This window comes from Rattus rattus, chromosome 4 (genome assembly GCF_011064425.1).
Source record: "Rattus rattus isolate New Zealand chromosome 4, Rrattus_CSIRO_v1, whole genome shotgun sequence".
Lineage (NCBI taxonomy): Eukaryota > Metazoa > Chordata > Mammalia > Rodentia > Muridae > Rattus > Rattus rattus.
The window spans coordinates 118,779,578-118,923,756 of record NC_046157.1 but is presented as its reverse complement, the minus strand read 5'-3'; the positions used below and the strand labels follow the sequence as shown (position 1 = coordinate 118,923,756).

At 44.9% G+C, this 144,179-nt stretch overlaps 1 protein-coding gene, 2 long non-coding RNA genes and 1 pseudogene across 11 annotated transcripts; 1 reads left to right on the top strand and 3 right to left on the bottom strand.

The window, feature by feature from the left end:
* Positions 1 to 57,056: 57,056 nt before the first annotated feature.
* Positions 57,057 to 62,031, bottom strand: LOC116899337. Its single transcript, XR_004387718.1, has 3 exons — positions 61,593 to 62,031; positions 59,696 to 59,772; positions 57,057 to 57,533 (listed from the first exon to the last, which is right to left on the bottom strand). It is a non-coding gene; the product is annotated as an uncharacterized LOC116899337 (long non-coding RNA).
* A 9,114-nt stretch (positions 62,032 to 71,145) lies between these two features.
* On the bottom strand, positions 71,146 to 72,630 carry Pou3f3 (POU class 3 homeobox 3). Its single transcript, XM_032901024.1, has one exon. It carries the CDS (start codon positions 72,600 to 72,602, stop codon positions 71,259 to 71,261), a length of 1,344 nt encoding a protein of 447 aa, XP_032756915.1. The 5' UTR covers positions 72,603 to 72,630; the 3' UTR covers positions 71,146 to 71,258.
* A 2,398-nt stretch (positions 72,631 to 75,028) lies between these two features.
* LOC116899335 lies at positions 75,029 to 119,810 on the top strand. Of its 9 annotated transcripts, XR_004387713.1 has the most exons (6): positions 76,676 to 76,903; positions 90,115 to 90,149; positions 101,439 to 101,600; positions 102,447 to 102,609; positions 104,915 to 105,019; positions 119,546 to 119,810. It is a non-coding gene; the product is annotated as an uncharacterized LOC116899335 (long non-coding RNA). The 9 variants fall into 9 exon arrangements; XR_004387709.1 differs by lacking the exons at positions 76,676 to 76,903; positions 90,115 to 90,149 and adding an exon at positions 75,029 to 75,134; XR_004387715.1 differs by lacking the exon at positions 90,115 to 90,149 and having other exon boundaries at positions 76,681 to 76,903; positions 101,443 to 101,600.
* Positions 119,811 to 143,961: 24,151 nt separating this feature from the next.
* LOC116898156 overlaps positions 143,962 to 144,179 on the bottom strand; it is a 371-nt pseudogene continuing 153 nt past the window's right edge.

Genomic DNA, 144,179 nt, shown 5'->3' with positions numbered 1-144,179 from the left:
CCCAGCACCATATAACTATATAACCAGCATAGTAACACTTGGCACTCAAAAAGATAAATATGGGAGAGTCACAAGTTCAAGGTCATTGCTAGCTACTTAGGGAGCTCAAGACCAGTCTGGGGTACTTGAGGCACTGCCTAAAAACTAAACTATCTTACAAAATAAAAATTATTTAATCAAACTTGGGACTACGTTATTTAAGCACAGGCTGCTAGTCTGAATTTTGCAGTCCTCTCAATTTACCCCAGGGTAAATCTGATCCTTCCACTTTTAGACAGTCTCTTGAGTTTTTAATGGCCGTTTCCCCCTGTGCTTAATATATTTACATTCTTATGGGGAGCGAGCGCTTTGAGCATGCGCGTGAGTGCTCATGCACACATGCACGCGTGTTGCTCTGTGGATGGTGAGATTTCAGAAGGACAGGAGAATATCTGTCTCTCTTCCTGCCTGCTTCTTCCTCCTGTTTCATCAGGAGTCTTATTATCACTGAATAGCTATTATCATAGGGGAGCCTTAATAAATGTCAATTTCCTGGCAGACTTTTAGGCAAAATTATTTCGAGATCAGTAAAACTTTTAGCTGGAAAGGAAAGATGGGTGGAAGTGCCAAATACAGTCTAGTGCCAGGCTAGTTCAACTTTGGATGTGCACATTTAATTAAAAAAAAACTAGCACAATGAAAAAGATTAGTAATTTGTTGTTGTTGTTGTTGTTGTTGTTCCTTATGTTTCATACTTGCATGCACATTGATCCCATTCACCCCAATGAGTGCTTTTAAATACAATTTTTTTCAGTGCCCCCATTTTAAGTACGGTTGGAGATGGAGAGCCCCATAGCTTGTCATTAGGAAATGTGATCTCCAGTTTAGTTGAAAAAATGTGTGTGTGTGTGTGTGTGTGTGTGTGTGTGTTGTGTTTGTGGTTATTCAATCACATATCAGTTGGCCATTTTATTTGTTCGTAGATAGATAGAAATTTAATTCAATTTTTTAATGTAAAATTCCCTTGTCAGGCAATAGAACCATCATACAAGTTAGAAAAGACACAGGATATATTCTGTGGGGAGTTGATCTGAGGGAGAGGGGAGGTGGGGGGGGAAGAGAGAATGGGGAGGGGAGGGGAGGGGAAACTGTGATTGGGATATAATATAAGAGAGAAGAATTTTTAAAAAAGAATTTAAAGCAAAAAAAGGGGGAGAAAAGCAGGAAACATTGCCATTTGTTTTACCATCAAGGAAACTTCTTATATTCAGGGAATAAAGAATCTTTGTGCATGCATAAGAGGTTAGAGACAAAATGGCCATGTCATCCAGAGTGATGGAGGGGAGCTAATACATTGCCACCCAGCATCCTTAGAGAGGTTTTGGATTTGATTTTTGAAACTCATGCAACTCTGTCAAAGTCTAAAACAGAGTAAAGAGTGGGTCTGGACCCACTCATCCACGCAACAGCTGGAGTTCACAACTGGGGAGGAAAGTATTATTCTGAGAGAGGTAAAAGATGGGGCACTATTAATCCGCTAAGCAAAATTCTGCAAATGTCAGCTCCTTGGAAGGAGATAGCCGATGCAGTTCATAGACACAAAGTAAAATTTCTCACTTGGAACAAATCCCAGCTTGTATACATCTGATGCTATTATATTTATCTAGTAGTCAGGAAAAGAAGAAACACCCCAACAAACTAAATAAAAGCATACATCGTTACTATTTTTGTAAGTCGAACCAAATGGATGGGTCTAACTTGTGCCTTTAAGAGGCACATTGTGCTAGCGAGTAGCAGGAGGAATTGCCTAGTTTGTTGTCTGAATTAAATACAAATTTACACACCCAAATGACCAAAATAATGAAAGTGATAGATTGGTGTATTGATGCATAATCGCTGTGGAGAACGCAGAACTTACCAGAAGCTGATTTTGAGACAATTGCTTGTAATTAAAGCTGTGCTGGTTACCAAAAAAATAAAAGAGAGGGAGCGGTCCTTTGTGTATAACACCAATTAATTACTTTTTTCTCCCCATGGTGAATAGTTCTTAAATGCCTGTGTAGCTATTTATAGCTGACCATGTTCCGGAGTGATAGGAGGTAGATTTCTTAGCAGCTTTCCTGGGATTTCTACTTGCGACTACACTTTGCTGTTGGTTCTCCTTAAATCCATCTAAAAAGTAACAGTGATATTCAGAAGATTCTGACGTAAGAAGGGTGCTGAGATTCCTGCTTCCTTTACAATTAATAAAGATAAGTCATAGGGCCCAGCCATACAGTTGTAAATCAATTTCTCTTGCTATTATCCCGAGCTGAACAGTGAGTGAATTGTAAATACAGTAAGTAATGCTCAGGCATAGCCAATATCCTTTTCCCGGAAAGACCAAAAATTATCTGCATTTGCTTAGCCTTAAAATAGTCGAGTGAACCCAAAACACCTAAAAGAGTCAGTTATGATGGCTGTTGTTTGTGTCAACAGATGCTATTCCTTTTGGAATGAGACATGGTCAGCAATTATTCCATCCACCTGCCCTTCCCAATCTTTCTCTTTTGCTGTTTTGAGGGCTGGCGGTGTAGAAAGGCCACATTTAATCGCAACATTTGTTTCTTTCTCCTCCCGACTACTAAGCGAGTTCTGAATGTTTCTGACCCAGGCAGGTTCATTATTTACTGTGCAAGCATGGAATGCCTTTCTCGGTGTGGCCTCTATGTGAATGCATTCAAAGATTGGGCAAGTGAAGCAGCTGTGGTGATCACGTGGGGATGGGGAGACAAGGAGAGAAGCCACTGGAAAACAAAGCAGATTAAATGTGAATGTGAAATTTGGAAGGCTGAGCCTGTGTGTGTGTGTGTGTGTGTGTGTGTGTGTGTGTGTGTGTGTGTGTGTGTGTGTTGCATCCCTGCAGTGGTGGCTGGCTGTTATTGTGACCAGCAATGCAAGACAAAAAGTCACAGGCCCCGCCTCTGTTCCTGGCTTCATTCTTCGTGCTAGGATGGGTAAGAGATTCAGCTACTTCAGGGTCCCATTTCTAAATCTCCACCAAGGCAATTGTGGAGGTTAAGGTAACCTGGGTGTAAGCTGGAAAGATGGCTCAGTGGTTAAAATAACTTGGGTAAAGGTATTTTAGGGTCAGCGAGATGGCTGTTGCCACCAACCCTTACAGAAGTGATCCTTGCAAGTTCTTTTCTGGCGTCCACAGGTATGCAATAACCTGCACATGCTCACACATACATGCTTGCCCGCATGCACAGTAAACAAATGTGAAAAATAGTTTTAAAAAGAAAACTTTAGAATGTCAATGCAAAATGATTGCTATTAATTGCGATTTTAAATAATAAAAACATGCAAATAAGTTTTTCATCATGATATTGAGTCTCACATACTTGCTTGTACCAACCACCTCTTCAGGTTGAGACACTATGATAGAAGGTCCTTATTAAATATGGCCTGCATAGGACATTCTCTTAGAAAGGAACATACGTGGAGCTCTTAGTCCGTTTTTTTTGTTTGTTTGTTTGTTTTTGTTTTTTGGTCTGTAGAAAAGGGCGTGTTAGAAGAAAGAAGGTGAAGTTTACCTTTGTGTTTTCCTGTAATATTTAAACTCTTGCTTTACACCCACTACAATACCAGGCATTAACACATAAGATAGACTGAAGTCTTTAAGTGACTCAGAGGATCACTAAGGCCAAGAGATGAGGAGGGAGACATGAACAACTCCACCAAAGAGAGGTGGCCTCCCCGTGACTGTGGAAGTGGCCCTGGATCCCATGCCAGCTCTCAGCACAGAGCCCCCCTAAAGAAGAGACTCAGGTGCCTAGATCTTGGCTCAGTGACAGCTGGTTCTGGGCCCAGATTTGGAAGCTAGTGATCTTTGAACCATGGGCAGGTTACCCAGTCTTTCTGTGCAGCGTTTTCACCTCTGGGTATTTTCTTTAAAATACCTTAATTACAGAGAGCTGTGGCTGGGGTTGGGGAATGGAAATCAGTAAATCCTAGCCCTTTTTTCCCCTGACTCCCTCATCCAATCATCCTGTAAAAATCTAAAAAATAAAAATGTCTGCCTCCCTAGGAAGGAGAAGTACAAGAGAGAGTTATTGATGGACATGGTGGGGGATAAGGGAGTCGCTAAAGGAGGGATAGTAAATTCAAGGGCCATCTGAGAGGCTGTATGGACACCTAAATAGTAGAAACTTTAAAAAATATATACATATTTGAAATAAATATAAATAATAAGAGATAAAAGCCCCAAATAGACATCTCTCATTATCAAATGAAATCCCTTAGTTCCAGGAATGGGTTACATTTAATCAAGTTGTTGGCCACAGGAGCCCCGTGGATACCCCAACAACCCAGGCTACTCACATACAAATGCTTTGATCTACGAGAATGACCAGCTGGCAAAATATGCTGGTGCAACCCTGGCAAAAATCTTGTGGGAATAACCAACCAGTATCTGATTAGATTTAAGGCCCACTCCATGAGAGGGCATGCCCCTGGCATCCCGCAAGAGGGCACCAGTAACGAGGAACCAAGCCCTGTCCTCCAACACTCAAGAAGACTAGATAGTCCAGGGATCTAGGGGAAATCCAAATATTACTGCTCTGCTGAAGAATGTAGTTGGAAAATGACTCCTAATGATATCCTGATATACTCATAGATCAGCTCAGCCTTCATTAAGAATCTTCTTCCTGCAGTAGCCGAGAGAACAAATACAGAGACTCACAACAGAGCAGTGGGCAGACAAATGAGAGCTGTCAGATCGGAGCTCTAAATGGGATGTCTCCATCAAACCCCTCCCTTCAGGGCTCAGGGAACTTGTGGAAGAGGAGGTAGAAGATACCAAGGGAACAAAGGCTTTAAACGCAGCAGGACCAGCACACTTGTAAACTTGCAGAGACTGCCAGCCTGCACAGAGCCTTCACAGGTCTAAGCCAGATAAGGTCCTAGAGTTGAGAGAGGAAGGAAACACAGGCCCCCATCCCTAACCAGAGGCTGTCTCCCATGGATAACCACCCATAAAAAAATAAAAAAAAATTTAAAAAAGCCATTAGTTTTCTCCAAAGGAGCCTCACTGGGTATATTAACCACACTTAAGGCCAGGCTCCATGTCCAGCAGTAGAGCCAAAACAAAACTAATTCAATGGTTCTTTTAGAGGTTCCGTGTCTGATAATGTTTTGCCAGGACAGTATTCTCTCTCCCCTCCCCTTTCTTTGCTTCTCATTCCCCTCCCTTCCCCTGCCTTCCCTTTCCTCCCTTCCCCCTCCCCTCCCCCTCCCCTCTCCTCCTTCTCCTTTCTCCTACCTTCCTTCCCTTTTCCCTTCCCTTCTCTCCCCTCCCCTCCCCTGTCTTCTCTTCTCACTCCCCTCTCCTTCCCCTCCTCTCTCCTCTCCCCTCTTCCCTTCTCCTATCTTCCCTTTTCTCCCCTTCCCCTCCCCCTTTCCCTTTTCCCCCACCCCTCCCCTCTCCTCCCGTCCCTTCTCCTCCCTTCCCTACCCTTTCCCCATCCCCTCTCCTCTCCTCCTTTCCCTTCCCTTCCTTTCCCCCCCCTACTTCTCTTCTCACTCCCCTCCTCCCTCCCCTCCCCTCCCTTTGCTTCCCTTCCCTTTCTTCTCCTTCCCTTCTCTCCTCCCCTTCCTTCTCTTCTTCCTTCCTCCTTCCTTCCATCCCCCCTCTTTCTTTCCTTTTTCCCTTACCAGTCTTTTGTATTCTATATATGGTTTCCAGTACTGTGCTTTATGAGGTGTCTGCATGGGCAACTGTGTCTTTTTTCCTTTGGCTCCTTTTCTCCTGGTGGTTTGGTTGCTTTGTCCTCTTCTGTTTTATTTGTTCTTATTTTATATTATTTTATTTTTTGTAAGATACCTATTTGTATTCTAATGAGAGAAAGAGAAGATGTCGATTTGGGTGAGAGGAGTCGAGGACCTGGAAGAAGCTGGGGGAGAGGAACCATAATCAGACGATATCACAAGGAAAACAAAAGCTATTTTCAATTAAAAAAAAAAAAGTCTTACCAATTAAAAAGAAAAGCACTCCTGGGTGTAGTGGTGCTAGCCGTTAATCCTAGGATTTAAGAGGCAGAGTGGCAGGAAGATCTCTGTGAGTTCTAGGCCAGCCTGGTCTACAATAGTGAGTGCTAGGAAAACTGGGTTTACACAGAGAGACCTGTTAAAAACGCTGCTATTTGGTAGAGAGTCAAATCCCTGGTTCTTTGGTTTTTTTGTTTGTTTTCTTGGTTTTTCTTCTCCCTTCTTTTCTCTGTCTCATTTTTATGTTAGTGACCACAGGAAGCCTACTTTAGCTCTTAAAGGCCAAGCTAGCATTTGTTCCCGTGTTGAAAGCTCACCCTAAGGTGACAGTATTACGAAGTACGGTTTGGGGAGGTGATTAGGCCATGAGGGTACAACCTCAAGAATAGGATTCTTATCTGTATTTAAAGGCTGGGAAGAGCCTTCTTTTCCTGCTCGGCACCATCCACGTGGCAGAAAGGCTCCTCATAGGATGCTAGGTTTCCTGACGATTCCATCTTGATCTTTAAGCATCCCTCCCAAACTGTGAGTGATGACTTCCGGTCTGCAACATTTTGTCACAACCACCTAAACTGACTAAAACTCGGGACAAAACATTATTTTAAACCAAAGCATATCAGGAAATTCTTAAGCGTCTGACCCATTCATCAGCTCGTTTCGTCTGCGTTTTTCAGAACGAGGTTCAAATTGATGCAGGGAAGGGTTCTGTTATTTAACTGTAAAGAGAACCGTGTCCTTTTCTCCTTGTCCTGATGTCGATGCTAAGTTTTTACTAGTCGGTTCAGTTTACTTTGTTTTTGGACCACTAGATTTCTGTCCTGCTCCAGGGGCTGGATGGGGCTCATTGGCCCACTGGATTCTGCATCTTTCCGGGAGGGCGTGGCTTGGTACAGTGGCCTCTGCATCTCCCTTTGTTTTGTTTTAAGGATTAGTATGAGGGTACAAATGCGGAAGACCCAGAGCGCTAGGAAATGTGTGACTTCTTCCCCGCCAATATGCAGTCAGCTGGCTCATCTTCCGAGACCAGCTTCCATTCGGAAGCCATTCCCATTCTTTGGCCATCCGCCTTCAGTCTGTTTTCCTCCTGTATTCCCCAGACCACATTGCTAATTGTCCTATCTTCAAACTCGATGATTGTTTTCTGTTGCTTCTGAATTCCTGCAGCTGAATTTTTATTATGCCTTTCACAATCACTAGAATTTGTTTTTTTCCCCCTTAAGTTCTCTATCTCTTTCTCTATGTTTTCATTTTGCCCACAAATCATTTTCTATATTCTCTTCCGTGTCTTCCTTTCATTCTTAGACTGGTTTCAAATCAGTTGCTATTATTTTTTAAATGATTTATTTATTTTATTCATATGAGTACACTGTAGCTATCTTCAGACACACCAGAAGAGGGCATCAGATCTCATTACAGATGGTTGTGAGTCACCATGTGGTTGCTGGGGATTGAACTCAGGACCTCTGGAAGAGCAGTCAGTGCTCTTAACCACTGAACCATCTCAACACACTGCACTCCTATTCCATCCATTTTCCTGAAGAGTATAGAATTTTGTTATTTTTACCGGATGAGACACACACACACACACACACACACACACACACACACACACAAACATATATATATATATGTATATGTATATATGTATATAGATTTAGATATAGATATAGATAGATATAGTTATAATATTGTTATTATTTTCCCTTCAAATGGATCATACCTTCTTGTTTCTTTGTGCACCATAATTTTTACTGTTGTAGTCAAAACTGGATAGTTGAATCTAAAAATCTGTAAATCAGGTTGTCCTTGCTCCAGAGAATTTACTGAGTTTATTTTTGTGGTTATAATATATGGAGAGAGAAAGAGAGAGGGAGAGAGAGAAACAGAGAGAGAGAGAGAGAGAGAGAGAGAGAGAGAGAGAGAGAGAGAGAGAGAGGAGTTTGCAGAGGCCAGAAGCATCAGATCCTCTAGAATTGGAGTTACAGCCAGGCTGAGCTTCCCAACATGGGTGCTGGGAACAGAACTCAGGTCCTCGGCCACAGCCATGGCTATACATTTTCTCCACCTCGAAGCTATCACTCGAGCCCCTTTGTTTTGGCTTCAGTAGGTTATGTCTGCTATAGGGATGACAGGGATTAGCCCAAAGCATAACTTCAGGGGTTCAGGAGCCTGTGAAAGCCTGGATATCTACCTGGTGTGTGATGTGGCTTTCTGAGTTTTCTAATTGTGTGATGGCTTTTAAATGAATGATCTAGGCTTTAACTGTTTTTCACGGCCCCAAAGAAGAAAACAGAGAAGAATGAAGACAGTGGTACAAATGTTTACCCCTGCACCCCTCTCCCTGAAGTTGTTTACCTGGAGAAGGGGCAGTGGCAATGTCTGCCTGCCTCTGCGTCCATACCTCCAAGGTATGAGCTATGGCAATAACAGCACAGATCTCTGATTGTTTCAGAGGACTGTGTGCTCGTCACTCACAGTCATACAGCTATTTCTTCGTAATGAAATAGTCCCTCCTTAAGGGAAGGAGGGGAAGTCATAAGTCTCAGAAACAATGAAATTCACAGGGCTCAGGATGTAAATGAAACTTAAATATGTGTGGTGGTTTGAATAGGAATGGCTCCCATAGGCGCATACATTGGAATGCTTGGTCCTTAGGGAGTGGCACTACTTAAGAAGGATTCGGTGTGTGGCCTTGGGGAGTAAGCATGGCCTCGTTGGAGGAAATATGTCACTGAGGGTGAGCTTTGTGGTTTAAATGCTCAAACCAGACTCTCTCTCTCTCTCTCTCTCTCTCTCTCTCTCTCTCTCTCTCTCTCTCTCTCTCTCTCTCTTCTGCCTGTGAGTCCAGATATAGAACTCACAACTCCTACTGCACCATGCCTGTCTGGATGCTGCCATGTTCCCACCTTGATGATATTGGATTAAACCTCTGAAACCAAGGGCCAGCCCCAATTAAATGTTTACTTTATAAGAGTTACCACAGTCATGATGTTTCTTCATAGCAATAGAACATTGACTAAGACAATATATAATCTTGTGGGAGAGGAGAGTTTTATGAGTCTTAAGTTTCACTTGCTTCCTGAGCCTTGCCAAGCTGCCTGTGAATCATTTCTCATACTGATCTGAGCTTTTTGATAAGGCAGATACCTCTGGATTGATCACTTATGATCCTGTATTGTGTAAAGGACCCCAATAAACTCTCTAGTTCACTGAGCTAGACCTCGGTAGAGTCATTTTTTGGGGGTTGTTGTCTGTGCCTTATCTGGATTTGAACAGTTGTTTCTTCTCACCTTCCCAGTAAAATTCACACAATATATATCATGGTTCCTAAGAGCTGCCTGTAAGCCATTCTGGGTACATGCGTGTGGTTGGTTTGGGGACATGGGAGGCAGACAACAGTTGTGAATAGAAATCAATAAAAATTAAAACTGTAAGCTTCCTTGTACAATTCTTAACCTGCAAGTTATCACCCTTCCAAAAGGACTCAAGAGTTTCAAAATAGTCACATCAGATAGACGATCCTGCTGTTGTCACTAGGGGACACAGAATGTCTCCATCCCTTTTCCTGGAATCATTTCTTTCACTCACAGTGTGGCTCTTTATAGTGCCCTGCATTTGCACAGGCATCCAGTACAGAGGATTCACTCATCCTTCTCACCTCTCTCCCTGCTGACCAGCTGGGCAACTGGGTGTGTGAACTGTGTTCTCCTCTTCTTTCTCTCAGTAATGTGTCTCTGGCTTGAGAGCTGATCCCATTACCCCCCCCCCCAGTAGTGTAACCATTGAAACTGAGTTAGGTAAATTGATGTGTCTGAAACTGTGAATATGAGTTCTGGATATACTCACTAAAGGAAAAAGCAGATTCTTCTTCCTACTTCTTGACCCTCCTGAGGCATCCTGGATGTAGACAGACTGATCTGAGAGGAGAATCGTGACTGACGGTGATTCAGAGACACTCACAGGCTTGGATCACATCCTTCCTGGCAGTTACACAAATGAGACTAACTGTCCTTGTGACTTGAGTCACTCTTTTACTTTGAATCCCTTTCAGGTAATAGCTTTATGTAAAGTGTGGCTATTTGAATATGCTTGACCCATAGAAAGTGGCACTATTAGGAGGTGTGGCCTTGTTATAGTAGGTGTGGCCTAGATGGAGGAAGTGTGTCACTGTAGGGGTGGGCTTTGAGAGCTTCCTCCTAGTTTCCCAAGGATGCTAGTCTTCTCCTGTTTGCCTTTGGAACAAGATGTTGAACTCTCAGCTCCTCCTGTACCATGCCTGCCTAGATGCTGCCATCATCTCACCTTTATGGTAATGGACTGAACCTCTGAACCGTAAACCAGCCTCAATTAAATGTTGTCCTTGTAAGAGTTGTCTTGGTCATGGTGTCTGTTCACAGCAGTATAACATAGAACATTCCTATATTGAATAGAATCTGGATATAGAAGTGCCTAAAAAAAATCCAGTGGGGGCATCATAGTAAAAGCCAAGTTTACCACTCAGTAATGAAGGCCATAAGGACAGTGTCCTTCCAATAGCTTGGCAAATTGCTTTGTGAGACCATCATTTTCAGTAATCTGGGAGCCAGACCATAACCTGACCAAGTTTTAGCTCAAGGGGAAATGGAATCTTGATGGATACCCACTATCTTTGGTGCTTTTTTTTGGCCAATACCTAAAAAGGAAAAAAAAAAAAAGATGGATTCAAGCAAGAGACAGCTAATTGACAAGAGGTGATAGAAGGGGGTTTCTTAAGGAAAAACAATATAGATGTGAGGATCAGAACCCACCAACTAGGTGGGCTGAAACTGCTCCTCCTGGCTGGAATGAAGCCTTTGTAAGTAATGCTGGGCTTAGAGGTGGTCACACCTAGGGTCATTTTCAAGCTTCTGCTTTTTCAGTTTGGGGCATGTTTTTGTTGTTTTCTTGTTCTTCTTTTCTTCCCCTAACTGTGAAGAAAAAATATTGTAAAGAGAAAAAAAAGGAGAGGGGGGAGAGGAAGAAGGGAGATGGAGGGAAGGAGAGAGAGCTAGTACAGTGTTGGATACTAGGTAAATACATGCCCTTCCTTGTTGAGTTTCTTGCTACAGTGGGTTTCAAGTCATAGTCATGAGTTTAAGAGGAGAAATGGACAGAACACGTGGCTAGAAACTTAAAATCTCAAAGGCTTTGAGTTTGGAACTCTTGGTGATTGGCTGAAGCTTCTTACACCAAGAGCTGAGCTCAAAGGAATGAGTGAGCTTTTAAGGGAAGTGTATGGTAAGAGAAATCAGATTGTGCCCTGGAAGTGCCTATGGCCATGTAAGTCCTTAAGGCCTTAGGTCCTAGACCTCTGAAATGGCATGAGGAAGTGGTTCATGAGAACAGGAAGCTTTATGATATTGGCGAATGTGTGACCGCTAGGACCCTCTCATTGTCCTCCTTCTAAATGATCTGAGAGGTGCATTAAATTCTTTGGTGTATTATCTCTCTCCCTTTGAAATTCCTTCACATGGTGGAATGAACTTGAGATTTAACCATCACACTGAATTCTATTAATACGTGCAAGTGATATGTGTTAAGAAAATACACAAGTTTCTGGGTGTGGTGGTGCCTGCCTTTAGTCTCAGCAGTCTGGGGACAGAGGCAGGTGGATTCCTGAGTTCAAGGCCAGCCTTATGTACAGAGAGAATTCCTGGACAGCCAGGACTACATAGATAAACCGTGTCTCAAAAAACCAAACCAAACAAAGAAAAAAAAGCATAAGTAAATAAAAAAAACATTTGAAAACTCAATACAGAACAAATGCAACATTTACAAACTACTTTTTAAATATGGAGGGTCATTTAAATTCAATTGTGTGGGGCTGGGCATAGGTATATATGCAAAGGACACTGAAGGAGTAGCTATGTGGGGTTTGAAAGACCCTAACAAAAGCCACACCTTAGGGATGACTATCTACAAAGGAAAGGGGGACCCCTACAACACTCCAGGAGCAAAAGCACCAAACATGGTTCTCTAAAGCTCATGATGAGGTCATAATTAGCATAATGATGTTAGAAATAATTTTTATGAGTGAAATGGATGAGACTTATGATTTGTGGTTAGCCTGAGGGATCCAGGGTTTGTCCTATGTTCTGGGGATCTGGTATGCTTGACCCCCGTGTCCACAGAAGAGTAGTCTCTGCTACTTTGGTATGCTGGCTGCCGTGAACACTCATGTGTCACTCCTACGGTGAACCTTTCCTTTAGACTTGAGAACAGAGAGTGGATGCTTCCCTAACCTTGTCTGAACTGATCGATAGAATCTTTTCATCATTCATTAGGCTGAAAATGTTTCTGCTGCTCATTTTGGCCAGGGACTTGTTTCCCATGCAAGAAAGGGCAAGGGGGAAGGAGACAGACAAATAGCCCCCATCTATATTCTACCACTGGATGCAGCTCAGATTCAGCCAAAGACCTTGACATTTTGTAACCACAAAACTCTCACAGAAAGAATCAAAAGGTTGGTTTTAATATCAGAAAAGACCCTGGCCACACAGTGTATTAGATATAGGGAATTCTGTGGACATTTAACAAGAGTAATATGCCTTGGGAAACCAAGTTCTCTTTGATTAGCCTAGCTTGCTCTATGTCTCTCCAAAAGTGAATTTCAATAAGAATTCCTTTCCTGTGATAGCTAAGATTCCCAAGTTCTTCCTTCTCGGTTTGCTTGGATCCCAGCCTCCTACAACTTGTACCAAAGGCTCCCTGACCTCTGAGTGACCCTGCTGATACCCACAACCACCACACATACCATAGGCTGTGGATACTGCCACCTGAGGCATAGGCCATGTGGGTACTTCCATTTACCCAAGGGACTCTGCGGGGAGGCTGGCACCTTCTGTCGCTAAAGCCCTGAAGTGGTTCACCCTTACCACCATCTTAGGACTTCTCACCTTCTCTGCAGCTTGTTCTGGTGGCAAACCTCCTTCAGAGATCAGAACTTATCTTCAGTAGGGAGAGGGGCTGGAGGTCAAAGTCTCTTTTCCTTTTCCTTCTCCTCCGTAGAAGCTATCCTACGAAAAGGCTCCTCTTAATCTTTTCACTAAGGCTCAAGTCTACTTCCTTTTGATTCTGAGTCAGCCTGTCTGCCAATTCTCAGACAGACACACCCACCTACCCATGCTCTCAGCATGGACAACACCCAGGGCCTTGGCTGAAAGCTCTGCTTCTTTGTATCATTTGATGGCAAAGCAGACAGTCCTAGACTCAGAATTGCCCAGTTTATAGTCATTTCTCAACTTAACTGTGGAATGAAATGTATACATGTCCAATGCATCTGAGTCTGTTTGTAACTGTAGTTCAGGATTCAAGAAACCATGTGAACTTGGTGGTCATCCCCGCTTCCTCCACCCCCAACTGGATCAAGGGCTGTCCCTGATTCTGTCAATTGCCTGTGGATTCTGTTTCCCTAACTGGGCCACCTTGTCTGGCATCAGTGGGAGAGGATGTGCCCTGTCCTGCAGTGACTTGATATGCCAGGGTGGCTTGGTACCCAGGAAGGAGAAGGGGAAGGAGAGGGGCTGTATGAGGAAGTGGGGCTGGGACAAGAGGGGCAGTTTTCATAGGGATGTAAAATGAATAAATAAATAAAAGATTAATGGAGAAAAAAGAAAGGAACCATGGGAGTGTGAATCATTCAAATGCTTTATACAAAGGCTTTGTGTTAAACGGGCTGTTTAAGGTAGGGTAGACTGAGCTATGATGGCCTGTAGGTAAGGTATATTAAATGCATGTCTAACTTATTATATTTCCAACTTCATCCAACATTTAAAAGTACCAGAAAAAAGCATCAGGTCCAGGCATACCCTGGGTAGTCAGTGATGAGGCACTTTACCCTACTTTTTTTTTTTTTTTAAAGAAAAAAAGGAAATCTTTCTACTCAGTTTTTTTCTTCTACACACGCTTTAAGGGTTGGCATGAAATGGTTAGTTCATGTGATAAATCAATCCAGCAGCAGAACTGGGAGTAGAGGGAGGTACACGGAACCGTAACACACACAGAAAGGCTTCACGTCAATAATTAGCCAGCCCTCTGTTAACAAGTGGATTCACACCATTTACAAGGATGAACCCAAGAATGTGTTGGAAAAGAGCCTCTCCAAGACACATTGGGACAGAGCCGTTTGTAACAGATTAACAAATTCTGGCCAACAGACCAGATATTCTGTTGTTTGACAAACTTAATAAAACAGAGACACTCGCTGATATTGCTTTCCCACCAAACAGAAATATCCCAGGAACATATGCAGAAGGATAAATAAGAATGTGGCTTTGACAGAGGACTTGGAAAGAAAGCAGAATATGAGGGACAATAACGGAGCTGTCTGTCTTTCCCCTCACCATGAAACACCTTCCTGGCCTATAAAAGCTGAGTGGTCTGTGTGAACAGGCCTCTCTGCTCAGAGGCCGTGTGCACATCCAGGCAAGTCTTCTTCCCGGTTCAAAGATGGGTTATAAAAGCATGTGTACTGGGCTCATGTATAGTTATTGCACAGAAACCCTGTGTGTGCCCAATGCCTTCCTGAGATTGGAGCATCACAGTTCTGATTTGCGACTTGGGAAACCAACATGATTCATGCACATTCTTACAAAGTGCTCCATCCAAATTCCAAACCTTACTGTATCTGTGTCAGACCCAGTGGCTCAGGTCTTCTGACATCCTGTGCTCCGAGCACAGAAACCCAAAGAAAGTAGCACCTTATTTTTAGCAGCTAACCACGATTCTCAAAGCTCACTCAGCTCTGGTCTGTGTGTCAGAGAGCATGACTGCCTAGGGCCTGTGGCAGTAGCCCTGTGCCTGGGCTATTTGAAGCTTTTAAAGTCTGCTCAGGAAGCCCTGTGACATTTTTTCCTCTTCCATCCAGGTAAATGAAGTAATAATTCAAGTGTGAAAATTTATGGGATGAAAACTACGGTCTGCAGATGAGTAATGCTTGAATGTGTTCCAGAACCTTCTGTCCAACACCAACCCAGACTACTTTGCAAGGTGACACGGCCATTGGAGCTGTAAATGTCACACACTTCAGAATCATAAGCTGACATCATTGTGTCTTTGTCCTGGGGAAGGGGGGCGGGGATGGTAGGATGATGGCTCTCTGCAGCTTGTCCCCGCCCTGGCTGCTAAGCATTATCTCCAGAATACCAGGTACCTTCTGCTGGTGCTCAGTCCTGTTGTGGTGATCCCAGCTACATCACAGCGCTCAGGGCTGTTGGTTTGTTACATCAAAATGAGAGAAGACAAAACAGTGACATTAAGTAAATTTGCATTTTGAACCTTCATTTCTACTCTTAAAGAATGGGGAGAGAAACAATCCTTTGGAATTGTGAAAGGAAAAATGGGGCCAAGCCATCATGGACTGAGACTGAAGAGTCCCCCTATACCTACCTGCTAGAGACCCTACAGGGTCTCTACAGTACCCGCCCAGTCAGCTCTTCTGCTCTTACTTACTGTTAGAGAACGTCATACATGTATGTCTTGATCAAACTCACCTTTCACTCCCCAGTTCCTCCTCTATCCTTCACACCAAGTTTCCTTCCCAACGTGTGCTCTTTTTTAAACCTATTGAGTCCATTTAGTGATGCTTCTATGTGCCTAGATGTAGGGTCATCTACTGGGGCATGGGTAGCCTCTAGGGGCCCATATCCCTGAAGAAAACTTTCTTTCTCTCTTCCAGCATCCATCCTACACTTATGTTTAAGCATTCTTCTAAGTGGCATCCAACGTTTTTGGGTGGGGGTGAAAGGACTTCCCAGAAGAACACAGGGCCACCTGCTCCTGAGAATGGAGCAGCCATTGACCACTGTCTCACAAAGCCTGCTCCGGCGAAGCTGCACCTTCCAAACCTCCCCAAACAGCATTGCCATTGGGGACCTAGTGTTCAAATGACCAAATACAGGGGTGGGGATATTTCTTATTCGAACCACCATGTCTTAGTTAGGGTTATACTGCTGTGAACAGACGCCATGACCAAGGCAACTCTTATAAAGGACAATATTTAATTGGGGCTGGCTTACAGGTTAAGAGGTTCAGCCCATTATCATCAAGATGGGAACATGGCAGCATCCAGGCAGAAATGGTGCTGGAGGAGCTGAGAGTTCTACACCTTGTTACAAAGGCAAAAAGGAGAAGACTGGCTTCCAGACAGCCAGGATGAGGGTCTTAAGGCCATGCCCACAATGACACACTTTCGCTGACAAGGACACACCTACTCTAACAAGGCCATTCATCTTAATAGTGCTACTCCCTAGGCTAAGCATATTTAAACCATCACACATCACAATGCCTATCTTGGGGAAAAAAGAGGAAAAAAAGTCACATTCTTTTTTTTTTTTTTTTAAAGATTTATTTATTTTATGTATATGTGTACACAGTTGCTGTTTTCAGACACACCAAAAGAGGGCATCAGATCCTATTACAGATGGTTGTGAGCCACCATGTGGTTGTTGGAAATAGAACTCGGGGCCTCTGGAAGAGCAGTCAGTGCTCTTAACCGCTGAGGTGTCTCTCCAGCCACCCACATTCTTTCTTAAGTCGGGTAGATCCCATTTTCCAACAAAACAATAGGACCAAATGAAACCCCAAATTACTTACTCACTAACTCTGAACAAATTCAAGGGCATTCGCCTACTTAGACAGCAGCTTTCAGCTTCAGTTGGCAAATATCGGCTAACAATATTTACCTTGTCTTTGGTAGTCTGCTAAGCATTTAAAAATCACAGGAAGTTGATAGCAACCTCTCATTTAACCCCTCCTCACAGTCCTACCAGCTGTGCATTGAGACATTAAAGGAAGTCCACGATCGTGTGGCTACCCATAGGGAGAACAGGTAGAAGGAGAGAGAACTTGAGGGAGTTCTTTTCTTTCTTTACTGTTTGATCATAGGGTAAACGGTTAATACAGCTGCGTGCTTTGCTCTTCTAAGTCTCGGGTGCTGATGAGGGCTAGATCAACCACCCGTGCCCAGCCCTGACCTTCTGACTCCCACGGCTCAAAGAAGAGCTGGGTTGAATAACCACATCCTATAGACCTTACTTCCTAAACCTCTAGGATCCATCATTTTTAATACTTAGCTTCACGACAAAGACTGTTGTGATTTCCCAGGATACTTTATTATTTACCAAACCCAAGTTATTTCTTGCATGTAAGCATTATTTTTAGACCACACACAATAACAAAAGAAATGACTGACTTCTGGAAATTCAGTGCTGTACTCCAGTTAGACCTTTTAAAATTCCTTATGTAATGTCCAATAAAGTCAAATCTAATTTTTATAGAATAAATTGGACCCAAGTTCTATAAAAATAGATTTTCAGAGAAAATGGGAAATTGACAATTTCCCTAAGAAGTTCCTATGAAGAAGTAGTCTCTTCCATTTGAGTAATGACGACGAAATCAGGCATTCCTGTATTCTTTCCCTTTCCCCTTTATTAATGAATTAGAATACACAATTGATTTAAAATTAAATAAAAGTCTCATAAGCATCATTCACATCTTCATTACCAGTCACTTGAGCTTTGTAAAACTGGATTTCCATTTAAATGGCTTCATGTCAAAACGGGAGTTCACTGTGACTGGTAGAAGCCCAGCTGAGAAATAGCCTGACCCCGCTCAACCTGCAGGCAGGGGAGTGAGTGCAGGCTGCGGTGGTGGGCTCAGCCAGTGGGGACAGCAGTTCAGTGGCAGGAAGAGGCACCTGTAGCCACAACCACCTGGACCAAGGAGGGCAGGAAACGGTCGCTCACTGCAGCATGGGAGGCTTCTGGGACATTACCCCTTGTGTGGCTACACGCCCTTGTGTACAAGGAACTTTCTTTGTTTCCCAGGTTGTCATAAGTAGGACTCTAACAAATCTGCTTCTGCCCAGACTTCCAAAGGGACCCCTGGGACAGGTGGGACTACGGACATAGCTTTTCCTTTACCAGGCAGTTTGGAAATTCTCAGGCAGAAGGATGGGATGAGACCAAGACTCTGGGGCCCCAGTTCTGAGGAAATTTTTGCTCCGTGATTCACCAGCCGCATTGGAAATGTGAGAACACAACATTACGCTGTTAATTCTTTTCTAATTCTGACTCTGCTTTCAAGAAGTGACAGCTTTCAGAATAACTAAATAATTCCTAGTGTTACTTTTTTCCCCCCTCCCAATATTAGTGTTACATGTGAAACCTGGTATTTTGAGGCTTTTCATCACCCATCTGGCTCTCTAGGAATCTTTAAAAAAGTAGAACTTTAAAAAAAGAAAAAAAGATTAAAAGAATGTTTTACAAACGAGTATAGACTGATATCCACTTAGTCTACTTTATAGGATCCGCAGGCCATAACTATCTTTTAAATCAATATACAATATTTATTACAATTAGTCTGAAGTAGAATGTGGTGGCCCAGGCCTATAACCCTGGTACACAAAAGGCAGAGGCAGGTGGATTGTCACAAGTTCCAAGTTATACCTAAGTATTATTATCTAGGCTGAATTATTTATGGAATAAAATTTAATATTTTAGCATAGTTGGTGTCTGTGTGCAATGCTCAGGCTCGGGATGAATTCTTGCATTCTCCACTGTAAACCACCAGGAAGACTTTACTGAAGCCATGTTTACGCAAACCTGTACGGACACACAGCTGGAGAATGGGGGACCCATCTTGCCCTTGATGAGACTTGATCTCAAGATCAACCTCCCTTGCTTGCTTAGGTCCCATCGTTAGAATCACACAGTCACAGAGAACTCCATCCTTCCTGGCTACAGGTGGGCCAGTGCGAGAGCCCTAAGCTACCCATTTGTCCTTGGGACGAGCGGTCACAAGCATTTGAGAGCACCCTCAAGCCAGACAGACCTAATAGCTCGGACCGATAATCTCAGCTGGGTATCAAGGGAGATGTATCAAAAATTCATTGTCTTCGTGGTCATGGGCTACAGAGTGAATTTAAGACCATCCAGTACTAAACAACTTATTGCCATTTGCATCCAAACCACCACAGTTACTATGCTGTAAACCTGTGTTGAGATAAATCCTGAATCCTGTTTTCTTTGCCCCTCTCTGCCTCAGTTTCCCTTCTAGCAGTGCTTCTGTTAAAATCAGAATAACAGCCCAGAGAGTGAGAAGTACATGAATGGCCATACATGTGGTTACTACCCATCCATGCACATGCAGAAAAATACAATACAAAGGAAAGACTAACAGACTGAAAACAAAACAAAACAAAAACCAAACCAAACCAAAACAAAACAACAACAACAAAACCAAATCCGAAAGCGTAGATTCAACAGTTTAGAGCACTGGCTGCTTCTCCAGGGGTCCTAAGTTCAATTCCCAGCAACCACGTGATGGTTCAGAACCATCTATAATGTGATCTAATGCTCTCTTCTGGCATGCAGGTGTCTATGCAGACACAGCGCTCATACATAAAATAAATAAATTTTTAAAAATGAAAAACAAAACAAAACCAGTGCATTTTGAAAAGACCAGATGGGCTTCACTCCAGAGTGCAGTAATTAAGGACTCTAAGCCAGGTGTGGCTGTACACACTGCAACAATAGCACTTGGGCTGAGACAGGAAGCTCACCAGCTCCAGGTCTGCTGCGTTACAAAGTGAGACTGTTTTGAAAAAAAGAAAAAAAATCTATTCATATACTTTACCACTTTAAGAAATTAACCACCAATCATTTATCTATATGCCTCAATGCCAAAATGTGTGTTTAAAAAGATAATGGTAGGGTTTCCATTGCTATAATAAAGCATCATGACTAAAGGTGGCTTATGAGAAGAGGGTTTACTTCACCTATACTCCGAGGAACACTCTATCATTGAGGGAAGTCAGGGCAGGAACTCAGGCAGGGCAGGAACCTGGAGGCAGGAGCTGATGCAGAGGCCATGGAGGAGTGCTGTTTACTGACATGCTCATAGGTCAGTCTGGTAGAGGATTTTCTCAACTGAGGTTCCCTCTTCCAAAATGACTCTAGCCAATCACATTCAATTCCAACTTTAAAAAAAAAATTATTTTTATGAATTGTGGGGGGGGGCAGGACTGTTTGTGTGTACAATATTTATGTGCATCATGTGTATGCTGGGCGTGTACGTAGGCTGGAAATGCATATTGGATTCCCTGAAACCCAAGTTATAGATGATTGTGAGCCACCATGTGGGTGCTGGGAACTAAATCCAAGTCTTTGAGAGCTGCAAGTGCTCTTAACTCCTGAGTCATCTCTCCAAACCCTTTAATCTTGATTAAAAAACAAAACAAAACCAAAAACAAAAACAGAAAACATACCTATAGCTGGGCATGGTGGAGCATACCTTTAATCCCAGCACTTGGGAGGCAGAGGTAGGTGGATCTTTGAGTTTGAGTCTACAGAGAGAGTACAAGACAACCAGGGCTGTACAGGTCTAGAGCTTACTTAACATGATAAAACTCTCTCCTCTCTCTCCCCTCTCTCCCCTCTCTTCCCTCTCTCTCTCCTCTCCTCTCTCTCTCTCTCTCTCTCTCTCTCTCTCTCTCCCTCCTCTCCTCTCCCTCTCCCCCTCCCCTCCCCCTCTCCCCTCTCCCCCCCCCCTCCCCTCCTCCCCTCTCCCTCCCTCTCTCCTCTCCCCCTCTCCTCCCTCCTCTCTCTCCTCTCCTCTTATCTCTCTCTCCCCCGTCTCTCTGCTCTCTCCAGCTCTCCTCTCCTCCTCTCCCCTCCCCTCTCCTCTCCTCTCTCTCTTCTCCTCCCCTTCTCTCCTCTCTCCCTCCTCCACCTCTCTCCTCTCTCTCTCTCTCTCACACACACACACACACACACACACACACACACACACCAGTGTATGCAAACTCTCACACTTACTGAAGTATCTGTATCATATATCATACTTTGCAGTAAGGCCTTCAAGAAAAGTATTTCTACTAAAATAAATAATAAGTCAAGGCTTCCTCTTATCTATACTGATATTATTCAGTCTTGCTTCAGAACTACTAATTGAAAAGAATTCACATTGAGAATTCAATTTCACACTGAAGAAACAAATTGAGAAGACTCTGAAGGATACTCTGTTATGATGTCACAGGCTGTAAGAAAGTTACCTCTTTGGCAGATATGTGGACAAGAGACATTGGGAAGTGGGTGGAAACCAGTCTGTGGCCTGAAGTAAAGGAGATGGCCTAGGGTGACATAAGGGAAACGGGCATATGTTCTCTCTATGTTTAGATGCAGGAAGAACCAGCAGTTCTTGCTAACAGATTGGTATGAAGGATGAGTAGGAGGAAGAATGAGGGTGTAACTCTAAGATTCCATTCACAGTAGAAAAACAAACAAAACCACAGAACGTCTAAACCTATGTGACAGAAACTCCAAATATTTTCTCAGGAGTTTAAACAAAAGGTAAGAAGGAAGAAAACAAAACAAAACAAAAAGATGCATGTGATAGAGTAGGCTTTGTACTTATAGTAAGAACGGACAGTTTAAGGAAATCCAACTTTGTGGTTTAATTACAACCGAACTTAAAAATGACAAAAATGTTACCAAGGTTCATCTCTTTGGGGTTAAGTTAGGTAAATTCTTGCTAAAGTTAAAGGAACCACAGCAGAAAATAGTCCCCACCAACTACTAAAATGTAAAACCAAAATTACAGTAAAGAAAGTAAAGTAAATTCACGATATAGGAAGAGACACATGGAGTCAACAGATCAAACAGCCAGTCCAGGGACAGACCCAAATGCAGACCCAAGGCAGGAAACTTGTGTTACTATATATATGTTGTGAGGCTTGGCTGGTTCTTCGACATGTAACGTGGGCTGGAGAAATGGCTCAGCAGTTGAAAGTTTGGCTGCTCTCCCAGAGAAGCTGAATTCAGTTCCCAGCACTCTCAGGGTGCCCACAACCTCCAGGAGTTCAGGGTATCACACAGGTTATCACACACTCACACACACACACACACACACACACACACACACACTTAATATAATAATAAAACATAAAACACAGCATCCGTGTTTTAACTTAGAGTAAACAGTCAAATGTATCAGAGACAAAGACAAAAGCAAATGGATACCTTTACAATCTTAGAGTAAGGAAACACTTTCTATGCATGATACAAAAATTTAAAACCATGTGAGGAGCTCACATGCAAGATCAAACTATGTAAATATAGAAACCTGTGTGTATGCCAAGAACCCAGCAAGCAAACAAAAACCTCAAAGTTAAATTTTAACTGAATTCATCAAATTCTGGGGTTTTTAAATCCCATCTATTTGTTCAAAGTTTCCCAAGGATAACTGCAGCCAAATATCTGAGTGGTTGGATGGTGTCCATTCAGAAACCTTGTTTATATCCTATCCCTAGTCCCCGCTCGTGTGACCATATATGGAAGAGGGTCTTCAAAGATGTAATCAAGTTGAGATTCAACCATACTGGATTGGGATGGGCACCAATTCACTGAGAGTGTCCTTATAAGAGAACCATTTGGGCATATGGGGACACACACACACATACACACACACACACACACACACACACACACACACACACACACGGAAGGGAGACGACTGTGTAAAGAGGATTGTAGAAAACAGAGCAGTGAAGACGTAAGATAGGAAACATCACCAGTGACTGGAAACCACAGAAATAGTATGAGGATTGAGGAACGGATTCTTCCGTAGGACCTCAAAGGAGTGTCTCTGCCGGTACCTTGATTTCAGACTTCTGTCCTCCATAACACAAAAGGATGTATTTCTGTTGTTTTGAGCTATCTAATTGGTAGTGATTTCTTATACCTTGGGAGCATGCGCAGTAATGTCTAATAGACATGTTAAATTTTATTATAACAAACATCCTCTGCTGTTCCTTATTTATACACATATAAGTAAAATAAAACACAACGCACACGAAACTTTAACTCTTTGAATAGTAACTGTCCTCTTAGGCATGCACGGTTGTTTCCCATCTGGTGAAACTATTTTGGGAGGGTGAAGAAACCTGGCCAACCTTAGTCTTTGCTTCACAGTCCACCGTGATATAAGTAGCCTCTGATACACTATCTTAGTACAGTACACAAGAGCCCTCATTTGAGCCTTGCCTAATCTAACAGCCTCAAAACCCCCAAAACCATGAGCCAAAATAAATCTTTCCTTCCTTAAGATGTCATGTGAATTTCGTTTAGAGTGTTATAAAATAAAATAAACAACAGTAACAAAAACAGTTACAGTGTGAATTCTGGAGAATGAGAATAAATGGACTGGTACTCTATTCATTTCACATGGGCATTATTATAATAGAAGGCATTTCCTTTCTTTCTTTCTTCTTTCCTTCCTTCCTTCCTTCCTTCCTTCCTTCTTCTTTCCTTCCCTTCTTTTCCTTCCTTTTTTTTCCTCTTCCTTTTCCTCTTTTTCTTAATTTTTTTTTGAGACAGGGTTTCTCTGGGTAGCCCTGGCTATCCTGGAACTTGCTCTGTAGACCAGGTTAGCCTTGTACTCACAGAGATCCACCTGCCTCTGCCTCCTGAGTTCTGGAATTAAAGGCCTATGCGACCACCACCCAGCTAATAGAATCCGATTTCAAAGAGTCTAATTGCATAGGAAAGTCTGGTGTCATGCCATGAGCAGAATCCAACACGGCCCTTTGTGTAACATGCAGACTTGTTACTGTGAGATGAACCAAAAATACCTGGCCATCTCCAGGCTCCAAAAGGTCTAGGTAACCATTTCTGCATCCATCCTTGTCAGAGCTGGGCCTTGTCTCCCTGATTGTGCTAGGTAAATACCCATGGAACTGATTCTAGTTTTTATTGCTATGTGAGTGAAGGTTCTCGAGAGGAACAGAACTGATGGGGAAACCATGCGTATTAAAAGAGGTGACTTTCAGGCTGTGGTTGGGCTCATCCAACAGTGGCCCCCTCCCTTTAGAAAAGTCAAGAACTTGGTTGTCGTTCAGTTCACAAGGCTCAATGCCTCAGCTCTTCTTCACTCTACATTGGAATCAAGAATCAGGTTCTAACACCAGCAAAAGAAAGACCTCAGCAGCAGGGTAGATGAACTTGCCTTGGAGAGTGAGGGCAAGTAGGCAAAAAGCAAAAGCTTCCTTCTTCCATGTCCTTGTACGTGGGCTGCCCCAGAAGATGTGGTCCAGATTTAGGGAAGGTCTTCTAATAACAATCTATACTTAGGGTGGATCTTCTCCCCTCAAATGATCCAGTCGAGAGAATCCTTCACAGACAGGTATGTCAGGATTTTTGCATTTAGTGGAGCATTTTAGTTGATTTCAGGTGTCGTAAAGTTGACAACCGAGGTTAACTATCAAGAATCACACTGATTCCTGACATCAGAGCACAGTTAAAAACTTCCGCGTTGTTTATTTCTGGAATTCACCACTTAATACTTTTGGATAATAATCAAAACTAGGAAAGGGAAACTCAAAAAGTGACCCAAAAATATCAAATAGTAAAACTCAACACAGTATCCATAAAGCAGCATTATTAAGTCTGACACATCTGTATAGGATCCCAGAGGAACCACTCTGCTCTTGGCATTTTTCTGCTCTTTAACACCTGGGTCGTGGGCGTGACTGGGAAGATGGCCTGAGGCATTCACGAAAATCAGGAACCCGGACTCTTCCCTCCTAAACTACATTTCCCAGCACTATCTGCCATCCTGAGTGCTGATCCCTTCTGCACCTCTAGCTTCTCCCTTATGAGAACTTAGGGTGCATGAAGAACAGGCACCAATAGGTCTCCTCCACATTCATTCTAGTCTGCCTTTCTTCTAGGCTTGCTAAGGACATGTGTGCCATATTATATATCATACCATGGCCTGGCTAGGCAAGATCTCTAAGCCGGATTTAAGTGGAATTATTATTTTTTTTATTGTTGCTTCTGTCTGAGATGAATAGAAACAGTCTCCTCATGAAAAGTATCAAAATATAGAGGGAAGGGAGGGAGAGAGAGATTCTCACACATTTTAAAATGCTGGAAGTGTAAGCCGAACAAACTTTTTCCTCCCCAACTTGCTTTTTGGTCGTGGCGTTTCCTCACAGTAATAGAAACACTGAGTGAGACACTGTGGTCAGGGCTGGAGAGATGGCTCAGTGGTTAAGAGCACTGACTGCCCTTCCAGAGGTCCTGAGTTCAATTCTCAGCAACCACAGGGTGGCTCACAACCATCTGTAAAGGGATCAGATGCCCTCCTCTGCTGTGTCTGAAAACAGCTACAGTGTACTTGCATAAAATAAATAAATCTTAAAAAAAAAGACACTGTGGCCTGTTTTTATATATAGTGGTTGCTCTGCATCCTCAGGACACAATTCTCAAGATCTTAATAGATGCCTGAAACCTAAGATAACACCGAATATGTTCTATTTTTCTATGCAAATATAACTCTGATGAAACTAACTACAAACTAGGCTCAGGAAGAGATTAATAATAAAGATCAACACATGCAGTTCAGGAACTCACACAAGGCAGGAACCCGGAGGCAGGAGCTGATGTGGAAGCCTTGGAGGGTGCTGCTTACTGGCTTGCTTCCCCTGGTTGCTCAGCTTGCTCTCTTATAGAACCCAGGACTACCAGCCCAGGGATGGCCCCACCTACCATGGGCTGGGCCCTGCCCCATGGATTTTTGATTGAGAAAATGTCCTACATCTGGATCTCTTGGAGGCATTTCCTCAGCTGAATTTCTCTTCTCTCTGGTGACTCTAACTTGTGATAAGTTGACACACAGAAAGCAGCCTGTATACATGACTTCTGGAGAGTTTTCATTTTACCTTTTTAAATCTTACTCTACCCTTGGGTTGCCAGTGGTTCTGACAGGACGACAAGACGTCTGATTGCTACACTCTGTAGGTCTGGATGAACTAATGATGTCTAACTAGCTCACTTAACAGGACTTTCCCCATTCATTCTTAAATGACTAGCCCGGAGTGACTGACACTCTAGCAGTCCCTCAACAACAGTTGAGGAAAGGTTATCCCTTTTATGCCACTTGGGGTCACCAAAAACCTGGACGGTTCCAATTGTTAACAACTTAAGTCCCCTGAAAATGTCAGCTTGGTAAAGCATTATAAATGTTGCTCTCCCCACGTGATCCCACCAAGTCCTAGTCCATATATGAAAAAGCCTTCTGGAATGTTCTTGATGAAGCTCTCTGGTTATTTCCCTCATTGCAGAAACCCGAGGCTGTACAGAACTTCAAAGCTGGACTCCTTCCTTTGACTTTCAGTCAATCAAACTCATAACAGTCTTTCCTTGGGCGAGATGGACCCGGAAACACTGTGAGCATAGGAGCAAAGTCAGAGCGTCTTAGCCTCGCTGATTCAGGCACCAGCCCGAGTGGGAAGCTGCCCACCCCGCCCCCAGCCCCCAGTTTTCTAGCAGAAAGGTTAAAGGAAGGAGAGTCTGAATGTATTAACTGTCTCCTCGGCCTGCTGCCGCCTGACTTCCTTTGGGCTCGGCAGACGATATTAGGCGCCAGACACATATGCAGGGTGCCATTTGCGTGTCTGTGTTAAAGTTGACTTAATTAGGAGGGTTTACCTCAAATACACGCTTAAACGGATTCTCCTTGCGGTGTAACATTCTTGTCTACTGCCTATTGCTCTGCTGAAAAAGAGAAGATGAACACAGGAAGTGGGCAGCAGCTCTGAAGCCGTGTTTACACTCATTGATGTGCAGCGGAGAAAGAAAATGGGACTGGGGTCGGGCGAACTCCTGTAGGATAAATAGAGATAAATAATTCAGATTCTCATTACCATAGAGGCATATAGCTTCGGTGCATGGGAGCATCCTGCCTTTGTTGAAAATTGGTATGCAGAAGGTATTCAAAAGCTATACCGTGTAATCTAGCATTAATATTAACATAAATCCAAGGCAGGAATTAGCAATATTTCCAAAGTCTTATAGGATAACCGAATTCACACTATATTGTCTGGTCCTCCTGGGCATTTTAGTAATCGGATAATAGAAATGTTGAAGTAGTTGAGATGTTCTTTATATTGCTCTGTGAAAAGATCTTAACACAATGTCTTTCGTAGACGGTTTTGATAGAACGTGTTGAACAAAAAGAAATATGACTATTTTGGTTACATGGGTATGTTTCATTAGCTCAGCCTGCAGCGATATGACATTACATTCTAAAAGGAACACAATTAATAACAATGAGAGATTTTTCTTTCTCTCTCTCTCCCTCTCAAAGAATGTAACTGGAGTGGTTGAGCACTATGTCAGGGCAATTAAGTCGAGGCACTGCATTACCTTTGTCTGAACACCAGCAACATCACCCCGTCTCAATGCCTTGAATAGTTACTTCTTTAGCAGAGAATTTGTAATTTATTTTGATGTTTCCTATAATTCAGACCACTATAATAAAAAAATGATTCTTTTTTCAGGTAAGAAAAAAAAGTCTTTTAAAATAACTAGGCAGTAGAAATTAACGTTTCTTTCAACTGGCATAGCTTCCACTTTTTTTTTTCTCCCTAGAAGGGAATAAATGACTGCAGGGAAAACTCAACATAGTAACTTCTGGGGGATTAAACGGAATCGAATGATCCGATTGGTAAAGCAGGGACACACAGAGCAATCAGATGTGTACGACCCAAGCCCTATGGAAGAGTAACCCAGGGGGAAAGTTGTACTTTGAGACTATTAAAATAATCACCCAAGGTATTATTTTATTCAGTATTAACCTTTATGCTTTATGTTAAACGACAGCGAAGGTTCTGGAACATGGCGATTCCCCAGAGCCTCAGTTGCTGAGATTCCTTTTTATCTCAAAAGAGGTTTTACTCCACTCTGCAGTGCCGAAACTGCTCTTGCTGCCCTTCGTTGGTCAGTTTTAATAGGCATAACGAAAGATAAAATGTGTTGAAACGTGAAAATTCTGCTTTTTAAAAACAGATGACGAAGAGGATTGTTTAAAAATCCCATTTCTGCATGCCCAGTCTGCTTCAAGCTTCCAGAGCCATGATGGTTTGGGCAAGGGGGAGACTGCAGGTGGTGGGGAGTCAGGGGAGAGGGAGAGGAACAAACCCATCAATCATCTCTGCTCACCTAAGTTTACCCTGATGGACTTTTCCTTGGTGGACAAGCAGAGCTGTAAGCTGGCATCTAGAAACGCCACTATGAGTCTAGGCCTTGGGGTATTAATACCCAACTCCATTTCCACTCATGAGTGATGTATTAAAATGTTGTAGGTAATAAATTGTTAATCCGAGAGGCTCTAGGTGGTTTCTTACTTACACAGGGACTTAGTTAATGTAACACCTTGATCATCGCTCTGACCGCCTGTTACTTTCTGGGTTATTTTCCCTAGCCATCCTAAGGCAATCAGCTCAACTGCCAACTCCTTCTGCCTGTAACCGCTGCTTAGATCCTGCATATATGCAGACGCACACACCCCTGCAGACAATTAAATCACAGCAACCTGCTCGGGGACAGGAGGCCTCTGTGTGTTATGTGAGCTGCCCCCCTCCCCTGTTAAGTATTATTGACAAATCCATCAAAGGCAGTGATGCATTGGCTCGCACCTTACCTAGAAGGACACTAGGGCAACGGTGACATGCTGTCACCGTGGTAACTGCAGGCTGAAGTGAACAGCCTGTTAGGATAGGTGACCTCTGTTGGCAGTGCGCCTAGAGATGTAGCACTCGCCCGGCTGCCATGTCACGGGGACCCCAAGGAACAGCCCGGTGCCCTCAAATTGATTCATTAGGCCTTAAATGTATCGATCGCTCCAATTTGCAGGAATTTATTATATTGATATTGGACTGATTAACATTTTGTGCCAGACCGGTTCGATATGTGCTTGTAACAGCTTTTAATGATTAATTGACTTTTATGATTCCATCTCAGGGCTGTCAGTGAGCTGTGAACTGTGGGCAGGCCTGTTCCTTGACTGTCTCTCCAGTGGCACAGGGCAGTGATTGAATACCTAGGAAATTAGTGTCCTTGCTGTCTCATTTTATGAAAGATAAATGCTATGACATTTAATGCAGACCTTAATTTAGAACAGAACTAAGCAGATCATTTTGCAATTTAATCATAAACAGGTAAATATCAAAACTTGTTTAGCATTTTACGAGTTAAGCACACAGAAAATGGAGGCGAAGCAGAGAAGGCGACAAGGGAGCCGGCAAGAGGCAAAATAAAATAATGTGGGTTGGAACTGCGCGGCAATTTAATAATCACGTAATTTATTAGGGGCAACATCCGAGCCCATTTTTCAGCCCAGAATATACTGCTCTCATTCACTTGGTGGCGAGCCCAGGGCGTGCCGCTTGGCACGGGCTGAAAAGTTAGCATTTACCTTCGGGGCTGCAGGCAACCCTGCAATATTGCCTGGTGAGTGGAGGAAAATACATTGACTGATTTGCCACAAAAGTAAATAGCAGGGAAAGGGACAGGCTCCAGTTTAATATGTGCCCCTGACATGTAATAACGGGAATATCACATTCAGCGTGGTTTATGTGTTACCTAAAACAACCATAAACATTATGAAAAGACGGTAGGAGCAGCGAGATCTCATTGTGCTCCTTAACAACAGAGAGAGAGGAGGAGGAAGGCTGGGGGGTGCCAACTCACACCTCTCGCATTCATATTTAAAGCATATTTTCTGCCTTTCATTTTAATTAAAAGACTTAAGTTAGGGGGAAACTGTCTAAACATCATGTCAAATTATTCATGTTTGTACATATAAGGAATGAGAAGAAATGGTTCTGCGCAGGCTTCTTCCTTTACCGTTGAATATTTTTTTCTTCCTTGCTGTGAGGAGCAAGGACCCCTTTATCGGCCGTGAGGTTGTCGGGTGATGTGTGATAGAACCATTTGCAGTGTATATATTCTATGACCCTCGTCTGAGGTCTGCTCAAGCCCCAGAAGATTTCCTGTCTCCGGTTCTAAGACGTTGAAAAGGATTGGAAAGTCTTTCAGCCCTGGACCACAGAAACACCCCAAACACATACCATGGTTTTGATCACTTCTAAGCTGAGTCTGAACTGTCTCCTTGCCTCACTCATGACCTGGACTTTTGACCTAACATTACTTCTACTCAAGTTTGGAATGATGGCTTTTTCCCACTATGAGTCTTTGGTCCAATAGTAAGAAAGAATTAACTGGACTCCTAGCTGTCTGTGTTCCTAAACACGCTCCTGCACACGCAGACATATATACACACAGTCTTTGAATATGTGCACCTTGTGGTGCGGCTTCACTGTCTAGCCATAGCCCTTGGCTATTGAATGGTGCTATGATCCCACTGCTCTGTGCCTGACACTCAAGTAGGATGCCCCCTTCTGTGTTGCAACTCAGAAAGTACAAACTCCCCACTTTAGCTGAATTACAGTCCCAAACAAGAGAAGGCATTTTCAACATGCCCTTCCTTTGACTAGCTTCACGTCCTCTCCCATTGGGGCCATGTTTTGCTGAGAAGTCTTTGACAGGCTGGGATTACGTCTTTGTGCCAAATGCAGTCTTGTTATGGAGCACTTCGTTTGGTCAAGATCCCCACAAACCGCCAATAGACTGGGGCAGGACCTATGAGGATACTCTTTAGAGAGCTGTGCTTCATGAGGCAGAATCTGCTTCTCTCCATTGTACCAGCATACTACATGCCCCATGAGCAGAGGGAAGACATGGGCTGTGTTCCTTTTACTGATGGAAAGGTCATCCCTTTCTTGCACCTACCCCTCCAGCCTCTGCTACATCTGTCCCTCCCCTTTCTTGTTGCACTGCAAGAGGTCCTTGTTTCCCACAGGCTGAACAAACTGGAAGCTTTTCCTGAGACTCTGGCTGGATTTTAAGTCATCAGTGCTTGAGGAGAGACTACCCAGAGGAAGCTACAACCCACACCTCGGGTGAAGGGGATGCATGAGAATCCTGAATGGCAGAGAAGGAAGAAGGCTCTGGGTACAAGTTTGCACTGCTCCCAGTGATCCTATAAGTACGTGGAGTGTGTAAGGGAGAGTACTCAGAAGTGTCCTTCATTCTTGGGAAATAGTCTTTCTGAATATTAATAATACTGGTCCTCAAGGCAGCTTCTCTTAAGGCAGATCCAAACTGACCCAAAGCCGTCCTCTGCCCTCACTCGGTTAAGTAGCAGATGTGTGATATGAACACACACAGAGACCTCACAAGCTATGGTGTGGACCCAGTGTATGTGTTGTGGTTCCGACAGTTTTTCCTCCATGGGGAAGGGCTCGTCCTTTAGAGTGTGTCAGGAGAATCACGCACTCATTGTATCCCTCTTGTTATAACCCAGATCTCTTCACCTCTTCAAAATGTATCTGTTTCAGCCCTCAGCACGCTTCCCAGGGAGGATTCCAAGACCCACAGAACACACTCTTGGCTCCTTCTTTCCAAACCTTAGTGGGATAGCTTTTTCTATCTCTTATCTTCTGGTTCTGCTGTCAGCCGAAAGTCATATTATTATAAAAAAAAAATCCATGATAAATTTAAGAGTGGAAAAAAATGTATGGATTTCCCCCATGTGGACAGATGGAATACATTATCTCCTATCCGGTGCCTATTAATCTTCAAAACGCTTATCTTTCAGTAAACATTTTAATTCAGGCAAAGAAAGGTACAGGGGTAGGAGATGTCTTACTCCAAACATAGCATCTAAGGGAAACATTCAAAAACAAAACGAAACAAATCCAGAGTTTCTTTCTTTCTTTTTTTAAAGATTGATCTGTGGAGGCTGGAGAGATGGCTCAGTAGTTTGGACCTAAGTTCACAACCATTCATAACTTCAGTTTCATTTCTATTTTCCTGGGATGGAGAAATGAACAAGGGTACAGCCATACTTGTAACTTGTACATGTAATGAACCAAGACATTTTAACTTGACTGCATACAATAGGTGCTTATAAGTAGTATAACTGCCTTGATGCATAGTATATAAATCAATGTATTATTGCTTCCCAAAAGAGTATATGGGGTGGAAAGGACTGGATCTTATTTTTTTTTGTTGGGCATTTTATTTATTTACACTTCCAATGTTATCCCCTTTCCTTGTTTTCCCTCTGGAACCCCATATCACATCCTTCCTGCCCCTGCTTCTATGAGCGTGCTCCCCTACCCATCCATCCTCTCCAGCCTTCCATCCTGGCATCTCCCTACATTGGAGCATCGAGCCTTCGCATGACCAAGAGCCTCTCCTCCCACTGATGCCCCAACAAGGCCATCCTCTGCTACATATGCAGCTGGAGCCATGGGTCAGCCCATGTATACTCTTTGGTTGGTGGTTTAGTCCCTGGGAGCTCTGGGGAGTCTGGTTGGTTGATATTGTTGTTCTTCCTACGGTTTGCAAACCCCTTCAGCTCCTTCAGTCCTTTCTCTAACTCCTCCATTGGGAACCTCATGCTCAGTCCAATGGTTGGCTTCGAGCCTCTCTATTTGTAGAAATGCTAGCACCAAGTCTTTTTACATTTTATATTAACACTTATGTTATATGTTGTAATATTTCTTGACAATTACTGCCTTTTAAATTGGTGGAATGAAAATTAGATAAACACGATTCTGGCACTCAAAAGCCTGAGGCAGGGGAGTCAAAATTTGAGGCCAGTCTGGGCTACATAGTTAGACTCCGTATCAGGAACAATACAAAGAATTTTGGTGGCATGATCCATCACTGATTTGAAGACTTATTTTATTCTATACTCGTTTAAATATCTCCAATCCAAACAGGGGAAGATAGCTTTATACAGTGTACATCAGTCTTCTTGGGCGACTACAGGAAAGGACCATACGACTAGAGGGATTCTGAATAAAGAGAAACCATCACTTAATAGCTCTAGAGCTTAAAAATTCATGCTCAGAGTATCCACATGGTCTAGCTCAGGGCTGCAGACCTCTTGCCTTCTCGTTTGATTGGATGAGATTCCCCCTAGTTCTCTGGCCGACCAGGACCACATTAATCCCCTTCCTGAAGGTCCCACCTTGACATTAATCACCTGTCCCAAACCATACCTCTAAAACTCATCATACTGGACTTTAGAACCCAACACGTGAATCTGAGGAACATGAGCAGTCAGGCTATAACATTTAGGATATTTTTTTTCTCTCTCGGCTATTTTAGTAGCCACATACGCTGTAGTTTTAAACGTAGCCAAGTTTATCTCTTCTGTCTTCACAAGGCCTCAGAAAGGAAGCCTCTATTGGCTTCGATGCTGTGGTCTTTGAAGAAATGTTGAGAGGTTGATGCACATTTCCAAATATCTCAACTTGGTGGGAGTACACAGAAAATGTCTCGTTTGGAATCCTGTCTCAGTTGCAATCTAAATATTTCAATGGAACTCAGTCTGAAGAACTGACTTTGGGGCTACCACTGCCTGATGCTCCACTTCTCTCCGGCTCAGTGACTCCTTTGCATGAGACTGAAGGACGTCTACCTTTCCTGCCTTGTTCTGTATACAAAGCCAGCCCTGCCTGGCTCTGGGTCCGGCCCATGTCCTTCTGGGAAGGTCCAGTGTGCTCTGAAGCCTATGTGAGCTGGCAGGTAGTGCTTCTGGGGACAGTGCAGCAGGCCTTGTGGTAGCTTCCTCTGCTTCTAGCTCTTCTTCTCCTGCTTCCAAGAGGGAGATAAAATGAGGGAGCTCCTTTTTGTCTCTCTCCCAGATGTGGCTTTGCCAAGATGCATAATTCCTATGTGCCTGACAGGTCTGGGGCACAGAAACCCACAGTTCTAGGTAGAGGAACTACTAGGAGTTTCTCCAAGAATGAAGACTTAGCATGAGCTAGGACATTGTTTGGGGGTTTTGCTTTCAACCCTGACTAGCATGTAGCATTGCATGGCTCACGCATACCCATGCATGCACACACGCTCCCACCCTGATTTACTTCCATGGTAGGTTTGCTGGGTGTTATCAAAATGCAGGTGTGCTCTTAGGTGTATGAGAAACAGGAGAGAGGGAGACAGGGAGAGGAAAAGAAGAATGCCATGCTGCTAGCCTGTGGAAATCAGAGGACAACCTCAGGTATCATTCCTTACTGGACACAGGCTCTCTTGTTCACTACTGTATGTACCCCATGTTAGCTGGCCCTACAGGGGTCTAAAGAGCTTACTGTCACCATCTTCCATCTTCCGATGGGGAAGCAAGGATTACAGACATGTAGGCTACTCCATCCAGCTTTTACATGGGTTTGGGAATCCAAACTCAGGTTGTGAGGCTTATACCACACATGGTTTTGCCAATGAGCCATCTCCTTGGCCAAATACTTGGGTTTCAATAGGAAGATTATATAAAGAAAGAAATAAACAGGGTTATTTAGAGTAGCACACTAGCTACTTGTTACTATGACAAAATTAACTTAAGAAGTGGTTTATTTTGGTTCACAGTACCAGGGTGCAGTCCATGATGGCAGGGGAATCTTGGTGGGAGAAGCTTGAGGCAGCAGGCCACATGATATCTGCTCAATTAGGACACAGGGTCAGACGAATGCTGTGCGTCTGGCCATCCTGTTAACCATCAAAAGCAGAGGATCAAAGCTGCTGGGTAATGTATGAGAGTCGCTGCACAGAAGGGTAGGAGAGAACCAGAGCCCAAGGTCCTTGATGCTCAGAGAGTGGTCTGTGTTGTATCCCTATGCAGGGCCTGACCTAAGGCATCCAGATCCCATAGGCAAGGATGATGCCTTCAGTCAGGCATGAGAACATTGTATTCCACAGAAGTTCGTGTTAGAACGGGCCACTTCAGAGATGCTGGACACAGAGTCCAACATGAGACTTTGTCCAGGTTCAAGGAGTTAAATATGGGGGCAGCAGGGCCTAAGGCACCATGAGTAATGGGGATAGTCTAGGCTAGCCCTGTAATTCAGGTCTGAGACAGGTGATTTGATGATGAATTTTCCTATGGGGTGGTGCGTGTACCATGAATGAGTGAGGTGATTAAACAAGCTAAGAAAAACAGAAAATTCTAAGGCATGGGATATTTGTCACAGACTGGCTTCTGATAGCGAGGACATTATTTCATATGACCTCCACCCAAAGTTGCTGGATCATGGGGATTGTTGTTCCCACATCCTTTGTGCTGTCCAGGATGTAGAGGAATTTTAATCTAGCAACATGACTGCTCTGGTAAGGGATCACATCCAAAGATATGATCCAGCCAGAATGTAGACACACCCTGGATTACAGTACGATATGTCTGGAATATAGACAAGGCCTTAGTACACACCTTTAATCCCTAACACTGAAGGTAAGGTTAGTTTGTAGAAGGAAGCAGCATGTTTGAAAGTGACATATAACAGGGGCAGACAAAGTGACAAGTCAGAGAAAGATCTGACAGAATGAGTCAGAGAGAGGATATGCCTAACACCTCAGCACAGGGAAGAGAGGCTACTTAAGAGCAGAGAGACAAAGACAGAGACAGAGAGACAGAGACGGAGAAAGGTGTCATGGGTGATGGGTTGTGTGTGTGTGTGTGTGTGTGTGTGTGTGTTTATGGCAGTTTTACTGAGACAGCTTTACAGAGGCAGGTTACAGAAAGAACAGGCTACACACAGGTGAAGACAGAAAGATCCAGAAAATGAGAAGGAGCCAGAAGATTAGAACATATTGCCAAAGTTAGTACAAGGCCAGGCACAGCCATTCAGTCAGAAGCTGAGAGAAGCTGGACTGAATCAGTCAGCTTGGGAGATTAGATTGTATAGAGACTAGAAGCTTTCAGGCCTAGGCCTAGAAATAGGACAGTGAAAGAAATGCTCTGGGCTCAGCCCAAGCTGTGTATTTGCACAGCTTGGACACGGCTCTCATTTCATCACTTCTGAGGAAATAAAAGTGACATTTATATGAGGAGGAGGTAGAGGTGTGCAGATAATTAGGGCTATTATATCCACTGGACATGGGTTTGTGTGTGTGTGTGTGGGGGGTCAGAACAAACAAAGCCAAGCTGCTTAATAAGCAAGAATCAGTAAGAGTCAGAAGGATAAGAAACATGAGCTAGAAAATTCTGAGTCATTGTGGCTGCCTTGCGAGTAGGAAGAAATCCTAGGCATAGTATCCCATTATTTGTTCCTGCCTTTCTCTTAGATGCTCTGGTCCTCAATGTCAAGTTCTACTGTATGCTAAGTAGATTCCCAATATTAACTGCTATCCCCTCCCCTCCTCTCTCTCTCTCTCTCTCTCTCTCTCTCTCTCTCTCTCTCTCTCTCACACACACACACACACACACACACACACACACAAATAAAAATAAAACTACTTTTAGATCTTTAAAACATGGCATCCATGACACATGATACACAGAAGGGCAGATCTGCCCAGAGTTTTTATTCAATACTAGTCATGCCTAACATTTAGTGGCACACTTTCTGCATGCCAGATACAGCTCTTATGCTACATGTGTTTGGTCTTGCTTAATCCTTACAAAGACTTTCACAGAATTCAAGGACACCATCTCAGTTAGGGGTTTTACTGCTGTGAACAGACACCATGACCAAGGCAACTCTTATAAGGACAACATGTAATTGGGGATGGCTTACAGGTTCAGAGATTCAGTCCACCATCATCAAGGCAGGAATATAACAGCATCCAGGCAGAAATGGTGCTGGAGGAGCTGAGAATTCTACCTCTTCTTCTGAAGGCTGCTAGAAGACTGGCTCTCCGGGCAGCTAGGAGGAGGGTCTTAAAGCCTATGCCCACAGTGACACACCTCCTCCAACAAGGCCACACCTCCCAACAGTGCCATTCTCTGGGCCAACCACATTCAAACCAATACAGACACGGAGATTGAGAGAGGCAGAAGGCCTCTAATGGTACAGTCAAATGCTGGAACACACCAGCTGGCCTGCTCTCATCTATGGCAAATTTAACATTTTTAATGTGATACTATTTGTATCTGTAGAGTTTCCCATAATTCAATGCATACATAGCTGTGCCTCAGCAATTATTAAGCACCTACTAGATATAAACACTTTTGCACACACTGTGTCTTAACCTTTGCCTATCTCAACTATGCCAGTACAGTAACTGTCCACCCAAGGTCTGTGTGGCTGGTTCTAATCCTAGATATTTCTTCCTTAAGTAAGAGACCAACCCTTGCCCTCTGCAGAGGACTCAGAGATTACTCTCTTTCCTCTGTGTGTCTGTGTCACATAAAGCATGGGTCTGTTTTCTCTACCATCCAAAGGGCTAGTAGGAATGGCTGTGGGACTGAGGGTTACAAAATAAAATCTAGGTCCAAGGCGAGCAACGGAAGTTATTTGCTAAGGATGTAGGCATGGCTGAGGATCTTCACAGCTGTAGGAGGGTTTCCATCACACTACTGCCAATTAGCAATCAAGAAAAAGTCCTGCTGACGTGTGCACAGGCCAACTGTATTTACTCTCCTTTCTTAAGCAGTATGGAAGGTCCCAAGTACCTCCATTGATTGACTGAAGGACCTGAAACTCAAGCTCTATATTCATTCTATTTTTATACACAGATATAGAGATATAAATATATTCATATATGAATATATATTCTAGATTCTTCATGTGGGAAGAAATTAAATATTTATACTTTTTCTAGTTCCATACATTTTCTCATCTCTCTCTCTCTTTTTCTCTCTCTGTATTTCTTTTCCTTCCTTCCTTGCTTCCTTCCTTCCTCCCTCCCCCCTCCCTTCCTCCCTCCATTTTTTTGGGGGGTGGGAAAGACAGAATTTCTCTATATAGTCCTTGTGGACCTGAAACTCACAATGGAGACCAGGCTGACCTCAGACTCAGAGATCCACCTGCTTCTGCCTCCCAGGTTGCTGGGATTAAAGGTGTGCTCCACCACCATGTCTTATTTCATTCTTCTTTTTATGACTGAACAAAGCCTTCCCGAGGATGTGTACCACACCATCATTATTAATCCATATGCCACTTTGATAATCCATGCCACTTGGGTTTAAGAAATGACTTGAATGGTGATGTCCAATAGCCACATCTCATTTGTAGAGTCTTCAGAGCAGATAAACCTCTCCATGAATGTTGTCTTCCCCAGTCTGTATCACTTATCGGTTGTCCATTTTCTCAGCTTGCTACAGCTTGGTTCTCAAATGTCTCCTAAAGCTTCATGTGCTGAAGGCTTTCTTGACAACCTGTGGTGCTGCTGGGAGGTAGTGGAATCTGGAGTGGTAGATCCATATAGGAGGAAAGTTAGATCCCTGGGGGTGTGCTCTTAAAGGGAACATTGGGACCTATTATTTCTGATTATGTGATTAAACGAAACAAGACAAAATATCATGACCCAAAACAACTTGGGAGAGAACACGGAGGAATGCTTACTGGCTTTCATCCCCTGGTTCCCTCAGCTACCTTTGTTGAACAGTCTATCTGCCCAGGGATGGCACAGCTCACAATAAGCTGGGTCCTCCAACATCAATTAGTAATCAAGAAAATGTCCTATAGTCATGTGCACGGGCCAATCAGATAAAGGCAATTCCTTGCTTGAAATAGCATCTCCCTAGGTATATTTAGGTTTGTGTTAGGTGGACAAAAAACTATCTTTCACAGGACTTAGAATGCTCTCCTTCCTTCCCTCCTTCTGGCCTCTGTGGGTAAGTAGCTTGGCTCTGCCAGGCGCTCCCTGCCACAGTGTTCCGTCTCAGGACAGACCCAAGGCAACCAGGGACTGAATGTAAGCAGCCATGGGCTATATAAATCTTTCCTCTGTTAAGTTGCCCGTCTCAAATATTTTGTCACAAATGACAGAAAGCTGATGAACACATGACCTGAGGCATAAATCTCTGGAGTGGAAAGCTTTTACAACTGAGATCATTAAAACAGCTTGAACTGCTCAGGAGACACTGCCCCTCGCTAATTTCACTGCTAAGTAAACCAGTAAGCTGGAGGAAGTCACCTTGAGTCACGACACCGTTGGCTTTCTGTTTTGTGTTGAGAAGGCAGGTCTTCCTAAGCCTCCCCTCATCCCGAGTTGCGGACCATCCCCGTTAGAGAAAATGTGACAAAATGTATCACTCTATCACATGATGACTGAAGATGCCATAGCCCAGAGCACAGGGAAGCCCCCGTGGCATGGTGGGGCTTCATACCAGCTCTCTGTCTGGGATTGGAGGGTTTGGTTTGAACACAGGTGTGCCCTTGAGTTGTCTAATGGAAGAATTTTGCTGTTAATGGTTTTTCTGATGAGTAAGATGTGCTTTAGGCTCTGTCTAAATGATGTATTTCTTCAACCAAAGAGTGGAAACTCAGATAGTTTGTACCATATTTTTGTATACTTAGAAACAGCTGTTTGATTGACTGGATCTTTAATTTTTCATGGGAATGTTTGATGTCAGGAACACCACACTGTCAGAGTCCTCCGAGGGAAGAAAAGAATTTATATAAAAGTTTTTCCCCATAGCTACTTTATATTTCATGAAATGACTGTGAACAGAAATTTGGTGACTGAAGGAATAATCCCTTTTTTCCTCCACAGCAAAGTATCCAAAAGTTGTGGTTACTGTTCCCACTCATGAACCCGCCCATCCGAACTTGAGAACTCAGGGGCTGTCTCCATGGCCTCCACCACTTTTCAGAACGGACCTTCCAGCTTGTGACTTATTGTTGTGTATATTTTTGAATAAACAAGCTGATATACTTGGTCAACCCACTTAAGTCTCTGAGATACAAAAAAACAAACAAAACAAAACAAAACAAAAAACAAAACAAAACAAAACAAAAAACCCCAGGCCAATGACCTCCCAGCATTGAGCATAGTGGATACCCACTACCTATTTATCAGGTAGATATTCAATCAATATTAAATAGTCATTAATGTTTAACGCACTAAAATATTAACACATCGTTACTGTTATGTAGTAATAAAATACTGATATAAATTAATACACAATTGCTGATATAAGGTATATTGAACTGAACTGGGTGCTATACCTCACAGTAGTACATATGGGTAAGAGAAATGAGTTGAATGCTGTAGGAAACATTGGCTTGGAAGGAGCCAGTATTTATTGACTTTGTTGCAGATATTAAGAAGAGAGCTAGAAGCTGCAAAGATGGTCTCACAGGTCTACAGCCTATAGATGGGGAAAATAAGGTCTTTGAGAGGTGAAGGAACTCCCTTAAGAGCATACAACTAGTAGTCAGGAGAACCTGAAGGCAACTGCTACCTCCTCCTCCTCCTCCCTCTTCCTCCTCCTCCCTCCTCATCCCCTCTCCCCTCCTCCCCCCTCCTCTCCCTTCTCCTCTTCTTCCTCCTCTCCCTCCTCCTCCCTTCCTCCTCATCCCCTCTTCCTCCCCCTCCCCCCTCCTCCTTCCTCCTCCCCCTCCCCCCTCTTCCTCCTCCCCCTCCTCCTCTTCCTCCTCCTCCTACTCCTCCTCCTCTTCTTCTTCCTCCCTCCTCCTCCTCCTCCCTATTCCTCCGCATCTCCCTCCTCCTCTTCCTCCTCTCCACCTCACCCTCCTTTGAGCTAGCTCTCTCACACGGCTTCCCAGAGTATTTCTACTTGCTTGGAAAGTTCTACTACTAGACTGGTGTGGATGGAAAAGACTGTGAAACTGTCCGTGATGAAGTTGTGAGGCACAAGTAAGCAGACTGGTGAGTGCATCCATGCCTTGGCTCTTGGGGGGCGGGGTGGATATAGGAATGAATTCTCTGTCTTCTCCTAACAAAATGCAAGGGCTCACCCCTCACCCCACCCTCCACTCACCCTACCCATGTCCAGTACAAAGTCCAAGCCCAAGCAAGAGAAGGAAGGCTTACTTGCTGCAGGCAAGCGGCATAGAGGGAATCCTCAGAACAGTGTCTCCTCACACAGCAAAGCAGGAGTCTTTCTCTGGAGAAATGCACACCTACTCTGATAGGAAAGACTGCTCCATGCTTGGGGAGCGTTGTAAACTCCTGTGCATGCTCAATTTGAGGTCATCCATCGCATGGTCAAAAACAGAAGCAGAGAGCTGTTAGGTAGAGAATTTAGTATTACAATAAGGACAGCTTATTCCAGGCCACTCCAGAAGGATGAGTCAGTGGTTTGAGATGGATAGTTGTACATTTCACAGGGCCAGTGGTGGTGGAGCTTTATTTGAAACGAGCCCACAAAGATCAAGAACAGTAAAGCCTGGAGGGACAGTAGTAGCTTCTCCCCCTGCAAGCACAAGTCACTGTGCCTAAAACGCCTGCCTAGCAGCTGACATCCTGTAGGTTTGGCAAGGCTCAGTGTTGGCATCATGGGATCCTCATCTCCTAACACAACTGAAAAGGCACTGAATGAGAGCTCAGGAGACCCAGCAAAGCAAGAGAGAAGGAAAAGTTAGCAAGCTTGTGCTGGCACACATACACATTCAGCAACATTCAGGGGACAACAAATGTTAAGGTCGTAAGAACGCTTGGGGTTACTTTCTTCTCTCATCAGATTCAGCTGTTCCTTGGACAGTGAGCTTGGCCGACGGGGTCTTCGGTCTTGGATATTTTATTGGGGCCATTGATGGAAAAGAGAAGGAAAGAGAGTAAATCTGTCTTGCTTTTGTGGGTATGGGGTGTTTTTGCCTGCATGCACGTCTACACACCACATACCTGCTGATACCCTCCGAGGCCAGAAGGGGGCGTTAGATCCTCCCGGAAATGGAGTTACAGCCATGTGAGTGCTGGAAATGGAGCCCCGGTGGTCTGGAAGAGCAGCCCAGTGCTCTTAACCTCTGAACCATCTCTCCAGCCGTGCCTCCCTCCAGGTGAAACACTCTTACGCCATATTCCACGTTCGTCAAATGAAGCAGAGCTGCTGCCATCTGTGAGACTCTGCATTCAACTTTATGAAGCCTCGAGTGGAGGTGACTGTCCAGAAACTGAGACTGGAAAAAAACATTAGGCCTTCGTAACAGCCTACAAGGAGAATCCCCCTCCTTTGTGGTGATTTAGAAGCACTGTTTAAAAGTGTTTAAATGGTGAGAGGGAGGGTGGCATGGTGCAGGAGAATGAAACGGAGATCTCTTAGCCAAGATCTGCAGGTGTTAAATATAAACCCCCAAATTGGAGATTGCCTCTCTTGAGATTGGGAAGGAAATGGACCGGTGGGTGGATGGTGGGCTAGGAGCTGGTAAAATCAAGCCGGAAACTGAGACTTCAGATGACGCATCTTAGCAGTTACTCCCTCAAAGTTCCTTCCTTCTCCTGAGGGTGAAATCTGTGTGTGTTTTCTTTAGGCCAGATATCAAAACCAAAGCCTGGAAAGCCTTTTTGTTTTTCCTTCCTAGTAATCCAGGCCAATACCTTTCACGATGCAGGCATCCTTGATTAATAGCAAGATGTACTTTCTGGCTGTGAGGATACTGCCTTCCAAATCATACAGAAGAGGGTGGTGGAGCTGGCCACCAGCTATTAACCCCCCTCCCCGCCCCCGCCCCCAGCTGTCTCAACCATGGCTGTTAGCATTCTCACCTCAAAACCAGCTTCGCTGAGCAAGCCCGCAGTAGCTTCTGGTTTTCTCTTACCACAGAAGAGTCTACTGGACCTTCCTAAATAATCTTAACCCTTCCCAAAATAGATTAGGCTTACAGAGGTGGCTCAGGGGTAGAAAGTTTCCCTCATTTTTGTGGAGCCTTTGTAATACCCATCTGTAGAGGAACTTCCCTTAATTATCTGATTGGCTAAGAAAGATGACAAATAGCCAACTGCTGGGCTAAAATGAGGAGGCGGGTTTTCCGGTCAAGACAGGAAGAGGAGGGGAGGAGAAGGAGGAGTTGCTAGAGACCTCAAGGACGGAGGACAGAGGGAGAGTTGTTGAAAGGAAGATAGAACAAAAGCACGTGGCCTAGAGAAACTACAAGTAATAGGGATTTCATAGCTGGGGAAGAAAGTGGTGTAGCGACATATCTTCCCAATATAGGTGTTCAGTTTATAAATATACAACCGAGTTGCGTTTTCCTTACATGGGCTTATTGGGGTTAGCGATTTCACCGAGACAAAGTTGCATTTACCTGGAATGGGCTTATTGTGGTTGGAGATTTACCACAACAAAATGGCGTCCCAACGTATTTATAAAAACTCAACTAACCTGAGATAAAAGATCATTACTCCTCCCTTCACCCTCAATACAAGGGTGGACAGCAATTAGGCTGCTGCAGAGTGTGGATTATTTGCCTCGTAGGAATCTATAAAAATATGCCCATGTCTTCAAGTACCAAGGTTGCCTACAGGGCTCGCAGTTTCTCGGATAGTGTCTTCGTTAAGCACACACAGCTTTGTTACCAAGGGTGGGTTATATCTGGAGTGGGTGCACTTTGGGAAGACAAAGGGTGATAGTGCTTTGGAGATGTCCTACCCTCCTCTCCGCCCTTCTGAAAGTGCCTGCTGTATTCCATTTGCAGCAAGCCTACAAAAGAAAAAACTGTAGATGTTTTTAAATACATTGTTCCTAATTGCTATTCAGAATAAAGGTTGAACTTCTTAAGTGTTCCTCGGAAACCTCCTTTGAACCCTGTTTTTAGTATCTTCCATTTAAAGCCCGAAAATAAAACAGGTTTGCATGTGAATGGCTTGCTGTAAACTTTCTTTTTTTTTTTTTTTTTTTTTTGTTCTTTTTTTTTTGCGGCTGGGGAGCGAACCCCGGGCCTTGCGCTTCCTAGGTAAGGGCTCTACCACTGAGCTAAATCCCCAGCCCCCGGCTTGCTGTAAACTTGTGGGGCATCCCTCCCTGTCGGGGCTGCACTCTGGGACACGCAGAATCATGCTGTTTGGCTTCTGTGGGGGACCTGGTACATGCTGGCAATATCTGTAGCTCTGTTTGGGTTATGAACGAACGAAATTTCTGGCCCAAATCTCAGGAAGGAAACTCTAACGTCTGTCTTAAGTTGTAACTGCAGCAGCGCTCACACAATAAAATATTGTTTTAAAAAATATTTGGCTCTATTGTACATCTGAGAATATTTTACCATGCAGGTCATTGGACAGATGCTCTTCAGTAACTGAGTTTAAGATGAGTCCCTTGTGCTTTAAGTCAAGTTTCCCTTTCCTGTTCTAATTAAGGACGGGAAGTCTGCTTTTCCCTGCACCAGCCTGGGATGTGACTTCTATATTTGCCAACCCACAGCACCCAGCAGTTCCATTTTTAATGGTTCCTACCTACTTACCTACCTACCTACCTTGTTCCCCAAGAAACAATCCACTCTGCCTTTCTCCTTTGCTAAAATTGTTTTTTGGAACACCTTCTCCGCAGGAAGGAAACCAGCAAGACTTCCCATGTGTGATTTATTTGACTTTCCCAGGCCCAGCTAAGCTGAATGGTCCTCTTTCAGCAGTGCTGAAGTAGCAGAGAGGAGCCTGCTCCCCACAACCCTCTCCCCCTCCCCCGCTTCTCCTCCTCCTCCCCCTTCCCTTCCCCCCCTATTTTCCCTTCTCTCCCTCCTTCCCACCCCCTTCCTCTTCTTCTCATCAGGGTTTCTCCGAACAGCCCTAGCTGACCTGGACCTCACTTTGTAGACAAGGCTGGCCTCGAATCCACAGAGATCCACCTGATTCTGCCTCCTGAGCGCTAGGATTAGAGGCATGCACCACAGTGCTTGCTGAGGGGAGTCCTCTTAAGCTTATGACAGACCTCACACCCTCTGTGAGTTTCCAGAGAGGACTTGTCTGATTTAACTAAGGGCCCTGTGTGATGGAAATGCAGTAACTGGTTTATGGGGCTTCCTGAGGAAACTGGTTCTCAGCACAGCTCTTGAATGGGTTGGAGGCTGAGAAGCAAGGTTTTTGCTGAATACATGAAGAGCAGCAAAGTGGTCCCCTGCGGGGCACACATCAGCCCTGCCACTGTCTCTCTTTCTGGCAGGTTCTAAGTTTAGAAGGAATTCTGGAAGTTTTCATGCTCTCCTCAACAGACACATCTGCTGTTGGGTGGGTCCCTCCTCCACCATCCTGCATTGGGCCCCGGTGGGCTTCTTTCTATACCCCCCCTGGGTACTATGCTTTGATTTTGACCCTTCTGCTGAATTTCTGCTTCTAGCATTCTATCCACTAGACCCATTGGTTCCCTTTCTGTCCCTTCTAGACAATCCTCTTAGATGTCATCATCTGGTTCCATGATGAGCATAACCTCTACCCCAATTAGTCCCTACAGCTAAAAGTAATTCCTTGTCATCTGAGGCGATTTCAAGTTACCTGGGATGAGGGAGGCTAGAGAGAAAGTTCTTTCTACCTCCTCTTGTTTCCTGCCCTTTTCCAGTTGTTTCCCTAAGCTGAACCATTCTGAGAAGGGCTCTGCCCAGTACCAAACTACCTAATTCCCTGAGGACAGTTATCTCTTGTTATCCACAAGACATGGTCTCCAAAACCACTGACAACATTCATGCACGAGCACGTGCAAGACCCTTATATAAAACGCAGTATTTGAATGGAACTTAGGCACCTGCTCCGCCATCATTTCAATTTGTTTCTAAATTATTTGTGATAGATAACACAATGGGGATGTGTTATTGGGGAATTTTGACAAGAGAAAAAAGTGTGCACACATCCAGTGCAGGCATAATTTGTTCAGATGTATTCAACAGTTGGTTAAATCTGCAAATGGAGAACTCGGAGGCTAGAGGGACAACCGTATATGCAGACTTCTAGCAGGGGCGCTTTCTGAAAGCACCCCCTCCCCTCCTGCCCCTCATGTACTCCCAACAGTCAGAACAGTGGTAATATTCACTCCTGCATGTTTGCAACTTGGAGACACAGTCTGCTGACTTGCGGAGAAGGTCCTGGAAACACACCACCCCCAGATGGGGAGGAGGGAATTACATTTGTTAGAGTCTCCAGATGCCAAAAGCAGAGAAATGGACTGAGGATGGTGAGCTGGACAGAGCCCAACTCTGGTGTATAATCTCTCTGACCCTTCTTGGCCGGAACCTCTGCAAAAAAAATAGCAAGTTGTGTGCCTGGCTTCCACAGAGGGAAGGTCTGCTGGCTTCAACAGGCCTGATGATAGACCAGTGTGCCATCTTGCCCAATTTGATGATGAAGAAAAGAAGAAAAAAAAAAAAAACCGACCATCAGTGTGCAACTTCTGTTACCCCAAACTAATCCAAAAATTTTAAACAGTTTCAAAAAACCTTCAAGGCAGCCACAGGCCTGAGGAGGGGAGCTGCCAGACTGGGGGTGGGGGTGTTCCCACCATGCTGTTTCTGGTGAAGCAATTCTGCTCTTCTAATGGTCCTTAGCCTTTGGCAAGGGCCTCTCACTGAGCATAGATCAGAAAATGCAGAGTCCCTTTCTCTAGTACGGCTCCTTAATTTATTTCACGGGTAAAGCCTGCAATTCTCCCCAGGAAAGACCCGTTTTCCGTGAAGGAAGCCAAGCTCTCAGCCCTCTCTCCTGCTAAGAGTCGTCTTTCACCTGATGTGAGGACCGCCTTCTCCTAGGATGCAGGTACAGAATTACTCTCAGTTGGGCTATTACCCTCTGATAGCATTCATACAACCTCCCCTGGTCTTCTGGTACCCACTTCCTTGTCTTATATGATCAGCAAAGTGTCCAGTTTTTTTCTGTGACATTTGTTTCCTTGAGAAAGTTGCACTGAAATCATAGGAGAGGAAAAATTACATAGGAATGTGCACACAGTGCTAGAAGCATTTGGAACACGCGTACTTCTGAGCTGGGAGTTTGAGCATTTTGGTTACATGGTATCATACCAAGATGGCTGAATTTGTGGTATTGCTTCATCCACTGGTGTCTGGGCTTCTGTTCCAAGATGAACTTGGTGAAGAGACGGTGTGAGGCTGAAGGAAACACTGAGGACTTCTAATCAGGAACCACAGTGATCAAGTTAGGTCAATATTTGAAATGTTAAACTCAAATCGGTTTGGAAAGCATGTGGATGAACAACCTTTCATTTGGCAACAGCAGATTTCTTAGGAAATTTATTTTTTCCACAATAGACTTTACATGTCCTGATAATCTTTTCCTTTGTAACTGTCAATTAGTCGATAAACAGGTTCTCAGCTTGCTCACTGTTTTCCTAGTATGTGTGGACTTTCTTCCTCTTCAGTTTCCACAGGAGGAAGGAAGGAAGAGCAACAGGAATAACAGATACCCCAAGTGTGAGAGTCATCTTCCCAAGTGATGTCAGGCCAAGCCAAAAGTGTCAAGAAAGCACAGAGTCGCCTGGGAGCCCCCTTTCACTGGCCCGGCAATCACCAGGTTTCTTCTTCTTCTTCTTCCTCTTCTTCCTCCTCTTCTTCTTCTTCTTCTTCTTCTTCTTCTTCTTCTTCTTCTTCTTCTTCTTCTTCTTCTTCTTCTTCTTCTTCTTCTTCTTCTTCTTCTTCTTCTTCTTCTCCTTCTTCTTCTTCCCACACATAATGCTACACCTGAAGAAAGCCATGGCTACCAGCTGAAATGCCAGTTTAAAGAGAAAGAAATATGTATGTGTGCATGCATGCAGAGCTATTTTACTGGGGAGGATACAGCATGGTGAAAAGAAGGTTGTGTAGGGAATAAACTATGTTTCCCTCATTTGAAAACAACCTAAGATCTATGAGAAATGATATTTCCACCCTATTGATGAAGTAAGTTGTTTCTGACACCCATCCTTGCCTCATTGATTCTTTTTTTTTTTTTTTTTTTTTTGAGCTGGGGACTGAACCTAGGGCCTTGTGCTTGCTAGGCAAGCGCTCTACCACTGAGCCAAATCCCCAACCCCTCATTGACTCTTTAGAGAAATTTAGTGATCAACCAAGTCTAATTCAGAGACCTCTGCCTCAGGGGAAACGATAGCAGTCCATGAATTTATCTAACGGGATTTTACTCAGACCCTGCTCAGATTAGACACATCTTAACCCTACCTGTTGACCCCAGAAGAGCAACAGATACTGCTGAAATTCACAAAGAACTGGCCTAGCAGCACACACAGAGAACAGAACAAGGTGTGTGTGTGTGTTTGTGTGTGTGTGTGTGTGTGTGTGTGTGTGTGTGTGCCTTCTTTTATTCTCAGACTCCTATTCCTTGGGATGGAGAAGCAAATAGATCAGAATGGTTTTGATGGCACGGCCTGAAAAAAATAAGACCAGACTCATCGGAACGCTTCCAGGGATGCGGTCCCCAGCAAAAATATAAATGTCACAACCTATCAGCCTGATGGAAACAGGCAGGTGGGACACTAGGCAGGAAATTTGGACAGCTGGGATCTCAGGGATGCTCCTGGAATACCAGGTCTCCTATGGTCCCAGCTCCACCCAGACTGGCCAAGTAAATGTTTGTACACCAGCCTTCTACCCAAGTACAGAGCCTGGACAGGAAGCCCACGGGAACTTTCTCCTGCAATGTTGGAGAGGGTGCTGTGTGACGGCAGGATGGAGGGGAGTCTGGCATGAGGCATCTTTTCAATTCTCCTGGCTCTGAGGAGAACAGGTGGCCCTAAATCTGTCTGTGTTGGGAGGGGCTGGAGGCAAGAGGGAGGATGAATCTGAAAATATAATGTCCTGAAACGTAAATCCGAACCACAGAAAGGAGGAGGAATAAACTATAAGGTAGCATTCCCAAAATTCTCTATGGAAATATCACTAATGTGAGAAGAAACCGCATGTGCTTGGATGAGAAGGGACAGGTATTGGCCCAGAGCCACCCAGAACAGTCACGAAGCACATTCAGAACCTTAGGGAGAGGAGTTGTTTTGTTTTGGGTTTTTTTTTCAATTGTATGGTGATTTTGTATTCTTTTGTATCACGGACCAGTGATTGTTACCATGTAAACGCAGAGCCTGACATTGTCAGCTGAATTGCTTCCTTAATGTCCTCCCTAGGACATGGTGAAAGGGTTGATGCTCTGGGAAGATGCACTGACTTGCACATAAAACATAGTTTCTTTTCTTTCTTCCTGCCTGTCTTCCTCTCACTGTGGCTTACTGGCAGGAGCTGAGTGCAACACTGTACCTCAACCTCTTGTGGAGGAAGGAGAACGCAGCTTCTTTGAGTCCCGTGTGTCTCAGATGCTCTCACAGACGCTCACAACTTCACTTGCAGAGGACAAAGTCGCCACTACCTTAAACATGGGGCTATCTGGCCTCTTACAATTTCTCTTAGCTTAGCTGAAACTGGTATCCCCCCTTCCCCCCAAAAAAAACTATAGAAAAGGAATATAAAGAGCTGGGCACGTTGGTACACACCTTTAAACTCAGTACTCAGAAGACAGAGGCAGAGGCAGGCAGATCTCTGAGTTCAAGGTCAGCCTGGTCTACAAAGTAGAGTTGCAGGACAACCAGGGCTGCACAGAGAAACCATAGCTCATAAAGAGTAAAACCAACCAAACACACAGAAAATAGTAAAGACAGAACAAATAGAATATTAATGAAAAGCAAATTTATTTTCTGGCCTATTTCACAAGCTCTCACCAGAGGTCACTACAGTTTGACTGACGGTGTTTGGCGGCTGCTATGTCTTTTATAGGCTCTGGACCCTTGGATACCCCAAGGGAAGAAAACCTGATCAGAGTCCAGGGAAACTGAGGCACGGTCCCATTTCTACATTCCCATCTTTTCTTTACATATCTGTGTATGTGTGTGTGTGTTATGTATATTGTATGTGTGTATTAGGTATGTCTGTATTGTGTGTAAGCATTCTATGTATTATGACTGTGTTGAGTGGACTACGTACTACATGTATGCTTCATGCTTTAGCTATTTGCTGACTATGTATCATGTGTTTTATATGTTATGTGTTACTGTATTGTTGGAGGTGGCTGTATATGTAATGTGTATGTTATGATGTGTAACCCATGTGTCATGTAAGTTATTTTATTCTGTGTGTTTTTACTCTATGTACGTTGTATGATTTATATGTGTTGAGTTAGTGTATGGCATATGCTGTACTATATGCATGTAATATGTTATTGTGTGTTGTGTGAGAATCATATTATGGTGTATTGTGTGTGTTGCATGGACTGAGGTCGTACTGTGTCATGTGCTATGTATGATGTACATGGTATGTGTGTGTGCACTCACACGAATCTCAGGATATAGGATAGTAAATCTTCAAGAATTCTCTATTAGTTTATTTTTTTATGAGAAGATAGTGAGGGCGGGGTGACTGACAAATAAAGCAATCCCAACTCTTTGGCAAGCTCACAATTTTTATAAACAGCGTCTCTCCAAGCCCATATTCTACCAAGGCTAAAATGATATTAGATTCATACAATAATCAGGGATTCTAAGTGTCTGGTGACCAGGCTTATCATGACAACACAATACAGAATCAGAGTACTGAGCTCCCTTTGAGAATATGCACCGGGAGGGAATTTATTGAGTCACATCATTCAGCCTATGATATATGCAGACAGGCAGTGTATCTAGCGATATCACTGGTGTACCTTGGGTGTTCCCTGCACCACTGTAAAGACATTGGCAGCAGAGAGAAAGAATCTACTTAGTTAGATATAATTCATCCTCATTTCCAGTCCAAGTCCGACAATTGAATTCAACCTCTGAAATTTGGGTAAATTGCTTGATTTTGTTTCCATTGTGACCTTTGAGTAGGGCCAATGGATGCCGGGCCTGCTAATGCAGCTGGCCTGTCTTTATACCAAACTGTCCTTCTTACCAGTCAGCTCAGCCAGGTGACCAAGGACTAACCAGCTACTACCTGGTGACTATTTCATATTTTCTTATTCCCAGATATTTTTCACTGCCTGCCAGATGGGAAGAGAACACTGTCCATTTTCCACCTGTGTTCTGTCTCACCAGGGCAGAATGTCACTGTTCCATGGTGATGGGACTGGAGGCTGAGTCCTCCCAGCTAAGCTCGTTCCAGTCTCTGCGCACTGTAGCTAGCGTGGAGCCTGTAAACAGGGGTGGCGTTCGTCTCATTTACTGTACACGGACATTTTCTCTGCTGGCCACGCAGAAAAGATTCCAAAAGGAAGAAGTATACAGCCCTGGCTGTGGTCCCCGGGTTTATGAGAAGGACATTTTGCAGGGTAACTGTGTGTTAAGGATCCACTTTGGCTGTCTCCTCTGGCAGGGTCAGACGGAGGGAGACCTAATAACTCCGTAAACAGAGAGGAGAGAGATACTTATACTTAATAAGCCATCGCAAATGGAAAAAGGAAGCCCCCCACCCGACATGATTCTCTCTAGAAACAAATGGCTTGGATCCAAGTACTGCAATGGGCTTTTAGAATGCCGAGAGGTCTCCGGGTCCGGAGCCTCCAGAAGTTTCTCGTTCTCCTGGAAGTAGCTTTAATGAGGGAGAGGAAATGACTCCTGTGAGCTGCCACAACCAAGGCATCCTCTTTTGTTTTAAGTTACGGAGCTCCTGAGGCAAAGCATCATCCTTCTCTCCGGAGAGCAATTAAAGGGGAGGGCCAGACAAATGATCAGAACCGAGGTCTAAGAGCTGCCTCCACTACCTCCTGGCCCAAGGGGGCTCCCAACTCACTTCCTTCACCCTGCCTCAGAGCCCACACCACCCAGCAAGTGGTGCAGTTGGCTTGGTAGCAGAGAGAAGGCGGTGGTTGCTGCCAAGGCTCGCTGCTCCGGTTCCTTTCATCTCTGCCCTGTGCCAAGCACCCTGTGAGGTAGAAGAACAGTGTAGTTCAGTAGGCTAAGCTGCAGCTCAGGCTGAGAGCCCCAGCCATGACCCTGTCATCAGAGCTGTTTCCACTTCTTATTTTGTGTTTCCACTCTTGATGTTTTTCCTTACATGTGGGAAATAAAAACACTAACCTGTCTCCCCGGGCTGTAAAAGGGAATGACTAATATAAAAACCGGAAAATAAAAGAATAATAGGGCACTTTGTTGGTATACCTCACACAAATATTAAACAAGACCGGCCTGAGGTTCCTGAGCACAGTCCCGAGGATGGCGGCGAGGAACTCTTTACCGAGGGATCCTGCCACAGAACGACAGGTCTCCTGAATACATGGTGGCCATCTTGCTATTTCTCTGCTCTTTTCCAGGAAAAGGAACTTCAAAGGTTTCCACCAGGCACCCACGCAGCCAAAGTCTGGGCCACTAGCTGTCTCTCTTATTTTCAATTTGAATACATCAAAGAATGGAGGAAGACAAGGAAGAAACCCCCACCCCATCCTTTTTACCTCAGAGAGGTCTCTCTCCTTCTAGGAACAAAGAACTGAATAGGGCTTACTAATAATACGCCCCCACAATTCTCTGGCTTCTGATTGGAAGAATGGATCAAAATGTAATCATCAAGAAAAATATTCAATTTCCCCCCCTCCTCTATCTTAATCGTCCCTCTTCTTCCTGTTTCTAGACCTGAATTTAAAAGGTCAGAGACTGGAAATCCTTATCATTATTGAGATATTTCCACTCTTATAACCTATGGATACCTTGCTTTGTTGGACAGGCTTTTGGTACAGATCCGTAATCCCAGACACTTGGGAGGCTGTGGAGGGATTGTAAATCTTCGGCCAGGTTAGGCTTCGAAGTGAGTCCAAGGCCAGTCTGAGCCATCCAGTAAGAGCCTAACTTGGGGACATGACTCAGTTTACCTAGCATGCATGAGGTCTTGTTTTCTCTCTCTAGAACCGATATATTGATATATAACTGCTCTGCTGATGTCACCTCATTTTACCTCAGGCATCTTTGTTTGTAGACTTGGTTTGTTTTGGTTTGATTTGATGTAGGGTCTCTGTGTATCCCCGGCTGGCTTAGAGTTACAGCGAATTCCCCCTCTCTCCTTCCCGAGTGCTAAGATTACAGGCATTTGCCACCATGCCCAGCATCCATTATGCTTTTATGTTTACATCTGAAAATGTTTCAAGTTGGCTAACCCAGTTCTTGGGAGATAAAGGTAGGAGAGACGACAGCTCGAGGTTAGTCCATCTCGAAAGAAAGAAAAAAAAAGGAAAAGAGAAAAAGAAAGAGAAGTTTTAGGACTGCGGTGAGCTGTTACTTTATACCAGTAACAGTGTCTACTATTGAAAGGGACAGAAACGGACAAGTGTTGAGGTGGCTATGGGGAAACAGGAATCTCTGTGGACTGTGGATGGGAATGTAAAACGATGCAGCAGGAGCTGGAGAGAGGGCTCAGAGGTTAAGAGCATTGACTGCTCTTCCAGAGGTCCTGAGTTCAATTCCCAGCAGCCACATAGTGGCTCACAACCCTCTGGAATGGGACCCGATGCCCTCTTCTGGTGTGTCTGAAGACAGCTACTGTGTATTCATGTGAATAAAATAAATAAATCTTGTTGTAAATGATACAGCAGTTATGGAACACACTAGGCAGCTTCCTCTCGAGGATCACCATAGTACCCAGCAAATCTGTTTCTGAGTATAGATCCAAGAGTTGAATGCAGGAACCTGAGGCCTCTGCATACCTCTGAACATCTGAATTGCATCAGGATTCGCAGTAGCCCTAAGTGGAAGGTAAACCAAGAATTCATGACTGGATGGATATGTAAGCAAAATGGGTTTTAAAAGGGAAGGAAACGCTGGCACGTGCTATAACGTGAATAAAACAGGCAGATATTACATAAAGTCAGATAAGTCAGAGGAAAAGATGGATGTTGTATGGTCCTACTAACACGAAGCCAAATTTGTAGACCTTGCCAGGGGGCTTGATGAAGGTGATGTGAGAATTGCAATGTAATGGATGTAGACTTTCATGTTGGCAAGGTGAGACCTTCTGGACATGGGTGTTGGTGAGGCCGCTCAGCAGTGTCATTGTGCGTACGTCAACCGAACCGCCATTTGTACATTTAGCAGCATCCAGGTGGTAAACGTTTCCGTATGTCACGTGTATTGTGCCGCCAGGACAACATTTACCACCTTTGTAATATTCACCCGGGAGGAGAAACTGATTTCCTAACGACCTTTGTACACTCCAGAGGTTGGGCAGAAAGCTTCAGTCCTGGCCATCTCAGACCGATTTGTGGCTGTCCACAGGCATTTGTTTGTTTGATTGTCTGTTTTGGTGTGGGTTGTGGAGAGAGGTCCCTATGCTGTCAAACCCCAGGGGTCAGAACAGCTATGGAGGACGCAGGATGGTCTTGGACCTGGTAATCACCTCTCCTTCCTTCTCTTCCTGATTTCTCAGCTGGTCAAACCTTTCAGCCACCACCTACGCATTCTTCAGGATACTTTCCAGGGAACTCTGTCCTGATGAGGAGGGCCCCAGTTTGGCCCTCCCATGGCCCCTGACTTTCACATTGGCCAGAAAACCTCAGAGGAAGGACTACTAGGTGGTCCTGTTGTATGCTATGTTTCCTCCAAATCGAGACTTATGTTTCAGGAGAGAAGGCAAGGCTCATAGCATCAGGAGGTATACCAAAGGTCGTATGCAGGGGAAAACAAAAACCTGAAGGATTCCTGAGGTCTTCTACTAACAATAAAGGGGGTGTAAGATTGGGGGTGTTAAGAGTTGGTGGGGCAGGTGGAGAATGACTAGAAAAATGTAGGAGAAAGAGAAATTCCCACTTGGAGATGTCCGAGAGCTGCAGAGAGAGCTACAATGTTGCAATTTTCAGATGTCTCACGTAGGGAGTGGGCTTCACTGCTTTTCAGTTACTCCTATGCCTTCTAATTAACACCTAACCTAGACTCCTATTAGCAACCCCAATATTTTTAAAAAAGGGATTCGTTGATTCATCAAACTAGACAGTGGGGCAATCATTGCTTTGGTCTGTTCTGGGCTCCTTGCTGGAGGAAGTACGTGTTGCATCTGTCATTGTCTATCGCATGATACTACCGCAGCTACACCTCCCGCCTGAGGCAGTGTTGCTTGCCCAGGACACCCAAAGGCTCTTCCTGACTTCTATCGCTGCGTGAGACTCCACCAGGCCGGCCCCTCTCAAGCCCCAGGGCAGCTCTTCAGTATCCACCTCTCTCCCTGGAAACAGGCTTCAGCTCTTCTAGACCTACTGCTAGGCTAAATCTCTCCCAGTGCACACTTTGAAGTGGTTGCTATTATCTTTCTTCTGCCTTTTACTTCCTTCGGCCTGCAGAAGCGTAGGCTCATGGTTTTCATTTCAGAAAACCAGCACACCTCGTCCAAATTCATGAAACTTTCCATCCTAGGCCAAAAAGAAAACTCTGAAGACCTTGAAGGACACCAGGGCCCTATTCAGGCAGGTGTGACGCCAGGGAACCAGGCAGGCAGTCCTACTAGATGAAGAGAAGGCCCAAGAAGCAGCCCGCAACTGCCCCAGGACTCTGGAAAGGTGACCTTAGGAGCAGGATCAAGTCTGGAGTTCCAGGCGGCTAGAGTTCAAGGCCTGAGAGTGTGGGTAGAGTTTGGGAAAGGACTCTCCCAAGCCCAGCCTGGGCACCTCACGCGTCCTAACCTCCACCCACTTTCAACTTTTTGCTGCTCCCGTTAGATGGCGCTCAAGACTTTCTAACCATTTGTGAAAGTGCTCCTGGCCCGGAACAAAAAGAGCCTTATCGAGAGATTGTGGAGTGGGCGTGAGCAGGGGTTGGGGGTGGGGGTGAAGGCACACCAGGGCGCGGGCGTCGCCTGGCACCAGGAGGAGCGGTCACGGGTCAGCTGGCCCCGGGCGGGGGTGCATCCCAGGCAGGGCCTCCGCAGCGGGCCCAGAACTTTCTCTGCTTCCTCTTCCTTTCCCATCCCGGTTTTCTCCTGGGCCCTGCTGAGCTGTCGGCAGATGGGTTTCGGCCTCGGGAAGGCCGGGGACTGCACATTTACGCAGGCCCTCTGGGCTCCTGAAGAGAGAGGCCTGGAATTGAGCAGTAGAGCTGGGGGTTCAGACCAATCCTTCCTACGCGCACCCCACGAGAGTTCTGAGTTCTTAAGCCCTAGCTCGCACAGCAGCCTTTGGGCAGGTGCAGGTTTTGTTTTAGGCTCTCCAGTGAAACGATTTCTCAACGCGATGTTTCTAAGATCACCGAGTGCCTGTTTCCAACAATACAGTGCAAACTTTCTCGTACCCGGGCGGATAAAGCCCGAATGAAGTCAAACCACCGTCCTTTTAAAAATATGAAATGAAAGAAAATAATGAAAGGCCCCGGAAACCCTGATGTGCATTAGATGTGTCCACTCATTTTCAAATAATTATTTGACGAATGATCGGGGGAAGTGAGCTTTCCAAATTTATCTCTTCCCTCCCAGTCTATAAGAAATGTCTTGACGGTAGGCGAGCAGGTATTCTGGTCTTTCCCTTCCCTGTCCGTCCAGGCGCTCAGGAGCTGCACACCGGTCCACCTCTAGGACTGGAGGGAGCAGACACCTTTCTTTGTGAGTCTCCTTAGCTGGGAACTTTCCCGCGCGGCGGGTTCCCCTTTAAGAAAGTAGCGATTGCTATGAATATTTAATACGGAGCTGGAGCCCGTCGGGCCGAGGGGAGACCGGCCCGCTGTCTGCGGCCGGGGCGCACCGCTAGCTAGCTCATCCCCACCAGTTCAGCTACGTTAGGATGAGGAGGACGGTGGTTTGCGGGAGGAAAAGCTTTGGAGAGAGGGGGCGCGGGGAGTAGGGGACCCGATCGAGTTCAGTAGGCCAGCGCCAGTCATTTCCATAAGAAAGCCGCAACCCAGCTGGAGGCTGCGGTTCTTCGGGGCCTCCCTGCCCCCACTGCCGTCCGCAGCGCGTCGCGGGCTTCCCGGGAGCCTAGATCTAGGCGACTAGTGTGGATTGGTGTTGATGAGACGTGGCTTCCAGCCTTGCCCGACTCAGACCTGTTTCCAGTCTGGATGGAGTGGACCGACCATGTGGGGTGAGTCCAGGGAGCGGCTGAGCCGCTAGAGTTGAAGAGAACTCCGAGATGCTAGCCCGCACTGGGCACCTCGGACCTGGGAGTCCTGTAAAGTACTGAAGCCGGGTTTAAAGACTGGGGGAGGCCCTAGAACCTAAACTGTCGGTGCGGCCCCTCTCAAGTCCCAGGAGCTTTCGCTTTCAGTGGGTGACCCTCTTCCTGCGAAGGGGTGGAAAGTGAACTTGGTCAGGCATTTGTTCGAACTAGCGAGGCAGTTCTTTTCTGTTTACATTGAGTTTCTTCTTTACTTCTCAAGCACGCACAGCGGCCACGCGTCTTCAGGTCTATCACACACACACACACACACACACACACACACACACACACACACACACACACACACACATCTCATCTAGAGAAATTAAAACCTAGATCTATAGTGTTTATTCTTAGTGTACTAAAAAAAAAAAAAAAGCAGAGAAGATGATGTGTGAGACAGATGTCTTCTTCACTCTGCCTTCTACTGGGAGAGGTTGCCTGAGAGGGAGTAGCTTCCCTTTATGGGTTCTGAACCACCTGTATTTTGCCACAAAACTAAGTTGGGTCACTAATAAAACACCAGTTACATGGAGCAATGTAACCAATTATAACTTTATTACTATGATTGGAGTTGAGAACTTTAAACTCAGACAATGTAATCGTTATCTTTTCAAATCGGCTAAGATTTTTTTACACCATCCCTCCCCCTTCCACTCCCCACCCCGGGTCCCCAGGAAGTGAGACTGGAGATGGTATTTCAGGGAGTTCGTATGCGTCCATCCGTGCTCAATGCTGTATTTGTTTTTTCTTAGTGAAGTTTGTTGTTCTTTCTGGGACCTAATGGTACCTTGATTCCTGATTCTGTCAAATTATGGAGAGCGCAATTGAAGATGCCAGTTACAACCGCCTTGGTTTGGATATGGAATTGGGGCAAGCACCCCCTTCCAGTACTCTGGTAATGCTGAAAACCTATTTAAAAGAACAAGTTGTTTTAACTTCTACTACAGGTGGGATGATGGCTTTGGGGGTGAGAGGAACAAATGAAACTCAACAGCAAAGGAGAAAATGGAGAATTGGCGCCACATTTTACGTGTTCTTTTTGCTTGTGGGTTGGCATGGCGTTTGGTGAGTCATTCCTAAGACCGTGGCTGTCTGAAGAGGGGAAAGTATCAGAGTTTCATCAGTCTAGAAGCTACCTCCAGGAGGCCATCTGCCACTTCCCTCTCTCTTGGCCAGCCTCTTGCTATCCCCAAGTGGAAGTCCGTGCTCAGTTGTGCGTGGGAGGTTTGGAGCAAAGGAGGAAATTAAATTGCTGTTCGAGTCCACAGTAAGAACAGCAGAGCAACTCACAAAGGCTCCTTTATCTCTAGGAAACAGACGAGCCAAGCAGTGGGGCAGTTGGAAGGGGCCAGTTATTTTATATGTCACCTCTGCTCACAGACCTGGCTTTCTAGAGCATTGGAGAGTTCAGGGTAATGAGAATGAAGTCTGTCTTGCTCAAGACATCTACCCAGCTGCTCAGCTCCTGAGTGGAAGTCCACAGCACCAACGCGCATCTCCTGATTTACCTGCCAGGCTGGTGTGGACATAGATGGCTAGGCTGTGTGGCCCACACTTGACCTGCTTGGGATTAGCAGCCCCTCTGCTCAGCAGCGTTAAAGCTTTTGATTATTTCTGAGCACTGGGTGGCCTCTTCCCTTATGAGAAGCCCACGGACCTCCTCCCCACTTCTATTATGTCAGAGTTAATTGCCCTGCAGTGGGGTGTCTCTCATGGTGGGATGGCCAAGAAGTACAGCAGGGAAGGACAGTGTCCTCCACAGGTAAGGTGTTGACATGGAATTCTCTTTCTGTTCGATAGCCAAAGGGTCCTGAAACTGAAACTTCCTTTGAATGGGATGGGGCTCCGGCAATTTTTCTTGGTGGTTCCCTAGGGACAATCCTTTTTTGCCCTGGCCTAGGCTGTTGGCGCCCTGTGTGAGGTCCTGAAACTAAAACTAATGTTGCTTTCACTGGGTAGCTCACCCCAGTGGCACAGCTTAATAGGAGAGCTTCCAGGTCAGCAGCAAATGTCCTCTTGTTGCTAAGTATCCTAAGAACAAATCCCCTGTTGATGCTATGAAAGACTGAACATGAAGCTAAGACAGGACTCCTCACAGCTCTAGAGCTTTCTTACCCATCCATGGTAGAGTGGAGCAGGGCTTGGGAAGAGATGGGGGGAGGGGGGAGGAAGACAATCACTTTCTCTTTGAGAAATCTTGTAGCTTTAGACAAACTAGAAAGCAGTAATATCCAGAGGACAGGAAGAGAGAGTGATGCTGACCCCAGGCCTGATGGCTCTGTGGTCTAATCCACTTGTACTGAGAGTTCTAGGATTCCACAAGAAAGGAAAGGTCAGAGCTCCCCAAAATAACCAGAAAAACTGATCCTTATATCTGCCCCTGTCCCAAAGAGGTCCACCACAGCACTGGGGGCTGAAGGATCTGCCTCTCGGGGTACCTGGTTTGAGAATCTGAGGGTTTTTTTTTTCCAACGTGTAATTTGCCCGGGAAATAGATAAGGAGGAAGCATCCTTCCTTCAGAGATAGGAAACCTACTCACTACTAGGCTATCCTCCTCGCCATCCTCATCCTTTACTTAGTGTTCAGTGTTCCAGGTGAGCTAGGGAGAAGCTGACCTGTCCCCCCAGAAATCTCAGTATATGAAAAGGGATATTTTCTAAGAAAACTTTCTATGACTTTAAAGATTTCCATAGCTAGAGCCCATCCACTTTTATCTGAGTTTCTTGTAAACCAGCAAAGCTAGCTTCCCCTCCTTTTCTTCTTCGTGGTGTGAGGTTGCATATTGTGGGGAGGGGAGGTGGCTTATTTGATGTTGGTTGAAGCCAGTTCCTCTGACCCTGTCCTCACCACCGGGCTCTTTGTAAGGAACCACTGTTGGAAACTACACATTTAAGATCCTTACTTTTCTCTCTCCCCCCTGCTATTCTAGAGAAATCAACAAGACATAGACACATTAAGTCACATGAAGTAGACTGCCCTGATCATCCACAATGCATCCCATTTGCACTTGGATATAACTAGGGGTGAGGTGGGTGAGGTGATCTGTTACTCATTGCCTCCTGAAACCTACCAAGTCTGTCTGACTGGCAGGAATTTCTAGAAGTTTCTACAGAAGCCATCCCTCGGGTATCCCAGAGCAGTTTAATCCTGTGAGAAGAAGGAAAAGCAGGTGAGGAGTCTGGAGGGCTAGCATAAGAAACAGGGGCTCCTCTCTGTACCTCAGCAGAGCTGGGGGGCTCAGGCCAGGAGGTCTGTGGCAGTCTCTTTGGGCTTCTTTTTGGTTGAATGGTAACACTGTGCATCAGAGGGACAGTCACTGTATTTCACATACGGTTGTATCCTCTCCTCTCACCTTTCCTGTGAGGAGTGAAATCTGTGGAATTTTTGTACCTGCCCCTGACGTTGAACACCAGCTCTGAGCTTTGCGTTCTCTGCTCGCTCGTTGTGCACTGAGCTCCACTCTGTATTTCCCAAAGTAATGCTTCTACCGCTGACTTGGAGGGGAGTAGGGGAGCTGCACCTGGAGCTCGCTCTGCCCTGTGGAGATGTAGAGTGACTTGTTATTGTTTCTTTTTCTCTCATCTGTCTTATCTAGTTCCTGCCAGCTGCTCAGTGCTAACACGGTGGGCAAGTAACAGGATCAATGGCATGGCACCTACCTAGACTCTGTGGGTCCCACTTTATGGTATGGAGAGGTATCTTTTCCACAGCAGCCTGCCCTTTCCATAAGAAGGCTATACTGATGCAGACACCTGTCTAACCTAAGGAGCCCTCTCCGTTAGTGAGCCTTCCAGTTCCTCAGCAGGGAGGCCTGCTCTCCAAGTCCGCCTGTAACCCTCAACCTTACCAAGCGAGTCAAGGGTAAGTCATGTTTCTCAGCAAGGCATGGGCCTAGGCCTTGCTGAGCTGCCTGGGAGATCAGCTATAAACAAGTCTCTAAGGACCCAGGCACAAGCATGCACCTAAGCCCCTAGAGGCTTGTGGGATAGCAGGGCCCTAGGCTGAGACCCTCGCTAGCTACTCACATACCATGGACATCTTCCTCTCTCGCTCTCAGAATAATCTTATCTATATCCTGATAGCTAGAGATATGCCTGCTAGGTGTGTGTGTGTGTGTGTGTGTGTGTGTGTGTGTGTGTGTGTTTTAAGAGACTTGATAGGGTTGCAGGAAGCCTTTGTTACAGCTTTGTTAGAGCAAGCATTTAGCAGCTCTTACAGATCCTACCCCTGCAGAGGAAAATCTGCCTGGGGTCCATCGCTCTGCTACAGATATCTTCCTACCAAATACTCACTCTTTAAAGTCTCTCTGCCAGGTCTGGGCACATAAACACAGTTCATATGGCCTTTGGGGCCAGGCTCCCTCTGCCCATCCCTAAAATGTAAGCATTCTGAAAGCAATCTCCTGTTGTTGCTGCATACGATGGCCCCATAGCCTGGTCAAGAAGTAAGCTTCCCTAGCATGGCAGGGGTAACTGGGATTCACACGCACAGGGTTCCAAAGGGAGAAAGACACTTGACCTTCCCTGGCAAGGATCATGACAGCTGGGGCTGATGGAGGATGCCAAGTTCTGTACTACCTGGCTTGTACTTTCCAAATGACAGCCAGGTTGCAGGATTTGTGGCTACAATTGCTTTTCACTCAATGCCCATGCTAAGTGTAAATCCTCCTTAGCCAAGGTATAGCTTTAAGTGGGATCCCTGAAGGGCGCTCTGGCACTCAGAGGGTAGAAAAGCAACTGTTTACGTACACACCAGCTCACATGGACGGTATACCATATAGCTACCCATTCCCCAAGCCTTCCTATTTTCATTTTTCTTCCTGTCTCTTTTCCAGGCCTTTCTACCTGCACGCATAGTCACTTGGAGAAAATGGAGTGTATATAACTCCCCTCAGATGGTCTATCTGTAAGGTAAGGCATTCACATAAGGATCTCTCCCCAAGTCCCCACCTATCTGTCCCCAGTCACCTGTCTTGGTTTTCTGGCAGGGGTCTGTGGAGACGCAAATGAAGTGGAGGTTTCCTTCTCTAAGGGCTTTGTTTCCCTCTGATGCCCCAGCTCATACTGCAGAACAAAGGGAGGAGGTTAGTGATTTCTCTTTCAGTCTCCTGGTCCCTAATTTCCACCTCTCCTCCACAGGGTTCCTCTTTGAGACTGCGGGGAAGCCTGGGGTGCAGGTGGGGATCAGGTCCAAAACACTAGACTACTGCTGACCTTGCCAGCCCCTTCTCCCTGAGAAGCTGAGAGCCCATTTTAGATGCTAGCCACTGTGCCATTGAGTACTTTGGTCACTTCCACTTCCAAAGGCTGCATAGTTGAGGCTGATAGCTTCACACACCTCTCTGGTTAAAAAACATGGAAGACAAGGTCTGGTATTCCTCGAAGAGGTAAAGCACTCAAAGGACATCCCCCCACGCCAACACCGCCCCCCCCCACACCTCAAGCTTACCAGCATACATTGCCTTTGCAAGGCCCTGTATTCTCATCACCGCAGCAAACAAACAAAAACAAACAAACAAACAAAAACCACACGGGTCAGCTATTAAATAGCTCTTGGAAGAGGTTAAAGGTCTTTCCCTTGGGGCTGAGAAATTTTTAAGCCCTTTTGGGTAGATCCTCAGGGGATAGAAATTAAACTTGCTGGTGCGATTTTAAAATTTGAAATAGCTCTCCTCTTAAAACTGTTCGTTGAAAATGGTTTTTAGATAACATTTTGTTTGCTCACCATTGTGAGTCTAGAGAGTCTCCAGGCCAAGCCACTGGGCCTTTTGTGCTAGTTTTGGGGTACCCAATCCACTTTCTGATTAGATCTGTTGAATTTGTCTTTAACTCTGCGGGTGGTTTTTCCAGACTTGAAAAATGTAAATGAAAAGTTAACTCCTTCCCTGCCAGCCTATTACAGGAAGGTTCCCCTCCCCCGCCCCCCCAGAATGCCAGCTTGGCTTCTCCTCATAAAAGTAGGCACTGTGTCTGACCTGGGCAGAAAGAGGAGATTTGACACTTTTCATTTCAGGGCTGACACGGGAGTCTTTGGAAGCCAGTATCTATTTTGTTTCAGTGTGCAGAGTTCCAGCCAATGACTTGGAGGGGGGCGGGCACCTTCTGCTATGAACCAGTCCGTGAGGGCACAACTCATTTCCGAGTTCTCTTTCCCAAGAATATCTCTTGTTCTTTAAAATAATAGTAATAAAAAATCAGAATAAGAATTGAAAGATGTTTGTGCTTTCCTCCTGCAGTGTCTGCCCCATCACTCCGTAGCTATGCCCTTTGTAACTTGTCTAGTGTTAGAAATTTAGAGAGGCCCAGCCACAGTTCAGGTGTGTTCTGTGCTTTCCTTCCTAGACACAGAGTCTCATGGAGAATTTACACTCTGCCTCCCCTGGCCCATTCTCACTAGCGGGGGCAGGGTTACTGGGAGGAAAGCTAAAATGTAAAAAGATCAGCCTGGTGCCCCAAGTAAGTGACTTGACACAGTCACAGCTGCTTTCTGGTCCCCTACGAAGAAGACAGTCCAAGCAGGTCATTCCACAGACAGCCTCCCAAACTCAGAGAGTCCCCCAAACTTGACAAAGACCCTATTCCATTCTTAGCCAATTCCAGTTATTTAAATTTTCGTTGTGTTCCCATGCAAAGCACATGTACAGAGTTATGTTACCCCACTGTCCTTTCCACTGATGGCTAACACACAAGGGAAGAATCAAAGAGGGGGAAAAAGGGCCTCTCTCCGTGTATTTTCGAAGATTATTTCATAGTGTTTAATGTGGCCACAGAAAGAAACTGGTCAGGTACCCACTACTTTTTCAAGGAAAAGGTAAACTGTCCTCTTCTTTTTAAAAAAGCCAACGTTTCCTAAGCAGAAGGAAAATCATGGAGGTCCATTAGTGATTTACATACAGAATGTGGCTTGTTTGGGAAAACTGTATTTGTAAACAAATAGCTCTGTTTAATATAACTCTGCGTTTCTCCACCATCTATCTATCTATATATTTGAAAGGGGAAGAGGGAGGTGTATCACCTCCTGAACACCTCCTAGAAGAGAGGCTACCTCACTTTCTTTTTAGTTCCCTTAAACCAGCTGAATCCAGTCAGTTTTGAGGTTCTCTATTCTTACATACTAGGATGACTTGGGGATTTGCCACTTCTCCAGTTTCCAGTTTGCAAAATTTTAAGGGCCACAGGGGGCTGATTCTCTGGGAATGTTACCAGAACCTTTGTTGGGGGGGGTGTCACACTTGCCATCGTTTTATCTGAAGCTAAGCCCCTCCACATTTTGTGAGCTTTAGAAGCAAAGCCACTTCTCTGGTGGGATATTGGGTACACACTTGCCTGATAGACTTTCCTGTCAGCGCCTAAGCCCGCCGACCACGACCACGTCGGGTATGGGTCTGTAAGCCTGGGGCTCCACAGTGTAGGAGCTGACACCCCGGCGGCGCTGCAGGTGAACTGACAACAGATTGATCACCTCCGCATCCTTGTGGCCCCCAAGAGAAGCCAAGGCCTGGTCCAAGTGTCCAGGGCTATTCAAGAACACCACTCCGAGAAAGGCCTGCAAAGACCTGGATAATCCAAAACTCCACCACAAAGCCTGTGGCCCTGACCCTCTCTGCGCCACAGTCCTAGCTGCCAAGACTTCCATACACTCACAAAACAACACGACCTGCCTGCACAAGGTCATTCTCTCGGACTGCTTCACCCTCTGCTTTTGGACTGTTGCAGATGAACCAAAGCATCGCCCTTCATGCTCCGCATCCTTTGGGAGAGGCGCGAAGTGAAGTTTGCTCCTTGGATACAATAAATCTCAGGCTCTAGTCCCAGGCCTGGGCCACAGTCTTTGAAGACCCAGGGGGTCAAGAGTTTTGCTTGGTCTTTACTTTGTCCTGGGCCCCAGGCTTCTGGGCTACAGAGCAGTAGGGAGGGGGTATTTCTGAGAAACCTGAATTCAACCCTCTATATTCCACAGTCAGTCAGTCGAGCGGGAGGCAGATGCAAGTCCCCACAATAGAAAAATCCAAGAACAACAGGCATTTCTATTTTACTTTTCGCATGCCTGACCCAAAAAATGATAGACCTCCAAACTTAAGGCCCTCAGAGCCTTTAACAACTCCAACCATTCAAGGAAACTTCCAGAACTTTTCTCGTCTGTCCGTATTCTTTTTCTCAGGCCGCCTCTAGCCAGTGGGGCTTGTAGATTAGTTTCTCAGCTGCCACAGTCTTTAAGGTGCCCAAGGCCTGATGATCTCCAGAATAGAAATAATAGTACCGAGTTGGGAAGAACTAGGGAAAAGAGTGGGAATGTTGATGAAAGGAGACATTTCAAAAGGTTTCAGTTGACAATTATCAGTAACCCCGACAGACAACTCCATTTAAAAAAAAAAAAAAAAAGGAAAGAAAAGAAAAGGAAAATTTACTACTGTTCCCGAAAGCCGTTATTTTTTTTACATCGCTTTTAGGAAGATAGATGAACAAAACATCACGTTTCAAGCCATTTTGATCTGTAATTAAATGGCAGGACCGGTTTGTATTCTCCTACAGCTTTTACAGAAGTTGCAGTGATCCAAAGTCGGGTTGCTGTGTCAGAGTGGCATTTTTATTAATGAGAATACAAAAAGCTTGCATATTCTTAGCCCGGCTTGAATTTAGTTGCTAAGCAACCGGTGTATGGTAATTCATCCGCGAAATTTAAATCTTTGAGAAAGGATCCTGCGTTTTGCTGAATGGTCTCCACGAGGAAAACAACTTGTGGGACCCGCAGCAGCTGCCACCGTTCAGCTACTGGGGCCTTGCTGGGCTGAGCCTGAACCCGGCCGCCCCGCGGCCACTGCCACCACCCCACCTCGGTGCCCAGCGCTACCCTCCCTCTGGGAGAGAAGCAGGCTTTTAGCTGCCAGCTGCCTTGGTCCCTCCGGCACCTGGTCTCAGGTGCTCCCTGGTTTTCACCTGAGGCAAGCCCTCACCTGACCAAGTGTCCCTAGGGCTTCCCAGTCCAGACTAGACTATGATTTTCCCCATCCCTTACCCTCACGCGCGCACACACACACACACACACACACACACACACACACACACACACACACACACACACACACACACGGACAGAGGCGGCCAGGAGAATGCCAGTTGCCCTCTTCCCAGACCCCTCTGAGGTCACTTCCAGAGCCCACTCTTCCTCGAGGAAAAGCGGGCTCATCAAGAACGCAGCCCACAACCCACCAGAAGGCCAGGCTGCCGCTGCTGGCCGGCAGTGACATCATAGGCTCCTGCTCGCCAAGCTCGCGCCCACATTTTAGGATACAGGAACAAACACGGATGTGAAATCAAGAATGAAAGACAGAGTAATCTAATTAATAGGCCATGAGCCAGGCTAACAAAATCAAAGAATCTGATTACACAAGTACCCCTCTTGCTATCTCCGCCTCCCCCACCCTCGCTCTTCCAGACCCCTAGCTAATTCCTTTCCTAGGCTGGAAAGTTCAGGAGGTAAACACAGGGCCCTCTGATTTCCTTATTGAAATCAAGATCAAGCCTATCCTGGGGCTCCCGCAGCCAGGAGGTCACATGGGTGACCTTCAGGCCCTGGGACTAGGAGCCCCGAGGAATTGAAATGGCCATCCAAGCAAAGCAACTGAACGCCAAGCGAGCTGGCTGGTCCGGGAAGCAGGGGGCCCTCCGCTCTCTCACGCACCACTGCTAACAACAACACCTGCACTGATTACTTCTGTCCTCTGCGGCGGGACCTGGAGAAGGGGGGCTTCCAGTCTCAGTGCTTTAAAAGGGTTTAAACATTTTGTTGTTGCTGTTGCTGTTAAACCTAGCACTGCTCTTTTCCACTGTATCACCTGAAAGATGTCACCGAAAGACTCGAATTCTCAGGGGCCCTTCCCTTCTTCCCCAGCACAGAAACACAAGCACAGCCAGGTATGGGTTTTTTGCATTGAAGCATCTGCTGTAAGATCCATAGAGCTGGTCCTGTGCATTTCAGGAAAGAACAGGGTATTTTTTTTTAAAAAACATCTTTCCATCTTAACGGTGAGAAACAGCAGGACCGCATCCTAAGTAACTAGTTTCAGGTCTATATCTAGTGCAGGTACCTGTTGCATTTATTTTACAGTTGATTAATTACCCTGGAACTTGGGCAAACTAAACTCCATGTGGAGAGAATATTTCTTCCTTCAATTTAGTTCCGTAAGTTACAAGTTATTGTAGGCTCTTGCTATATTTACATACAAATTGGTGCATATTTGCCCATCTCTTTAAATGCATTTTGTATAGATATATAAAAGTGTCATTTTTGATTTAGCTTGAAGAGGTTGATCATTTATTATAAAAATAAACGAATAAATACAACAATATATTGTTGCTTCCAACAGGATAAATACTTTACAAATATATAATTTAAAAAACAAATTTAATTGTTAAAATTATTTAAAATATTACACTTATTGATAAAACTATGAATAGTATATACTGCATTTGATATAAGAACCAATTATTCTCTGAATGTTGAAAACCATTCATACAAAACCAGATCATGAGCATGGTAATGAGCAAACACTGGAGGCCAGGAGGAAGCAGAGGGAATCTCTAAGATCAATAATGGAGAGTTCTAGTTTGAGAGAGAGAGAGAGAGAGAGAGAGAGAGAGAGAGAGAGAGAGGAATAACCCTTGGCTAACACTAAGGAGGAAAAACGCAGAGCGACAACAGCGAAGTGACTAATATTTTAAATACACCTTGAATTATTTATTGTACAGACTTGTCAGGGGAAGGTGATTGGGTGGATGGGGTGATCGAGGCTTGGAAAGTGGCTTAAGAGCCACACTCTACTGTAAACTACAAATGGGCCTAGTTTGAAAGTGGCCAAGCTGATGGACCAGAACTTTGTCACTTTCCTTTGGGTTGGAGGGGGAGGACGGGGTGGGCTGAAATGGAAGAAACAGATGGGCAGTTTATGAAGCACAAGGCATTTGTGCTTCGTCAGAACACAATGACCAAATTCATTTAAAAGGACCTGGTGATATACAACAATATTTTCATTATTTACATGCGTGACAACATGAGCCTTAGCACAAAACCTCTCATATCTTCTCCCACTGTGTTTCACCCATGAATTTCATTTTGTAAATACATTCAAAGGATTGACTTTAAAACAAAAAGTGCAAGTCTCAGCTCACTTTACAAAACACACAGTGACAAACAAAACTGCCTTGGTTTGCCCAGCTTCTTCCATCAAAACTTACTCTGCTACCCATAAATCAGGGTTTCTTCCAAAGGTTGCTTTTTAATAGAAAGACAGTGTAAAATCTAACATTAGCTCTTTTGTCATGAGCTAAATCAAGTAAGCAGATACCTCCTGGCATTTAAAACAGACCCGTTCCATACCTAATACCTAGTAGGCACCACTATCCCAGCATGAAAACAAAGCAAAACAAAACACGCAAGCAAGCAAACAAACAAACAAAAACCCACAAAAATAAAATAATAAAAAACCCATCCCCTAAAAACACAAACAAACAAACAAAAAACTATAAAAACAAAAACAAAAACAAAACAAAACCCACCAAGATTCCTCTCACACGCCAGTGGTGTACACCCTTCATATACAGACAACCTGGCTCATTCCTAGCTTCCAGTGAGGCCTTCTTGGCTTACCTGCAGAGTCCCTCAAACAACCACCACTACCACCACAACAACAAAACACAACAACAAACAAACAAAAAGATGATGACTCTCGTCCTACCCCAACTCCAGGAAAAGTGATAACAATAACAGAAGAAACAGAGAACGAGAGCAAAGAGAAAAAGAAAATGTGGATTCTTCCCCTTCACTTCTCTCTGCTTAATAAATATGGCCTGTTTCAGATTTCTTGAATCAGAATGCTAGTGATTTTTACTACAAGTTGGTGTCTAAAATAATGCAACTCAAACACATCTAGCTGGGCTTGATTTGTGCTCTTGGGTCTGTCTGGGAGAAATAACTATTCCATGTCCTCAGTTTCCCAGAATTTTTTTAACCCTGGTATCGAATCTATATTTGGGGAGGGGGGAACCTTTGAAGGTAACAAAATTAGGCGAAAGGTGAATGGTAGCTGAGATTGGGGAAAACTCCTACGTCGAATCATTCTTTGACCACCTAAGTATTTTAAAAAACATACATACAATACAAGGACTCAACCAATCAGAGCCTTTCTCCTCTTTAGCACTTACAAGCTGAGGTGTTGTATTTCCCTCTTGTAAATATGGGTGCATTAACTTGATAAATGTGACCATCCTGCAGGGTCTTAGCTAAAAAGTGACCTAGATAGCTAAAGCCTCAGCATCTGAAAAAAAGGTGAAGAATTATACTTCTGAAGGATCAAACCACAGAACTGGGCAGCCTCCAGTTTGAGCTGGGAACAGTCTCTGGACAGAGCAAAGCAGGGCTCAGCACCGTCCTCTTTCAGGAAAGAACTATAAGAAAGAAAAAGCAAATGTAGGCTTAATAATTGAACTTTAATCACACATAGGTATGGCTGGGGAGTCATTGATATCAAAATACTTCATAAATTTATAAGCTACCCTTCGCAACTATTGATCCACAAAGGGGGAAAGAAAGAAAAGCAAGCAAGAAAGAAAAGAAATGAAGAAAGAAACAACAACAACAACAACAAAAACAAAAACAAACCAGGGATATATTGGAAGGCAGAGAGATTAAAAAAAGAGAGGCTGACCTAAGAGGAACTGTATTTACTGAAAGGTGGGCATATTTTCACTGGTGATGTAGCAAAACACAGGTACTTTCAAGAAAATGACTAGAATTTATAGATCACTCAGCAAAAGCACTAGAGACACCCATTGAAACTGAGGGTAAGGAGAATATTGTGAAATTTATGGACCAACAAGGAGTGAATAACCACTATTGCTAAAAGCACAGATATTTTAGCAACCCTATCCTGTTCTGGAGGTTTCAAACATACCTTTCCGTGGGGAAGATCCGCTCTCTTAATGCTATGACTTAAGGATCTGCATTAGTAAAAAAATATTTTCTAGAGAACTCTTTTCTTCCCACACAGTGTTTATGCATCAGACACAGACCATTTCATTCTAACAAATTTATTTTCTCAATCAGCTCTTACGGAATCACTACTCAAATTAAATTACAATCAAATGATCACATCAAAAGATACCCTTATTACCTAACAACTGTCCATATTTTCATTTCATTTTGATTTGTGCTCGTCTGAAAAAAACACGTAATACAAGATCTGGGGAAAAATAAATTACCGTTTTGCAGCAGTTCATAAGTATTTTGAATAAAATATTAAAAGAAGTCATTTAATGAAAATATAAAGCAAATATTTTTAGATCAACAACGGATCTAACGATTCTATATTGCCGTCATTTGAAAAGTCTGTTTATTAAAACCTACCAAAAACACTGCTTGGAAATGGCAGTATTACATAATCACATCCGCAGCACCCATTCAATCAAAGTTGGCAACGGATCGAGGGCAGAAGTCAAGGGAAGTGCGCGGTTGGTGCTGTCTTTCCACACCCTTTTATCGGAGTCAGTCCAGAAATAAAAAATAAAAAATGTTAATAAAAAAAATATTAGCGGCGGAATCTTTAGGCATGGTCCACCCCGAGCGGCAGTCGGCAAAGCCCGGGTTCGGTGGCGTGGCGGAGGCCTGGCCCTTCTGGGCGGTCTCAAAGGCTGGGCCCTGGCCCCGCTGTTGTGCCCTCTCCCGCTAGCGGATTGCGGCTGGACATACCTACCCTTCAGCCTCGCCCAGCCTTGGCTCTTTCGCGATGCTTTTATTTCCAAGTTTACGGCAAGGATGCTTTCTTTTGGCTTTCCTGTTCAGTCTGTTAACTTCAGAAGCTGTGAATCTTTCCCCCCCAGACTCTGTTTCTCCTTCCTTCCCATTTCTTAGTTGATTTATTTGTTCCCCAAAGACTTGAATATGGCCAAGAAAAACACTGTCGAGGAGCAGAGTCAGACCTGCAGGAAACCTGGTGCGTCTTTCTTTTCAGGTCGCTCCCAGTAAAGAAAAGTTTCCATGGATCTTTTAGGCAGCCCTTTTGGAAGAAGTGGAAGAACGGGGAGGGGGTCTCTCTTATCTCAGAGGCAGGTGTTCTCCACTGTCGCCGAGCAGGACATCTCGGTGTGGACAGTACCTCAAGTGTGCAGTTTTGGTGCGTTAGGCGTCTTCACCCTTCTTTCAAAACAGGAACAAAACACCACCACAGTATAAACGAGATGTCCTTGTTCCTCCCTTTTCCTCTTCCGGTTTTGTTTGTTATATATGCATATAAAACAGTCTTGGTATTTATTATGCTTAAAAATTTGTTTTTGGTCCCTCCTTCCTTGGACTTCAGAAAGAGTCTCATCGGTCTCCAGCTGTCCCCCCTCCTAGGGCCGTGGCACGCCTGTCTTTGGGCGGAGGGGAGGAGGCCTGGTCACCCTGGCACTGGCCAGGTGTTGGGTCTGCGCGGCGGCAGCGGCGGCGGCGGCGGCGGCGGCGGTGGCGGCGGCAGCGGCAGCAGCAGCGGCGGTGGTTCTCGGCGGCGGCTCAGAGACGGCGGCGGCGGTGACCGTGGCGGTGCTGACAGCGGCTGCGGAGGTGGTGGCGGCGGCCCACTTCGCGCTGCGCCCCGGCATTCACTGCACGCTGGTCTGCAGCCCGTGGTGCGGTGGCGGTGTGTCAGCGCTCACGGTCCCCACCTGCGAGTAGACATCGTCCGGCGTCTGCTGCTGGATGCCAGGGGGCGTCATGCGTTTTTCCTTTTGGCGTCGGTTGCAGAACCAGACCCGCACGACCTCCTTTTCCAGCTGCAGGCTGTCGGCCAAGTTGGTGATCTCCTGCGCCGAGGGTTTAGGGCACTTGAGGAAGTGGCTCTCCAGCGCGCCTTTGACGCTAACCTCGATGGAGGTCCGCTTCTTGCGCTTGCGGCCCTGTGCTGCGATCTTGTCAATGCTGGTGGGGCTGCCGGTGCTCGAGTCGGCCTCCTCCAGCCACTTGTTCAGCAGCGGCTTGAGCTTGCACATGTTCTTGAAACTGAGCTGCAGGGCCTCGAAGCGGCAGATGGTGGTCTGCGAGAACACATTGCCATACAGAGTGCCCAGAGCCAGCCCCACGTCCGCCTGGGTGAAGCCCAGCTTGATGCGCCGCTGCTTGAACTGCTTAGCGAACTGCTCCAGGTCGTCAGACGTCGGCGTGTCCTCGTCCGAGTGCGGGTCGTGGCTGTTGAGTCCTGGCCCCGCTCCGCCGCCGCCGTGATGTGGGGGTCCCTGCGCGTGGTGCGGGTGCGGCGGGTGCGGGTGCGCGTGGTGGTGATGGTGGTGATGATGCTCCGCCAGCTCGGGCGTGTCCCCGCGCACTAACCCGGGGTGAACCAGGCTTTGGGCTCCACCGCCCGCTCCGCCGCCGCCACCGCCTGGCCCCGGGGGCGCGCTCAGCATGCCGTTCACCGTGAAGCCTCCGGGCTGCGAGTACAGCAGACTCTGCGGCGGCGGCTGCTGGCCGCCCGCCATGGACGGGAGGTGAGCGGCGGCAGCGGCGGCGGCGGCGGCAGCGGCAGCGGCGGCTGCGGCCCCCCAGCCTCCAGGGTGTCCCTGGTGAGGGGGCGGCGGCGGGGGCCCGAGGTGCGGCGGTCCGCGGTGGTGCAGCGCTGTGCCGGCGTGCAGGTCTTCGCGTCCAGCGCCTCCCTTCACGTCAGGGCCCTGCGGCGGCGGCGGCGGCGGCTGTGGTGGCTGCTGGGGGCTGCCGGCCATGCCCACCGCGCTGCCCGACCACGGAGAGCTGGCTTCCACGGCGGCGGCGGCAGCAGCGGCGGCAGCGGCGGCAGCGTGGGGCAGGGCGGTGACCCACTGGTGCGCGTGGCTCAGCATATGGCCGCCGTTGCTGGCGGCCATGGCCCCCTGCATGAAGTCACTCTGACCATCTTGACGGAGGACGGATCCCCGGTAGGCGCCTGAGGTCACGGCGGCGCTTCCTGGCTGCATGCCGCCGCCGCCGCCCCCCCCCCGCCGCCGCCACCGCCGCCGCCCCCCGCCGCCCCCGCCCCCCCGCGTCCGAGTGCACAATGGATCCGGCCGCGAGCAGGCTGTTCCCCGGCAGGTAGGGGTTAAAGCCGCCGTGGCCATGCCGCCCGCTCCCCGCCACCCCACCGCCGCCACCACCGCCGCCGCCGCAGCAGCAGCCGCCGCGGCCGCCGCCGCCGCCGCCGCCGCCGCCCCCCCCGCCTCCCCCTCCTCCCCCCGCTCCTCCTCCCCCCCCTGGTCCCCGCCGGCCCCGCCGCCTTCTCCGCCGCCTCCTCCTCCGCCGCCTCCGCCCCCTGCCGCCGCCGCCGCCGCCGCCGCGGCCCGGGGCTGCAGCTGCAAGGCCGCTTGGCAAGGCGCGGGGGTCGCCGACTGGCCTCGGTCAGCAGCAGCAGCCGCCGCAGCAGGAGCAGTGCCCTGGGGAGGGGGGATCGCTTCTCCGGGCGAGCTCCGTGGCCAGCCCCTTCAGGGGGGGTCGTGGTCTCCCCCCTGGCCGGGAGCAATCGGCTGGCTCCAGCGAGGCTCGCCCACTGGGGCGGGGACCCGTACTTCGGGCGCTCTCTCCGGGAGCAGGGGCTCCGCTGCTGCTCCTGTCCTCGGGCGGGTGCGGACTCTGCCCCGGCACAGGGCTCTGTCCACCTGCTAAGCGAAGGTTTTACCGGAGACAACAAAGGACGAAGCGGTTCCTTTCTTCCTTGGCCAAATTGTGGGTGGCCAGAAATCCGGCCTTTCCTTGTTGGTCCGCTGTCTTCCCTGTTCTTCAGCAACACATCTTACTGTTTCTCCTTACTATAGTAAAACTTTTCCGGTTCTTACAGGCGTGGTGATGCTGGCGGCTCGCGTCTGCGAAGTGGGGAGGCTGGCTCCTGTTCTCCCCCTCTGGTTCTCTCCTTTCAAGTTTTGTTTTGTCCTAGGAAAACTTCTTGCGATGGTGCATTTCTCTGAAGTTGTTATTGCAGGAGCTCTTGGATGTTTCTGAAACAAGCGTCCCTTTTCATTTTCCTCGCAACACTCACAGTCTGGTGCGACATCTTTCCTTTTGGGTAGAAATTAGGAAACAAATATAACAAGGCAAAAATTGAACAGGAAAAAAAAATGTCGAATTGTTCTTTTACCTTGCTGCTGAAGGTTGGGGTTGATGTTTTATTTTTTCCCCGGCAGTTGTCTGGAGAAGGAGGAGGAAGAAGAGTGCATTGGTGGAGGTGGAGATGTGTATGTGCATACAGGGGATCCTTGATACACAACCAACTCCTGTGGGCACGTTGTACCGCTCCTAGAGTACCCGACGGCGGGCGCGGGAGCAGGAGTGCCGGGGCAGAGTTGCAGCCGGAGCTAGCTCTGCGCCCGGGTTCTCTCTGTTTCTCTCTGTCTCACTTTCCCTCTCTCTCTCTCCCTCTCTCTCTCCCTCTCTCGAGCGCCCGCTCCCGCTAGGATCTGACAGTTCGCTCTCTGTCCCTCCCTCTCAGAGCAGGGACTGTCGAATGTTTACCCTCCGCCGCAAGCGCGCACCCACCACCACACTTTCCCAAATACAAGGAAGTCGAGCACCAGGGCCCCTGCTGATTGGTTACCCGCTGAGTGATTGGCAGGCCTGGAATGACTGGCTTAGGACGCCTGGCCCCCCTTCCGGCCGTTCCGATTGGTTGCTTTTTAATTTAGGCAGAGCGTCGTAGAAGCTGGAAATCTGTCGTCCCCCAGCCTCCCTCCTCCGCGCCACTTTCCCCTCCACGCCCCTCCCCCTCCGCCCCCTTCGTCGCCCCCCCCCCCGCTCCACCCCACCGCCACATCTTAACTCTTAGTGTCCGGCCCAAACGTCTGCGTTCCCTTGGCGGCTCCCTGCGTTCGCGATTGGTCTGGGGGGTTGGGGGAGAAATGGAAGAGAAAAGGAGGGGGCGGGGAGAAGGGGAACCAAAAGGAAAATGAAGAGGGGAAAAATCATGAAAAATAGCAGTCTACCCATTCTACCTAGTCTGCGTTGTGTCGCACCCCCACCCCACGCGAGAGATTTGTAAAGCGCGCGCCGCGGATGTACGGTTCAAGCTAATACCTATAGACAGATGTGTCCCCACTGGTTTCAAAGTTTCCTCTTCCCTTCACGTGTGGGCCCCCATCTCCGTCCTGTGGGAGGTGGGAAAGGAAGGCTTGCCTGGCGCAGAGCTCCTGTGGCCAAGCTTCTTGGAAATTCGCCACTGCAACTTTGTGCAGCCGCGGCGCGCCGGCGGCGACCTTCTTTGTTTAAGTTCTCGGATGCCATCATCTGGGAAACCTGCAGCCCTGTACCAGCGCGGGGCCCGCGCGTGCGAGACGGACCGCTTGCTGCGGCTGCTCGCTCCCCCCTCCCTCTCTCCTTCTCCCTCCTTTCCTCCCTCCCACCCACCCTCCTCTGGGATTCTTGCAAGTATCGTGCGTGCCCTTGTGAGTTTGGAGGGTGCCGGTCAACGAAGCCACGCGAGGTATTTGAAAGGCAATCAGCCCGACCGTCCCCCTAGATTCATCGTAAGTGTATTCGATCCCAATGCCTTTAGAATGCAGTGTTGCCTCAGCTCGCCTGGAGGGCCGAGGGCCGCTAGCTGTCCCCCCCACCCCACCCCCGCGCGCCTCCTTCACTGCTGACTCGTGTGTGTGTGTGTGTGTGTGTGTGTGTGTGTGTGTGTGTGTTCATTGGTGGGGTTTTACTCGCTTGCTATTCTTGGGCATGGGGGCTCTTTATTTTCCTCTTTCTTTGGGTCTCAGGTTTGCGAGGTGGCTCTGACCGCTGGCGACAAGTGCTTTCTCAGCCGCAACCCAGCTGAAAGAGTTAAGGGGCCGGGAGGAGGAGTGCGCCTGGTAGGCGGGAGAAGAGGGGGTGGGGTGGGGTGGGGTGTGTATGGGGGGGGGGGGCGGCCAAGCGGAAACGCGGCATAGAGGAACCTCAGCGAACCAAGAAAAAAGAGAAAGTGGCAACGAAAACAAGGGCAAATTAAATCCTCCTTGGGGATTTCCAATGAACTAACCCAATTCGGACATTCAATAAATACACGACTCTTAATGAGTGTGCGTGTGCTTGCACCCCGCACCCTCAGCTGCAGGGCACCGGCCTGCAGTCTGCAGTCCCCAGCCCGAGCTGCAGCCGAGAACGTAACCCGGCTGCCGGTGTGCTCCGAATATAAAGAACTGGTCTGCCTTCTCCCCGATGCATAATTTCTCTAGCGAGCTCACTTAGGTGAACTCAGTTACAGAGGGAGCTCTCCAGCTCAGCAGCAGCCTCGCAGCCTCTGCGTGATCTCGAGATTAACTGTAGGTGCGGAGCATTTATGTAGGATCGGGTCCAGCTCCTGCTTGCCGGGGTGAAAAGATACCATCGTAGGAACAGATCTAAAAGGCAGCAGTAACCAAAGCCCCAAACAGAACGGATTCCCCCCTCCCTTCCAAAAGGTTCCTTTTTATATTTATATATGCGTATATGTATATATAAAAGATGGAACACAGATTTCATTGAATAAATCTGAGATCTCCAGGTGCAGACGTTTGAATAGTCGGTGCCAGCACCCCGTGTTTTCCTTTCCTGCCGATTTTGCTTGGATCCGGCTCAAAAACCGAAAGAGTCTCGTGGTTTTGTTTACACTGAATGGGGAGGATAGGAACAGAGCCATGGGGCCGCCTTTCATTAATATACAGTGAGGATTTTGTCTAAATTACTGCTATGAGTTTCACAGTACACGCTTTCAAAAGCCGTCTCAGGTGGCCTGATGAAACGGGATAGCGCCCCTGCAAACAGATCCACTTTCTCTCTTTGCAAGGAGGGTGTGCACGTTCGGGAAGCCCCCCCAAACACTGTGCTCCTCAATAACAGAAACGTACTTCTGTTCCCAGGTCTGTCCCCTTCTCCCCCCCCTACTTAGTTCTCAAATCGCTCCCCAGCTTCCCCCCCAAACCCCGACTCCCGCCCCACCCCATCCGCCCCCTCCCTCTGCGGAGTGTGATTGTTTTGTCTGGAAAAAAAAATCCAAAGTATATAACAAGGGGAGAACAGTTAGTGCTGATTTTCATTTGCATACATTTTCATATATTTTGGTGAAAATAATAGACGAGTGAGAACCAGGCTTAGAGGAGTCAGTCTAAAGCGAAGGCTAAGGAAGCCTCGGCTCTGGAGAGTAAAGAACATGCCTTCTCCTCTGCCCCTCCAGGCACCTTATTTAAAAAAAAAAAACTAAAAAAACAAACAAACAAACAAAAAAACCAACCACCACCTTTTATTTAAAAGTCTAACCTTGGGAATTTGCTGGGTAAGTGTTTTTTTGTTGTTGTTTTGTTTGCCTTTTCATTTTCTTTCTCTGCTTCCTCCTTTTCCTTCCTTTCTGGTGTATTTATTCGTGTTCTCGAAGCTTTGGAAGCTTTATTTTCATTGCTTGGGAGGAGAGGGGAAGGGAAAGTGTGTCGGAGGGAGTGAGTAAAACAGGTCTGACGTTGCTAAAATAATACATAAAAAGGTGGACTGATTCCAATGGCCCTCACAGCAAGAGCTTTACCCTTCTGAGAGAGAGAGAGAGAGAGAGAGAGAGAGAGAGAGAGAGAGAGAGAGAGATCTATTAATTTTAATTGTTGATCATGGGAGGGGTAAACCCTAGAAAAGAGTTGCTTACTAAATATGCAGTATATAAGTGTTTCTTATTTGGAATTCCCCCCCCCCCCCGCCAGAGGATCAGGGCTGAAAGAGGGAGAAGCCTGGCCTGTCGATGGTGGGGGTAACTGATCTGTGAATCTGCCCAGATTAGGGCAGGGAGCTATAGGATCGAGTGAGGAGGGGAGGGGGCTGGCAACCAGAGGGCAGAGGGCTGGAGATGAGGAAGCAATGAGGGAGAAGAGGCAGGAAGTCAATGTCTCCCCCCTCCCCACCCCCTGGTTAAAGCTGCAACTGGGGAGCAGGCGGTGGGCTGCAGCTCCTGGCTCAGTAGTGAAAACCCATCAGAAAGAAGGTGATCAATCAAAACTAACCAGGACATCCCGCTCTCCACTCCCCAAGGACACTGGAGCTTCAGCACAGAGTACCAGATTTTCCATGTTCTCTATTTGTGACAGTCAGCTCTATCCCTCCTTATCACTTTCCCCCCGTATTTTTAAAATTCAGGGGTGTACTTACTTAAATAAATATGGCTGAAAGAAATAGCTATGTGAAGTCCAGGCCAGTGTGATTATCTCACTTTAGTGAAATAGTCAGGGGATGATTTTTAAAAGCTTCTTGGATTTGTTCTTTTGAAGAAAGCCACATTGGGAGGGGGTGTGTGTGTCAAATGTCTGAAATTATGCTGCACTTTTGTATACAGAACACCTTGCAATTTTGAATTGGTAATTTATTTGGAAACAGTTGATGCTAAATCAATGCAGTGGTTTGTAATGAGGGAGGAAGAGGTGTCAGTTGGGGAGGGGCTCAGAATCACCAGGTTTCCTTCCCTTGTTTACAGCCTTGCCTCTGACTGGGGTTAACTCCGTGTGCTCCATTGGACCAGATGCCATATAGAGCTGCTCCCTGAAGATCATTTGTTTCCTTGATGGGGAACATTTCTGAGCAGAGCATATTGGTTGCCATAGAGAAAGAAATAAAAGGAAGAACACTAGTCACATTAAGCTATATGTTTGTGCACTGGGCTTTAGATAAAAGGACCTTGATTCAGCCAAAGAGGAGAAGCCAAACTAGAGATTTCTAGGACCACTAAAACTAGCTTTATTTTGTTTTGGACTTTTACAGTTGAAACATATAAGCTAATTTTATTGGTTGTTGTTAATTTTATATGACACGGTTTACTGAACAAAATAAACTTTGCTTAGCAGTACACTATTGACTAGTCAGCAGGGGGCGCACTGACTCGACTTAGCAGGAGCTGAGGAAAATGTAGCCAGTTCAAAAGCAAATCTGTCTTTCCAAACTTGCCAGAAGAACAAACACCCTTACCTTTCCTGTGTATGTTCAAGGGAAGAAAGGAAATGATTGGACAACACAAGATTTTAAAATACCAGGACAGTGATCTCTCCCACGCTAGACGTGTCTGCAAATGATCCAGGAAGTCAGAGAGTGTTGAAACTGTTTCTCCCTGGAAAGTATGGCTAGGGCTCTTAGAGAGAGAGAGAGAGAGAGAGAGAGAGAGAGAGAGAGAGAGAGAGAGAGAGAGAGAGAGAGAGAGAGAGAGAGAGAGAGAGAGAGAGAGAACATTGAGAACAGTTAAAGAATTTCTGTTATGGTTACAGTATAGGTTACTTAGGAAACTATCAGGCTGATGATGACAGATATTTTTTAGAATTGAACTAGAAAGCAAAATGAATTCTGAAGCAGTATATGTAAAAATGATGGTTCTTTCGGCAGGACATAATCTCACAATTGGGTATAACAGGGTCTTGAGGATATAGGAGGTGCCTGGGATCTTTCAGTCCATTTGATACCTAGTAGCTATTTTCATTCTCACTGTTCTTCAAAGGATTTAACAGTTAGCCTTGAAAGGCTTTGTAGAGAAAAGAAAATGCAATCTAGACAGAGGGTAGAGGTAACCGTGGACTTGAACCTTTTTAAGGACAGATAAAGTGGAATTTTAGTGGAGCATAAAGTTTCTGCCTCCAAGACGTTTTTTTTTTTTTCTTTTGTGTATGGGTGCTGCCAATGAAAACCGTAACAAAGAACCAGAAAGTTCTGTAGCAAAGTAGGAGGCTACCTAAAACAGCGAAGAGCAAATCCTAGTTGGTTTTGAGGATTTAGTCAGTTTGTCTCCAACAATTTTCCCAAGGAGATTTAGAGAGTTACTAAGAAAGACAAGGCTTGAGTGACTAGGGCGTGAAGCTGGCTTCCACAGTGCAGCCGAAGGCACCTGTGAATAAGAGTCACAAAGCCTGACCTTTCTGATGGCTTTGCTGCTCCTCTAGGGGTGGGGGCTGTTGCCACTGGCTTCATTTCAACACTGCTCCAAGCCAACCAGGCTTCAGCCTTAAGTTTTTCTTTGAAACTAATTTTAGCAGGTCAGGGTTGGATTGAAGGGCAAGCTCATCTAGGTTTGAAAGATTATAGGAATCATGCAAGCAAGAGAGACTCACTCAGATACACTTGAACCATTTGATTTCACCTGGACCTTACACTTAGTCAGGAAATGCACTGTCAGGTTTGTGCTAATAAAACCAAGTGGAGAGTTGGGGAAATTGTAATTTGAGCACAAACACTGCTTTCTTCCTCAGCACTGCGTTGCAGACAAAAGACTTCTAGAAGTCCACAGAATGGGACAAGACCCAAAACCTAGCTTGCTTTGCACGCCCAGGGTTGTTCAAGGCATTCAGAATGTACTAGTAGAAAAAGACACTTTTAAAAAATTCATTCATATCGCAAAACATTGGCCAAGTCCTCCCTATTCTTCACACAGCACATTCTCCCATTCTCCTGTGTTATAGTTCCTGGGAGCTGTGGTTGTCTAAGCAGCTGCTTCCCCCCCCCTTTCTTTCTCAAAAAACATACTCGAAAGAACAGGGAAGTGGAGGGAACCCTCGTGATTTCTATAGATTTAGATAACTTTCAGTAAAAGAGGCAGAATATAAGAATTTGGGGGTAAAGCAACAAGTTAATTTGAGGTGAGCTGCTACTTTACAGGGACCACGTTAGAATTCTGCGATGTCTTGGGGGTGGGAATAGTCAAGGTGGGTATAAATTAAGATCCAAAGTTCTGGGCAAAAGCTACAGACTTAATTGTTGAGGATGGTGAAATTGCTTTTGCCAAATGAGAGAATGTAGAAAATTACCTGAGTCAGATGTGCCCAAGATGAACCGGGCACTTCCTCACTGGCTTCCATTTGACAATGATAAGGCAGTCCAATAAAGCACAACACGAAAGCAGTTTCTCTTAGCATTTGCACATTAAAATAAATGTTCAACCTACCTACAGTCTGTACTGTATGGCTTATACAAAAGGGGGGGGCTCTGCAGCACCGGCTTTTGGTTAGAAAAGGGGCTTTACCTAGTGGACAGTGAACAAGCCATTTCTGGGTATTGCTATGGTTTTGGAGTGTGTATTGCCCCTGCTTTGTGTCCTTTTAATAGCTGGTCTATATGATCTGAAGGAAGGAAGCGAGCACTTAGGTTTTTTTGGGGAACAGTTTGAAGGAGTAATTATGAATTCAAAGACACTATGATTCCTTAAAGTAAGTTCCCTCCTTCTTAAACTAGAGGGCATTTCTAATTGTGGAAAATAAACTGAGGAAGCACAGTAACTTAGTCAGTAATCCTGTATGTGCTTTTGAAGCAACCCATTTCCAACTGTTTGCTCACTCTAGCTGTGTGCATGGACCTGTCAAGGCTGGTAATGCTCTCTTCCAATTGCTGGAGAAGCTGCAACTAATGGATTATTCTTGGCTGCCCTTCACCACCCTTCCTGTGCTCCCCGACATCATGGTCTCTTTCAAATTTCAACTCCTAGCACTAGGTAACACAGAGCCCAGCTGATAGACTAGAGGTGATGGTGAAAATATGATTCATTTGCAACAAACGTGGATATGTCCTAGCTAGAAAAATATTTCAAGGTAAATTTGGTGTGTGTGTGGATGTGTGCGTGTTATAAAAAAAAAACAAACAAAAAACAAAAACCAACAGCCCAGTAATATGAACTGAGCTTTACCAGAGGTGTCTGGTAAATTATATTCGTGCACCAGTCCTGGTCCTAAGAGATTGGAGTTACTCTTTGCTTGAGGTCTTCCCCCACCACGCATCGCCTCTAAGTTTTACAGCATCTTCTCTGAGGCCCAACCAACAAACGGTGCTGGGACGGAGAAGAAAGCTGGTGTAGCATCTTAGAGAGCAATTCTTGTACTTTTGTGCCTTTTTCTTGTTGTTGTTTTGTTTTGACATTTGACCTTAGCTACTGTCCGAGGAGCCTGGTGTAGATCGGGCATTTCGTGCTGATGGCTGCTGCTCTTTTCACATCTGCCAAACAGTGCTTCTGTGGCTTCTTTTCTCCTCTGCTCCTGGAGCCCTCCTTTCACTGTTCTGCTCCTTCCCTGGGGTCCTCTCCAACTCAGTGCCTGCCTGGGACAGCCCTACTTTACTGGTGTTTTCAAGAAAATGTAGTCGTTGCTATCCACTTTAGAAAGCACAGTGGCGAGGGTATTCGCAGAAAGTTGATGCTTCTGATATCCCACAGTTTGCAAGAATATAATTTCAGCCACTAAACTACTTAACGGAAGTCTAGGTGTTAGAATGATGTGACCTTGCTCACAATGGCTTCCTGTGTGTCCAGTATTGCTTTTTCATATTTGCCTTTCTGCCTAAATTTTCTGCAAGGACCCTGGTTAGTAAAGCCCGAGGAGGAAAGGATCCCTGGCTCAGAGCGACAGTTGATAAACATCAAACAATTGAGTATTAAACCAGGGCACACACACACACAAAAAATCACCCAGAAGTCGCGGCATATACTCTGTCAAATGCCGAGGAGGACTGTGTTCCTCTCATTTTTATCCCACAAAACCGATCAAGTAAAATTTTGCTTGGAGTACACAGCATTCAAAGTACCCCAAATTAAAAAATTGTACGATTTTATTGGTAGGGTCTTGGCAGCAATTCCCATCCAGGGTTAGAATGCACGATTAGAACTTCCCCCCCCAGGAGACTTGAGTTCCCATTCTCATATGGAATGGGGTTTCCATTCCACGGTGTGTGTGTGTGTGTGTGTGTGTGTGTGTGTGTGTGTGTGTGTGTGTTGTCTTTCTCTCCTCCCCGACTCGACTCTACCATTTATGTGATTTGTGGGAGCCGACAGGGACATTTGCCGAATTCGGCAGGAATCTGTTGGGCCTCAGGGCTAAGTCTGTCTTTCTTCGAACGCGTTCTAAGGGCATTTTATTTTATTTAGAGTGCAGTTTGCATAATAAAATTAAAAGGCTCCCATTACCTCCCCCTTTCTGCCAGCGACTGCCCAGAAAGGTCTTTTAGAATGTTATTTGAACATAGAGCGGTCTGCAGAATCCGGTTAACAGTGCTTTTCCATGGAAAAGAAAAAAAAGGGGAAAAAAGCTAACCCTCAAAGCGAGAAGGTAAAAGGAGTGAGGTGGAGAGAAAAGCTGGGTGAGATGGAGGAGACTGGAGCGGGCATGAGAGGCTGCTGAGGTTGCAGGACCAGATAGATAAGAGCTGAGTCACCCAACAGGTCTTTGGGCACACAAGAAAAAAAACAAAAAACAAAAAAAACAAAAAACCACAGAAGCCCAGAAAAATCTGGGTGCAAATTGTACCCATCTTTGGGGCCTCCTTCTCGCCTGGCCATAGGAGCGCTGCCTTGGAGCTTGGCACCGCCTGCCTGCCTTTGTCACCCGTTCTGAGCGCGGCCACGAGCTCCCGCGGCGGGCTTTGTTCCCGCGGAGCGGGGCAGGACCCCTAGCACCGCCGCGCGTCCCCGACCGCCCCTGAGCTGGGGACCGTGGGGGTGGGGAACGCGCTACAGAAAGGGGGACCTGAGAAGCTCCGGTGGGCAGGGCGTTTGAGCCGGGGATTTCGTTTCTTTGCTCCCTCCGTAATTGAGCTGTTCTCCCGTCGCGGAGGGGGTCTTGGTTGAGCAGGAGGCAAGAGAGCTGCAAAGGGGGCGCCCGTTTTCAGCCCATAGCTGGGCAAAGAACTATCCGCGCTTCTGTCCACCGATTTGTATGGTATGCATGCATGCATGCATGCATGCATGTATGCATGCAAGGATGGATGGATGCATGGTTGGATGACGGATGAGGATGAGGAAAACCGTTGAATTGGGTCCCAGGGTCTGGGCTTCTGGTTCGGGTTTTGAGGACTTCAGGGCGTCTCAGGTTGGTGTGGTTGGTTAACCCGGAAAACCTGTTCTCTAGGTGCTTTGGGGCCGCGGGTGGGCGCTGTGGATATACCCTTGGGGTCAAGGAGCTGCACAACCACAGCGTGCAGATCTCTGCTGTGGAGGCCTGTGGCGAGGGACAAAGAAGTAGATACTGGGAGCGAGCAGAGGAGAGGCGCGCACTGGAATCTACGCACTCTTTCGCATACCGAGGCTCGGGCCCTACCCCAAGAGCCCTCCCTTCTCCCCTCCACCTAAGTACCTAGGGCTTTGCGTCTGTAAAGTTCGGCCACCACAGAGCCCTCTCTCTTTCCCTCCTTTCCACGCTGCTTTTAGCTACTTGGGTGTGAACGAGTGTCACCCTCTTCCCAGCCATCCCCAAAGGTGTGGGCAGATTGCAAGAGTTGCGCCTCTGTTATTGTTTGTCAAACAGGCCCTTTCTCTTGGGAGAGGGTCGAGGGGCGTGAGGCGGATCCTGGGCCAGGATTACATTAATCAAAGCATTATTTCCCCAGAGAAGTCGAGCACAAATGAGAATAAATCCTAATAAAATTGGATCGCAGAAAAACGGAACGCTTTGAGTAGTCTGTGCTGCCTGATGAAATTCTCATATTTATAAAGTGGGGTGTCTCTAAAAATTTTTCTGCACACCTCTGGCCTTGGCTTGGTTTGGGGAAGGCACCGAGAAGGGAGGGATGTCACTCTCTCAAGCTCAGTTGAACTTAGGCAGTGAGAAGGGGACGGAGCTACTAGGGTTTGGAGTGTCACAAAATCTGCTCTCAGTTTTAATCAGACACTTTCCTCCGGTTCTGTTCACTAGTCCTTGCAGAAGTCCAGGGTCCAATCAAGTCTCGATCGATGTCCTTGTGAGGTCCTGAACTTGTTCCTTTGGGAACGTGGCTCTCGCTTTTCAAGTGATCAAGGCTGTAGGGTGGGCAAAACCCCGTGGTTGAAGGCACGTGGTTTACAGGGCATTTCCTCCTCCAGCCTAAAGCCCAGCCTGTTTGCGGGGTTCCTAAGACAGTGCCAGTCACCCCGCGTGTGTCAAGCGAAAGAGCTTGCGTGTCCGCAAGATTTCAAATACTTTCTGGCCATCCCTAGGAAGCAAGGTTCATACTTCATCTTCTGTCCCCCCCCCCGCCCCCCACACAAGTGGTAGAAAACTTTTCTGGCTTTGCGAGGCTCTTCAAGGGAAAAGACATCCCTCGCCCCCCAATACGCAGTGGAGATGTGACCCTGCAGAATCACTTGGTCAGCAGGCTATCTCTCCCTGCATCCCGCACCCAGGCACCTTTTAGCTACCGAGCATAGAAAACAAACAAACAAAAAAGGATTGAGAACTGTGACGTCTCCTGGCCCTAGATGGTGACTAGTGTGACCGTAACATATCCCGACCCCTTCGGAGGGAGCTAGCCCTAGTGCTCTGGGGATGGCGGGTAGCCCCGCGGGCGCCACCGTGAGGGCGCCCTCTGCAGGCGGGCTCGGAGAGGGCTCGCGCTTGTGCCCAGCTGCGTTGGGTCCCTCAACTGCCCGCGTGCCAGCCAGGTTCCCCCTTGCGCGCGGCACAGCCCCAACTCAGGCGGTGCGATCAGTCACTTAGTGCCCTCCCCAAGGCGAGTTCCCAGCGGCTGCAGGAAAGAGCTACCAAAAATGCACCCCCCACCCCAGATCCTTGTTGTCCCCTCCCGCCACTGCTCGCCCCTGCAGCCACCTGCCCGTCCTGTCTCTTCGGGGCCTCGGCCCACGCGCTCCAGAGCCCGCAGTGCCTCTCTACTTCCTTGAGGGGGCTGCGCCAGGAAGGGCAGGGCCGTCGCCCTTAAAGGGGGACGTCGCCCCACGGTCTGGCCAGAGACACTGTTGGGAATAGTGTGCGTGAGCGCGTGTGTGCGTGTGCTAAGGCGTGTGCGTGTGAGTGAGGCGCGCGCGCAGGACAGCGCGGGGCAGGGCAGGGCTTGGAAAGGCAGGACAGGAGGCGCAGCAGGATGCTCAATGCTAGTTGTTTTCCGCCTGTGTGGGTACCTATAGTGCAGAGCTTAGAGTCCTCCGTCTGCCCCAGGCTTGTGCTTTATCCACTGTGCGTCTCTCTCTTTTGGTTAGGTCATCTCTGCAGATCCCCAGAGATCTTCCTTGTGGTCCCTCATGGTCCAGGGCTATTATGGACAGCCGGCTCCACGTGAGCCAAAGTAAAGCCTAAAGGGACAATACTAGCTAACAGACAGCATCATCAGACGGCTTGGTTTTGCTTTAGCCTAAGGCCCACTCACTCAGAAGCTGCGTTTCAGGGAGTTTAGGGTAGTGGTTTTCTCTTGCTTTGGTCTTAAGGACTGTGACTAAAAGGTTTTTTGTTTTTGTTTTTTTGGAGGAATAGGGAGGAGGGCTTCAGCCTACAATCGTGGTCTGTCTTGCACCGTTTCAACTTCCTGGCTCCTTTCCAGTCATGGGAAATTTTAGGAGGAAGTAAAGACACCTACCTCTTTTCAGTTCTGAAATAATGACTTCCTATTCTTCTAGTCTGCGATTTCCATAATTTCATACAAAATAGGGGCTGTCAATTATCTCTCCACGAGAAAAAGGTGGACTAGTTGAAGGAAAGTTGGGACAAAATAAATTCCTCTCTCTTAAATCATTAACCAGGAACTTTTTCCCTCTCCTGTGTCCAGTCCAGTTTGTTCACTTCTCAAGGGGGGACGGGACGAAATATTTATAAACACATGAAAGGTTTTCTTCTCCTCTAGGCTGTGAACCTAAGTGCTTTTTTATAACACTAGATTTCTGAAGATCATAGAAAGAAAACCTCCTGATGCTTGCTTGCGCTTACCCTCTACTGTACATTTGCCTCGATGATTTCTAATAATTCAGAACTATCTTTGGTATTTTTCAGTATGAGTAAGATTCCCTTTCTTCCGTTCTTGAGCTGCTGCTGCTGTTAGCCATAGAAGTTTGGCCCATTGTACATGGGCACGTTCTATGTAAATGTATTCAGTGGGGCTGTGGATAGACCTTGTTATATGCATAAACATGTATGCTTGTGCCCTTGTATATTTACGTCATGAGTAAATATGGTATACACATATTTCTTAGACCTCATAATGTTAGACGATGCTACACAGTTCTTTGAGACCTTACTGTCCTGGAGAAAGCCTCTGACTTACTGGAATAGACACTAGCCTAACTTAAGAGGCCATCCTCAGCCAGCATCTTGATACAATGTCAGTCAGTCCTTTTCATGAGATAATTTGGAGGCAGCCACATTTTAACAAAGCATGGTAACCGTGGGATGCTAGTGTTTCAGTGGATGAGCTTTTGTTGGTGAAATCAAAGTTAAGTTTTTCCTTGAATTATTTATCAGGACCTGTGCCCACAGGCTTTCCTAGGAGAAGGTAGGTGCAAAGGGGGACCGTTCCACTTTTAATTATTTAAAGCAGATGTTAACATAATATTTTAAAACTGGCCTTTTGGAAAACAGGAAATAATCATGTCTGTCAACACCCACCTTTGGGACTGTGAAAAACAAAACCCAAAATGCAATTTAATGACTTCCATTAAAAAAAAAAGTACTCAGTTAACAGTTAACTAAAATATTGCTTGGCACTCCTTCGAAGCTCCTCCTCCTCTTAAGTATAGTACAGTTTGGTAATATACTCTGCGTATTTACACATGATGTAAATATACATATGCACAAGGGTAGATGTTTATGTACAGAACATAACAAAATATATACATACCCCAACTGAATATATTTGCATAGAACGTGCCCATGTGCAGTATTCTGAAGTTCTGTGATTAACAATGCATTAAACAGTAGCAACTCAGAGCAGGAGGACCCGAGTGCATGATACTGAAACAGTTCAAAATTTCCTTTCAAATGAGAGCTGGGCTTTTGGTAGCTGACACTCCAGTAAAGAGGAGATTCCTAGTACCGTTCTAAGCACAGCCCCTTTAAAAGAGCCATGTACTTAAATAATGTGTTTCGTGTAAAAGAAAAATGACAACATACTTCAAAAACTCACATTTGAAATATAAATATTCCATCTGAAGCATTGTAACCTTTGTTCTCCCCCCCCCATAGATTAAATGTTATTTTCTTAGACCAAAAGTTAGATCCTAATACACTGGGGGGGGGGAGCATCGATTTTATTTTATTTTCCTCATTTTAAAGGCATTTATTGTTATGGGCCTCTCTGTGCATTAAAAGGTGATCTGTAGGCAAACACAGTTAGAGAAGCAAGTTTGAAGCATGTATTTGCCTTTGAAATGGTTTGCATGGATGGGGTGACATGCCACGTACCTGGTTCTTTTAAGTAATATCTTGAATCTTGAGTTTTTGGAAGCTTCTTTTCGTTGTTGTTGCTGTTAAAGATTACCGTCAAAATGAATAAATTGACAGTCGTTGGCAGGAGTCCAAATGCTCGTTTGTGTTAACCAAATGTAAAGAAATGTAGGACCTGAATTTTCTCTTTCAAGAGGTATCGGTTCGAGTTGAACAACTGAAATTGATAAAGTTTTTGAAGCTTCCTGAAGACCATGATCAGGAACTTTTTCATGAATTTCACTTACGTGGCTACCATAAGATAATCTTGACTTTTCGAGCCTACGTAAAAGTACATCTGCCTTGGAAAGTGTACACATCCATGATGACACTGATTCCGCAATGCAGTTCATTGCTGTTTATTTTGAACAGCACTTAAAAGTTTATGGTTCATCAGGGGCCTCCAAAAATCAGTGACAAATGTGTGAAATAAAAATTGGTTTAACTTTATAGTTTTCCAGTGTTATTTTCTTAATACCTTTAAAAGTCCAACATTAAAATGATGGCCACAACACAATTCAAAAATTAAAAAAAAAATAAAAACAAAGATCGAGAAGAAGTAAAAAAATTTCTTTAGTCGGAAGTTTAAGATGAGTTGCCTATTTTTTTTTTTGATAAAATTTTCTGTCTGCTGCTGTGGTGTAATCTAAGGACACAGGGATATGTACTAACTTAAGACAGTGAAATGTTCATTCAAAAATTCATCTGAAGAGTCATTCACTACGACATGGGAAAATAACCTTTTCTGTCAATTTAATTAATGAAGTGGGTAAAGAAATAGTTAGGCAAGCTCAAATTACACATGTAGAGAGATTTGTAAGAATAAAGGCTTTGGCATTCATGGTCTAAAAACAGACAGAACTATAATGTAGCAAATAAGAAACCCCCAGAATGTAGGCACCAAGATTCCATTTCATTAAAAAATTTGGCAGTTAAAAGAAATGAAGGAAAAAATGCTTATTAAATCAGGGTAACTATAAAATGTTGACAGATCTCAAGTTTTATATCCAACTAGGCTCGTAGAAAACTGCAGGGTGTTGGTGGAATATAAGTTATTCTGTCAAACCATTTTTAATAAAGAAATATCTTCTCAATGCCTTCAAATTTAAACTCAAATTCATAGACTAATCTCTCCTCTCTTCTCTCTCTCCCTCCCTCCCTCCCTCCCCCCCCATTTTCTCTTCTATAGCTGTCTACTCTGCTCCCCATGCCAAGACTCTAAGTAGCTGGGTAAGATATATAGTAGGGGCTCTGAGAAACCTGGGGAGGTATGAGGACTCAACCTCCATCCTTCCAAAACAATGGTAGGCCATCAGTTATCTGTGGTCTCTCAGAGTCTACTTTTTTTCCTCATCCAAGGAACAGCATCTTTTAATACATGATCAGGCCATGTCTGAAGAAGGAGAATAAATTGGAGAATTGAGTTAATTATTCACAGAATTCAGGTATTTCTGCCTTCCCTTCCTCTTTGCTACTGAAAAGAAATAGTGAAAATTGAACAATCTAAATTAGCTATTCTAAGTAGATTTGGAAGATTTGGATTAAGTCTGTCAGCCATCTCGGGATGCTTCTTTCTAGCAATGTCGGCAGAGACAGACATACGCCCCTGTACAGAACTGACATCATTGTGTCTGGGGACATTCACCCCATGTTTACATAAAGGGAGTTGAGGGGCCCGGCTTACCAGACTTTACCATGGATACCCATTGAATTGTTAGGTAACTGGTCACCTTCCTACTTTGACTCAGGAGAGTCATGTAAAGGGCCCAACTGGGAACACAAAGGTCGTTTATATTAAGCTGTGAATTATGTTAGTGTCTCACATGTAATGAGTTAAGGTCTTAGTCTTCTTGGATGATCCGACTTGGAGACATTCAGTTGCTCAATAAGCCTTCTGAGCTTTCCTTGCAGGGGCAGTTTTCTTTGGTGGATTTAAAGGTGCAGCCCCCTTACTCTATCCAGAGGACAAAGTTGAGAGCAGGAGAAAGGACGAGGTTAATTATTGTGGGTGGCAATGGGCTGGAGACCGTTTAATGTAGTCAGTAGGGTAGCATGGTGTTGAACCGATACGGGTTTGACTAAAGAACATTAGTAGACATTAATTACAGGCAGTTTTTTTTAAAATGGTATCTAGTTGAGGATATCGTTACAGGAAAGAGCACCTGGACTTTCTGTTGATAAACTTTGCTTTCATTCTGAAAAATTACTGGCAAATTCTGTCCCTCTGCTTTGCAGACCCCTAATTAAACGCACTGAATACTGTTCAGCTACACACAGTGTGAACACTGCAAGCGTTAATAAAACTCTGTGCTAGGGGAGAAGAAAACCCAGCCGATTTCATTTATTTTATTTTATTTTTTTTTTTTTGTTACAGTTTCAGGAAAGAGGAGCTGTGTGGATCATGAACCGGTAATACTGTCTGTTTATTTATAAAGTTGTTTTTATTATGCTAACGGGCCTTGTGTTAACCCAGGGGGAAAAAAAGGCAATACTCCTTTGAAATTTTTAATGACTCTTAGTTTTGGTTACACATAAGCATAGAAAAATACTTACCAGATTACCTATGTGCCTGCAGAGAAATTAAACATATAGAAAGGGATTAGTAAATAAGGGGGGGGGGATCATGTAACAAGTAGGTCTTTATTAGCCACCTCATTTCCCCCTTTGAGTTTTAAAATTGTATGCACCATGAAGTTATTATGGAAGAAACGACTGTTCCTCATCCCAGACCCTTTTCCTAAAGTGCTCCACCCGCGGAAGGTTTAAGGTAACAGAGCGACACACATATTGTCAGGGATGCCTTCGTCTAAGTATTTACAAAAAAATAAATAAATACAAATTAATAAAAGGAAGGCATATTTACTTTGCTTTCTTTCCTTCTCATTTGAGAGGTAGGGCCGGATTCTGCCCATTGGCTGTTGGTCTCTGTGGTGAGGTAGCCATGTAATTTCTTTATCTTTCACCTGCAAATTACACACATTATTTTTCAGCTCAAAATAAGCATTCCCAATGAGTTGCATTCAGTAAATGTCTTTCACAGCATTAGTACAGAACTGAGGTACAAAAGAATATTAATCTAATACATTCCAAAATTCAAATACTTGTGATTAATAAGCATTATTATCTATAAATAAGGCCCTAATGATACTTTGGCAGTGTTGTAAACACAAGAATGAGAGGCAATTATTGTCATTATTGTTCAGCAAGCACTTCCCATGAATACCAAATGGGCATGGCTGTCCAGCTACTTGGCAAGTAAGGTCCCTGTAAAGAAACAGATGTTGGCCAATCAGGACTGGCCACTATCAGCTGCCTTTAGCCTTAGCCTTAAAGAAAGGAAGAAAGAAAGAAAGAAAGATAGAAAGAAAGATAGAAAGAAAGAAAGAAAGAAAGAAAGAAAGAAGAAGGAAGGGAAGAAAGGAAACCTCAAACTCAAACATTAAAAACCATTGTGCTGTGATTTTTTTCAAGACCCCTCTTTATTATTAACAAAAATCCATCTTGAAAATAATGCTGCTGCCCACTCCTGGCGTTGGAGAGCTACGGACAGCAGCAGACATTGTGCTATGTGGTAGCAAGAGTCTCATTCGTGAAATTCCCAGGCCCTACGTGATGAGAGTTCTTCGAGTAAAATCAACTGTGAACAGGAAGGAAGATGCATCAACTAAGAAATCCCTCAGGGAAAAAGTGACCAGCCTGACTCTTTTCTCCTCCCCCAGGACACTCAAAGCTCCACATTTTACTAAACGCTTCCCACCAGGCTTTTCTGACTCTTGTGAGGGTTGGGAGTAGCTGCAGTTTGACTTAGCCTCATAGACGTCTCTTCAGAGGGTCTGGCCTGTATATCAGCTCTGTATTCCGAGCCTTGGACATCAACCCAGGACCAGGTGTCTCAAGAACTGACTTTTTGCTTGCAGTTTAATGACACTGGGTAACAGCCAAATTGATTTTTGTAGGCATCGAAGTAAGTTTTGTATACATTTTTCCCTGTGAAGGATCAGTGCGTTAACCACTGGTTATGGTTTGTTTTCTCTTCCTAAATCCTCACCTGAGCCTTATGTTTTAAAGGTGTTACAGTTCTGAGTGGCAGGCCTTGGGGAAACATTGACTTGGTATCTCAGGACGTTGCCTTTGGGTCAATTCAGGCAAGGCAAGGACTGGCTGTGGTGGGCTTGGTAGGAGATGCTGTGAAGCCAACCTCTTCGCTGACTATTGTCAGCTATCAATTTTAGCATGAGAGCGTTCTTAGGGAGAGTACTTGGTGGGAGGAATAGCAACCAGCTGGATGTGAGATTTTTCAGTTTAAACTCCTTTTCCCAATAGATGTCTCTTTAGCATCACTTTAAATTGGGTAGGATTTTCCTTTTGTGCCTGCTGGGAATCGAAAACAAGCTAAGGCCATTGTTTTCACAATGAACAGAGAGAGGGAGCCGCAGGATCTTTCAACATAGGGGAATCTTCCCTTGGCTCTGTCTAGAATTGCCCTTCTTACCCTCCATCTGCGTTTTGCCAAGGGGGTCAGGTTACCATGCCCATGAGCACATGCCAAAGCCATGTGGCAGAAGGCAGTTGTGTGGGTCTTTATCTGGATCCCGTTCCCTTTCTTTCCCCTTCTTTTGCTGAATTTCTCTGCATGGAATGGAGGGCACCTAAACCCACCAGGACTGAGCATTCTTTGCTCAATTCCTTTTAGGGGAGACGAGAACAGTTGACTTCTTCTGGATAAATTCCTCTCTTTTGTGAGCAGGGTGACTCCAAGAATTTCCATCACCATAAAGCCAATATGGATGGTGGCGTTAATAATGTTAGACTATTTTGCTAAGAACTTCTAACGAATCAGATACGGAAGTTTAAACCTTATATGTATTCCTCTTCTCAGACTCTCCCCAGTGTGGACTCTGTTTGGGGATTGATAGAGGCATCAGCTGGAGGACAGAGGGATACACCACCTGGCAAGGTCATGTTATGGGGACACCATGGTTTTGAAGTTGTATCTTGTCTGCTAAAGACAATGTCTTTCTATGACGATGGTTTACTATTTTCCAAATTTCTGTGTATGTGGGTGGGGCTTGGATGCCTCCATTCTCTGTCCATCCTGACATCTTGGAGCTCTCCGGACACTGCCCCTTCAGGATACCTCTGTGTTACTTTATGAGATGGTTCTGTGACATTTGGTGGGTTCAGTCTCCTCAGCCCATTTTGTATCAGAACAAAGGTGGCAAATGTTCCTGAGGTCTCACAGACCTTCATAGTTCATTTTCTCTGTACTCCAGCCCTTTGGGAAAATGAGGGCAGAAGATGGGCTCCCTAATTAACTTGGCACGGTTCTTCTGTGGATACTGCATTTACACGAAGCACGGTAGGTTAAGCTAAGCATCTTGCCAAGTGCACGGTTGTATCTATACTCTCTCTTGTGTTTCCTGCATAGTCAGAACAGTTTTGGCTTCTGTATCTCCCCAAACCCTGAGAAAGAAAGCCACTTACTGATGGAAAGCAACACCCCTACCCAGGACATTGGCTACTGGTACAGGAGCTTTGACCCTGTTGTGGGGGGTCACCGGGGCTTGCCGATGGCACTGCATTGTACACCAGTTTGAATAGTGAACACCTATTACACAAAGGAGCACTGTCCAGGCATCCTAGGAGTCATGACACTGCCTGGGAGGCAGTGACAGTGTTTCAGATCCACCCAGTATCCATGGAGGGTGGACTCTGAGCTAGCCTTGCCTACAGTCCCTTTCTAGAGGGAATATGGACTATGGGCTGCTGGCTAGAAAAAAGAAAATCTGTATTTTCACCTGGAGCTGGAGAGGACACATGTCCTCCACTCATGGTGACAGGGATATGCAGTATGTGAAAACTTCAGTGGTAACTTTGCTTTACATGAGATTTTCACTGCTGTCACTGGGCTCAGAAGGGCAAAATGTATTTGTAAAGATCAAAGTGAAAAGTTACTTGGGTTTCAGAGAACGATGGTTCACTACTTGGTCCATCATTTAAATATTATTTCTCCAGGAAGAATTCAAGGCAGTGTACGGTGAAGAAATGAAGTGGGTGAGAGTTTGTAGCTGTTGAAACGTGGCAGAGAAGTGCCTTGTTCTCTCTAGAGATGCCTGAGCCTCCTGGAATATAGGACTTGCTCTTTCCTTAACAAAAAGAAAAAATAACTTTTACAGCGAGGCATCATTCTTCGTAACTGTTATTTACAGAAGGACGAAAACCCAAACTGTTTTCAAGGTGGCTGCCGTGGGACATGAAAACATTTCTTAACTACTTTGATGTATATATATAAAATCAAAAATGTTCAGAGAAGAGTTTACTGGACCCTTGCTTAGTCTCAATGCAAAAGCTCATTTTTAGTCAGATAAATTTTGTATCAGAGAAAGCGTTACAATATTCTTTGAAAATCATTAATGCTGACCACTGACATTTTACTTCCGGCACTTAATTCCCATAAGACACTTCCACAGTTTGGAAAACAGAGATCACACTTGTTTCAGAAAATGAACAAGTGATACATGCTTTACTTCTGGTTTTGTTTGTTTCATTGTGCAGATCAGAGGCAGCTACAGTGACGAGCGAGGGGGGAAGCTCCTTATATTCAGGGACTCTGGGTTCCTACACTTTCTCTCACAGTGGCTTAGGCTGTGGTCGCCTCAGTGTAACACTTTCTGGGTTCAGCTTTTCTTATCCATTAAATCTAGGTGTGGAGTGGAGCTGATTTTGTGTTTGTAATTTCCTGTCATCTAGAGAACCCATTAATGTAGGCATGGCTCTTTTTATATGTGGTTAGATTTTAACTGGTAGGGAACTTGTGGGTAAAGAATCCAGACCATTTTGCTGTGTAGCATAAATCAATAAGTGGAAATGTATCCATCGACAACATTTGTATTTCTCCCTATTACAAAGCCCTGCTATCTCTTTGAATACAATACACTTTTATGCCCCATTAAAGCATGCTTGACATAGCTTTCAACTACTTGCAAATGCTGAGAACTTGAAAAACATAACATTTACAAAAGATACATCTGGTGCATATTTATATGACTTGGAATAAGGAGTCATTTAAATACTGCTGAGCCATTTCCATATTAGGAGAAAAGATATTCCAGGTCCATATGTGAAATCACTAGCGAAATATGTATAGGTTTCAATTTCTCCTGAACATTTTCTTTTCCTTGACACATGTTAAAAATATGGAAATATTGATTAGGGATTAAATCATCTTTTTGAGTTGTTGGAATTGCTTTCCCTCAGAATTTTATAGATCACACAATTAGGACTAGAGTATATTACAGAGTTGGTAAGTTTTGAAAAAGAAAAGCTGCTTACTCTGGGGCAGAATTTCTTAACTTGGGGGTCATGCATCTGTTAAGCATTAAGAGATGAGGTTTAGGTGCTCAGAGAAACCCCTGAGTTGATACACAATTGAGTGCATGCATACAAGTGTGTGTGAGTGTGTATGTGTGCGAGTGTGTGTGTGTGTGAGTGTATGTGTAGGTGAGTGTGTGCGAGTGTGTGTGAGTGTGTGTGTGTATATGTGTCTGTGAGTGTGTGTGAGTGTGTGTGTGTATATGTGTGTGAGTGTGTGTGAGTGTGTGTGTGTGACTGTGTGTGTATGTGTATGTGTGTGTGTGAGTGTTTGAGTGTGTGTGTATGTGTGTGTGTGTGTGTATGTGTATGTGTGTGCATGTATGTGATTTATTCTTTTGCAGAGAATGCTTTACCTCTGTCAGTAGCTAGGAGAGGTTCTTTACTAGTGGAAAAACTTTAATTCTAGAAAACCTCAGGAATTGGCTTTTGTAAGGAGTAGGTAAGCCCTGCCTACTCTCTGTGAGCCTCCTTTATGTAAAGAAAAGATAGTTTGATGACCTCAGGTGTCCTTTCCAGCTTGGGCACTTAGCATTCCTTCTTGGGCTGTTCCTGGGAATATTCCATGTGGAGCGCAGGTGATGTCATTCAGTTGAATAGTGTACAGACACTGTAGAGACGTGTTTGGGAGAAAAGACATCTAAAATTGTACAACTCCTCTACAGTGCCCATGTGGCGCAGCAAACGTGACAGCCCCCTCCCCTCCAGCTCTTACACGCACTTTAACTCCGTTTTCAGCTGGAAGAAGTGAGGAATCAAGGTTAAGGGTGCTATGTTCTCTACCGCATAGAACAAATAAGGACGACGTAAATGGAAGATTTGAAATCTCCTTGTCAATTTCCTATCTGTTGTCAGTCTGAATGATTTCCAAATCAGAAGAACGCATGGGGATCTGTTTTCCCATCAGTTCTGAGCCTAAGGAATTTGAAGATGGAGTTCTGAGCCAGGAAATGGTCCTGTTTTGAATTCAGAGGCTCTGGGGCTGTGCACAGATGCCAGGCTTTTGATAGATTCCGAAAGATTCCACATGGTATTTCAACCTCAGAGGTCAGAAAGAATTCCTCATTCCTCGGAGGGGCACTCAGAGAATGACAGAAGTGGCCTGGGAGTTTTGTTATTCCTTCGAGAGAGCTGCTCATGCCTCTGCAGGCTTCGGTGACATGGTCAGCTAGATGCACCCACTCTCCTCACATAGAATGTTCTTCCAGTGGGCATGAACAGCCTTAGTCTAGAGGCTGTTTCTGAATTTCTATATATTTGGCACAGTGCCACTTCAACTTCTAGAAGGCTCTGGAATCTTCTCACCTCACATTTAATTATTGTGTTGTCATGTAGACCCGGATTTCAGAGCTAGTGGGACCCCATTGTGCAGCAGTCTTGAGAGGGTCACTTGAAAGATTCCCTTAGGTTGTTTTAGAGCCCTTGTGGTATGTCAGATCCATGTTTTGGCTGAGTGAATGGATTAGACTTACATGCATTCTGCACTCCAATTACCAACCTTCCCTTTGTCTTTTCCTAACCAAACCTCTGTTTTATATTTTGGAGAGATCAAACCTCAGTGTAACAACGGGTAATGTTCAGGTTCTCTGGAAGATGATTTGTCAGAAAGACAGAGAGACACAGAGATAGGTAGACAGACAGATACACACACACAGACATAGATAAATAGATGATAGATAGAGGATAGCTAGTTAGATGATGGATGGATAGATGGATGGATAGATGGATAGATAGATAGATAGATAGATAGATAGATAGATAGATTTCAGGATTGCAATACAGACTATGGGCATAGGTCAATGGTATTGTCCTTACCTGGTATATGTATGTGAGGTCCTGGTTTTCATCCCTATCACCCTCATTCTCCTAAAATTAAACACTAAATTTTAAGCAATGACTGAAGCAGAACAGAGATGCTATATATACCCCCACCATCCATGGCTATGATTTTTCTTGCCTCCTTAAGCAATGTCAAAACCAGAAACATACCTTGCCAGAATTTTCCCTCTTAGCACTTTGCCAGTTGACACCCTGCGCCATTTTCTCTGATAGAACGATACCCGGGCTCTGACCCTACAGCAAGGTTTCAATCTGGACAATTTGGTTATATTGTGACCCAGGGCCTGGAACTTACTGTGTAGACTGAGCTAGCCTGAAACTCACAGATGTCTCTACCTTCCTCCGCCTCCGGAATGCTGGCATTAAAGTCGCGAGCCACCACACCCCGCAAAGAGCTATTTTTATTATTTTCTGTTTATACGTAGGTATTGTATATACATTGCGCGTGAGTGTGTCTGTGTGTGTCTGTGTCTGTGTGTCTGAGAGAATGCCACATGAATGTGGAGAACAGGAGAGGGCACTCGATTCCCTGGAACTAGAGCTACAAGTAGCTGTGAGCAGTAGGGCCTGGTGCTGGCAATTGAGCACTGGGCCTCCGGAGGAGGACATTTAACTGCTGAACCATCTCTCCAGCATGAGGCTAGTCATTTTTCAAAGGAGTGGAGACTACATTGCCCATTTTTTTCTCTTTTTAATTTTATTAGATATATTTCTTTATTTACATTTCATATATTGTCCATTTTTGATGCTATTTTGTCTCCATGGGTGGAGATCTGACATGACTGCCCACAGTTGGGAGTTCTGATTCCTTTTGTTCCTTTGGAGCCTGCCAGGGCCTAGCTGAGTTCCTGGCCAGCCTACAGATGCATTGTGGTTCAGGGGATTTGTATTCCATTTTCTACCTAGGACAATCCATATTGAAAACTCTCTGTCTGTTGTTGATAAAGCCATCAAAGAAGGCAGAGTGATATCCGTTTGTGCTAGCTGGTACACGGCTGTGCTGCCCCCTGCAGACTCCAGCATGCCTCTTGGCAGACAGGCATATGTCTGGTTAATACCACTTCAGTATCATAAGGACTTTGTGGGAAGAAGCACAGAGATGCAGGAACCTGAATAGAGAAAGTACTCTGTAAGTCAAAAGTGGGCGCCATTCGCAGTGACTCAGCATTGATCTGCAGCCAACATGGAAGATGGTCCTGAGAGAAAACGGACGAGATGGCTGATGCGCATGTGTGGTGTTTTGGGAAATGCTTCCTAGCCCTTTGGCTGCTTCCGCCCTGCTTGTTCTCATTGTTCTGATTTTGAAACACTGTTTCCTCTTCTAGTTCAGGCGAGATACTACTTATCAGAACTTAGGTGTGGAGCACCAGCTCAGAGAGGTTTATAGACTCGCATAGGAGGAAGGAGATCCTTTAATTTGGTCACTGAGCCTGGGAAAATATTCAGGGAGTATTTTCTTGTGTCTCACAAAAGCGTTTTACCATTTATGTGAATTCTCGAGCAGTTATGTGAAGAAAATAGGAAACAGTTTATCTATAGATGCCATACCACTGTTTTATTCAATGAAAACCTGAAGATCAGAATTCTAGATTCTTCTCTAGATGATATTTAAAAACTATGCCTGCAGCATCACACAGATGATCCAGGACAGTTTTGGTTATCAGTATTTCTACTTTGGGGCTAGAAAATATTATCATTCTAACTATAAAAACGGCATTTTGTCCCTTCCTTCCTTCCTTCCTTCCTTCCTTCCTTCCTTCCTTCCTTAAACTGGTTGTTCTCAATATTATTTAAGGTGCAAATTTTCTCTTTCTGGGCTGCGATGAACCAGCAAGAGTTTGTTGGTGACAAGGATTGGTACAGTCGACAGGGAAGTGTTCTTTTTCAGAGGTGCAATTCACTGCAGGAAAAGGTGTGGCACATGAAATTATCTCTCAAATTTTCGGATGTATGGTTTGGAGTATAGAAGGGAGTGTCTGTATTGCAGATACAAGTCTGAAGAACAGCCATGTGGTCTAACTCCTATGAGGAAGTGGCACACATTGTTTAATTCTGAGAGAAGTACGTTGTGTATCCTATGCTTAGACGGCCGGCCCATTTTTGTTAAAAGTTATTGATACATTCAGCTAAAACTAGTGAGATGGTGTGGGGGGGTGTTAACTCAGGAAACAGATTCGGAAGGGCTAAATTTTGAGACAAGAGTTGCAGGGTTCCAGCAGCTACGTCAAAATCAAAGAACAGCATGGAGAAATGTGGGCACGGCCCCCATGCCTTTTGCAAAGTCATGGGACAGATTGGAAACATTTTCTGTAAGGATTTGAGATGAATGTGAGCGTTAGGGGTAGGGAAATAAATGGAAAGACTTTAATAAAAATCTAGAGGTTTACAAAAAAATCCCCCTTTTATTTATTTAGCAATCTACATGTGTTTTGAATAATAAAAGGCTTTCCTTTCTCTGAGTTTTGCTGGGCTTTGACAAGAGCTAATGTGTTTATCAGCACTGGCTCAAATGATACAACCAGTGTTGATTCTTCCCTTGCCTCTGATGTTCATTTCAGTGTATTTTGTAAGTAGCCAGTACCTACTGACTCCTTTGTGCAGAATTATTTCTGATTGGTAGAGACCTCCCAATTTCTTCCTAGTCCTTGGTGGTGGTTTGAATGCAAAGTTACCTATAGTCTGGACATTTGAATATCTGGTCCTCCTTTGCTGGATGGTTGTGGAGACGTAGGATGTAGATCTTTGCTGGAGGAAATGTGTCACTTGGGGTGAGCTTTGAGGTTTACATGACTTTTGCCTTTCCAAGTTGGCTCTCTCTGTTTCCTGTTTGTGGTTCACTATATGAACTCTCCGCTGTTCCTGTTGCCATGTCTGGTGCCTGCTACTGTGCTTGCCTGTGGTGATGGTGACAGATTGATCCTTCCTGAACTTCAAACCCCAGACCAACAACCCTTCCTTTTATAGGTTGCTTGTTGTGGTGCTTTTAAGGAAGGAGGAGAAACATAGCTGATATACTGCTCAAATTCTTCTCTCTCCTCAAAAGCAATCTACTCTTCTGATACTATTCTTCCTGCCACCCTTGTTTCCTTTCTTCTCCATGATTTTGCTGGAATTTCTGCCTGTGCCTCATGCTCTATTTCCCTCTCCATATCCTTGAAAATCTTTTGACTATTGTTAACCAGGACCTTTTTCTGTCTCTGTTCTCTTTGCTCTTATTGATGTACTATCCTGCTCTTCTCATGGTGGTTTATTTTGAAAATTCTAAGCTACTGATAAAGTCAAGCCTACATACACCCCTGGACCGATGCCTCTCATACAGTTTGTGTTAACTTGTCAATTGGATTCAATCATAAGAGACTTGTCTGTGGTTGCCCAGGTAACTTTCTCTTCCTCACGGCCATAGGCACTGTTTTTCTTTCTCCCCTTCTTTCTTAAAATCCTACTTTATTTGGCAAACTTGAACGCATGTTCAGGGGCTCTCAGTTGAGATTTCTGCCCAGCCAACAGTGATAGAAAGTTTAATTCCTTCTTCTTAACAGTTACGTTGACGGCTGTGGAGGCTCATATGTAATGTGTACTTCAGCATGTGTCTGTGTTGGAGACTTAGTCCTAAGTTGGTGGTCTCCTGAAATGTCATTGAATCATGAGAGCTTTGAAGTCACTATATTGAGTGTTTTACTAATGGGTGAGGCCGGGTGGGAAGGAGTAGGTCATAGGGATGCATACTTGAAAGATGTATCTTGTCCTTGACACCTCCCCCTTCTTCTTTCCCCCCCCTTCCTCTTCTCTTCCTCTTTTCCCCCTTTCCTCTTATTCTCCTCTTCATCATCTTCCTCTTTCCTCTTCCTCTTTCCCTCCTCCTCTTCTCCTCTTCCTCCTCTTTTTCTTCCTCTTCCTCTTCCTCCTCCTTCTTCCTTCTCTTCTTTTTGTCCCACCTCTGCCTGGCTCATCCTGTCTATCATGAGCCAAACAGCTTTGAGTTCTGTTCTGTCCTTCCACTCTGATGTTTCTGACTTTGGCCTGGAACTTGTGAGAATGTGAGTCAAACGAATGCTCAATCCCTTGTTTACCTTCTGTATTCTGTCGTAGGATGAAACCTAACAGGATAATAGCTCTACAGCCATTGTGGTTTTTAAATCAAACCTGCCTAGGAGTGTGCATGTTGTGTTGATGATTCAGGCGCCACAATCACCGCTGTTGATATGCCCCCGGGTGAACCAATGAATTCTCTACCTCACTCTGCATTCTCAGACTTAATAGAACCCAACTCAAAGGTTTTTTTTCCCTTTCTTTCAGGATTTTGTATTGGGTATATATATATATCAAATATATATATATAATTTTTTTTTTCTGTTCTTGCTCAGGTACAAGCTAGACATGGTAGAGGCTGGGAATGAAAAGTGTGTCCAAGCACACACGCGCCATTCACTTTATTGTGTTTTTGACAACGTCCCTGAACACTGTAGAGGACCTGATGCCTCTTTGTAGGAAGCCGGGACATTTCCTTTGGCCGTGGCAATCATGTGATTCATTTGGGAAGGAAGACGATGATCATTAAGAAGCCACTTGGATCCGATGAAGGCAGTGACCACTGAGAGGTCAGCTCCATTGTGGAAAATTGGAGCTATTCAGCCTTGTAGAAAACAGGAGGTATGTGCTTATTTTCCAAGTTCAGAGAAAAAGAAAACCATCTCTTTTCTCCCCTCCCTGGTGTTCTTGGCAAGACTCAGGAAGTCTTCAACTCACAAATAAGGCTGGGCCAGGTCTTCAAAGAGCCTCTGTGCTTTGCATGCACTAAGGTTTTCAAGCCCAGCTTCAGCTCTGTTGGATATGGAGCTTGTGGGGAGGATGGGAGGTCAGGTCCAGATGGGGCTCTCTCATCTGCTGCGCCAATTCACATACTGTAAGGTACTAGCTTCAATCTGGTTTTCTGGAAAAAAATCTGTTAAAGGTGGCTGACACTTTGAGCAGTGTGTGTTTAAATGGGCAGCTCTGGAAGTGACGAGGGGGATCTGCTTGCTTCATAGGGAGGAGATGATGCTTTATTGTTTAAAGTCAAGCACAGCTAGAAGAGATCCCTAAATTCAGATGGAATTACTGGTGTGTGTGTGTGTGTGTGTGTGTGTGTGTGTGTGTGTGTGCGCTAAAATGGTTTTCTTCATCCCTACCAGTTGTGATACCAACCCCTCTCATTTTGTAGGAACTTTCACTCTGAACTAGATCTTTGGAAAGGAATGAAAGTCTCAGAGGCTTTGTTTACTGCAGGGAGAAGTGTAGATTTCTTCTTTTCTTTAGGACCACAAGTGACTGCTGTCTGTTAAGATGTGGAAAGCTGTGGTTTACCACCCAAATCTCAGTGGCTTCATACATCATGACTTTCTCTCTCACTCTCTCTTTAAGTCTACTGTGGATCAGACAGAGGTCTGCTTGTCATTGAGATTTAGATATCTGGAGTGATGGGAGCTCCTTCTTTACCTGCTTCTTCTTTTACCACAGGGAGAAGGAACTCGGTGAATATTATCCTGGCTCCCAATAATTCTGCCCACTGATGACAACTGCCCCTTCTGCTCAAATTTCCTGAGTCAACATGGCCACTCCTAACTTGGACACGACTGTAGACATTCTATGTTACAATGAGCCTAGAAGAAAGAAGAGACATGTAAGTGAACTGTGCCATGATTCTCCCCTTATCCACAAAATATCACTAGTCTATAAGGTGTTCTCTTTATTATTATAACGAGTGCTGTAAGTCTGAACCTCAACTCCCCCAAACTGTCCTGACATTGCTGGAAGAGTGTTGTCACATGGCTCTACATGACTTCCCATGAACTGAACTTCTCTATCCTCTATACTCGTGGAACTATGAAATGCGTTCAGTGACAATGATTATGATGAAAGTAATATCTAGAATAAAAAATATGCACGAAGAAAGATATGTCTTGAAATATTGACTTTTTTCTGCTTTGTTTTTTATTCTTTTAAAACTGTCCTTCAAATCATAATCAATAATAACATTATCGGTGTTAGAGAAATGGCTCAGAAATTAAGAGCATTTACTCTTCCAGAGGATCCAAGCTTTGTTCCCAGCACTCACACTGGGTGGTTCACAATTGTCTGTAACTCCAAATATCTTTCCTGGCTTTCACTGGTATCTACATTCATAGTCAGAGACTCAGACACAAACACAGAGATAGACCCAGACACACAGACACAGACAGACATAGACACAGACATAGAGATGGACACAGAGATAGAGAGACAGAAATAGGTACAAACAGACAGACAGAAACACATATACAAGGCACATACACAGAGACACAGACAGACACAGATGCAGGCATATCACTAAAAGTAAAACAAATCTTAAAAAAGAACAACAGAGCTGTGATTACCTTCACATCTCATGAATAGGAATTAAGCCCCTGAAAGCACAGAAAGGGGGCTTTCTGAAGCCGAATTCAGTTTATCTTTTTGGGCTTTGTAGGTCACGAGGATGCTTCTCGACTAGTGATAAAGTTGTGTTGTCACGGTTACAAATATCACCATGCTCACCATGACCATTGCCACACAATCACCATCTCCATTACAGTTACGACAACCCATACAACATTATCACCACCATCACCACCACTGTTACTATTAACACTGTCCCCATTACAGCTGATGTCATACTGTTACCACCACCATCATGATCACCAACACTAACACCTCCAATACCATTACCATCACCAACATCACTATTACCCTTAACTGTCAGCACAACTACCACTAATTCCAACACAATTGCCATCATCAGCATCATCAACTACCACAACTATTACAATCTTCGGTATCCTTACTACCACCACCACCATCATCATTATCACTACTACTTCCAGTACTTATCACCGCCACCACCATCTCTCCTACGTTAAAGAAAGAAGACAAGGCTCAAAGTGATACTTGATTACCTGACTGCCCAGAAAGAGGGTTAGCATCTTTTCAATGCTATGCTGCCCTGCTCATGTGGTTCTCTTGCATCAGACTCCTAACTATTTGGAATCACAGGCATGCGCTGCCATATTTAGTTTCACTGCAGTGCTTTGTATGACTCCCTTGCTCCCATCTCAGTGAGGCTGGGGGTCTCCTGTTGAAGGTGGGAGATTCCCATCTCCTACTTAGCAGATCAATGTCCTTCTGCGGCCCTGGCTGTGGTAAGGACAGTGGTGCCTTCATCTTCCTTTCCAAAGAAGGTTCATTTATTTTATTATGTATGTGAGTCCACTGTCACTGTCCAGAAGACTTCGGATCCCATTCCAGATGGTGGTGAGACACCATGTGGTTGCTGAGAATTGAACTCAGGACCTCTAGAAGAACAGCCAGTGCTCTTAACCACTGAGCCATCTCTCCAGCCCTGAACCTTATGGTTGTAACAGCCCATTGTAAGACTCTATAGCTTTGGTGCCTATAAACATCCTGACTCACTTAGGGAATGATAGCAAGTAGAAAGATTCTTAGCTGAAGCCTAATGCTTAAGAGTTATACCCTTCCCCCTTCAAATATTAATAAGATAATGGTGTTATTAAATTGCCAATCATGTTGAATGTTTGTGAGGAATCCCATGTTTCCACCCCACGTAATACATTTTATTATTTTTTCTCTTGGGGATTTGAACTCTGAATGTTTGCTTCTTTGTGGTTCAATTAATCACTAAATAGAACTCTCCCCATCTCTCATCCTTCACCATACAGTATCACTGTATGAAAAGAAACAAATTCTGCAAAACGAAAGGCAGAACACTACCTTGCTGATGAAAGAGAATAGGAAGTAATTAGGACTCGGCTCATCGAAACACTGGGCACTCACCGTCCTTTCTTCATTTTGTTACAAAATAAAAATAAAACTTGGTCTTCAAAGCAAGATGGGGGGAGCACTTACCAAACCCCAAAAGTAAGCCACTGATGAGTGCATTGGTGTGGTTTCAGGAAATAGCGAGAGGAAATGAAAACTATTTATTTAACTGAACCAGCCATCCCCCTGCAGATTACGGCGACTGTGCCCAGGACTGTAGGACGGATACAACCCAGCAGGTGAGTTTCCGTTTATTTGCTTCTGACTGTCAGCCTGAACTCGAGTTGTTGAAAACTGTTGCTCACCGGATACTTTAAGAGAGTTTCTTGACTATAAAGTGAGGCTGTCTCAGATTGTATTTTCAGATAAAAATGTACTTAGCTCGATTATTTGAATAGGCAGATAATATTTTTATACTTTTTTTTGAAATTCCTTCAAACCTTTAGGTTGGTTAAGAATTTGGGTACATTGTAGAGAGAGAAAGATCATCTATTTTGGTCACGCTAATTTGGAAAGTTTCACTGTGCTGTTTTAGAATGCATTTCATAAGAAAACATTTTTTATAGGCATTAATTTGGAAATCAGGGCTAGCTATTTTCATTTTAGGCTTCTGCTTCTTAGCTCTGTGAATCAGAGCATGCTATTCAAGCTGGGTTGTGTTGGGTTTAATCGTAAGTGTTTTCCATGTGGATGTAGAATGTAGTATATATTTAACTTTTGTTGTTGAGGCTTTATAAAGCCTGGGATATTTGAACTGCAACAGATTACACCCAAATGGGGATCTTTGCTCAAGTGAGGCAAATAGTAGATATGATGTTACCATTTACTTCTTGGTTTCTGTGGTGCTGAGATCAAACACAGGGTCTCACACTAACCAGATGAGTGCTGTGTTGTAGCTACAGCCACGGCCCTAACTTACACTTGAATGAGTTCCTCAGTACTGTTTCAACCTTGAGCTAAATAATTTTATGTGTATTTCTGGTGCACAGCAGTCCTTTTTTTGTAGTAATCATAATTGTCATCATTTTAACCGGTGACAAAATTGACAGCTGACGCAGGAGACTTAACATTCCTATGAACCTCTAATGGTCAAGACTGAACTCAGGATGCTCCAACAATGCCAGGCTGGGAGTTAACAAATGTAGGAGGCATCTGTCACAACTGACAGTAGCCTGGTTATGCATGTCAAGGTGTTTTTATGTAGACACCCAGGGCTTGCTCTACCATTGAATTGCATACTCAGTCAGGCCAGTGTTGTTAAATCATTGCTTTAAATTCCTAGGACAGAAGGTCCGATATGCATGTGTGAGGCTTGAAAATCTCTCCAGAGACCAATGGGGTTTCCAGCTAGCTTCCCATAGAAAAGCTAGTGTGGACACACTCCAATGGCCATTCCCATGATGCCTTCACAGAGGTCCCTCTGCAAAATTACAAAGTCTAGGCTAGAGCCCATCTTTATTAATGTTTTTAAACAGTTGCTCTGGCTTCTTCCTAAGACATATCAAGTTCAAAGTCACAGTAAGGGTGGGAGCAGCTAAAGTTGAAATGGCTTGAATGTTTAATGTAGCCTTAGAGCGGAAATTGTTCCCCGAGTTGGGAAGCAGGCAGAATATTCATAGGAATTTGAGTACAGGATACCAGTCAGCCTCAGAACGATATTCCATACCAATTTACTGGTTTTAACACCAGCCTTTCAAGGCTGATTAAGAGAGAAGGAAGAGAGAGGAGTAGATTAAGCTTCTCCAGTCTTGGGACAGGTCTGTAACACTGCCCTTCCCTTTTTCTTGAGGGAGGGAGGGTCGTCTCTTCAGGACTTAAGCATTTTGGTGGCAGTGGTGGGGTGCAGATCTCTAGCTTTTGGAAAACCATTTTCAACTCAGCATGGAACCTGTTCCTTCTGTGTTGTGCTTGAAACAGAGGAATCTAGAAACAAGAACTTGGGCAGCGTTTTTGCAGTTACATGGTTAGCACCATTTGCTTTGTTCCTGTGATGTAGACAGTGATTAAAAAAAAAAAACCATAAAGGTATAGACTATGGTGGACATCATTTCAAGATTATAGAATTATATTTTAAAATTAAAGGGTTCAAAAACTGATGACCTAAATCTTTCCCCAAGAATTAACAAATCTCTCATTTCACCCCTTAGGAATGCTCCTCATCTGTAGTTAATCTTAGAATTAACATGGAGCAAATTACTGCCGTGGTGCCTTCAGTAGGGAGTGTGCCTGGTGGCTCAGTTGATTAGAACCCTGTGCTAATGAGGTCACAGGTTCAGTCCCCAGGAGACAAATTCACCTCACTCTGGTCTTCCTTCTGAACCCCCAGCCTGGTCTCTGAGTGGACAAGTGGCCTTGTGGGTAGGAATATGCACTTTTGTGTGTGGTTTGTGGGAAAAATAACTCTAGCAGATGCATTAAATTAATTTGGAACATGTCAGTGATCATTTAGGGTAACAAAATGGTACCCTAGAGACTGCAAAGACTTCTTGAAGATTGTGCCAGGTGTCTCATTTCCTGGGTGTCTGCTGGGGAAATTGACTGATGTGTGTTGGAGGAGAGAACTATCTAGAGCTAGGAGGTTGGGGGTTTATTTAAACTGCAGGCTCAGAATGGTGTTTAGGAGAACAGGCTGAGTTACTCACTGATAACTTATGCAAAAGATGGGTCACTGTGTTTTTTATTTAATATGTATACTCATGCAACCTGTGGGATGGTTCCTCTCCTAGTCAGGCGTCCCTCACCATATTTACCTCTGGCCTGCCAGGAGTAAGTGGCTCTCATTTATGCATTTTTTTCCATTTTTCACTTCTAAGCCCACCTCAGTCATCGTCTTGTAGGTCCTGTTGCAAGGCTAAGTTTCACCCCATTGTGACTGGATGCATTGCTATTCTCTGAGGCCATTTGCTGGATTTCAAGTGACTTCCTGCCCTCACCAACCATTCCCAGAGGTTCTCCATGGAGTGGCTTCCCGAAGTCTTTGTTTTGAGACGAGGAGTCATTCACTGTATCGCTGAGCGTGTCACTGAATTCCTCCAACTACTGTACTCAGGACATTATCTCACTTCATCCTCTGCTTCTCTAGAAGCTGGTACCCTAAGTCTACAGCACCACATTTGGCTTAAAAACAAAACAAAACAAAAACAAAAACAAAAACAAAAAACCAAAAAAGTTTTTAGCAATGGTGCCGTCCCATTTAGCAGAACATATTGTGTGCAGTGTGCGTAGCCTCCATTTTATATGCTATTGTGAGGATGAGTTCTGATTGAAACCTACAGAGAGAAGCACAAACATGGGGTCTGGTAGGATAAGAACAGAAGGTACCACTGAGGACTAACATACACCTTGCCACACAATGGTTAGAGAAAGATACATGAAGTGAAATGAGGAAGGGTGCATGGTGGAAAGACTGAGGACTTTGGGAGCTTCGAGGGAAAGAGGTAAGATGAGAGACAGCACTGGGACTGGCAAGAGGACAGTAGATCCGACAGGAAGGGATGGATATAAGACAGTAAGCTAAGAGTCTGGGAGGTATACAAGGCAGGCTATTCCTCAGAACCAAGTGAGAAAGAAAGAAAGAAAATAAGAAGAAAGGGAAGGGAGGAAGGAAGGAAAAGCATGGCATCTCTCAATATCTAGTCAATCTCAGCATGATATAGGCAGTAGGAATGCTCATGGGCAGAAAGGTGGGGTTGGGGTAGAGCACAGTGATAAAAAGTGCTTAGCAGGAATGAGGCCCTGTGTTTCATCTCAGCACACAAATGAACATCTCATCAAACGCCACAATAACATCATCATCATCTCATCTCATTATCATCATCACCACCACCACCACCACCACCACCACCACCACCACCACCACCACCACCACCACCACCACCACCACCACCGGCAGTAGCAGAAGTGGAGTTACTGAAGGCAAGCTTGGTACTCTAGCCAAAGCACACTGGCATTTTCTAGAAAGTGCTTACCTGAGAAAGGTATGGAAAATAGAGGGGTATTAAAGATATGGTTCCATGTTCACATCCTCTTACCATCATGACCTTATTCACATGAAATGGCCTGACAGAGGTTACAGTGCAGGTAACCTATGTGCTACATATTCTGTGTACTATACCACGACGTAGGTATGTGCTATGTATGAACTTGGTGATCTCTAGAGCAAGATGATGTGGTAGGGCGGGGAGATATGCTTATCTTTGTTTTTATTTTTTCACCATTTAGAGCATTGTAACAATCCGTAGTACTTTCCTAATCTGAAAATAAAGGAAAAAAATTAAAGAATGTAAAGGATTTAAATCATTTCCCATCATTCACTCTCAAGTAGAAGTAAGGTAATGGAACTAAGGTCTGGGCTGTCACACAACCCCTGCTAACTAGGAGTGGAGTCCTATAAAACAACACGAGAGTCACACCTGGCTCCACAGAACGTCGAGCTCACAGTCACCTCACACATAGATAGCATGGGGACAATAGACAGCATGGGGCCTTGTATGTCCTCAGCCAGCAGGATGTACCGGCACGTAGGCTATTTCTATGGGACAGGAGCAAACAGTTCTTTTAGACCTTATGTGTGGACGTATGCCTGGGGGTGGGTGGAGGGCCGTGGAGAAGGTTAACCACAGGCAAAGAACTTGAGCTTGGGGGAGAGGGGCATTGGAGAATTTTCTTCTGATTCAGTTCGAGGGTGACCAACAGTAGTGGATGAAATAAAGTGGCCAGGGGCTGTGTTGTTTTATCTCAGATGTACTGTTTTAAAGCAACCCTCTTGGGTTTTTAAAAATTTGATTCAATTAGAGATAAGTTCTTGCTATAAGTTACCTTGGCTGGGACTGACAGACTTTTTGCTTCAGCCTCTGCAACAGCTGGGACAATAGCATTCATTACTCAGGTAAGGCACAACTCATTTCCTAGAGACCAAGAGGAGCAGTACGGAGATGATTGCTCTCCTGAATTAAGGGGATGAATGGTTCACAAGGGACCAACAGAGAGAGCGTCTTCATTCATGACAGAGACAGCCCCGAAGGGAATCTCTTGGAGTGTGCTTGGGAAAATCGAAACCACAGCAGATCTTTCTGAGTCAGAGTTGGGGAGGATGGGGCTATCAGGACACAGGGAGATCCAGGAAATGGGAGGGACGGGTATTGGCTCTGGATGCCACACAGAGAGGGGACAAGTGACCTTCTACATGGGTTCTGTTCAAGAGTTTGAGTTTCATCCAGGGAACAAAGGTGTGCTTAGGAATCCACTTGTCTTTTACTTTATTTTCAAACTTCAACATGAACATCTGTTGACACAGAGATCCCTGCATTTTGGGTCATTCCCATGGGTAGACCCAAGTACAGCAATGAGAGCAGTGTAGTGTTTCACCCTGTACCTGAAGGTAGCAGGAAGAGGCATGGGTAAGGCTTCCCTGAATGGCCCTTAATGAAGTATTTTCACCAATAGAACTGCCTCATGCCCTTCTCACCACCCGACATACTAGCCCAGGTAGGTATTCACACTTCTTCAGGTTGTTTACTGAAATATGAAAGACTCAGCCAGAACACATGGTCACGAGCACTCCTGAACCTCATGTCTCAGTTCTGGTAAGTTCTCTCAGAACTGAGTCCTGGGGAAAAGCTCTTAGGGGCCACACTAGGAACTGTTTGGGCTCCTTCCATTGGCTTCAGAGGACCTGACTTGTGAGAAAGTCTATAGTGAACAGGAAGCCATGTGTGAATGGCTATGACCTCTCTCCCATTACCACTGGGAGGGAGCCAGCTTGGGGTGGTAAATGCTCACTGGACAGACAGGAGGTCACTTTCTAATCTTTCTCCACAGCCTGCATATCCACAGCAGACTTTATCAGGATTCTAAAGTTCTGATGTTGGGCCACAGGATCAATGGGAGTTTCACCCCACCCCCCTATTCCAACACAGGTGTGATGATTTTGGATTGAGTTGCCTGTCTATAGATAACCATCCTCTTGGAAGCTTCAGTGCCTCGTGCCTCTTGTCTAAGTAACTGCTGTGGTCCCAAGAATCGCTTCTGAAGTTCTGAAGTGTGTCAGTAGTTTGTGGCACATACATGCCATGCAGACTAGCTAGTGTAGATATCCAGTTATGTCTGTTTTTCCTGGCAGGTTAGAGGAGCCTCTGGGGCAACCTACTTTTTCAGTTTGATCATCCAGGTGTAGAGTGTAGTACCCTTTGTCTGAGCTCAAATTAGAAGAGCACAGTCCAAGGGTCTGCCTCTCTGTCAGAATGCTAGGCTATGAACTTGGCATTTGAAATCACCTGTGAATTTGAGGCAGACAGGCAAGGGTTGGTTGTGGTACTGGGCAGAATGGGTTCCTCTCTCTGCACTTCCTCCCTTAGGACTTCGGAGTAGAGTTCTCTTAAACCCATCTTTCACATGGGGTTGATATCATCAACCCTGTATTTAATGGAGGGTTAAACAGAATAATTATGCCTGGCATCCAAACGATGCTCTGGTACTCATCCCAAGGCCCCTTTACTCTTGTTAACAGGGTTAGTCTTTCTCCAAGTAGAACATTCTCCAGGTAGTGTCCTACCCATTTGCTGTTAACAGAACATGCAGAGGGATATGAAATTCCTCTGTTCAATATTTGTTGTCTTCTCACCGTAAAATGGAGAAAAGGAAACATAGCACCTCAAAACATCGGGCTTTAAAAAGTCTTCGCTGGGCAACGAATGCAAAGAATATTCTTATTAATGCATGTTCTTATAAATGAAGCACCGCTCATCAAATATTTATGCGTGGCAGTCAGAGAAGCCAGCACAGTGGTTAGCAGGCCTAGGGACATTTCCCATGTGTAGCATGGGATGGCAAAGGCAGGGGAGATCCTTCAGTTTTGTGTCATGGTTTTGGGCTCCAACATGAGCAGTATGCGGTGTAGTTTCTGCTCTGGAACCTGTCAGAACTCTCATGTCGCTGATCCTTGTAGGAGACTCCCCTTGAAGTCCATGGGGGTTCTTTGAACAGAAGACATGCAAATAAGAATCAGGCCTGATGTAATCTTGGTATTAGGGACTACTCACCCAAATATTAGCTTTTTAGCTCGGAAACTAGGTTTTGATCATGAGATAAAAGAATTCTTCCTTCCCCTCCGTAAGGCACACGGTATACCAACAGCCAAAGCATCACCATGTGCACACCCAGGAGAGGATAAGCCTGCTAATTACTGAAGAGACCTAATTAAGCCTCAGATAGACACTGTCGTGCTTCATTTTTTACCTTAAACATGTGAATAGGATAGACAATCCCGATTCCAGGGCTAGTTGCTAAATGAAAAACAAAACAACCCCCGCCCCCAACAATGTTACTCTCTGGAAATATCACTCATCTGATGTGGTAATTTAGAAAAATATATCTATTAGAGATAGTTAGAGATATATGTATGTTTTTTTGGTTGGAAAAGCTTCACCGATGAAGCACAAAGCTGCAAATTGTAGACAGGTTAAGTAAATTAAATCACTCACTGTCGTTTTTTCCCCCCTCTTCTTTCTTCAATGGCTTTAAAAGTTAAAGGTAATTTGCAAAGAAAATGCTCAGTTTGAATTGGTTTGTAATATCTGTTAATGATCTTGGAAAAAAATTCATGTACTCACAGTTCTCTCCCCAAGGGAACTCCAGCGTGCTATCGGGAAAAATTTCCAAAGTCTGAAATGTCATTAGCTAGTGATTTTCTTGAAGTAAAAAGCCCAGAAAAAAATTTATATAAGGTATACAAGTGCACAGGACAATCACTCTGATGAATAATGTCGGTGTTTTTCATAATGTTTCATATCTAAAAATGCAGCAATTGAAAGCCAGGCTTCTAAGCTCCAGAGCTGCTTGAGTTAGCTCGGTGTAGTCATCCCTTCTGTTTATTTCACACATATATTGAGCTCTTCCGTATATTTATAGATTGTTGTTGTAAAAACAGTCATGTTAGGAACAATTTTGATTATGTTCCTTGCATTTACCTTTTGGAAACACAAGGTGTAGCCTAAATACAGACCTACAGGTGCTGCCTCCCCAGGTTAAAACAATAGCCTGCTTTAGAGTGTTCAGGCAGGTGCCTGGAGTAGAGGTGGGAACAACAGGAGAGCTGTTCCGTATTAGGTAACAGTACTGTGAAACACTATAGTAAGGGGGGAAATATCCTCTTGACCCCCGGCTGCTGGTGGGCTTTTGCCTGTGTGCACAAGAGGCTTTGGAATGCATTGCTATATCCATGTAACTGCAGATTCCATCCTGACTTCTGGAGCCAGTATGGGGGAGGAGCTGGATCTTACTAACTGTTGCTATGTTGTTCCCCGACTCCAGCTTGTCCACCTATACTTTGTATACATTGCAGGAGAAAGTGCTTTGTACATAGTCTCTATTTGTTGCTTTTAAAACCCATTTTGCGTACTGAGACTAGAAACATGGGAGCCTCTAGCAAGCCCTACAGGATTGTTCTTAGTTTTTGTTTAAGTATAACATTTTTATTAATCCGAGAATTCCATATACACATGCAATGTACTTTTGATCATATTTGTCCCACACGTTTTGCCTAACTCCTCCCACATCTGTCCACCCCTCTCAACTTCAAGTTCTCTTTTAAAAAAATAACCGATTCCAATTTGTGCTGTTTATATGCTTATGGGGATGGTTCCGTCCATTGGATGTTGGTTGGAATATGGTTGACCTATAAGGGATCACAGTGTTAAAGAAAGCTGACTCTTCTTCCCTTTGAAGCTGCAAACATTCGATAGACCCATGCTAGACTGTGAACTGGCTTGATCTCACGCAGACGACCACTGTGCTGTGAGTTTGTGTGTGTAGGGGTCCTGGTCATGTCATGTCCACTATCATTGTTTTGCTGTGGTTTCTTTTGACCTTGAGCTCTTAAAAGAGTCCTCTCCCCCTTTGTATGATGGTCTCTAAGCCTTTAGGAAAGGTTGTGATACAGATGTGACCACTCCACTGATGCTGACGAATTGTGAGTTTCTGTGTTAACTGTCATTATAGTATCCTTATTTCTTTTACACTGTATCTTTAGTTCTCTTTCTCTCTCTTCTTAGTTCACTGTAAGATATTCTCTCCCTCTAGGTCTAGCTGGACTAAATCCATTCTTCCTGTTTTCTATCTATTTCACACACACACACACACACACACACACACACACACACACACACGCACACACATGTTGAGTGACATCATGAAGCGAAAAGAACATTTGGAATGTTTAAATTAGGGCTTCATTGGAGTTCCACATATGGAAGATGTGAAGAGCACAAATGTGGCACTCCGTGCATTGATCTGGCATTAACACAGCCTCTAACCACACCCACCCATGACAGGAAAAGTAAGATTGTGACTGATATTCCCAATTGCTCCTATGATGCAATGCTAGCTTCTTTTTTCCCGAAGGTATCCACATTCCTAATTTTTGATACCATGGATTTGTTTTTCCTCTCTCTCTCTCTCTCTCTCTCTCTCTCTCTCTCTCTCTCTCTCTCTCTCAGTTCACATAAGAGGAACCACACAGAGATATTCATTTAAAAATTATTTTGCTATGCTAGATATTCTCAACATGGAATAGATACTCATTTATTCTGTCTTTCTTCTCTCAGCATTATGTTGGCTACAAATTGTAGTACCTATTTTGTTCATAAAATGCCGCATATTGCAAAAGTGTATCCATTTTATTTTCCTGAATGTTTCAGTTGTTTTGAGTTCTAGATGATTTCAGAGAGCTGCCCTGTAGGAGTTCCCGAGTGCATCTTGCTGAGTGTGTGCATACGTTATGTTTAGTCTAAATTTACACTGAACAAGAGATTGCTAAATCGTAGGGCAGAGCTGTTCAATGTTAGAACATAATGCTGAGCGTGCATACCTTTCCAAAGCCACTGTGTCAGTCTTGAGCAGTGAACATGGTTGCTTCGAGACTCTGTTCATGCTTACTAGTCATTCTGGCAGCATGCAGTAGGCTGGCACTGTAAATTTGTCTACTGGGCATTTGTTGTCCTTTCTGAGAATTCTTCTTAAGTTGCTCTCTCTCTCTCTCTCTCTCTCTCTCTCTCTCTCTCTCTCTCTCTCTCTCTGTGTGTTTGTGTGCACATATTACCACATACATGTGGTAACTAGAGGAGAACATGGGGTGTCCTTATTTATAGATCTCTGTCTCATTTTTTTAAGATGAGGTGTTTCACTAAGCCTCAAGTTCACTCTTTTTGTCTAGGTTGTCTGGTCAATGTCTCCTGGAATCCACCTGACCTTGACCGAACTGTATTGGGGCACAGGAGGCTGTGTTTAGCTCTTATGTGAGTGCTGAGGATTTGAAATCAGGTTTTCATGCTCGAGAGGCAAGAGTGCTTATTGATGGAGCCATTGCTTCAGCCCAGACTGCTTATTCTAATGTTGAATTTTCATCTTTTTTTTTGGTGATTTGGAGATATGTGTGTAATTTACATATGGATCTCTTATGGTTTCAAGTTTCAAGTGTTGAGAATGTCATGAGCTTTCTGAACTTGACTCTTCACTTTCTTTATGGTTTCTGAGGATGGGTTCATTTCTTTATGGTTGGTACTTTTTGATAACTGGAGAGAGTTTTTCCTTATCCCCAGGCTATAAAAATATCCTTATGATGTTTTCTAGTAAGTTTGCTATTTCACTCTTTATATTTAAATCCAGAGTCTACATGGCCTCCATTCTCCTCTCTTTGCCTCTTTTCATCCTTTTTCCAATTTCTGTATTTTACCTGCCCCATATTTCTTTCTTGTAACCAGGACTGAACCCCAAAGATTCTGTGAATGCCAAATGTTCTACACCACGGAGTTGTATTCCTGGTGGATGTCACTGATCAAGTTAGCCCTTCTGTTGTGTCTGCTTCTGCACTTATCACAGGAAAGACCTTTTCCACCAGTGCTCCGTGTTGCCATTTTTTTACTGTAAGTTAAATACTCCCGTCATGCACAACGATGGTGTGTCCTTTCCTCTTTATTCATCCAGTGCAACAAATTGTTCAGCAGGGTTCTCTCACACTTTTAAGTGACAATTTCATACATGCACATACACAACAGCTTTTAGTCAAAATGCTCCATTCCCGCCCTCTTCCACGGCAACTCTTCTTCTACCAACATGGCCCCTGCCTGCTTTCCTATCTATTTTTCCAATGGTTTTTGAATGTTAACCAATCTTGTATTTTGGATTAAACCCAACTTGGATGTGAAGGTCTTATTTTACATCCCGTTGCATATGTTTTCTTCATTTTGGCAATGTGCACTCTCAAAACGATGTCTGTGAATTAAGTGTGACTACAGTTTTCGGTAATGTCCTCGTCCATCACGTCATCAAATTCAGCTTGTAAAGCGAGAGAAGAGATTATTTTCTTTAGATTTCTGTTAAAGGGAACACGCCGGAAGTCTAGGGAACACACCGGAAGTCTAGGGAACACACCGGAAGTCTAGGGAACACACCGGAAGTCTAATTTAGCAGAGCAACCTAACAGCATGTCTTGAGAGCTCGCCACAGCTTTCTCTCCTTTCAGTCTTCTGTGTGTTTTAACTTAGACTTGAAGTGGGAGGCTGGCTTCTGTATGAATTTTTGCATAGGAAAGTAGATGTAACCGAACTGTTTGCTGAGTTTCCAAACGCCATTCAACAGTGTATGTATTCTTGTGTGCGAAGCTGAGGTTAGTTACTCTGTTTTGATTTTAGAAGCCATGAGCCATGGCCATGTAGATTTAAAAGAAAACCTACGACAGGTTTTCTATGACAGGAGAAGCCCCCGGGACAAGAGATGAACAGTCAGTTCTTACTTCTGCCCATCATTCATCTGTGAGACTAGATAGATAGAAGACACAAAACACGGTCCTCATGATGAATCTTCAAAGCTAGTTTTATCTGTGACTTTGACCCTTCAGGCACTGCTCCTGAGAAATAATTTTTACTTGAAAAACATGCTCCAGTCCTATGCCATGTAGGACCCTCTTTTCTTGGTTGGTGTTATCCTCGTGGAGGGCAAACCTGTTATCACCAATAGCCTGGACTCTGAACTGGTCAGCTGACCATATTAACCCCTTGCTGATAACCTTGAGCTGGTTTTGTATTGCTTTGCAATGTGAATGTGGGCTTGGCACAGGGTCATTGGCACAGGGTCACCTATGACCTGTAATTTTAGTCTGTGTAGGCTGCTGAAACACATTCAACCCCTAGATTAGAGAATTTCTTGTTTTATGCTGCTGCCAATCTAACCAGAACCTTCTGCCTGCCAGGCAAGTATTCTGTCTCAGCCTCACTCTTGGCTCTGGACTGGATAGTTTATAAATACAGGAAGTGTACTCACTGCTCCTAGTTTTAGAAGTGGGGAAAGTATAAGGTGCCAACAGCTGCAGTGTCCAGTTAGAGCCTTATAAATGGTGTCTTGGCTGCATTCTTGCATGGTGGAAGACTCAGAGAGCCAGGTTGTGCATTTTTTGTTTGCTTTCAAATGAGGGCACTATTCTCATTCATGAAGGTGGAGAACCCATGATTTTATCATTACCCAAAGGCCCCACCTCTTAACAATGTCACACTCTGTATCGGCAATAATTTTTATTCACACAACCTACAGTAACCTGGGGAGAGAGAACTGAATACTGAAGTACCACTGCAATCATATTGGAGTTTGGATATATCTGTGAGAGATTATTTCAATTGATTTCTGTGGGACAGTTCAGCCTACTGTGGCCTGCCCTGTCCCTAGTCCCTAGGCAGATGGGCCTTGGCTGTGAAAGAAAGCCATCCAAACATGACCCTGAGAAGCTGCGCAGTAAGCAGCATTCTTCCATGGTTTCTGCTTCAGTTCCTGCTTGGCTTCCTCAGTGATGGACTGTGACCTTCACATGTAAGGTGAAGTAAACTCTTTCTTCCCCTAAGTTGCTTTTGGTCATGGTATTATTAATTTTATTTTTAATTTATTTATTTCCATTTTGGTGCACTAGTGTTTTGCCTGCATGTATGTCTGTGTGATTGTGTCAGATTTAAGAGTTATTACAGTTGTGAGCAGCCGGGTGGGTGCTGGGATTTGAACCTGGGTCCTCTGGAAGAGCAGTCAGTGCCCTTAACTGCTGAGCCATCTCCTCAGCCCCAGTCATGATGTGATGTTTATTACAGCAACAGAAAACAAACTTGAACAGCCACCTCATGGTTTGCAGCAAGAGGTTAACACGATCAGGTTTCCATTTACGAGTGACCAGCTGAATGCCTGAGAAAGAATGGATGGGCATACAGACAGTGTACTAGGATAAAGTAGGAACCAGAGAAGACACCAATATTCAAACTACAGCACCTGGTTGTGCCTTGGCTCTCCACCTTGCTTTCTTGGCTACTCTAGTCTTTGGTCCTTCACTCTTGTTCTAGTCTGGCTTTGTCTACTGCTAGCTGTCTGTGGACTAGGGTTCTAAGTGTCTTGGCTTCTGCTCATGCTGGTCTTCCTACCTACAACAAACCATCTATGCGTTTTTCAATTCTTTAATAATAATCGTAGGGCTGGATTGTCTTGTCTCCATCCAGCCGGGGCCTCTGGCTCTTCTGTCCATCATTTGTCTTTGAGACTAGATAGACGTGGGGCTGCTTGTGGCAGAGTGCTGGCCCCAGCGATCTGGCTGGATCTGGGATTCCTCTCTCTCTCTCTCTCTCTCTCTCTCTCTCTCTCTCTCTCTGTGGTGGGGGTAGGTGGTCAACTAACATTTATACATTTATAGGTACACACAGCTCAAGCCACAGCAGCCAGCTGACAGCCCTAAGTTTCATTTTGCTTTTCTGTATAAGACTGGGATGGAAGTAAGAGGTCAAAGTGCACAATCAGCATGAAGGTTGGAGGCCAAGGCTGGAGGGATTCTGTCATTCTGCATCTCAGTGCTCTCCCTGTGTAACAAAGTGCAGTCCAGTTATTAAAATCTTCTTATGATGGATGCCACCTTCTATTGAATAGATTAGCAACAGGGATCTTCTGTGAAGGTTGATTTCTCCTGAGCAATTTAAAAATTCAAACAAAAAAAGAGAGTCCTGCTTAAAAGGCAAATTGAACAAGATCCTGCCCCTGTCTCTTATTAATAAAAGAGTTTACACAGAAACTCTTTAAGAGGGTGTGCGAGGGATTCACAAGGATCATTAAAGTCTACTAGACATTCACTTTCACTGTGTAAAATTGGCCGTGTCCTCAAGATGGTATCACATAAAAATGGGCTTTCTGAGGCTCTGCTCTGTGAATGAGCCCTGGCTGCACAGTGGGGCATTCATTTTATTTGGCCCATTTATTGCGAGTACATTCTAAATTTGGCCTTAATTATTTTTCCTTTCACAAAAAAATATTTTGTGGGATCTTTTTGAACCCTGACTACTTCCTTCTTGCCCCTTAAAACAGAAGCCAGGAGTGTTATTTTTGTTCTCTTCTAATTAAAATAATTGCTTGGTTCCTTTTAACTAGCTTCATGCAGTTATTAGCCTAATACATGGATGGGTGCCATGGGGTGCTTGAGGAACAACATGAAAGGTGATCACGCAGCTTCACATGAGAAAGAGTCCGTGGTGCCAGGGAGAATGATTTTCTTTCAGCCGGCATTTCAGAAGGGCCTTTTCGTAAACCTGCCCTCCCACACCCGCATTGAAGACTGTTCAATGAAAGAATAGCTCTGTCTCTTTCTGAAGGTGTACAGCCAACACAGTTCGATGTGAAGAGGACCACTTGATATGCTGAGCACAGCACAAAGACCTGGGTCTGGCTTTAATCTCTACTCCTGCTTTGTCTTTCAGAATAACTGCCATGGAAGAAGGATGCCCCTCCTGCCAATTGGCACTTATCAATGACATCGAGGGAGAGGGACAGAGTGCCTAGGTATGAGCCTTCATCAAGTGTTACGAAGGCCCTACTCCAACAGAAAGTGCTCATGTGAAGAAATGATGCTTTGGACAAGACTTTCCTCTGAGCTGGTGCTATCCAGGGGTTGGCAAGCAGGCTCCCTGGGCCTCATTCCTGTTGGGTATTCTTGTGAATAAAGTTCTATCGGACACAGAGCTACCCACTGTTTTCTGTATTGTTTACAGTGTTAGTGTATTTACAGGGCACCAAATGGCTGCAGTAGAGACTGTATGGTCTTAAGAAACCTCATGGCTCTGTACAGAGGAAGTTTAGGTCCTGATGTCTAATATTTAGTTCAGTATGTATCTACTAAACACCACTGAAGAGATACATGTGTAGCAATTTTCCTTTGCTTCCCTAGACCCCTGCATCCTGCTCTGCCACTGGAGATGATATCCTGGGCTGAGCACATGTTTTTACAACAGCAATAACTTAACAAAACTGCTCATGGCCCTTGGTGATTCACCCATTTTATGAGTAGAAGTGGCATGTGAAGGAAAGGAAGCAAAGGTTTAGGGGGAGAAGTCAGGGTCAGAGATAAGGTTCTACCATGGTTAGTTAGTTCAGTGGCAGATGAAGTTCATGGCCGGCACTTCCTCTGTCTGTAACCTAGGAGAGCTAGGCACCTTGTGGATGGATGATGTCTTTACCTAATGATGTCTGTACTTTAGGGTCGATATTGTATAGTTATGCTTCTGGACTAAAAGACGGATATCTTTGCTGGGCATGGTGACAAGCATCTGAAATCCAAGCATTCTAGATATCCATATTTTTGACCGGTTTACGCTACAAGTTGTGATGCTATCTTAAAATATGGACGTGCATAGTCCCCAGCTGGTTGAATCCATACAGTAAAACCATGTATTTTCTAAATGATAAGCTATTGTATTGGTGGTTAATTATAACATCTATAATAATATTATCTATAGAAGCATGTTATCATCTCTCTTGGGTATGTGAGGATTAAGGTAACATGGCAGGTAGGCCTGAAAAGGCAGACTTTTGGCTTTATGTTGTTGTTCTTTCTAATATTCTGTATGTTTGTTTACATCATGTGTCTTTTAGAAATGTTCTGTACCGAGTGGGGCTGCTCAGCAGTAGAACACTTTGTCTAATGAAATTTCCTTGGTTTGATTCCAAGTACCGGAAATGCCCCTCCCCCAACTCCACTACAGTTCCTTCAACCCTTCAGTTGCTTTGTTCAGAGATATTCATTCATTGTCATAATTTGAGAGCTGGCTGTGATTTAGGAAACATGGAAGTTTTCAGGTTTTCTGCTGCTATGTAAAAAAGAGCTGGAAAACTCCACACATCATTTTGATCTTGTGCTCGTGTCTAGAACCTTCTAGAAGTAGAGGTTTGCTTGTGGAACTTTCCTGGCTGGAATTGCCTTTTCTCTGTGCATGAGAGAATATTGAGACTTGAGGGAGGGGGTTCTCTGTGCAGGGGAGAGCACTGAGACCTGAGAGGACTCCTCTGTCTGCTGGAATTCGACTTGGGTTGTGCTCCCAAGGCACCTGCAAAAAAAAAAATGGGTCCCATGTATGGCAGTGTCAGGAGGTAGTGGAACCTTTTCAGAGCTGGAGCCTAATGAAAAGTCTTCCAAACACTGAGGGTATACCACTGAGGAGGAGACTGTAGGGTTTTCCTCCTCCTACGGCTCCTGCTATGACACGAAGAATCCTGCTTCGTTCTGTAACCTCCACCAGAATGTGCTACCTCACAGGGGCTGGCCTGTCATAGGCTGAAAACTTCCAAACCACAAACCTTTTCTCTTTCAAAGTTGATCATCTCAGATGTTTTGCTTACGGTAACATTACACAAAGTGTTGTCTGGACCCTTTGTTCACATTGTGCGCCTGTTCCCACTTCTTTATGTTCAAGCCCAAAGAGGAAAAGAAACAGCGTTGAAATTCCCGGAGCACATTGCTCTAGGCTGTGAACAGACAGAGACAACACAGGGTTGGGAGATCGAAAGTATGCTGTCCAAGGGAATCTCTCTAAGAGAAATGATCCAATATGAGCTGTCCAGCTCACTCATCCCTGTTAGCCATGGCTGTGCCAGAGGTAGGTGCCCTCTGCTAGGCTCCTAAACACAAGTTCCACTCATTTGCTCTTACAGTCTTGGAAATGGTGGTCGAGAATTCAGAAGACGCCTCCACTAAGGTACGCACATTCCTCGTGTTGGTAGAAGAGGTGTATGCGACTGATGGTTTCTATTGTTTCGGTATTGGTTCTTTAAACAAGAGAAGTTTGGTGCTGTTTCTCTCAGGTTCAGAGTGATTGGCTACCTGCCCATTCTTTTCAGAACCTAAAAGCTATTCAGAGTTTCTGAAGCAAAGGAACGAACAAAGTTGTCTGGTGGTGAAAAAAAAAAATCAAACTTCCAGAATCTTTGATTGCACAAGTATCACCTCTGAGGGGTGTAGCAGAAAGTTCTACCATATTCCCCCATTTGCCCTTCTCTCCACGTATAGGCAGGCACAACTGCACAGCTTGCATATTCTGAGATTTGTCCATCTTTCTTCCCAGACATGCTCAAGACCCAGGACATTGCCCACTGGAGAAGTGCAGGTTGCTTTCTCACACCGAAAGCAAATTCATAGCCACACTTAGTGACTCATCAGTGAGTTCCTCTGCAGTGAACTTGGACACACTCCTCAGTCTAAGTTTCTCTTAGCAGAGTGAATTTCCTTTGGTCTAAACTCCTGTCTTATTGCTGCTGTAAGTCTTCATGACCATAGCAACTTTTAAAAGGAAGCATTTAATTTGGGGTTCACGGTTCCAGAGGGCAGTACAGTCTCTGACCGTTGTGGCGGGGAGCATGGCAGCCAGCAGGTAGGCATGGTGTTGGAGCAGTAGCTGAGAGCTCACATCTTATCTACAAGCATGAGGCAGTGACAATTAACTGGGAATTGCATGGACTTTTGAAACCTCAAAGCTTAGCTCAAGTAACTACCTCTAAAGAGGCCCTGTAGTGGTTTGAATATGCTTGGCCTAGGGAGTGGCACTATTAGGAGGTGTGGCCTTGTCAGAGCAAGTGTGTCACTGTGGGCATGGGCTTTAAGGCCCATGTCCTAGCTGCCTGGAAGCCAGTCTTCTGTTTGCCTTCTGAACAAGATGTTGAACTCTTAGCTCCTCCTGCACCATGCCTGTCTGGGTTTTGCCATTTTTCTGCCTTGATGATAATGGACTGAACCTCTGAACCTGTAAACTGGCCCTGATTCAGTGTTGTTCTTATAAGAGTTGCTTTAGTCATGGTGTCTGGTCACAGCAGTGAGACCCTAACTAAGACAGGTCACGACTTCTAATTCCTCCAAACAGTTCTACTAACTGGGGACCAAGTACTCAAAATTATGAGTCTATAGGGGCCATTCTCACTAGAACACTTGCATAGCACGGTTTCATGCAACACTGAGGTCTGTGGTCAGTTCCTACAGGCTGATACCAGTCAGCTGTGCCCGGTGTGTCCTGAGCCTGGTTCCTTACTGCTCTTAGCTTTTACCTTAAAAGCCAAGATGAAGGAGATCTGCTCGGGTGGAAGCGTCTCTCTTTGTGTCTCTGACAGGCAGCGTAGCACAGATTTGGATTTGATCCCTGTTTCATGAAGCCTCAGTATTTTCTATAAGAAGCACTATCACGATGCAAGAAAGACCCTGCGTGGACAGGCACTTTATGCCAACTGCCTCGATTCTTAGCAATCCTGTGAGGTATGCACGATTGTCTTCATGTGTAGATAGGAAAATGGAGGATGTTTCAAACACCTTTCCTAGCAAAAGCATTTAGCTTCTTGAACATTTTTTTCCACTTGTGGCTACTTTATAACCAAATAAAGTTTTGCATGTCCATGGGCACATCTATCTGCCTGTCAATCTATCTATCTATCTATCTATCTATCTATCTATCTATCTATCTATCTATCTATCATCTATGATCTTTATATATTTATTTCTATTATATCTATTTCTATTACACAGAAATCAAATACTGTTAATAAATCATAAAGAAACAGAATTTTACCATTTGTTAAGTGTGAAAACAAATTTGCATTCTAATAAGTTGGAAGGATTAAATTACATAAAGAATCACATCTCAGCTGAATATCTGATTGTTCAGGATGGCGGAGCAGTCTTGGTGTCTCTCAACATTTACTGGTATTTTTATTTCATAATTGTCAATGCCAAGAACGCCATCAAACACAAATACGTGGCACAAAATGAAAGAAGTATGTTCAGGGTCATTTCAGAAATTGTAAATTTTATCCCCACCTCATAACTACATTAGTTTACTGATTTTGATGAATTCACAATCCAAAGATACACTAGTTTGATTCTTGCTGAAGGAATGCAGTAGAAAAACACTAAATCTTTATTCTCCATATTTAAATCATTACCTTTCTGTAACAGAAAACTTGACATAATCAGTTAAAAAAATGGTTGTTCAACTCACCATACGTGAGATCTTAGGAGAGTTACTACATGACTTCCTTCTCATCCATGAAAGACTTTAAAAGCAGGACCCATGCTGCACAGTGTGTGAGGGGCAAAGCCCCCTTGAGCCGGGACTGACATATGAGCAGACAACACAGGTATAGGCATCAGTTTCCTAAGTGATACTGTAGCTTTGGGACTTCCAGGCACGCCACTCAGCAATCCCACTGCTGCCTAGGAAATAACAGTTACTTCAGGATCCTCCTCACCCCCAACAAAGCTACACGATCAGGGATGATTTGAAGGCTTGCAGCCAGGAATATGTTGTCTTGCATGATTTGCTTGTGTAGCCTTGAAACTTTGTGGAGTCACCTTTTGCATTTGTTTTTGGGGAGCATGATCTTGGTTCTAATTCTTTCTCCATATACGTCTTTGGAAGGTCCTTTATCTGTCATCCCTTTGTCCCTCTCCAAGAGTAAGGAACCCCTGCTACATAATCAGGTCTTCTAAAATTTGGTGAGAATGTGGCAGGGCTGAATTCCGCATTGGAAAGTTGAATAAACTTAGATCTTTCAAGACAAACGTTAAATTTCCTCTTTCGTTTCTTTCCCTAACTCTAAAGGTTTACCTATCCATGAAGAGGGAGCTTGAGGTGGGTCCTGCTTCACTCTCCCTGCTGCCCTCCTGTGCTGGCTAGTTTGATGTTAACTAGACACAAGCTAGGGTCATTTTGGATGAGAAAAACCTCAATTAAGGAAAAAGCCCCTACCAGGGGAGGAGCCTGTGTTGCTTTTTTGTTTTTGGATTGATGATGAATGTGGGAATGTTGATCCCATTGTGGGTAGTGTTGACCCTGGATGGGTGGTCCTTGGTACTATAAGAAAGCAGGCAAAGCAAGGCATTGTGGGCAAGCCAGTGAGCAGTACTCCTTCATGGCCTAGGAAGCAGTACCTCCCTTCATGCCTTCTGTATCACTTCCTGCTTCCAGGTTCCTGCCCTGATTTCCCTGGACGGTGGACTACAAGCTGTAAGGTAAGGAGAAACCTTTCCTCAACAAGTTGATTTTGCTCATGGAGTTTCATTATAGCGATAGAAGTCCTAAGGAAGACACTCCCCAGGGAAAGGTCTCTGATGACGGCTTGCTTCACTTAGTCAGAGATGTATACAGAGAACTCCTTACCTTTATTCAGTACCCTAGGATCATATTGCTGGGGACAGAGATGAATGTTGTGTACTTATCTGTTTAAACTGTGTGTTATTTTAAATCTATTTCATAGAGACTTTTTCCTCCGCTAGACACCTTGTGACACAACATATTAAACATTGTATCCATACCAGAAACTTTCTCTGCTGTGCTACTCTCTCTCTCTCTCTCTCTCTCTCTCTCTCTCTCTCTCTCTGCACTAACTCCATGTGACTGATAGATATTCCACCATTATGAAACAATTGTAGTGTTTAGAAAAACAAGGTTGGGTGTATATCTTATTCACCAGTTTTCTAACAGAACCAAGTTATGTAAAACACCAAAAGTTCAAATTGCCTGGTGATGAAAAAGCACACCTAGGAAAGGCTTCCCTTCAGTGGGGAGAGGAGGCAGGAGGATTTTAAGGTTAGCATTGGCTACACTCTAAGATCCTGTCTTAAAAGGCAAAAAAAAAAAAAAAAAAAAAAAAACCTAACCCACCCAAACCAAAACACTCTCACTCCCCGAAAATCAAGAACACACTTTACTTGTCAAAGCCGTTCTGTCTGAGCGGCAGACTTTCTTGCTGGGAGTAGTTGAAGAAGCCTCACTTCCAATCCTGTTCCTTCCTGGTTTTGCCTTTTCGTAGATAGGACTGCAAATGTCTCAACACTGGCCAGATGCCATCGTTAGAACCTCCATTAATCGTTGGGTTCTTTGCCCCCATTTTGCCCAAAGAATAAGGCCTCCCTAGAATTACACAAAAATCAATGGCAGAGTTAATTGGAACCTGGGTCTCTGAATGTTTCTCTCTTTCTTAAGTGATGGCTCGGTTTCTGAACAGTGAGGGTAGACTCATTGAACAGCTTTAATTGAGGGATGAGTGGATTGGTGAGAGGGGAAGTGGAGGTAGATCATTCTCCAGAAGACAGGGACAGTGTTTACATTAAGGGTTTCATTTCCTTAAGTCTCACACTGGGGCTTAGGGAATATCAGTGGATGAGAAGAATGACCAGGGCATTTCCACAGCACAGTTCCTTGCTCCATTGTCTTCTTTAAAGACTGACAAGGCTCTGAAAGCAGTAGACCTGGCCCCTTCCTCCCAGGGGGCCAGAGGGCTCAGAAGGAAAAAGGGCAGCAGGGCTGAAGGCAATGACCACTAGAAGGTACCCGGCTTCTTATTTTAATAATGTCTGATTCCCCGTCTTTCTAGCCCCAGTGATATTCATGTGGCAGACATCTGAGCCTCTCATTTAGCTTCGTGCGACACGCTTTATATGTGACAACTGTTTATAAAACCAACGAAACACTACTTCACGGGATTCCCCTATCCATGCACCCAGGCAAGTGGGGCAGGCATGCTTACCTTTCAAGAACTGTGCAGAAATTAAAAGACTCTGGTGGCTCGTGGATGATCCCGTGCAGCTGAGCGAGAGGTGGAGGAGGTTGGGGGCCTTCAGAGAAATAGGGGTTGTAAAGTCACGAGCTTACCTCGCTGGAGCTCCTGCAGCAGGAAGGCAAAGCCTATCTTCAGCCAGTTGGGGCTCACGCTGAGGACCCCGTAGCATAGTTCTCTTGTTGGACTCACATCCAGACACTGGGTGCTGCTGTTCTGCATGTTCTAACTCCCCTTCGTATCTGTAGCTTCTAAGAAATCCAGACAAAGGACCCCGAAGGGCATCTGGTCAAGCTTTGTGTGAGGAGAAAACTTATCCTCCAATTCCCGAAGCCCCGAAGTCAGGGATTTGATTATGCTTATCATGATCTCAGCTTCCACCGCTCCAAAATGTGATTAGTTTTCTAATTAGTTAATGTCATTACCTGTCATCAAATCCAGACAACGCTGATCTCGAAAAAGCTCCCGTGGTAAAAAAGGCCCGCATCTTTCCTCTGTTGACATCTTTCCATGGTTGAGCACAGTTTGTTGAACGATCTTGGCAACTGTTGCCTTACTCTTAGTCCTGGAGCCTGGGGAAGTTTAATGAAAGCCGAACTTACTGTAATCTTGCAGTAAAGGTGGTTTAAAATGCCGTAGTCCTCCAACTTTTCTTCATTCCAGCTAAAAAAAAAGTATACATGGACTCTCACTGCAGGTATTTTAGCCTATTCTAATTTTTTTGTATGTGTCTTGGCTACATTGCAAATTACGAATCAGTTTACCGTAGGGAAATACCCCACTAAGGAATAGTTTTACATTGTAAAAATGTTGCCTGTCTTTTATTTCATAGCCACTGTCAAATATCGGGCAAGCAGTTCCTTCACTGCTCCTGTCTATTCTTTTAATAAATCTGTCTTTGAATACCTTCAGTGTCCAGTGATTTGGTATTTTTGGGACCCAAGGTTAAGGCTGGTTTAACTGGGAGCTTCCAGCTAAGCTTATGTTTAGGTAGGGAAATGGATACTTGGATGGAAGTCTGTAGTCTGTGGGCTGGACCCTTTCCACTTGCCTTCCCTACCTTTTCCCTCTTTCCTGCTTTGTGGAGAACCCTGTGGCTGAGGGCCTTGAATGATGGCACCCATGGCTTTCTTGTTTTCGGCCTCCAGCTGCATTAGATTTGGGGGGGGGTGAGATAATTTTGGAACCCTGCCAAAGGAGGGGTCCACTGTTCCCAGGAGAGGGAGTCCTTCTAATGGTGGGGGTCAGCCTTCTCAGTGGTGAGATTCATTTCTTCTCAATGGTGGGGGTCAGCCTTTCAGCGGGAAAAGGCAGCCATCTTTAGGGATGAGGCTCAGCTGGAGGAAATCACCTGTCTTCAGTGCAGGATTCAGAGCCACCTTAGTACTGTCTCAGTCTTAGAGGTGACAACTGACCGGCATTATTTTGACATTCCTAACCCTGACCTTATTTCCATAAATAGATCCTTGGCTTCTCCCTAGTTACCTTTTTTGAGTGAGCTCTCAGTGTCCCCCCTTGGTTAGAAGGAGTTACATGCTACGCAGATAGTCCTGCCATCCCCAAACTCACTGAAAATGACACCGATACCAGGACACGTTTGAGTTCACTTCTGTGCACCACCAAGCCACAGTGTCTTTCAATTTCTTATTTTGTTTTTGGAGACAGAGTGTTATGATGTGTTCTAGGTTCACTTGAACTCGTGATCTTTGTGTCTCAGCTTCTCTAGGGTAGGGATTATAGGTGTGCACCATATATCAGGACCAACTACTCACTGATAAGCATTGATAGTCCATCATCCTTATATGTAAGGCAAGAGAACCTTCTCTATACACTGTGTGAAAGGGATACCCATGGCTTATTCAACTTCTCTAATCCTCAGCTACATGGTAGCAACCAGTGAATGGTGACCTCAATGTGCACAGCCCAGGTCAACAAGCTCCTACGTCCGACAGCCTGTTACTTCAGCACTGGAGCGCTCCTGAGGCCATCCACAGCCACCACTGCTTCCACTCGAACGCTCATCATTCCTTTGTGAATAAAGGTCAAACAATCCTCTCCTCAAGCCTGTCTGGTTCGTCAGTTTGAAAAAAACAGGAACCTTTATTTTTTTTCCTTTGGAAGAGATACATTTACACACTCAGCACGGTTGTCTGTGTTGGGTAGTGTGCTTTTTGTTTTCCAAGAGATTTTCCCAGAACTCTTCTGTGGTCAGTCATCACTGGCCTGAGCCTTCCAGGTGAGCCAAACAAAGTATTTTCCTTCTCTGTGTTTAACTTCGTGGCCTAGCTCAGGGGAGCGAGCGTATCTTGGGCCAGAGGTATGCAGTTTATTACGTCTTCTATTTTGAAAATAGATTTCAAGGATTGAGGTGGTCTGGAGCGCGCCCCAGGTTTGCTGGCGGTGTATATACTTACCAGTTCCCCGGTGGAAGCCCCAGATGGATGCCATCCGGCCAAGAAGTTTTGTTCCTCTGCTCAAGTTTTCCAGGTCACTCCATGACTTCCCCCCTGGAGAATTCAGGCTGTGTGAAGGCCATGCTAGAGTTTCCTGTGCAAAGAGCTCTCGAGATGTGGAAGTCTCCTTTCCTCTCGATGATAAAAGTGATGCAGAAAGGAAGGGGAAAAAAAAATAACAGCTCAGTTACCTGATGGTGCTTATTAGTGGGCTCTGCCCCGAGATGGTGCTGAGAGAGCTCATGTGGATCCAATCCCACTGTGGGGGAGCTGGTCAGCAGAAGCCACTGAGTGGACGGCCTTCACTTGTAGGGTATTTTTCTCTTTAGTAGACGAAACGAGGGCTAATAGTTCTCATTTCATAACAGACTCAAGATTTATTCGATTTAAGTTTAAGTCTAAAATTCTCAACTTACTGCAGTCTATTTAAAAGAGAGAGAGATGGGGAGGAGGGGAGGGGGAGGGGGAGGGAGGGGGGAGGGGAGAGAGAGAGAGAGAGAGAGAGAGAGAAGGAAGATGGAGGGAGGGGAGGGAGGGAGAGAGAGAGAGAGAGAGAGAGAGAGAGAGAGAGAGAGAGAGAGAGAGAAAGAGAAACATACCAGCCTGGAGAAGAAATATCCTCAGGAAACCAGCCCAGCCTGGAGGAAGAGAGACCATGAATGAGCCATTTAGCTTTTCTTGGAAAATGGCATAATTCTCAGATGAACGGAAGGCCAAGCATTCCCCACTTTTTTTTTTTTTTTGGTCAGACATGTTTGCCAGTCCACAAGGTACTAGAACCCCAACCAGGGAACATGGACTGGCTCCAGTTTCAGTAATTCAGGTGTTTGTGGCATAGAATAAACACCACCCAGAAGGGAATATCCTGAGTTACCAGAAGTTCCAGTGTGTTATATAATACTAGGCACATTTCAACTTTTTCTACAGAAAGAGGTAAGTTAGCCGTGAATGGCTAACATATAAGCAGAACATTTTACTATTAAAAAATTGTGGAATCCACCGATGTTTGGAAATAATCTTCTGAATAATTTGTTTTTCTAAGGTCATGTAGAGCTGACTTTAATCCGTTTCAATAAATCAAAGCGTGTTTGTTGAGTGCATATAATGAAGCCCCGTTGGGTGTGATGTTAGCAGCTGCCAGAACTGTTTGCTGTGGGAGGAGGTCAGAGCCTAAGCAGCAAGAGAAATGCTTCTGAAATAGGGACCACCATACAGCATCCCAAACAAAGAGAAACAAATACAGGCTAAGACTGGAGAAAGCTCATGGGCTGCTTGGATGAGACTTTAGGCAACGGTGGAATTTAAGAACCCAGAGAACTCTAACTCCTCAGGATGAGGAGACTCGAGGTTTACCAGGCACACAAAGAACACTGGGTGAAGCAAAAATAATTTAAATAATTTTGTCAAGTGTTTCTTCCTAACAAATAAACAACAAACAAACAAATAAACATCCCTTAGAACTTGTCATAACTTGTGAATTTAATTCACGAGTTATATAATTAAGGCATGGTAGCTCCTACTTGGGAGGTGATCAAATCGAGTCTTAGGGATGTTAAGTACTTTGGTGAAGAATTCATGGAAAGAAATTCCTAAGCCAGGACTCTCTTGGGAACGTGGAAGAAGTTTGCACACTTGTATCCCTTACTGCACTCAGTTGCCTTTCTTGTATTCTTCTTAAACTTTCTTAAACAGTGAAACATGAACGCAAGTATGTGACCAACTCTGCATGGCTTCAAAGACATGGTTCTTCTTGGACTTTTGTTTTTTCCTCCAATGGGATGGCACCTAGTTGTGCTGGCAGGCCTACTGGAACAAGCAGTGTCCGGCGGCTTCAAGAGCTACTTCAGAGGAAGCCTGGATCTCTTCATTACCACACACACACACACACACACACACACACACACACACACACACACACACACACACACCCCACCTTACTAACATGCACTGTCCAATACCACAGTGTTGTGTAAAAGAATTGATATCATTCTATGAACTGATGAATCTCAAGGTATGGTCAATATATGACCTTAGATTTGACCTTGAAGAATCTAGAACTTTCTCAGACTGACAAGTTAATATTGTCTTCAATCACATGTATATGTGTAGTATGAGTACTACTCAATTTCTACTGACTTCAAGTTAATATCGTATCTTCTTCCCATTTTTGTCATTCCATAGACACAAATCATAGATTCTGTTCCTGCTAAACACTGGTAACACCAACGAAAGAAACATGACTGGCTTTATCTTCTAATGGCATGATCAGATCCTACCACTGTGAGGAGTTGGTATTTTAGCTGAGCCCAAAGTAAAGAGAGAAAACAAAGCATAAAGACGTGGTGTGCCATTTCAAGCCCAGAGACAAGTCTAGGTATATGCAGAATTTCTGGAAGGGAAAAATTCCTAGGCATGAAGAATGGAAAAGAAGAAGAAAGATGGCAAAGAGACATTATATAGGAGACAGGATTTATTCTTCACTAGACATGAAGTTTCTTATAGCATGTAGTTTCTAGTACTCTGCTTTAAGCTCTGGGCAGAGTGAACTACCAACTACTACCCTTAGAAAGACACACACACACACACACACACACACACACACACACACACGCTTATTTTCAATATGCTTTTTAGCTCAATGGTCAGATACTTCTAAGCCGTCTTCAGCTGTCAGGCCCTTGCCTTCACTCCCAGCTCAACATCTCTAATTCTTCCCATTTAGTTGCCTGGTTACCTTCTCCTTGCTCAGCACCCTAAATCTGTTCTCAGCTTAGTTGCAATTTCTAATCTCCCACTTTCTACCCCAGGCCCAGTTGGGGGAGCAGTCAATGGCCACTCCACCCGAGATCTTACATGGGAACCATCATTCTCTCTCCCTCTGAAGCATGGTGAATTTTCTTTTACTCCTCCTGTGTCTCCTAGTCTGCCTGTGGAAACCTGGAAGTCCTACCATTTCTTACCAGCCATTGGCTGCTAGCATCTTTATTGATAGATCAAGAATCAATTGGGGGACAGGACATTTAGTGTACACACACAGGTTCCTGATCAGAGCATCAGAACTGCTCCCTACAGTTACTGAAAAATTTTAAGCCAGACATGTGTGAAGAAAGATGTCAGTTAAAGAATGTCTTACTATAATATTTACCACTTTGTGGTCAAAGTTCCATGACAAGGTATGCTTCTGCAGTTGCTACTGATAAAGAGCTTGCTCTGCCTCTTGTGGTTTGAATGTGAATGTATCCCACAGGTGCTGTGCTTGAATAATTGGGTCTTCTTGTTGTGTGCTCTTTGGGAAAGTTAGAATCTTTAGGAAGTGGAGCTTTGCCAGAGGAAGTTGTCACTAGAGGTGGACTTGGAGAGCTTAAAGCCTGTTCCCACTTCCTTTTTGCTTTCTGTTGCTGGATTGATGATATAATGTGAGCCAACGGCCTTGATCTAGTTGCCAGGCCTCCTCCGCCATGATGGGCTAGTGTCTACCCTGGAACTTGTAATGCAGAGCAAACCCTTTCTCTTTTAAATTACCTTTGCCAGGGCATTTTGTCACAACAAGAGAAATGAAACTTACACAGCTGTGCAGGTTGAAAAGGTTGTAAGCAAAATCAAAAAAAGAATTTCTGTGACCATATAGTTAAACTTGTATATAGTTAAACTAAAAATAAGCAGAAGCTGACGTTCTTCAAGGTTCAGTTGGAAGAAGGATTTCTTAAGCAGTCTGCTGTCCCAGTTCCAGATGGCTGGGGCTGCTGCTTGGGAGCTCAGGGTGATTTCACCTTGCCACTGTGCCTACTTCAGTGGTGTGGGCCAGGCTGACGAAAGACTTTCCCTAGAGGTGCTGAACGCTGCTGTTTCTCAATGATGTGAGAGTTGTTGCCATGGGGATTAGAGAGCTTCTAAGAGGCCTGGACATTGGAAGCTCTACTAGTTTAGAGACAGTAAAGAAGTGGAAATACTGCCATTTAAAATTAAATAGTTAACTACATTGCAACATATACTTAATGATAACATATATTTAAATTAAGCATAATCAAAACAAATACTTTAAATTACAAATTAAACCTTCCCAGGTCATTACAAGCAACTGATACCTATAGTTAAGAGCTTCCATTTTCTTCAAATATTAATTGAATTTTTCTTTCATAGCTATAGATGGAACCCAGGGTCTCAGGTAGTCAAGAACTTTACTATGGCGCTTCAACCTCAAATAATTAATTTTAAGGCAAATATTGCTTCCTATCAGGGCAATATTGGGGCTGGAAAGATGGCTCAGAAACTGAGAGCACAAGCTGTTCTCTCATGAGGATCAGAGCTTAGATCTCTACACCCATCTCAGGCAGATTACAAGCACGTATAACCACAGCTCAGAGGGATCCAATGTACTCTCTGTGTTTTGTGGGCACCTTCATACACATGTGCACATACGCTTGTCCAGACACATGCACACATTTATCAATAAAATTAAATTGAAATTAAGGAACAATATATATCTCTTTTGATCTGATTATCAACAAGGAAAGGAGCAGCACCATCTCCAGGTTCTCAGTGTGATGAAGTCAGTACTGGGCCTTTCCTTCTCAGCTTGTTAATGCCCTCTGAAATAGGAAACTGATTTATTTATTTTTTCTATAACCAGAGAAGTGATGTCAGGATCTGAATCCATCAAAGTTAAGCTTATTTAGAGCAGTGCTTCTCAACCTCCCTAAATGTTGCAAACTTTTAATACAATTCCTCATGTTGTAGTGACCCCTCCCCCAATTATTTTTGTTGCTACTTCATAACTGTAATTTTGTTACTGTTATGAGTTGTAATCCAAATCTCTGTGCCTTTGATGGTGTTAGGTGACCCCTGTGAAAGGGTTTTCAATCCCTGAAGGGTTGAGACCCACAGGTTGAGGACCACTGATTTAGAGACTTCTTTGTTTTTGTTTTTCTAATCTAGGAAACCGAAAAGAACAGAGGTCCACTGTCAGTATCTGCACAGGAGGAAGTATTTAGAAGCCCCCACCACCCCGTCTGGGTCTGGCCTTATAGACCTGCGGATGACGAAGGCCTTCTGCTCCCCTCCCCCAACCCTTCCTCTGTCCATCTCTTTCCTAAAGGCTTCTCTGCTTGGGGGGGACTGTGCCCAAGGTGCCGCATGGTTGACCGACCCCAGAGAAAGGCAGGCATCATCAGCTCAGCTGCCTGCTCCCTCTGCTCTAAGGACGGGGGACTGGGAACATTCTGGCAGAGAAGGGAGGGGAGCAAAGTTTGGAGTCACACATGGCTGCATTTCGTATGGCAAAGCTCTCTTGTTTGTGCTTTCTTCCTATGGAAAAAAAAAAAAAGAAAGAAAACCTCCTGGAAGGGGCCTGGGGAGCCAGATCAAATGTTCAAATGTACTGGCGGGGAGCCAAAGCTCGACTTCTCTGCCAGGAACTCCACGTTCTCAAGTCTTCACTGCTGTTGAAACTGATAGGGAAGGTTAATGAGATTAATATGGCCAAACACTGTGGGCTTCTGGGAAGCAAACAGCCAGGTAGGGAGGCCCAGCGTTGGATCAAGGGTCGGCCCACGGTGGCTGGGAATACTGCATAGAGCCTACTCCTAGTAAAGCTCGTTTTATTGGACAATTCTTGTGCCCTAGGCTGGTGCAGGGAGGCACACAGAACGGTCTGCCGCTGCTGAGGGTGGATGAACGTCCTGGTGGGTTTTCAGCTCATCAGCTCTGCCTAGCACTTGCCACCTGTGTGGCTCTACAGTGATTCTTTCCTAGGTCTCTTTTATTTGGAAAAGAGTTTGAGTGTTGGATGAAAAATGGTGGAATAACATAGCCATAGGAAAAAATCCAACAGGGCATGGGACAGAAAGTTGAAATGTCTCTATTGCTGGACATGCATTGAATAGAAGATTTTTGAGCAAAGAAGAGAAGAGGGATTCTCTCTCTCTCTCTCTCTCTCTCTCTCTCTCTCTGTATTTATGAGTATTTAAAAAATGATATATAAGTGGAAGGACATGAAGGAAGAAAAAGTTTGGGTAAATCCGTAAAACCACCACAATTTATGAGAGTTTAAAAGGCAATTTCTTTTAAAGGGGCAAATTCCTAATTTCCCACATAAAAGTATGGGAATTGAATGGTAAATCCTTCTCCACTGACAAGCCTCCTGAAAGAGGCATGAAAAAGAGTTACTGTTCCCATCCATTCATGCCTCCTGAAAGCCATGGATGTGACACTCACTGCCCCAGAGCACACAGCCCGTGGTTTCAAAGCTGCCGGGTGACTTCTCAGAAATGATCTATTGTGGCGCTTTGTTTCGTCCAGGTCACCCTCGTTTTGTTCTGCGCAGGCTGTATTACTCTTCTGCCTCTGCCATTAATCCACCCTGTCTTCTTGTCTCTATTCAGAGGCACATTTCACTCCTCATCCTGCCCATGAAGTGGCTGAGAAAGGCCTAGTGTGTCTGCATGGCTGCAGAGAGCTAGCGACCCAGGAAGAAGCAGGGGGAGGGGGTGTTGGGGAAGCAGGCTGGCAGGGTTCACCTGGAGAGTGAGGGTGCTCAGCAGAGAAAGCCTGTGGGGGCAGCCAGGGTGGAGACTGGTGGAGACGGAGTGTTGGGTGGTGGCTTCAGCCACTCAAGTGGCTTGAGGTACCCAGCTGTGCAGCTGCTGGGTCTCTGGGGAGGGGCTATCCTGACGCCACCCTCATGGGAGATTGCCTATAGTTTTCAGCTTTGACTTGACCTACTCACTCGTAGTTAGGCAAATACAGACTATGTGTAGCTCAAGGATTGGCAGGCTGGAACAAACTGCACAAGATACAACCATTGTTTCCAAAAGAAAAAGATTAAGAAGAAGAAGAAAAAAACAAAACAAAACAAAACAAAACAACCAAACCAAACCAAACCCTCAAGCCTGTCATTTGGTTAGTATCATAGACTATGTTTGCATCCTCCCACCTCTTTGGGAACCTCATCCTATTTGATTTTATCCAAAAATTTCTTCTCTTACACCTGCCTTCTGGGTCACTTACTTTTAATATTGTTGGGGGACCACGCTAGTTATCAGTGGTGCTGATGTCTTTCCTTTGCACCCCATGCACAGGGGTTGCAGACTTTTGTCCCTCAGATCACACAGGGACTCCAGACAATGGTGCCCATGGACTAAAGAGGGGCCTCTGAAGGCTTTCCCATTAGTAGTCGGATTCCTTCACAGCTGGTCCAGTGGCTGGTCCATTTGGGCCGAGGCTGCTCAGCTCCGGCAGCCTGAAGACACGCAGCCGCTACCATCAGTGCAGACCCGCCCTCAGCCCTGTTTGCTTTCCAGGGATGAGCAGTAGGCAGAATGACAAACAGGGGGACACCGAGGTCTCAAAAATCAGCTCAATAATGGCTCGGTTTGCATAGTTGGCTAAATTTTCACTAATCTAAGATTAACATGTAAGGTTTTTTTTTTTTTTTTTTTTTTTTAAGTTGCAGTGGTTAGGGAGATGGCTTGGTGAAAAGGAACACGAGCTCATCAAGTGTGAGTCTTGAGTTCAAATCCCTTAAAAAAACAGCACCCACTTAACAAGTCAGCGTCTGACTCAGAGACAGGCCCTGACTGAAGGCAGTAAGGTGGAGAGCCACACGAGTGATACCAGACGTCGTGCTCTGACTCCATGTGTGTATATGGGCACACCTGCGGTCACGCTCACATTCATGTAACATACACCACACACACACACACACACACACACACACACACATGCACACACAGAGCATAAATTAAAGTTTTACCAACTTGAAGAAAATAAAAGGAACCATTAACTCCCGTGTTCACTTTCATCTGAACTTTGTGCCCTCAGTTGGGCAAATGGCCAACTCTGCTGGGTCCCCAATGTCACCACAGAGAAGGAAGATCTGTGGGTTTACTTCAGTGACTGCTAAACACAGAAAGGTTTCAGAGATGTGGCAAGTGCTTTCTTGTCACTCTTGCAGGGTCTCAGCCCAGAGCTGCCGATGTAGAAGGACCAGGCAGGGTTGAAGACCCTGCATGTCTAACCAGCCCTCAGAGCTGCTGATGGCCCAGAATTACACTGTGTGATGGCTTCTCTGGGAACTCTGGAGCCCCATCTGGCTAGACGACTCAATTTTTCCTAGAGTGGATGAGACAGAACAAGGTTGTCCAGCAGGGACCGTGAAGTCCTCCTGTGAAATTTGAAGAGGATACACTATGTCACCAGCCCTTGACCTTCCCTGCGAGTGCACAGGCACACTGGGCTGATGCATATAGTTTAAAGACACAGCTCAATTACAAGATGTGGTCTAGACAGCTGCCCTTATGGGGACAGAGCCTGCCACTAAACTCTGAGCAATTACTTAAAATTAGACTTGTCAAATTTGTTTAGGGCGGCCAGGCAAGTACCTACATTGACCCAATGTCACTCTTCCTGAGGAGATGCTGTAATGATTTTGTATATCAGTCAGACTATTTAAATACTAATGCTGCTTTCATGCCCTGATCAACATTCCAGTCAGATGTCATTTTTAGAAGCCTTTGGGGAATTTGCATGCCTTAATTATTCTTCAATATCCAAGCCAAGCATTCTTTAATTGGTGTAAATTGAACAGTGTTCCAATGCAAACAAGAAGAGGACACAGTGATCAATGATTCCGGGCATGTCTATTGGAAAGTCATTGCTGTTAGATTAGCTAACAAAGCTTTAGTGGAAACACTAGTTCACGGAGCTGAGAGACCCTTCCTGTTTAAGTTGCTGCAGCCAGCCGGTATGCATAGAGTGAGGTGGCATTCCAAAATTTTGACATTTGAGGAAAGGTTTAAAAAAAAAATGGAAAGACGCTTTGTTTTCACGTCAGAAAATTTGCTGGGTCCTTTTTATGAGAATTTAACCGGAAACAAAATATTTCTGCCTTTGGCTATCCCATCTCTCAACTGGGAACAGTCTAAAAATTTGTTAACTTGTCAGATCATTTTTCTTTGTGATTTTTCTGGGGGAGGGGAGAAGGAAGATGGGGGAGGGAGGGGAAGGGGAGTGAAGGGGGAGGAGAAGGGGAGTGGAAAGGGAGTGGAGGGGAAGGGGAGGGAGAAGGGAGGCAGAGGGCAGCTTTGACAGAGTGAAACCCTTCCAATCACACACCTGAGAGTGGTAGCATTTCCTGCCACCTTTTAAGATGATCAGAAAAACAAGAAAACAATCAAGGCAAGATTCTTAAGAACCCCCGGAAAATCCTCACGCTTGCTCTTAACTCCTTCTACTGGTTCTCTCAAACTGATTATTTATTCCTGAGATAAGAAGAAAAAGGAAATAACTGGCCCACCATACACTCCTGGCCCAGATCTGCCAGTCCACGATCAGAAAGCTGCATTCGGATCTTACCCGAGGTGTAACAGATATGTAGAAAGAGAATTGTTTTAATGTCTCAGGTTTGTGGTAAGATGTGCTGGTTTGAGGGAGGGACTCTTTCAAGTTGATCTGAGTTTGAATTTTAAAGCAGAACAGAGTGGAATTCTTAAAGTGAGAGAAGTGCATAGGATAGGAGCTGTCAGCTTCCCTGACAATCTTTGTGGGCCCGGTTAGACTCACAGGAGTTCTTTGGTGGGTGGGCTCCTCCAGGTGGTTAGTCTCAGCTCTCTATGCTGTCGTTCATGCAAAAGCCACAGAAAGAACACTGCTTCCCAGCAGTGATCTAACCAGGGGGCAAACCTCCTCATCAGGTGTTTCTGTCTTTAGGGGTTCACTAATGAAAGCTATGTGGAGGGTCACAGGGGTAGTGGTACCCTAAATCATCTTCCTAGGTTGTTTTGATTCTTAGATAGCCCAGGCTATCCTAAGTTTTCAATCCCCCCATTTCTGGTGAAGATTTGGGGGTATAAAACCATAAGAACACTCACATGTAAGATAGGCAGTTAAATGGTATGCATGTGCACTCTCATGCAATCTCTCTCTCTCTCTCTCTCTCTCTCTCTCTCTCTCTCTCACACACACACACACACACACACACACACAGACACACACACACACACACACACACACACACTCACCAACAGTCATTGCATTGTTGAGGCAGACGGGCACCCCAGACCCTGTCTGTGGAGTTCTTGCTAACACTTCTACACAAACCATCATCTGAATTCCATGTGACTGAACAACCCTGGAGCCTGTCACCATGCATGCCCTGGATCCCTTTGGGCAGGGCCACAGATCTCAGGTTATAGATCCAGGCTTGCAAGAAGTGGGAAGGCATCAGACTGTGAGAAAAGTGAGATTCTTGGTTGGTCCGATTCGTTTATTGGGGTTGGAGCCCAGCCATATTCAGAGAGCATAGCTTGGCTGTGCCTGAAGGGGTCAAAGCTACTCTCGGAGAACAAAGCAGTGCCCAGTCAGCTCTATCCTCTCCCAGGAGGGAGAACTAGGGAGCTTCTGGATGCATCTGGCTCTCGTGACATGTCACTGTGTTCTGGGTCATCGGGGATGTTAAATCAGAGACTTAGGGAGCCACAGGGTAGGGAGTTTGTCCTGCTGCTTCTGGCCCCGGGTGCTGGCTCTTGTCCCCTCCTAGGCTTCCAGTCTGAGCTCCTCTGTGCCTACTCTTCACTCTAAGACTCTTATTGATTCTTATTTCAGTTGACAAAATATTCTGGGCAAATGCCAGTTTGAGTCCTTACCATGTGACTTTGGTTCCAGACCTGGAAGCCTGGTGGAAGAGCTCAGTGCAGGACCCTTCCCTGACGTGGACTTAGGGAGTAGATAACAGCCAGGCAAATGCTCCCCGCTCTGCAGTTAGGAATGTCGGTCACAGGGAGAGGGAGAGGCATTTCAACTTAACAGTATCCCCAAGGCAAATCAACCACTCTCCAGTGGAAGACCACACAGCCGAGAATATTTGGCAGTACAAATTGATCTTCAAGGATTAAAAAGAAACAAATAAGACGTGAGGGAAGGGGAATAAGGGTAGAGTTGGGGGAGTGGGCGAATATTATCAAATGCTTTGTGGGTGGATACTATCAAATGCAAAATCTCAAAGAATGAATATAATCATTTTTTTTTTAAAAAAGGAAAAGAAAATATATATCCTTCCAACTCATTTCAAAAGGGTGGTTCTTTGGGAAACGCTTTGTGCAGTTTGACCTTGAGGTTTGACCTTGCTGTACTTTGGAGTCCAGAAGCCGTGCCTTAAGCATCTTTCCTAACACTCGCTCTTGCTGTATGAACAGAGTCCTTGTTCTCTTTCCCCTCCTCTTCCCCTCCTCTCTCTCAGAGATGCTTGTTTTCTGTGCTAAATATTTTTAATGTGGGGGCTCTCTAGTCCTTACTAATAAGAATAACACGGGCCTCTCTCAGCTCCCTGAGCCCCACACGGAGCTGGTGTTTGGCGCTACGGCCTCACAGTGTGGAGCCCCTGCCACTTTTGCTGAGTCAGCAGGTCCAGGACGACATCCTGAATCTACTCCCCCAAATTCTTCTCCTTCTCTCTTTCACTTTCTCCCCTTTAAAAGGCTCCAGGCAATTCTGATTACAGTCATGTTTGGGGGTACAGTGTTTAGTTCAGGGTGCTTGGCTTGGAAGCACTGAAGGCAACCTGGGGAGTTTTCCAAAGTCCTTGTGTCCAGGCTGCATCTGGGCTCGGGGCAGCTTTTGTAGTGCCTACTGAATGTACTTTAGGATCCCTGTGTGCAGACAGGGTTCGACTCTGGATGCTTTCCAACAGACTTCGTATCCTAAGGAAGAAGTCTCTTGTGTAACTCCCTACCTTGGCTGCATTTTAACGTTGACTTTACATTGACTGCTGCAGTTTGACTAAGTCTTCCCTTGACGCTCATGTGTTAGAACTGGTCCCCAGATGTAATGCTACTTTCGAGTGGCCTTTTGATCTTTGGAGCTATGTCCTGGCAGGACATTTTGGGATCACAATTTCTCCCTTGCTTTCTTTACACTCAGCTACAAGTTGAACATCTCCCTATTACTCTGCCCATAGTATGATACCTTGGCACATGAGACCCCTCCCGAATTTCTCTTTCTTAAGGTGGGCCACCTCTGATGATTTGTTACAGTAGCAGCATGGACTGAGCGTACCCAGTGATGCCGTTCGAATATCTAGAAGCCTGGCGTTAGAATTCTCAAGAAGACTTTCGAGTGAATCTGCCGTGTAGCAGGTCTTGGGAGTCAGGCTGTGGTTTTGACTCAGTTTATAAGGATCTTCTCACTAGGGTAAAGTTGGGAGGTGGTGGAACCCTTTTGGGTGTGGCCTAATAAAGGATTGTGCTGGCTAGTTTTATGTCAGCTTGACACAAACCAGAAAGATTCGATAAGAGGAACCCTCACTTGAGAAAACCCCCTTACTGGGTCAGACTGCGAGAAGGCCTGTGGTGTATTTTCATGACTGATGATTAATTTGGGAGAGTGCAGCCCATTGTGGGCAACTCCAACCTTGAGCAGGTGCTCCTGTGCTGTATAAGAAAGCAAACTGTGCAAGCTATAGAGAGCAATCTAGTAAGCAGCACTTCTCTGTGACAGTGGTTCTCTTTCTGTGGGTCCTGACATCCCAGGGTTGGGTGACCCTTTCACAGGGGTGACCATCAGATATCCTAGAGGTCAGATACTTATAATTTATAACCATTGCAACATTATAGTTATAAAGAGACAAAAATAATTACATGGTGGGGGTCTCCAGAACATGAGGAACTGCATTGAAGAGTCTTGGCATTAGGAGAGTTGAGGACCACTGCTCTGTGGGCTCAGCATTTGCTCCTGACTCCAGTTCATAGAGTTCCCGCCATACTCTACTGGAGGACGGACTGTAAACTGAAGAGGTAATAAACTCTCTTTTCTCCAAGTGGGTTGTGGTCATAGCATTTTATCATAGCCATGGGAAACCTAAGACAGAGATTTTCAGGTCTTCAGAAAGGATTAGTTTTAATGGGGGCCTTGTTGTGGTAAAAGTGCAAGTGCCCTCCTCCCTCCGACTCGTCATGGAGCGTCCTTCTCCATGAAAAGGCTTCTACTCTCTACTTTCCTCCAAGAGCTGATCAGCAGGGAGGACTCTCACTGGGACTGTCACAGGGATGTCTAGATTCCTGCCCTCCCAAACTGTGAGCTCAAGACACTTATTTTTTTAATTTTTGTTTCTTTTTTTCAGAGCTGGGGACCGAACCCAGGGCCTTGCGTTTGCTAGGCAAGCACTCTACCACTGAGCTAAATTCCCCAACCCCTATTTTTTAATAGCTTAATCAGCATACACATTATTATTATTTTGAAATGCCATCGCAAAGCTCTTCCCATATTCACCTTCTGCACCTTCTGGTCCAGTCTCTTCTCTGTAACACGTGTTGTTTTGCCCCTCCAGCTCCTTGATCGATATCTCATTTTCCCTCTACAGTGGTCTTTTTCCCCCCTCTAGTTTCATAGTCTATACGTATACTCACACCCACATAAATATAAATATTGTAAGCTAGGTTCAGCATGTGAGAGAGACCATGTCAATTTCTTCCTTTCCAAGACCGAGCTACCTCCCTTAATATAGTCCTGTCAGAGTCTATCCATTCATTTTTTTCTTAGAGCTGAATAAATTTCCATCGCATACGTGCACCATATTATTCATTCATTCATGGCTGGGTGTCTAGGCTGGCTCCAGTTCTTCATTGTTACGAATTGAGCAGCGATGAACATGGCTGTGCAGGTATCTTTGTGATAGAGCATTGAGTCCTTTGGGTGTTTGCCCAGAAACAGTAGAGCTGTGCTCTAAGTTACTTCTATTTTTAATTTTATGAGAAACTTTCCTTCTGATTTTCATAATGGCTGTATCTGTTTTCCTTCCCCCTCCCACCTGTGGTGAGAAAGGGACCCTCTTTCTCCACATCCTTGAAAATTTGTTGTTGTCAACTCTCTTGCTGACAACCTCTTCCTTAGGAAGAGATAGAATGTCAAAGTCATTTAAATTTGCATTTCCTTGATGGCTAAGGATGTTGGACACTTGTAAAAATATTTAGTGGCTCTTTATGTTTCCTCTCTCATTTGCTCTCACATGGTCTCACTACGCAACTCGGGCTAGTCTAGCAATCACTACGTAGACCAGGCTGGTCTCAGACTCGCAAAGATCCACCTGGCTCTGCTTCCTGAGGACCAAGTCATGCACCACCAAGCCCATGCTTCTCGTTTTGAGAACTATTATATTCATTTCAATATTTCAATAACCCATTAACTTTTTGGTGCTTAATTTTGCTGGGATTTTTATAAGTTGTGGACATTTTAAAAGTATTTTAACATTCTGGATATTAACTGCCTGACTGGCAAATGTTTTCTCCCATTTTGTGGGCTGTTTGCATTCCTGAGGGCATCCTTTGATGTGGGGAAAGCTTAACACTTCTTATCCATCCAGTTGTTAATTCTTCAGGCTTTGTCCTGTGCTGTCAGTATCTTGCCAGAATGTTCTTGCCATACCTCTTTCTTTCTTTTTTCTTTTTAAGATTTATTTATTTTATTTATATAAGAACACTGTCGCTGTCCTCAGACACACCAGAAGAGGGCATCAGATCCCATTACAGATGGTTGTGAGCCACCATGTGGTTGCTGGGATTTGAACTCAGGACCTCTGGAAGAGCAGTCAGTGCTCTTAACCACTGAGCCATCTCCCCAGGCCGCCATACCTATTTCTTGAAGTGTATTCTTCATGCTTTCCTTTAAAAGTTCTAGAAGTTTGGGTTTTAAAATTAAGGACTTCGATTCACTTTGAATTGACTTTTATGTGGGGTGAGAGATGTAGATTTGTTTTTAGTCTTCTATAGGTAAATGCCCCATTTTGCCAGCACTATTTTTTATTTTTATTTTTATTTTTATTTTTTATTTTTAGGTCAGTTTTGCACTTTATTGCCGTTGTCTCAGGCCTTGACTGCGTACTTGCGCAGTGGGTACAGCGCTCCTTCCACTGCTGCGTCTTGGTCTTCAGCGTCTCTTCCTGCTTGGTGAGCCAGCGGCGCATGGCTCTCGTCTTCTTGGGTAGCAGGTCTAGGGGCTTGTACTTCGCTCCCTTGTAGATTTCCTGAGATTTTCCTTTTGAGTCTGATTAATGACAGTGAGGACGAGGGCGATGGATTTG

What these genes read in the sequence shown, in the direction of transcription:
- Pou3f3 (XM_032901024.1), bottom strand. Translation starts at nt 72,602, where the DNA reads ATGCAGCCAGGAAGCGCCGCCGTGACCTCAGGCGCCTACCGGGGATCC.